The following is a 128278-nucleotide window of genomic DNA, read 5'->3' as shown; positions in this document are numbered from 1 at the left end:
TTATAAGGCAAGTTCCGGTACAGCTCTATGAAATTTTCCATACATTTGGGGCATCTACGTCCATGGTAATTGAAGCTTGTCTATTCGCCAAATGTAGTGCCTCAAGAACTAAATGGCAAGTCGCGGCCTTAGTCCCTTCTTAAACGGACATTTCCATTCTTGCAGAGACGCATCGAAGAGTTGGAGGCGGACAAAGAGCGGCTCCTCCAACAACAACAACAGCTCCTCCACCTGGCTGCACAAAAACAACAGCAGCTACAACAAGAGCAGCAGTATAAGTAAGCAGGACAAGTATATAAGAGAACGGGGAGACTCCGACCCAGGAATGGTGAGTCACCGCAGTGTGCTCAAGTACTGATAATGAATACGGAACAGGCAGCCCAAGAACTTGCGGAAAGGAATGTCAACCGGAATTGTCGTTGAATGGAAATTGTCGTTGGCGCACGGGGGGGGGGGCAAGGGGGCCATGGCCCCTACCTAAATTCTTCGGTTCCAATGCTAAAGTATGGACCCCGAGAAGGCGCGTCATCATTTTCGGTCGTCTGGCCCCTCCAAAACTCTAGTTGCCCGCCCCCAAGATAAAATCCTGTGCGCGCCCCTGATATGAGGATGGAAAACACTCTATATCGGTTTCCACTGAAGTGCGACCCATGACGCTACTGATTAATGAGAGATCATATGAATTATCCATTTGAGTGCTCCACTCATTCTAAACGAGCGCATTCTCCGTAGTTCTACGCGAACTTCGGTTTGGCCCTCAGCCGAACCGGCGTCAAGTTTTATAGCTGAAGTGTGAAATGAGAATATCGTTTCGCAGTGAATCCGGATTTCGGGTCTTCAAAGATTTTTAACTTATCTAAAGTCCTGATCCGGAGGAGGAAGATAGTGCGACCGAACTCTTTCGAAGCCAATGACGTTCGATTCCGGATGCCACAATCCAGGATCCTCAACGATATGTTCGTTTTATATCCAGTCTCGATACGGGGAAATTTTCGGACGCTCTCTCATGAAGCCGATGATGTTCGGTCCCGCCTGAGAATCCTGGGTCCTCAACGATGTGTTTCTATTCTTACAAAGTTCCGATCCAGACGTTCGAGTCCGGCCGCACTCGAGCGGAGCCGAGAATTACTCGAATGAATCGTATCACAATAAGGTTCTGGTATGATCGTCGCTTTGGTACCCCGATTCCGCCCCTTCCCCCTAAACTCCACCATGAGGGAACTCCACCCTGGAAAGTCTAGGAATTGAGGCCCTGTTTTGAGAATGAATTTCGGAACATAAATCCACCACTCATTTTCCAGAGCAGCCTTGACGGCAAGCTGGGAACCGCTCCGCAGAAATCCGAGGGGCTGAGCGCTTGCGGAGCAGGAATTACAAGACATCTTATCTCAACGGAACATTTGTTTTCACTTGTGCCGGATCCGATACATTCTTTCACTACGGCCGAGTTTCGCTTGCTAGCTCCCGACGGCGGAAGCATCTTATCGAAAAGTTGACGCGAGCAATCACGATTCCAGGCCGACGAAGACTGTCGAAATCTGTCAAGCTCCCGGGAATCGCGGAAACAAGTCTGGGGAGCCAATGGCACGCCCAGAACCATTATTCAGCCAGCTCGCGCAAAATATCCTTGTTCCGAGCTCTCGCCGTACGGATAATTGCTCTGAGATGGCGCTCCGAGAGCTTCCGTTTCCCTCCAGCGACGGATAGTCAAGTTCTTCTTCCGGATCAGGCTCGACTCGAATGGATGTACAAAAATTCATAGTCGACGATCCCTTCGCTGAGCGATACGTGTTCTCTTGATCCCTCTCTGGGAAGCGGCAGTCCTTCGCGAAGTCCTTGGGACAACAATGGCTGACCTTTTGAACGAGTGCTCGGATGGGGAATTAAAATCGGAGATGTTTCAAGGTCAGGAAACCTGCCTACGGAGTATAGGGGATGACTCTCCCGCATGAAATCGTTGGCCACTGATACCTCGGAGGGGATTCTCGGAGCCGGTATCGGGATCGGATCACCGCTGCGGGGTATTTGATGGTATGCGTGGCTTACTAAGAAATCATTCTTTCCGTTGCTCCCCACGGGGTCACAAAGACAGGGCAGATACGGGATAGATCGGAAATGGATACTCTCAGTATGATGAACCAGAAGCGACCAGTCCTTATCGGGAAGTGAACACGATACCATCACATGCGCTTTTTTGATTAGATCTCAGCGGCATCGGGAATTTTTTTTTGAACTCGAGTCCGAATTCCTGTCTTAGCAGATGGATCCTTGAGACAGATGTCCGATCGTGAATCGTGAACCTCTTAAAATCCTGCTCAGCTCGATCTCAGAGCGTAACACAGGGCAAGAGGATATGTGGTCAACCCCGCTGACAGCGAGCGTCTCGAGTCTCGAGCACATTCTGATACGGGTCAGACCTCTCTGAGCCACCACTTATTCCCAGAACATATGACCTCAAGGTCACATTTAGAAGGCGATTCCGGCTTGGTGACCTTGTTATATATTTCCTGCATCCAGGAGTCTGAAGCTGCGGTGGCTTCGGAACGCCGAATCACTGCTTTGATCGGACCCATGGGATTGAAGGAGCTCGTACCATGACTCATGACGAACCACGGGATCGCTTCGAAGCCGAGGAGAAGATTCCTGCGAAGCGTCGCATCGGCTCACTCGGCGCGTCGTGGACCGAGAGTGGGCCGACTACCGCTGAGGAGATCGGCCACATCGGATCTCAGAATCGAGCTCCGCTTCGGAGAGCTTCTCCCTCGCATCCGAGGGGCTTCACAAACCCACTGACATTTTTTTCGTGGACCGGCTTGCAAAGAAGTGACCCTCTAATTCTCAGATCCTTAGGTAAGTGCTCTTCAGAATCAAGATTACACTCTCTGGTCAGATAGGTATATAGACCTTTGAGAGAAGAAATTGCGGAGCTTCTGATCTCTCTCGATACATTTTGACGGTCGGTAATCCGGGCATTGTGCTCCAGCTAGAAAGAGACTCTATTTGCAGACTCGGCGGCGCCGTGTGCTCTGGCGTCGGAATTTGTGGAGTGATACGGATGGGAGCACCGAGCTCCGAAAATGAACCGTGAAATTCTTGACTTCATTGCTTGGCGGCGACTTCAGTATGTGTAGGACACGACATTAATCCCGCTTGAGGAGTCCTCACGGTGGATTTCCGTTGCTTGCGCTGAGCTCCTCCGAGATGGGATGGTACAGATCGCATTGATGGATCTTCAGTACTCGGGCCCTCCTTTCCCGGGGGAAGGTGGAGATTACATAATGTCCTCAAAGTAATTTCGACGGGCTGATTCGGGACGATGAATCAAAACCGCAGAGATTGGCCTCACTCCGCTTCGCTCTCGATTACTGCGCTAGTTTCTGCCAGCGTCGACGACGCTGACGCAAGAATAAGCTCAGTCAGTCGCTCCCCGGGGAAAGCGGGCCGCCGAAGCTTGGGAGATGCCCGAAAGCTTGGAATGATAACGCTTATCTCGAAATGAGGAGATTATGGTGCGGTCGGTCTTACTCTCGGAGCAACCCACTGCCAGAGTTTCATTTATTTCGGATCGGGGACTTATGAGGGACTTGAAAGATGCAGGAGTCCTAGAAGTCGAGGTCTAGATCCCCTCAGAGGACAAAGATGCGTGAGGCGACAGACCGCGAGAAGAATAGGTGGGCAGAATCAACCCGCTCGCTGTTTCTAATTCCGGCAAGTCAAAGTCATCCAAGAGACGCCTGGCCGAGTCTGTCGCGACGCCAAGATTAGGCCTCCCAGAAGGATTATCCGACCTGAACAGCTTAGCGAGGCTTCACTGTCTTCGCGACGGAATGTTCCTATTCCTTGTAGAGCAGCCGAGCGGCTCTCGGAATTAGGACGTCGGAATTCTGACGGTTATTAGCGTCTTGTTTACCGCTTGTAGCGTGAAGCCACAATACAGAAGAACGGCTCGGAACAGGCAATATCGACCCTGGCAGAAGTTCGTCGAATGAGGAGCGCTTTCCGTGCGCGATCGTCCTGGAAGCTCTCTGACATCTCGTCGCGGAAAACCACCAGACAACGAGAATTTGGCGCATCGCCTACCGCGTCACTCGAGACCAGTGATTCTCGAAGTTTTTTTCCCCGCGAAGCCCTTGCGGGAGTCCGCAGGGGTTTGCGGGAGCCCACAGCACCGTTTCCTGAGCTGTTCCCAAATGAATATCCTTTTGAGAGTGCGAAAGCATAGATTCCCATCGATAAAGGTATAAAGGATGCATTGGAAACCGAGAATAAAGTTTGGGAGAATTGAAAAAATTCCGGCAGACTGATAGTAGGCTCACGGAACCCCGAGGGTTCCACGGAAGATTTCGGCGGGGAACACTGCTCTAGATTAGACGATTATGTGAAGCAAAGCCACAGCTACGAGGATGAGCTCGATCACATCGCACACGAATATTCTTGGTGGAGGCTGCAGAGCGAGCTCGCTACACGGAGCTGTTCCCCGCGAACAGTTCCGAACTCCGAACTCGAAAGTGTCTTATTTATATTCCACCAGCCATCGAACGTTGGTTGACGCTGCCAAGGAAACTCAATCAGTCAAGTTAGGTTGGTCAGGTCCGAGAACGGGAGGAGCCGGAGACTCGTCAGCGGAGGATTTCTGTGGGGCCAATGTTGAAATCACCTTGGCCATCGTGGGAAATATGGTGCCGCTTCCGAAGTGGGTTGAAATACCCGGTTAACCAATGGCAATGAATCGCACAATGGCCTGCGGCGGAATCTTCGAGTTCCTAGACCGGAGTGGAATATCACACAAGTGATCAGCTCGAATTCATGGACTGGCGAGCCGACTGACAGACAGGCATTGCCTTCCTTTCCATCATGAAGAAGAGATCTTTCATGTGTGGAAGCCTGGATCTTCGGAAGCTCCTTCAGGAAACCTTCTCAATATACTATCGAGCCCAAGCTCCAATGAATTTCGAGGGAGTTGAGAATCGGAATCGAGACCCTATAGCAATTATTCATGATTTGTCCACCGTCTTCGTGGCTATCATCGTTTCATACTGATTCCGTAGAACAGAAAAACTGGAGATGCCGGAGGAATGCGAGTCAGTGGGGACAAGAAACCGAGGTAGCGGGAACACGGGACAAGGGGTAAGCGTGAATTTGGGTAAGGGCAAAACGGTGAGAGGGGATACCGAGGAACATCGTGAAGACGGGGAGCGAAGAGCAGGAGGGGGGAGGAGATGTTCATCTTGAAAGAGGGGAGAACGACTGGGCACACCGACAGCGAGCCAGCTCGTGGCAAGCGCGCTCACGAGGAGCGCCTCCGGAGCGGGTGATGTGTAGAGAGTCTAGCGCTGAAAACTCTGGTAAATCATAACTCTAGGATCGAGCTTTATCCAGCAGCAACAGCTGTCGGCATCGCGGCGAATTCGAGCATTTGTAGGTACTCGTTGCCGCAAGGCGAAATGAGTAACTCACACAGTCGTCAGTTTAGCAATGAGGTGGCAGGTGCGGTTCCGCAGATGAATATATCAATGGAAGACGGGACAGCCTTCAAGATTCCGAAGGTCGACTCATGCAAATTCCGAATTGAGGTACGCTAATTTTCAGCGGCATCTCAAGGCCGCCTGGTACCTTCCCAACAGAAACCAACTGCGACGCCAGCGTGCGCGATTGGACTCCCTCCTAAGGGAACTGACTTGGAATTTAGAGAGTCATTCCTCGATTAGAGCCTCGAGCTCTGACTGAGAATAGGAAGTCTCCACGCATTTCCGAGAATCGTTCCCCGATCCGGCGTTCGTCGACTGGGGAATCCTTTCTGTGCTTCAAAGCGAGAGAATTAGGGGACTCAGAGAATGACCATCCTCCTCTACCCCGCGCGGTCATGTAATGGAGGTTCGATCTGAAAGCTGTAGCCCTTTTCCGAGGAGTAGATTCCGTGTGAACGGAATCCATCACGCATGCTGGAGCCGAGGTGACAGCCTATACCGTTACGGGTTAACCTGATGACGGGGAAAACTGAGGAGCGACTCCGGTCGGCTGCGAGGGTCTCCCCTCGTCGCAGCGCAAGACTCACGCTGCGTATCAGCTGAGTTTCCGGGACTGATATCCCGAATAAAGTTCCGAAATCTTATCCAGAATCTCCGCGCTGTCGCTACGGTCCGCAGAAATTCGATACGGAAATCGGAATACGTAAGATGAGAGGTTTTTCCGAAACTGTGAGGAACATATGTGTCCAAATATGAGGGGATCGTATTCAGTCCACATCCACAAAGTCCGCACAGCGACAGGAAAAGTTCTCATCGATGGTCACCGCATCGACAGGCCGTCAGACAGGAAACCTGGAGCTGTCTCATTGATTGACCTGTGCAGCGTCTCCTCTGTGCGTTCCGGAACTCGTCAGGGCATCGAGCGAAGTAGACACGCTTGGAACCTCTTGTCAGAAGGTGCGTCTAGGAGTGCGTCTTTTCGATGAAAATTCTGCCATTAAATTGAAAATACAGAGTGTTCAGTCTTCGCTCACTGAGAGGAATGGAGTGGAAGTCCCCCGGGGGACTTCAGGAATAAGTCTCATGAGCGAGACATCTTGGAAAAATCTAGGAATCAATCCGGAAACGTCCCATGGGCTGGGAGACACGTTGTATCGGGGCAATGAGCGAGTCTTAGCGAGCTCATATTGGAATCTGAACTTTCGATTCCCTAAGAAGATTCCCAGATATCGAATCACGAGATCATCTATGACAATTGAATCGACGCGATAAGGGAGGAAATCTCCAACGATTGAGTGTATCCATTTTGAGTCATCCGAGACGTCGGAGCTCATTCACAGAGACGGGCCTAGGTGTGAGAGTCCGTTCCATAAGAATCGAAATAAACTGACCACGAAGGTGTTTCTTTCAGCTGCTCTATCAAGCGTCTCGCTCTCGCCACAGCCAGATACTCTCGAATCCACCAGAGATTAACTTCCAGTGATTCCGGGCGACAATCATCGAACACGCTTACTGCTCTCATCGCCCAGTGGTGAGCCTCCGCGTGAGTTCTCGCGACAATGTTTTCTCCTGGATACTCCCTTTAAGAGTCTCTCTAAACTCTAAAGGACACCGCGTAACTCGGGAACTGTTGCTCATCTGATTCCAGCTCGATCACGATGTGGCTCGTCATCGCGGTTTTCGTGTGTTCGGCAGCCGCGCGAGCTCCCGAGTTCGTTGTCGACTACGACAACAACTGCTTCTCGAGGGACGGAAAACCATTCCAGATGATCTCTGGAAGTCTCCATTACTTCAACGTTCCCGAACAATTATGGGAGGACCGGCTACTCGCCATGCGGAACTGCGGTGTGAACACAGTGCAAACATACGTCGAATGGCGAACCCTCGAGCCCCGGAACAACGTGTTCGACTTCACGGGCCGGAACAACATTACCCGTTTCATCAAAATCGCACAGAAAGTCGGATTATTGGTGAACCTCCGCCCCGGACCGTATATTTGTTCGGAAAGAGAAATGGGTGGATTGCCGTGGTGGTTGATGCAAGTGAACCCGAGGATGAAAATCCGCACCAACGATGCAGAATACATGTCATTCGTCGAGCGTTACTGGAGGAAACTCCTACCGCTGTTGAGACCCCTTCTTTATTCACGAGGAGGCCCCATAATCTTGGTCCAGATCGAGAACGAGTACGGAAGCTATTCGGCATGTGATTTCTCATACACGGCGGCGCTCCGGGACTTGGCGATGAGTTTACTCGGCGAGAACGTAGTGTACTACTCGACCGATGGAGACCGCGACGGTGACTTGAAATGCGGGAAAAACGAAGGCGTTTTCACGACCGTCGATTTCGGTGTGACCAGTGATGTGAAGAGCAGTTTCGCGGCGCAGAGGAGACATCAAATGAAAGGTCCCCTAGTCAACTCCGAATATTACACGGGCTGGCTCGATCATTGGGGCGGTATCCACGAAACCGTCCCAACCGCAGCCGTTGTGCGCTCGCTCGACGAAATGTTGGCAATGAACGCCTCGGTCAATATGTACATGTTCCATGGGGGTACGAACTTCGGCTTTGACAACGGCGCCAATTTGGACTCCGTCTACCAGCCCTGTCCTACGACTTACGACTACGATGCGCCTCTCACGGAAGCTGGGGATCCTACGGAAAAATATTTCGCCATAAAAAATGTCATCAGAAAATACGCTCCTGTCCCTGATGACGACCCCGTCGCCAAACCGAAGCTCGCGCTCGGGAATATACTGCTGAGGAAGAAACTAGATCTTGAAACTACCGTGGGCGTGCTCGAGAACCTGATGAAAGTTCATAAGTCTACGAACCCCATGTCATTCGAAGATGTGGACCAGCCGTACGGATTAGTAGCTTACGAGACAACAATCTCATTCAGACCGTTCAGTCCATCGTTGCTCAAGGTACCGGGTCTCAAAGACCGCGGCTACGTCTACGTAGATTACGAGCTCAGAGGGATCCTATCTCGAGAAGCTGGCATCTACGAGATGCCGTTGAAAATTCGTCAGAACCAAACACTGACGATTCTTGTGGAGAACCAGGGTCGGGTGAATTTCGGGGACGGCATTCTGGACCCGAAAGGCATCGTGAAGCCCGTACAACTGGGTTCTCGGACTCTGATGAATTGGAGAAACATCCCACTGCCTGAGCAAAGTGGAGGATCCTACGGCTTCTCGACTTTGGAAATGTTCGCTCACGATGTCCAAGCCGGATTCTCGAAGCATTTCACGAGTTCGAGGGATCTTACAGGGTTTGGGGTCTATGAGGGAAGCTTCCAGATTCCCGATAGAAACCAAGTGCTCCTGGACACGTATATTCACCCCTCCGGATGGGGAAAAGGATACTTGTACATTAACGGTGTCAATCTCGGTCGATACTGGCCTGATCAAGGCCCTCAGGTCACGCTTTACGTCCCGTCACCTTTTCTCAAGCTAGGAAGAAACAACATTACGGTAGTGGAGCTCGAGACGGCGCCCTTGAATCGGATGATTGTCTCCGTCGACAAGCCCGTCATCGACGGACCAGTTCCCCAATGAATTTCTCCCGCGACACCGGCATGAGGCGTAATACAGTTTTCTTTCGTCAATTACTCGCGGAGACAACCCACAATAAAAGGCTGAGCGAGCCGCGGACACCCTCCCGAAAATTACGTGACGTCATTTAGCCAGCTAACCCTACCCAGTTCAAAGAATAGCTCATGAGAGAATAGGTTATTCCCGTGGCCAGCAAACAGTCCAGTTCGAAATCAGATTCATCCATCGCTGATATGAGAATTGCGCCGCTCTATCATTCGCACGGCAACCCCATAAAGACAACAAGGACTACCAGTTCATCATCCTCTGCATGATTGCTGCGTGGATGGGAACCTTGCCGCGAATCGCTTGAGGACCTTGGGCGCCTCCCAGACCTCCCCTGCTCCTACCATGGGGGACCCTCCGGGTGGATTTTATTGGGATGCCCTAGTTTCGCCAACGAGAGAGTAGAGGCTGTCTCTGTAGGAATAGCAGAAAAGCATTCGATTGTTAGGGGATGGGCTCGATGATTTTCAATCGATAGCTGCTGGATTAGCAATCCCGGTATGTGGGTTCTCCCGAAATCGGGCACCTCGGTCCGAACAATGCGTTGGGCTTCACGAGAGACGTCGAGTTCAAGATTTCAGTCGGAATGCGTCCGGACAAGCCTCGAGATCTTTGCCCCAGAATAGGAACCGAGAACGATTCCTCGCACATGGTGGGACTATGCGGCGATATGATATCTCGACTCTGGAAGACAACTGGCTTTCACTGCCAAATGGTCAATCGCTGTCGATTGGCTCTTCTAGAGTCGAGGGAAATGTCCGGAGCGCTCATTTGCGTCAAGAGGATTATCGAAATATTACACCGCCTGCAGGAAAATCCCAACGACGGGAAATGGTCTGATTCGGAGCGCCGTTCAATCGGAAACCGAATAGCGAAGGTTCCAAGAAAGAGATCTCTCGTCGAGAATCGGGAAACGCACCGCTCCCTCCTGGGGTGAGCTGCGGAACCAGGCGTGGAGCATGTAGAGAGGGAACGTTCCGAGGAAGTGCAGGCTGGGCGACGCGACTCGAGGATGGTCTCGTCTCCTGACGTAACTTTGAGTGAACTTAGCGACTCGGCTACTCGAAGCACCTTTAGAAAATCTCCAGGAGTCGAGCCGAAAATAGATTCCTTGTCGGGGATGAATCGGTGAACGGGAGAGTCGGATAGGGATTTCTCCTCCAGAAGTACCTACTCTCAGCTCATGCATCGACTACAGCGGTGTGCCGATGATTGATTCGACGAGTGAAGCGGGAACGGAAGTTCTTCTGATGTCCTCGACGAGATCTCTCCAGCCGTGCGTCCTCCACAGGGCCAAGGAAGAGAATCCAACCGAATAGTCGACCACACAGCAATTCGGGCTGAGCGTCCCACGGGATCCTCCGTAAACTCAGCAGCAGGTAGGCCATGTCGGTCGAAATGAGGAATAGCGTGACTCGGTCATGGTTCGGGAACCAGGATTTCCCAAGCGAGGGAAAATTGATCGACGCTCAAGCTTGTGAGTCATGCGAGTCGTGTGAGCCCGAAACTCTTTGAATCTTGAAGCGTATTAGTGCAACATCCAGCCGGTGTCGGGATGATAATCATTATCATCAGGGCACAAATCTGAATGGGATGGGAGCTGTCTCTATCCACTGGCTTCTTCGCGAGGCTTCGCCGGTCCTCCGGCAGATTCGTAGAGTGCCGTAGGATCTCCCAGAGTTGTCGCCAGAGTTTTTCTGGTAGGAGCCTCGATGAAAGCTGTGAGAGAGCCGCAGACGAGCTCGCTGACTGATCGTGTTCACGCGCTACAGGAGTCCGCCCAGCACATCGAAAGCCAGTTTCGATTCATTCAACTTTAGAAAGCTGAGCATTCTTCCTCCGTGCCCCTGGGGGAAGATACTTTCTTCAGAAGTAGCTCTGTTCGAGAATCTCCGACTGCGGGGACGATCTATCATCAAGCTTGCTTGATTAAGGATTCACAGCCCAAGAGCTCCATTGAAAACCGGAGGTACGGGGGCATTCAAGAAGATTGCGAATGACTATCCGGGACAAACCTCCTCCAGAAAAAGGAGGTCTATGGTTCGCTCGTGAGCCCGACCCGAAATTCACAAGTAAAACGGGAGTCCCCTAAGCGAACGTAGGTGCCACCTGCCGTACTGTCTCTATCGTGTACAGAGTCGATTTCGAATGCGCAAACCCTTCTCCTAGGGGCCCTCTCCTGAGCATCTGATTCTTCACCGAATCGCTGTTGAGCGATTTTGAGAGAACCCGATCTAAGTCGATCTTCTTTGATCCCGACTCGCCGATTTCCTGACGTAACTGCGCGGTCGCGATACAACGGGAGGCGAACGCGCGGAGATCATTAGACAGCAGCTCTAACAAGACGGCAAAATAGCACGAACGTGTATAACGGCTGGACTCGAGGACTAAGTGCGCGACGTGAATCGACTCGACGGGGGGAGAGCGAGGTCGGAGCTCGTGTCGGGTTGTCTCGATACGCTCCGAATCTGGCAAAATCTTGGAATTCATAATATTTTTTATTCCCGTGGGCGGCGAACGGCTCTCGGATAGGAGCCGCGCGCAGAATGCGTGGGAGCGGCTGTCAAATCTAGATGCGACTCTGGAAACCTTACGACTAGAGATGAGAGCTTGAGGGAAGCGGGGAAGCGGGGAAGATCCGTTCGGGGTAATCCATGCAGCGGAGACCGGGCATAGGCATGCGGAGATCTTCCAATTAAGAGGGCATTCGCCGTTACGTAAACCGCATTCAACCCCGAAAGGAACTCACGCCTAGCGGAGCAATTAAGAAGCGACTTAATCACATCCTACTCCGCACTGTAGGCGACACCGAGAAGTTAGTATACTCCGTTTCATAAGCGAGAGGCATGCTTCGCCTGACGGCAGCATACACGTTGTGCTCGCTCACCCACGGAAGAACGCCGCTGAGGGAGGCTCCGCGCAGTGCGGAGCGACAGACGCACCTAATCCCCAATCCTGTGCCATTCGGGAGCAAGATAGAATAATTCCATGGAAGCATAGCTTATCTAATTTAATCGCTGAACCACTCGTCTTCATGCTAGATTGCATAGTGTAGGGCACACACAGAGTGGGTCTAGATTGATTCATATCTAGTTAATAGTCGATAGAGTTCCGATAATTTGCACCCCAAGAATTCGCAATTTGCGAAGACTCCCCTGAGAGCCGGATGATGCGCTAACGGTTCCCTCGTTCACGGACGCGATAATGCGCGGGACCCCCGTATTGTGGAACTCGTTAATTCTCCGGAAAATAAAACGGCGCGGGAACGGCACCTGGGAGGGGAGAATCGTGGAGGACTTAGCAATCGCCCTCGAGATTCATCGATCGCATCTCCGTTCTGTGGAGGCCAGAGGTCGATTGCCGCTCCAAGCGGGGGCATGGTCTCTCGGTAATTCCGAATGGCCCCTTCAAGGGAAAAATTCCACCTCTGTCCCTATGAGCCAGCTCGAAGCAGAGGCACGGAACAATCCACTATGACCACGGAGATATTTAGGGCGGGTAGTGCAGTGGGGGCTTTAAAGCCAATGATCTCGCGACGTTCTCGCAGCTGGTCCAGGACCAGGTTCCGAGATTGCCGGACCTCTGGAGAATCCATCTCGAAAATTCGGAATTCGCGTTCCCTCGCGGAGAGCTACCTCTAGCTAAAAACGGCGATTGAGGGGGCTCTAGTCCAACCTATTCATGAATATTCATGATTTGATACGTAGAGCGATACACCATCCCGTTCAACTCGGTCTCTTCGCCTCCCATCATAAGCCTTCACTCCTTAGGGGCCCCGATCGCCGTTCCCCTGATAGCGCCCATCGAACGTGTTTGAAACAAAGTAAAGACAGACAAGTTCTAACTAAATCGAATCGGAATAGAAAAATCAATAAATATTCTTCCAGCAATAAATATATGACACTGACGACGGTTTTGACTAGCTAACGTCTGCTCAGTCCAAAACTCCATTCCTGAGCCCTCCATCATTGCGAGGGCTGCTCTCCGTGGTGCAGACGGAGGTGAAATAGGTTTCTCGGATGTATCGCATCAGCAATGAATCTGAAAATTGATCATTGTATCGGCAGGTGCGTCAAGTTTGCCCTGCTCCAGTGCATGCTATGGGATACCGCGAGAATATTCGGAGATTGGCTAACCCTTCGGGGATTGAAATTGCTCTGCTCAGTATCGAGCGGTCAGGACTGTGATCGACGGAAAAGTGGCCGCCGACAAAACCTCCGCCGACGACTCCCTCGACCCTGGCGAGTAGGGCACGTTGAGCGGGTGCGTCGTCCAGCCGCCGTTGAACACCGTCACCTAAAATGACAATAATGATTATCCAGATGACGTCACGGGATTCAGACGTCCTGGCGTGGGCGAAATCCATCTTCGCCGCAGCTTGTCGGACCGGATGTTATTACATTCATGCCGAGCGTGGTCAATCAGCTACTAGGGGGAGACGATCTGGAAGTTCGGTCGAATGCGAGGTCGTTCCCCAACTCCGCGAGAAACGATTTTTCCGCTCAGAGTTGTGTCTTCGAGAAAGAGAGATCTCGTCAGCCGGGACACCTCGAATTGAGTTCGGAATATAATCAAAAGTGAATCATCGAAAATCAGGTTCAGGCGATAATGTTCCATAAAGTTTAAGGGTTCCTCATTGAGTCTCTTCAATTTGCGGAATCCGGCGGAATCTCTCTCATCCTGAACCTTCTGGAGTCGAAAAGAGAGGAACCAGAACGATTCGTCCCGAGAAAGCTTGGCAGGTTGTGCCTTCTCTAAAAAAGGGCGAGGCGCAGGTGAGGAAGAGATTGGAAGAACCCATCCACATCAATTTTGGGTTTGATCGGGTGGAACTATTACTTGTCTACGGATGCTCCAAAAGCGATTCGTTACTGATTAGTGATTCGGAAGCCTTTCGGGATCTCTCAGCGTTCTTTCGCGCCTCCCGCTCCCGAAATAAGCGAAGGAATGGATTGCACAGACTTAATCATCAGAAGCAGGCAAAACACGATTCTGGTTAGTGGTTAGTTTATTTTCTTCTCCTTTATTGCAAAGAGCTCGGTCGTAGGACGCGGTTGTAAGACTTCACACATACCGATTTTGGATGCTACGTTCCTCAGAGTTTCAACAACACCGATCATGTTCAGCGCGTCGGGCAGAGCCTTGGCGCTATGCGAAGCTTGGACCAAGTAATCTCGGAGATTCTGGAATGAGAGTTTAGGTTAACGGGAGAGGGTGAATAGTCGGGAACCTTGAAATGAATAGATTCCTCACGAGGCTATCGATCGCAATAAGCAGAGAAAAGGGAAGTTCCCGTCTCACCGTGAGGAGACTTCTGAAGGTATTGTCGCTTGTATCCGTCCGAAGTCGGTTCACTATCCCGATGCTCTTCATTATTCTGCGCGGGAGTTCCTGAACCATCTTGAAGAGACCGTTCATCCTGCCCGGGTACTCTCCAAGTACTCCGAGGACATCACCGCGGAAAATTCGCCTCAAATCGTTCATGACTCGTTTGTAATCGAAAACGGTCTGTAGGACCGAAAGCTGCAATTTTAAGCGAGGTTTGTGGAGGTCGTAAACTTAATGGAATCTGGGACCGGGCGGAGACACTCGATTATCCACTTAAATAATTCTGATGCAGACTCCACAATAATAAGAGGAGACCCGATTTCGCCTAATAAAAAAGGCTCGCTCAGTTTGGCCGGTAAGTCACAGCAGAGTACTCAAGCCCAGGTCACGAGGCTCCACTCACCATATCGTTCGAATTGGTCACCGCCTTGACAGCCTCCGTCGTAGCGTTGGCGGCAGCGTCGCCAATAAGTTTATCCTTAGCGTTGCTATCCTTGTCTCTGATTCCGTGCTGGGCCAGAATATCCTGATTCACCCGTTCAGGGTTTCGACTCGAGGACGGCGGTTGCGGGGACTGGGAACCCTTTTCGGATTTATCCTCGCGGACCCCGGCGCCACCGTTCATGTTCTGGATTTGCTCATCCAGGTCCTTCAATACCGACTTAAGCTCCTGCTTTGCGCACTGGAAGACCGATTTTTTTTTAAAAATACATTATCCCGTAGCGGGAGATCACGACAGCAGGTCACAGCTTTCGCCGGTACTCTCGTGGAATAGAACGGCAAAGGTTCGAGTCTTTCCCACGCTTCACGTGCGCGGGGGCTCGGACACGATTGGGAATCTCAAAATCGACGAGAAATAGGAAAAATCGTTTGCGAATCTTATCCCCAGTGCAATGAGTCGATGGGGGATCGGATTTCACAGGCTCAGGCACGAGATGTATGATCCCGGATACATTTCCTGTCTGATGTTTGCACAGCATAAGGCAAGCCCATAAAATGTGATGCGCTTGACCGAATGATGAAATTGCGGCCGTGAACTTGAGTCGAGGATCATCATATCGATCGAAAACCCAAGTATCATCGCTCGGATGATAGAGACTTTGCCTGCTCTGTGATCCTGGCTGCGCCGCTCTCTTACCCAACATTCATCACGACCGCGGTGCGGGGCACACTGAGCAAAGAGGAGAAAGATCTCGTATCTATGTCATGATTGGACTTCGCAAAATACCGCGGAGCTTGCGGCTAAGCGGCGGCGTCGATGCCGGCTCAATCTCACCAAAGACAGCCCAGGTTCAGCGTTCTAGGAGCCGCGGTATTCCGCGAAGCTTGGTCATGAAGTAAACGCGAGCCATAGCTGGTCACCTCATTTTGGAGCTTTTGGACTGAGGCTTGTCATTCTCCCGCATTCTCACATTCTTATTCGATTTCGCCACGGTATCGAGGAGTCATCGGAGGAACATGATCGCGAACTTACCTCGGTATATGCATCAGCACTTACAGTGAGTCCCTCATTCTGCAAAGTTCCAAGGTGAGGAGGTAAATCTCACCGATATCATTCAAATATCCGAAAAAATACTTCCAAAAGCTCACGGCTCACTTCTTCAACAGTGGTGGGGTCTTTCTTCAGACATCCATGAATCAGGGAGCTCGTCGAGGTGGTGGCGTCCACCACTTCTGTACTCTCGGGTATTATGATTTTTATCGGTACGGTGGACATTTCCGGAGCTGAGTCGATACTTTCCGGAGCTGCGGGGGCTCCGAGCGCGAGTTTCAGGAACAAGCATGTCACGACGATCGATAGTACACTGAGTCGAGCCCACTGGAAGGACCGAGATCTTTATCTTCAACAACCGCTCTTTCCCAAAACAAGTCAATAGGTTGTACCGGGATATACGATTATAAGAAGGTTCGGGCCAGACGCCATGGGCCGAATGAACCCGGGATAAGCGGGGACTACTCCAACGTGAATGTTCGCTGAAGTTGTGTGAGTGTTTCGAGCGGAGACCCGACCAACGATCTGCATATACAGGAAAGAATCGTCAAGAGAAACATCAAGGGAAAGTCCGCGGAAAATATTCCGGTCATTGAAAACACGGCACCGGAGGAAGTCGTGAGATCATGATTCGAAGGCTCTGCTCCCTCTCATTATTCACGTTGAGATTCCTCCACAGACCGAAATTAGATACCTGGCAACCAAACGAGGCTTGATCTCAGTAATTTGAGTGAACACTGCGAGGCAGTGACGCGACGTCGTGATGGAGAATGAACATCTATGTATTGTGCGCGACCTGTGGAGCGACTTTCGCCGCGAGTGGGATGTTCACAAAAGAAATTGGAAGGATTCGAATTTCCTGAGGGCAGGCAGATCGATTCGCGAAGTTTGAGTAATTATTACGAATTCACTTTGGGGAAGAAACTTTTTTTTCTTGGATGCCTGAGAACTCGGAGGCTCTCACAAGGATAGATTCGGGGAATCCCGTGGAAAAGCATTCACCTTCCGTACGTTTCATCCGCGGCACCTCTCTTGGCGAATTAACTCGTTTGCAAAAGTATCTCACCATGTTTGTTGTCCGCGGGACCAAGTTCCTACCCAGAACGACGGTGATCTGTAGAATGAGCATTTCGTTAACGGCTAGCGCCTTGCCAGCACCGGCTGAGAGGGTGAGGCAAGGCTTTCCCTTTCAGAGTGGTCAGTCCGGTAGTGGTCCACCGGTTTGTTCGACGGCTCCGAAGAAAATCGCCTGGAGGAGCGAGCTGACGTTCGTTGTACGACAAGATCATCGCGGAAGAATATAATCTCTGTTTACTGATCAACGCTTAATTATATGTGAGGGCTTCTGATCCCAGATGATGACGCTTCTCTTCGTCATGGAGGTTTCTTCCCATGATTCAGCAGCGAAAGTGGAATCGCGACTCATGGAGAGAGTGTAAACAACCGGCTGGGCGCAGATTTCGGTAGAACCGGTTGAGCTGTCATGAGGGCAGAAGTTGATGATGTTCAGCGAGCATTAGATCTTCCCGGACATCGGTAGCTAACAAGTTCCTCCCCAATTATCGCCGTGCATCTGACGAGAACGCCCATCGTTTGACACGGCTACCAAGGCAATTCAACGTGTCATTCATCTTGAATTATAAGCAGCCGTGGACCATTTCCGATTCTCTGGGTCATAGGTTCGTCCTATGTTTTGCCTAGGTTGTGAATGTTGGCACAGCATCCTCTCGGGATGCGTGAGAATTCGAAGCTTCCGACAAGAGGAAAACTCTCGTCCCTTCGTCCGATGACATGGAAATCATCATTCTCGAATGATGGGTTGCCTTCGTTGAACACTGGGGCTCCGCAGTACGAACTTTATTTCCTCCGAGGGATGGATGTCTGCGTAGATCGTTCGTGATTTTTTTTTTGTTTCAGCTTCCAGGATCACGCTGATTCTGAGATATATGGTCCCGTGAACGTCGTCAAGCAGATCCCTTGGGTCTGAGCGAATATCTAGTCTAAGCAGCCGAATCGTCATCGATATATCCGTGTTACTCGAGCCGTTCATTGAGAGGGCCCTCCTTGCGTTTCGCAGCAATGCGGTGACGATTCCGCAAAATCCCTCCCGAGTCGCCGGACTGCAATGGATCGAGCACTGGACTAGGAGGAACTGGTCAAAATAGGCGATCCTCTTGGGTTTTTTGCAGATGATCACGCCAAGCAGAATGAGTGAACTGCAATCTGCGGTAATTCCCAGCGATTCCCGCGAAATTCGTCATTCTCAGCCAAGACAGTAATCGGGTTTCATTCAAACAACACGAGTGGAACTTCTCCCTGATCGTGAAATCTTGCTCGGAGAGCCCGGCTCCTTTCGAGCCTTCAGCGGGCACGGTCGGTCCCTGTTATTTCTTGAGCTTGAGCGCGAGCTCGATGTTACGGAGGAAGGATCTGCCTGTAGGGACGAACTTGCGAAGCGGATCTCTTTTCAGGAGCAACTCTGGCTGCGAAATCGGGACTCCCCCGTCAAGCCGCGATTCCAAGAGAGTTCCTGGGTGGTCTACGAATTCCATGATTTCCCACGGCCACACGCTGCGATTTTGGGAATGTTTGGCCGCGAAAAATCAACACCCTCACTCATCACCTGAGGCTCTGAGAATCTATGGAGGTGGATGGGCCGGGGGAACCAGGTTGAATGTTTGAAGAGCTAAACTCCTTACGAGTCAGGTAGGAGGACGGAATCTAAGAATGACGGTGCATTCCAAAAGCATGAAGCAACCCAGAAAATTAGGGCAGCGCTCGGGGGGGCTGGAAAAATGGATGGAGATCCTTTCAAGTTGTCTCTGGAGCCCCAATATGCTCTACTGCACTCGATCTCGTCCCCAAAATATTTCCCGAAAAACTGCGTCTGTGACAGCAAGTCGCGCGGCGAGTTCAGTCCGGGAGTCGCTGCCGCGGAGCCCGAACTGTCTTCACAGGAATCGTCACATAACCGATTCGTTCAGATGAGCGTTCTGTAACCGTGACCGGAGCCGAGGCTGAGACCGAGGCGATCTAATGGAAGGAAAGGAATGAAGAAAGACACAGATTCGGGCGAACCGATTACGTATCTTGACTGACCCAGCGGATTGATCATCCATAGTCACGTTGGGCTCCGATTACTTCGGGATGGGATAATCTCAGAGGGGATTCACCTGACCTGGGAAAATTCTGTTGCATAAGGTATGCCCCTGAGGAAAGCAAGGGAACGGAGCCGGTACTACATGCGTATAAGGGGCTACCGGTGGACTCGCAATTCACCCTCCCCCGTCGCGGCCGCGGGAATCCTAAATTGAGGGCCTCTGCCGACTGAATCACGGGGAGCGATTGACCTTCGTTCCCTCCCCGATCACGGGAGGAATAGAATGTCCGCGCATCGCCTGGTCTCCCCGACGGTACTCCACAGCGACGAGGAAGTCTCACCACCTGGTAGGAAATATCGCGGGAGAAAGAGCAATCTCAATTATTCGAAAGCCGTGGTATAGAACTCCGGACGGAGATTCGTGCTTGCCGCCGTTGTGGACATGAGCTCGATATCAAGCACAAGCGAAGCATGATATTTTCCATCGGAGAAACATCCCTTGGAAGGGTGTTGGCGCGAGCATAATAATTAGAGGATCCCTTTCAAAATATTCGCTTCTAATTTCATTGGAATAACATCTCCGTCCAAGGATCGAACTCACAGTGTTTGTCCATGTGCCTTTTGGAAACGGAATATTCATTCCGCTCCGGAATCAGCGATGCGTGGGATGAGATTTTCGCTATTGTCCGTCTCCTTTACCATGTCCATGCTTCTCGTTGAGTCGAACTAGTTAAGATTCACCTTGTTCCCGCCCTGACCCATGCTGTGCGACGGGAGAAGGCGATTCTGTAGTTCCCGAAGAGACAATCTGCCTATCCTACTCCTCAGATGCCGCTGTGAATACATTGCGATCGGGAGCAAGTTTCGGACAGGGGCACTCGATACCTAGATTCGAGCAGGCGATAGCCTCGACACTTGCCTCACAGGGACTTTCTCCCGTGGAATATTGCCAATTGCCCTGTATTTGATATCTACCGGAAGGCTACACGAGAAGAACGAGCGATGATCGAGTTCTCTTCCGCAATGCTACCTCCAGGAATCTCTCGAATCGTCGAAAAAATTGGACAGGGGGAGCTCCGTTTACTTTGCGCCTGATTAGCACCTATATATGAACGGAGCGAGTGGGAGCAATGCACGAGTCAGAGCCATCGCGGGAAAAATGCTCACCGTATGTCCTCTGATCGGAGGGCGTGCTGTGATTCCACGATATGGATGGAAAATCGACGGTCGAGGATACATATAATCTGTTGTGAACATGACTGAACATATCGAGATGGATAGGACACTCCATCGTACTTCATCAGGGAAGCTTTGATTTTGTAGCGGGAAAAAATCGCCGAAAGCGCGGTGAAGCCACAGAAAATCACGGGGAAGCGCATTTCCTCGTATCGGCAGACATGCTCCGATTAGCGAGCATGCTCTATGATTCGGGCAGAGCCCGAGCGGGCATGTTCCAATGATTTACGGGCACAACCTGAGCGGCATCGCTGCCGCCTCCGATGCCGTCGAATCGATGTCTACGAGATCCAGTGCCCCGAAACCCGTTGACCGATACCTCCCGGTTGCCAGTAGCTCGAGAAGTACATGATTCGGGAGGCGGATGCAATTTCAAAGGCACGTGCGTCAAACGAGATGAACATAGACGTGCTTACAGATGTATACGGACCGTAACCGAATAAATATATGAAGTACCACCATAGTACGGTGTGGTGATAATGTGAAGATGAACACGACAGTCATCCTTTGTTTCGTCCCAGAGCTGGGATAACGGCTTTCCCCTGAAAATACGGATTCTCGGATAAATAACTTAGAACATTCGAAACGGCATTCTCCAACTAAGGGGAACTTCCATTCGACGGCCAACCGCGTGGCAGGTCCTAGAAATTGTCGGGAGCCCTCCTCGTGGAGGAGATAGGGTAGTTGCTCGAAATCGCAGAAAAAATCGATATTCGCTCAAAGTTCACGGGAGGAGTGGTCTTTCAGAACAACCCTGCTTCGCGAGCTCCGACACAGCTGTATTTTCAAACTCAGGACCGAAATCGAGCTCGAGCTGAGAGGTCTCTGAATTCTATAGAGTTTCGCGGCTCGGAGGTTGGATTGTCTAAACCCGCTTCCATGATCAGCGACGGTGTCGGATGAACGTATCAAGAAATCTGGGAATTACGGGAATTGAGGAATCCGCGGAAGACAGAGGACAGTCGCAGTTTCCGCGAGTTTCGCGATCCCCGAGATTTACGTACGGTTGTCCTCATGGTCCGGTGGAGAATCCGGTCTATTCCGGTCTAGTTGAAGAATCGGAAGACTTGCTCCAATTGATGGGCATGCTCCAATCTCCTATTGAAGAGCACCACACGCAACGCTTGAGAAATTGAGGAGCATGACCTTCAACTGGGGGGAATACGGTCTCTTGGTCAAGGATGCCACGAGCAATCCCGTCCTACGGACTGCCATCCTGGGTGAGAGACTCTGTTTTTTCCGCGTGGCATTCACAATCGGATGTATGGATGTGTACAAGCAGACCGGAGTGGTCATAATCGGGGTGGTCAGTTGAAATTGTTTCTGTCAATCCCGCTTAGTCGGCCGCAAGCGGGACCTATACGGCCGAGTAAGCGGGTTGGCCCATTGAATACGGCTCCAAATGAGCGGGACGGATTACGATTGGGGCCGAGGAAAACAGGCCAATAGAGCGAGTTGGCCGATTATCCGGGAGGCCGTTCGAGCGAACTCTACCGTACTACACTAAGCCCGCTCTCGCCTTCCTTCCATCGGATTCAGACACTCATCTCTACGTGGGAAAGTAGGATGATCGCTTCAAGTCGAGAGCTGAAGGGATGGGGCGAGAACGCTTCCCCGTTGTATGATTTTTGCGTATTTTCCGTTCCCCGGACCGCGAGCCTTAGAGGTTCCCTTGACCGGCGGGACCGAGTCGATCGACAGCGAATTCCGGGATTGCTCCGCGATTCCTTGGCTCCGAAATCACGAGGAAAGAAGGAAATCGCACCCGAAAACACGCTCCATCCCCAGATGGCAGACTCCTTCAAGCTTCTGTTTTTCACTAGGTCTCGCCGCTTGAAATCTTCAAGTCGAGCGTTCCCAAAAGTTTCCACAATGTCGACTCCCGGCAGACCGTCCAAATCTCCCTCGAACAGGAGCATTGTAAGCGCTAAGCCCCTCTGTCAGGACCGCGGAAACTTGCGGTTCTTTCGCGATAGGAGACTCCGATGGGGGAGTCGAAGAACTTCGGATTCTCGGAGGAGCCGACAGCTATCACCAAAACCACCCGCTCAGTCACACAGCGGATGTGACAGAATCCCCCGGAATCGTAGTGTCTTCTGATTGATAGCGATCCGATCTATCAACGTCGCATCGTCGGCAATATATTGGGCTGTACTTTCCATCTCGCTTTAGCGTCGTGAATCGCAGCTGTTGTCTTGCTGAAGATTATTGCGCAAATGATAAATCGCTGCGGAAGCTGCGGATCGCGATGATGTTAGGGTTCTCTCATCCCGCCGACAGCCCGGGTGATTTGAGCTCCCAAGCCCGTGGAATCATTGGGAAATTCCGTCGTCATCGAGTCCAGCGGATTATTCTAAAAGATGGGCACCCCGATCGATCGATTTTTTTTTTCGCGGAGACAAGACTCCCAAGTCCGCAATAGTCCGGAATAGGTTGCTCGATCAATTGATCTATTACTCGACCGGGAAGGGTATGGGATGTGTATTCGTGCTCTAACTCTTAATTACAGTCAGAGAGGCAGGCGAGTCGCTTTCGCGGGACTACAGCGCCACCCTTCGGACTGACACATGTTATCAAAGCCAGAGTTGGGAACGCTTCCCAGTGAGTCACGAGCTCTCTCACGAACTCAGTCACGGAGGCACAGCTGGCTCGTGCGCGCACCACACTGCCCGGTCGACAACAATGTGAGGTGGAGGCAGGACTTTGGAGGGCTCCGAGAGTTTCAAGTAGGTTGAGAAAATTTTGTCCGCTTCTCCTGGACTTGAGAAGAAAAAAAACGAGTTACCTCTGAGTGACGTTCCTTAGGTTTTCCGCGTTCTTCTATCGATTTGACTCGGAATCTTCGGACGGACAAAGTCCAGATATGAGCGAATTAAATATCATTATTCGAAAATACGACCAACAGTTCCTGTCAGTGCAAACTCCATCTCGAAATCACCGAATGCCCGGGGTTTGGCTGAACGAAAATACTCATCGAACCTGCGACGGACGTTTGCCTCGACTGTGGCTGTTTCGATTTGGACGGATCGCAAAAAATCCTTCGAACGATTTTCCGCTTCTGCGAGCATTGTCTGCGGACTGTCCATGCCTTTCTTCCAGCATTCACCTCGGGAGTCTGATACCTGTAGAGTGACCGAGCGAAATCGATAGGTATATTTATTGCCGGAAGAAACCATTTATCTGGAGAGAACTTGACGACCTCGTCCTATTCTACCACTTCCTAGAATTCCCCCCAAACTGGGAGTGGATAACTTGTTCCTGATCCTGGACTCCACTAATTCTAATACATCTTCGACATTTCCCTCAGATACGAATAGCTGAGCATCGCCCCCAATACCGAGTTTTCGAATGGCCGGCGACTCCTCCGCCTGTGTATCCTCGGTTGCCGCGGAGACCGTGGAGGATTCGTCGGAGCGCCCACAGCTTGCGGAGGTCCCTCGAAGTCAGCAAATAGAGATCGCTGTTCGTGAAAAGGCTACCGTCTGGGAAGAGCATCCCAAACTCCGAGACGAGGTAAGTCGCTTGAGTAGACGCTTGCGAGAGCAGAGGTTTCACAATCGGAGAAAAAAATACATCTGAAAAATGGGGCACTCCAAGTCTGAAGAGGGCCACGTGGTCAGCTGACGAGAGGTCGCTTCCTAAGAGAGAAAGTTCTTTGCTGTTCGATCGACGTTTCCATGCCTGCTTTTCCCAGGAATCCAAGCATAGGTAGTCCCGAAATTTCTGAATCCGTCTCTGTCTCTAACGAAGAGTTTCGGAGTGGTCCAGAGGGAGAACCGGCTCCCCATTGTTCCTCGAGCCGTCCCGATTACTCGATCCGGAGTAGATGTACAGATATCCGGTCGCGTTCATCGATTTCCTCATTTTCGTGAAGTGAGTGGTTCCTGGTTCCGAAAGCTTCTGACTGAGCACTGAGCATGAGTCGACTCCGGGCGCTATAGCTGAGATCCGTCGAGCGATCACTTGTCGAGCTCGCTCAACAATTCGATTGTTTGCAGAGGTCGGTCCCGCCGGGAAAACAAATCCAAACTCTCATAAGCGCAGCCTTATGAATGAGGGACGAATTCCTGAGCTCTCATAGCGTTCTAGTGATCGATCGATGGATCGATCGAATTCCCAGCATTGACCACGCGTCCAATAATCTCTCTCTCCGACATCTGACATCCCGCCGACGGAAGAAGCGCAGGAATAATTTCTTGGGATTTCGGGAGGGAGTCTCAACCTCCCATGAACATCGGAGAGTATTTGGCTCCGGTCCGATGCTTCGCGTCCGTCCCTGTTGAGCAATATTAGCCTACGCATCCGTATCGATCATTCATGTGGCGATCACGCGAACCCTCGTAAGCTCAGGTTGACCAACTAGTTTCGACCACATCCGTCTTCAGCAACTAAAGGGGTCAACGGAAGTCGAGCAAGTTTCCTCCCGAGCCTTCTGAGGAGTCAGCTCCGTGGGTCTCCCCAGAGTGAGCGAGACATCCCCCTCAACTAGAGCCGAACCTTCCTCACAACGTCCGATCCGCTCTGTACTCAATTAGATAGTGGATGAAAGGGCTACCACGGAGACTTTTCGTCTCCGTAGTATCTGGACACCGTTTCAGTGAAATATTTCAGAGCTGTTGTCGTGAGACCGCTGACAATCCCCGTAATCAAGCGATGAGACCTACTCGGATCTCTCGCCTGTAGTCAATGGGTCGGGGTTAGGAAGAGAATCATGGAGGATTGCATACAATTGGAGTTTCTTTTAGGATGTCCGATGAAGATTCGTCGTTGTCTCAAGCGTCCGATAGCGAACTGGTACGTCTGAGCTGTGTTTTCCCTTCGCTGAGTGTTCTCTTGAAGTCAGCTTGTCGATCGTTTCCGCGCTCCCCGCCAAGTATACATCCCTAATCCATCTGGCACTCAGCCCTACGTCGGCGCCGCAAATGGGTATTCCAACTCGTTCTTCTCTCCCGAAGCTCGGATGGGTTACCCTGAGACTCGGGAGATTCTATTGAAAATGATGATTGACTGACCACCGGAGATCATGGGGTCGTGCCGGATCGAGAATAATTCCATGCATGTGAGGGATCCATGAGAGGAACCGAAAAATCGTGGAAAGCTCCGAGAAACCATTTCTTCGAGGCCGCCTCAAGCCTCAATGGGATAGAATTTCCTCCAAGTCGAAGAAAACCAGTGGGGAGGCCGACGATGACTCGAAACTACTTCGAATACAAATATAAGCAGACTTGCTGGAACTCTTGCTTAGCCCCGCTTGCGGAGTGGCCGCGAATAATCCTCTCGAAGGACCGGGCAGACGGTCTCGTCGAAACGGAGTCTCCATTGTAGTATGGTAGAATAAGTGATATCGATAAAAGTATCGCTCTATCTTGCAGCTCCGCGAATGGCGAGAGAAATACGATGCATTGGAGGACGATCTGCGGAAATTGCAGGAGGGGCGTCTCGTTATCAGGACAGACACGTCGCTGAGCAGCGTGCGGCAGACAGCCGTGAGTGCATTGGTTGGATATGGATGTCCAGGGAACGAGCCGAAACAATTCCAAGAATATTTGATCCGAAGTACTGACTCGAACATCTTATTCCGATTGCAGTCATATGATGTCGAAACAACCTCCAACGTAACAGTGGTCACGTACAACACGAGGAGTCGTGACCTCGAAGAGACGCGAGAGGTTCGTTCCGGAGTCGTTTTGGGAAATAATATTCAGCGTTCCCGGGGCTTCCTCGTAAATTGAATAACTTGCTCGAATGCAGGTGGTGGATCCTGGTGGGGACGATATCAACCAGCTGCTGAAGCAACAGATTCTCCTCCTTGGTCAGACCAATCGCAACCTCTGCAGAAAAGTTGAACGTCTAAACCGGAGTCTGTTGGCAAAGGACCAGAGCCACGAGAAATTCCGTACCTTCGTTTCCAGCGAAAGGAGAACCGTAAGTGGCCAGAGCTGCGGTGTGCACTCTCAATGTACCGTTTGCGGCAAGACATATCGACCTTCGTGCACACCTCATTCAGGAGGCTCTTCGCCTACCGAAGTCAATAGGCGGAAGTCCTCGAATGCTAATGAGTGGCCATTCTCGACATATTCCCGGGCTCAAGCTCGCCGAGCTCGAATCCCTTGTGGGCAGCGTGAAGAGAGACTACAAATCCCTGCGGAACTACATCGCCCAACGATTGGGAGCGTACAGGGACGAGCTCGATTCACAAAAGAACACTTTGAGCAGCGCGATGGCCGAGCACGCCCACGGAAGAGATTCTCCTGAGCTCATCGACGTTCCGAAGATCATGGTCCACAGCGGAAGCATGACAGAAGACGAATTAGAGCAAAAGTATGTGGGCGAAATGTGCATTCTATGCAACATCACTCAGCTAGTCGGTCGCGAAGCTATGCTGGCCTGGGGCTTGTCTACAACAAGACAGCGATGACTTATCATCGTTTTTTCCCAGCGTCGCCAGGTTCAGTCAGGCGTCTGCCGTCCAATCGGCGGAGCGGAAGTCTCTCTATGCAGCGATCGGAAGCCTGCTCGGAATCGTGGCCAATCCGAATAACGCGAATGTAATTCAGAGATTGAGGTTAGCGAAATCCATTCGCAATTTTCCGTTCACCTGCGAGTAGTGGTCCGAATCGGACCAGGGATGGATACCTACGGGAAGATAACGAAATTCGAAGCGACGGAGGACAATTCAGACGATTTGAAAATTATTTAGGGAGAATCAGCCGCAGATTCGAAGCTCCGTATGAGTTCGGCGCCTCTCGGGGACGTCCACCAGAGAGATTTTTTCGAGCGCAACAATGATTTTGACGAGTGCGTGTTTTTCCCTTCATCGGCCTGTCTAGCCGAACGATGCCTCAATTCTTTGCTTCACAGATTTCTCCTGTCGTCAGACGCATCGGTTGATGACATAGTCGAACTCCTAAATCAATGCGCGCAATCAATGCCGAGAAGCGGAACCTCGAGCAGGTGTCGAACCCCAGTGGCTGACGAGGAACTCCCGATCGAGACGATGCTCCAGTTAGTGATTTTTTCTATTATTAAAACCTTTTTGATATGACGATGATGATGATAACAAAAGCATTATGGGATGCTTATTAGCGGAAAATCGCCATTTTTCGGAAATCTCATCCGTTGCGGAGAAGTTTCATCACTTTTATCGATAGCTCGGAAACTGACCAGTACCAGTGATCGCATCGCTTGATCCACAGCCACCTGCAGTATGAGGCGAAAATAAGGGACCTGGAACAGCAGTTGACTGCGGTGGGGAGCGAGAAACAACGTCTCGCCAACGAACTGAATCGAGCGACGGATTCTCGGGTCCGAAACGTGACCGCAACCAGTGAAACCTTCGCGACTACCGGTAAACTGACGAAAACCGCCGAGCTTGGAGGGTGCGACGCCAAAGACAATGACTTCGGCCAACTCTGTGAGTGTACGTGTACGTGTTTAGCCTTGCATCGTGAACCCAAGAAACCTTCGGGAGACTGAAGTCTGCAGGAAAAATTCTCTGCTTTCAATCTCCGCAGCCTGTCCCTAATGGAGCTATTTTTCCCCTCTCAGCGGAGCCTTCGTCCCTATCCGAAGACACGGATTCCCGATGGTGCTCCGAAATCCAAACGTTCCGCGAGCACATAGTCACGCTCCAACAACAGCTGGAAACTCAGAGGAAACTCTGCGATCAACTCCTCCGAGAAAAACAGTTGCTCATTCAGCAATTATCGGAGTTGCGAGATGAGAAGCGAAGATCCGAAGAAGCGATGAACTACCGGAGTCGCGAGCAGCAGAAGCAGATCGAGGCGCTCACTTCCAGGTTTTTTTCTATGCGGGCTTTTTCTGATCTGTCCCGAGTTCCTCCATATCCGGCGGTCTCACGATTTCCTGTTCGAAGCAGAATACGGAAGATCCTCCGTACTGTCCCGTCTTCATGAACATTTTTCGCAGGTGCGACCAGCTGCTCGATGGACGAAGCAACAACGATCGCAAGGAGCGGACGGAGACGCAAGCCGTGTCCGCTCTTCGTTCAGAGCTCGAGAAGGTGAGTTCCAAGCCAATCTCAAGCGCGATAATACCCGATGCGGAGAAACCCGAAGACGTCTTATTTTAGAGATTTGCGAGAACTGCGCTAGTCTAGAAAAGCCTACCGGGAGGCCTTATTTACCCGTCTGAAGTTCCCTATCTCAAACGACGGCGCTTACACGATGAGAATAAGGTTGCCGTTGGTGTATTAATCGCCTCTCAAAACTTTTGAGCGGCCATTCGCCGCGTCGAGCGATAAGGAAGGGATACGAAATTGAGCGATAAGCCGTTGCTCGGCATAAGTTTTTCCTCTTGTGAACCCGGAGCCTCCACACGGAATTAGCGATCTCCTCCCGGCTGATTTACGTGGAGTTCCCCGGAGCTCTCTCAGAGGATCAGCGGGATTACGGATTCCGTTTAACCTCCCGTCTGCTCCCGATGTTTCGACTTAATCATTCCCCGGATCGATTCCAATTCTCAGAAGAGTCCCAGAGGTTGGCATGGGAGAGAGATGTCACAGAACTTGCAGACGCGATTCGGGAGCCAATTGTAGCGTAATCCCATCATAGCTGCAATAATTAAGCTTATCTTTCCATCGGTCTGACATCTATAAACTGTCTCACCGATTGATTTGACTACTACGGCAGCTAGGCAAGGATGTTGGCGTGCTGAGCGATGAAAACATCCGATTGAAGAATAGAACTCTGCTCACCAGTCAGGAATGGAAATCCGTATTCCAAAAGGTGCCGCTAGTGATCTGTGAGATCTCTCAGCTAAAGAACCTGTTCGGAGTCGGAAACATGTTCTTTACGAGGCGGAGCTCGCCTTGCACGCAGATTCTCGCACGTTCTACGAATTAGATGCATTAATTTGAGGAATTTCATTTGCCTCCACAATCGAAACCGTCCCCGAAGTGCATTCCGACTGGAATCTCTCTGCAGGAATTCAGTCAATTCCCATACGTAGTGACTTAATCACTTCGTGCTTCTCTGTACCGTATTTCTTCTACGATGAGGAACGTTTCCATGAGGACGCATTTTCTTAAAGAATCGATAGGTGCGCTAGGGCGCACCGTGTGATACGAGCTCGCCGCTCAGACATGAGCCTAGATCGTCCACTCAAGAGGCTCCTGCGATATCGATTCGCTCCCAATGAGCCTCGAGAGTGTTGAGGCGTCTAATGTACTTTAACGAAGAACGAGTAGATAATCTTCTCTGATTATCTCATTGGACTATTGACAAGCACTCCGGCTAAGGAAAGCAGACTCTCATGGCGGGACAAGTCGGGAGAGGGTGGTATTAGACGGTCGTGCCCTTATGATAGAGGAAATACGGTATGCACCGAACACAAGCCGCTCGCGGAACGTGGACAGGTGTTCAGCTTTCTAGAAAATCAGCCGATTTGATTGCTCCTGCTTCTCTCGATGGGGTCATTGACTGCCAGAATTTGACTCGATGTTCTCTTCCTTGAGCATAGCAATCGACCGAGGTTCGCCGTCTGGAATTGGAGAAATCCCAGCTCTCGCAGCAGGTCGAAGAGGCTCGAATCGAATCCACCGCCGCGCAACGCGACGTCGAACAACTTCAAGGAAGGATTCTGCATTTATCCAAAGAACTTAGTGCCAACCGGGAGGAGCTGATCAAAGAACGGACAGCGAAGGACGAAGCCATGCTCTCAGCACAGAAGATCGAGTGCGAGATCGAGAAAATGCGAAACTTTTTCGAAGGTGGGTCCTGAGCAAGGTGCATTTCGAATGGAAGAAAATGCACGCTGGGGCAAGGATTCATCGCGCTGACAATGAAGGATTTGACTCGAAGAATATTCCGTGCTGTTCCGGGACTTTCCTGAGAACGAGAACGGCGGTGACGATATAATCAATTGTAGAACAACTCCACGAAGATCGAAACTGCCACCAGAAGTCGGTGGAAGAGTTGAAACTCGGCTACGAAACCCAGATCACGGAGCTGAGACAGCGTTTCAAGACAATCACGGAGGACTACAACACTCGTCTCAAGCACGAAATGTATCCAGTGCTCGAGGAGTTCCAGAGATTGACCGCAAATGTCACCGATGCTGAAGTCGAAATTTCCAGTCTTAGGAAGAGTCTCCTCAAGGAAAAGGAAGAGAACGACAGAATGCATGATTCGGAACGCTCCCTCAAAACACAGCTCTCGGCCTTGAATAGGTAAGTCGAAATCCTCCGCTGCGGGAATCCCTTTGTGTATCTTAGCCTCCGTCGACGGATGCGTACGAATCAGACAACGCTTCCCTGACAGTTGTTACCGCTCCGCTTCCACAGGGAACTCTCTGACACGCAAAGCAAGCACAGCGAGGCTGTTCTCCAAGCGGAAGACATGCGTGTTCAGTGCGCAGAATTGAAGGCGAAGCTGGAATCCGGCTCCCGATCGAATCTCAGCATGAAATCCGATCTGGCGAAGCTAGCGAGCCAGTTGGAACAATCCGAAGTGGCGCGGAACGTCCTCGAAAAAGAATGTATGGCTCTCCGGGAGCACACGAATCATAGTACAACGCTTATCCAGAGCGAGTGCAGTCAGATGCAGGTGAGATGTTATATTGTTTGCTGCGGGAATGTTGCCGAATTTTTTCTTTCTTCTCGACTGCCTCGGCTTAACGAGCTGCGGGCGAGTCGCTCCCAAGCTCTGAGTCGCTGACTTGATTCGTGTCTCAGGAACGCATCGCTGTCCTTCTCCGCGAGAAGGAGTCCCTCGCCAAGGAACTAGCGGAGTCGCGCAGCGATGATGAGGTTCTGCGTGCGCGTATGGTCATGCTGGAGATGCAATTGGAAGAAAAACGCCTCCAGGCGATCGAGGATGAGGCGGAGCATGAGAAAGGAATCGCTCAATGTTCCGAACTCAAAGACCAGCTCAGTCAGACGCGACTCGAGCTTGAGATCTACAGAGAAAGGGTTCGCTCTACCTCAGCCCCTCGAGGCATTTCCTCAGCCATTCACGCGGAATTCTCTTTGAATGTTCCTGTTTTTGATATTCCTCCATGCCCTCAGATGCTGAAGCTCGAATCCCAGAGGTCGGAACTGCTGGTCCACCGGGAAAAAATGCGTCGCATTGATTCGCTGCTTCTTCCCGTCATGAGTCGGAAAGGTGTCGACGCTCAAGATATCGTTGATTGCGTGCGAAAACTGGTTGAAGAGTTGGAGGCATACCGAGAGAGACCCGGCACTGTAGACCAGCAGTCGAACAATATCAAAACGCTGTGTTTAACGGAATCAAGGAAAACGTTCGAGGATAGTAAGAAGAACACGGAGCTCCAAAGGTTAGTTCGCCCTCTTTTATGCGAATCAGAAAGACGTGGAGGCATCGGAAATTCCGAATGCACCTCTTCATCCGACCGCTGTGGGCTCGGAATCCATGTCATGATAATGATAATAATAATAATGATATTTAAAACCACGAGTCGTTTTTCGATTCTCTCAGAGAACTGACGGTGCGAGAGGCTCGGATCAATGTTCTTGAGCAGAGCCTTCTGAGGCTCCAGACTGAACTCGATCTCCAGAAGCAGTCGAGCGAAGTTCGACTCACGGAAGGTCTGCCGCTCCAGCAGCACAGCAAGGTGCTGATGCACGCCGAGCTCAACAAAACTTCTGCATCTCTGAAGGTAGATCTCTGCCCTCATAGCCTGACTTTCCCAGGATATGAATATGCTGAGAGTGTGAATTGGGGATCGGAAGGGAATAATTGTGTGCTGAAGTATTCCGGACTTGGAATCCTCTATACATGAAAAAATCCTCTCGATGCCGCAGCTGATGGAGCAGAAGTACCAGGGAGACATCGATTCGGAGCGAGAGTCGAACAAGCGCCTACGAGAGCAGATGGCTGAATTGAAAGAGGATTGCGATATCCTGCGCAGGACTTTGGACAGAACTCTGAGTGAAGTTGAGGTTCTGAGAAAAACTCGCAGCAATAGAGCCGTAGAAGCACCGCCGCCTCAGTCAGCGCCGTCCAAATGCAAAGAGGTGATTTTCGAATATTTATTCATTTGGATATCGCTTGTGGACTCACATTTGATATTATCGGATCGTTTGGGAGATCTCCCAGCTTGAGTTTTGGTTCCAATTATCCAGAAGAACTACGAGTCCTTGTACCGCCGGCTGAAACATGATCACAACAACTTGCGTCAGAAATACGAGAACGCTCTGCGGCGAACGCAGCAGGATGTCATACAACATGAGTTCACTGCCACCGTAAGTTTCGGGGAAGTTCAAGATTAGATTCTGGGAACATATCAACTTAGTTCCCAGAGATCACGAGTCCGAACCATAGGACGCTATCGACCCGACAGAGAAACCCTCGACCAAAGGTTTCACTATCACCGCCGATTTCATCCTAATTTCTTTTCCGAACTTCCGCTCCCCGATTTAGAGAACATTCAGACCCGCTCGGCTATAGAAATCCCCGATCCCGTTACAGTGAGTTGCGTAGTTAACTGACCCTGAATAGAGACTGCGAACGCTTGTCTCGATAATCTCCATTGAAATCACGAGGCTTGCTTATTGGATGCACAGCACTCACTGCACGATTCCACTTGTCTGAATGCGCTCCCGTCGTTCATGTCTCACGAAGAGTATTAGTACTTGGTCCTCCTATGAGACTCTTCATTCGCTGGAGGGAGATCCTTCCGCTATGCTCGATAGAATCTCACCAGACATTGCCGTCTTCGGGATCAGATCGCCGTCCACTCATCTAGGTGGACTTCATCCCGTCAGTACCGACTCGTGAGCGAGAATATTTTTTCCAGTCGAAGAAAATCCTCGGACAACTGTCCAAGTCCCTGCACAACGTATCGCGCGACCCGGAGTGTCTTCCACAGGAGTCGCAAGCCCTGATGATAACCGTCAAATCGCTCCATCAGAGTGAAAGTGTAGAAGAGGATTAAGTTCATCTCCGTGGAAGGTTCCTCGTCTGAATCGAAGAAAATTGACTCATTTCTTTGTCCTGCACGTGAGGGGAGCTCCTCGACCGCGTTTCGAGAATACTCACGACTTCATAGCACCTCGAGCGACAGTCAATGAGGAGAGAGGGCGTAACGAGTAATTGTGAAAGTAGCCTGCCGTCGAAAGTGAAGTAGAGACTGTATTTTCCGATGAATCACTGCCTGTGAAAGGATCGTCCGGCCCAAAATTCCAGAAACTCCAATAAATGACCCCAAGTCTGACATGTTTAGTTTTGTACTGTAGCGAATCTCTGGAGAAGTATGCGAAATTCGGGCTTCGAAACCACAGGCTTGAATCAGACCGTAGACCGACCCCCGCCGGTGGGAACGTGTCACGAATATTCGACGATCGATCCTTACATCTGATGATACACGAGTCCCAAATCGATTTTTTTCTTCTAAAAGTTTTATTGCAAGAACTATCCACCATTAGACTCCAACACAAAACTACTTCGGCTTGACCGCGGAAGCTTCCTGCTGTTGTTGCATTTTCTTCATGGCCTCCTCGTCCTGCATCGAAATCGAAGCCAGCTTTTTGCCAATGCGCTCGTGAATATCCAAGAATTTCGCCACGCAGCGATCTATGCAGACAGATTCGCCTTTCGTGAGATCACCCTCTCGATACTTGGTGGGAATGCATTTCCGCTGACAGACGTTCGTCATTCTGCAATGGAACAGGAGGAGTTGAGACGATGCGCGCTGGCGAATTCTGACCTTCTCGATCTTCCCACGGAGGAACTCGCTGCGGGGGCGGTACTCCCTGAATCAAGCAACCGACCTGTTGTACATATCGGCCATCATATCGATTTCGAGCTCTTGCACTAGGGCGAGCTTCGAAGGATCCAGTTGCATGCCCGCCGCCATGTTTAGGTGCTCGTTCACAGCGCTCGGGGAGCAGATTTATGGTCTTCAAAACTTGAAATTCTGAATTTTCTCAGTTGTTCCGTCTTTCCGGAAAACTCTGTTGCCCTGTTCGTAGGATCCCGCGTTGGCGTTTCTCATCCGTTCTCTACTCTTCATCGCCTCATAGCGCTGCGCGATGATTTTGTCTCGGGCAACCACAAACGCGCCTAGGCCACCAACGACGGCTATACCCCTGAAAGAGGATTCCGACGGATCAGATCAATAAATGAGCTTGATAATATTCCGGTACGGATATTCTGTTCTCCGAATTCTCCCCAAGTCGAAGGCACACAGATCAAGCGAAGTTCGACTGCGGACAGGAATCTCTTGGTGAGCTTCCGGACATGGGAACAATGCCCGCGGAACTTAATGGGCGGTCTACGCTTCAGAAGTCATATTGAATTCGGGACTGAAGCTATCGTCAAGGGTTCCCTAGCAAGGATTCCTTCAGCGGTCGAAGCGGGTGTTCGCGCACTCGATCTGTATTTGTGGAATGGAAAACTTCCTGAACTCGAGCTTCCGACTTACCAACCGACACAGATCTTGAATATTGGGCTTTTCCAGAGCATGAATCTATCAGCTAGACGCTCGAAACATATATTCACCGAGCGGACTCTTCTAGGTGCTCTCTAATCTCGTGTTTCGTCGGCGACTTCACACGCCTTGTGCTTTTGTGTTCCCATCTCTCTTTTCCTGGGGCTGTATGCATTCTCGTAGCAGACGACACTGGCCGGGCGTTTGCGTGTTCCATGGCGTCGGCTTTGGATGATCGAGCATTACACCGGAGATTCTGCTCATCTCGCCCACCGACTAGGGTCACACAAATTAGAACCATCATGGCATGATGCCCGTCGAGTCCCAGGGCGGAATCGGCTTATGGAAATCAGGATTCTATTCTGGTATCCCGCGGGCATACTAGACGAGCTACATACCATCAATCCGAGCGTCGTGATCTTGCGTGCGAAGCTGTGACAAAGAGAAAGAGAACGCAGTACCGATGGCGTCTCGTTTCGTTTTTTCCGGAGCCAGGGTTCCCCCTCCGCGATAGCCAGGATATCCAGGCGATCCCCTCTACCAGACGAAATTCCTGTTCGCACCGAAATCGGCAGATATTCTCTGGATTCGGAATTCCTCGCCAACAGATGTATTGAACAATAATTTCGCCCCTAAGCGTCGTAGTTCTGACGTCTTCCTTGTCACAATTAGACGGCATTATGAATTATTCATCCAGCTTGAGCAGCCCTGTGGCGCCAACCAACTCCGGAACCCACAATGTTCGAACGCGATCTCCTTCGCTCATTGGACATCCGTGCTTCTCGCAAGGGCCTGGAGGCCGACAAACAGGGATCCGAGAGCGAGAAGCCGATTATCCGTCGGGATCCTGGGTATCCAATCAGGGTCCTGATTCTGAAATCGATTAGGTATCTGGATCGACTTGTTCCGTCCCCGTTCGTTCGAGAAGGCGAGTCGGAATAACCAAACGACGACATCAATTTAGTTCTGCCAATCAGCCATAAGCGTCGGTCATTGGGCTTGCTATCACCATTCACAGCGCCGAATGCTTTGCCTCATACAAGAATGCGCTCCTCGAAGGCTCTGGAGAGAAGCGGGCGGATGTCGCCGCCGCGCGACTCCGGAAGGACCTTCATCAAAGATCATCCACATCATTGCACCTGCTTTCCCATCGACTGATTCCGTCTTCGTGCAATATTTCATCCCGCCAAGCTTCTCGAACGCAATCTCCATGGACTTGTCATACATTCAACTGTGAGCTGTCTTGCGCATGCTTACGAACGTACAAAAGTACGCCGTGAAAAGCTTTCAAACGTACAAGCATAGTTTCATGCCTACAGAGCGGCAGCGATCGTGAATCGCCGCCTCCTCCTCCTCCCTCACTGAATCTTACGCGGTCAAATCTGAATGCTCCTCCGAGTTTCACGACGCTCAACTGTTCCGCGAGCTGCGCAGCTCATCATGAACGGGACGAATTACGGGCCGGTCTCGAGACGGAGGCTCGGCCGGCAGCCCTGAGAAAATTCCTTGAGACTTCGTGTATCAGGTTGGTTCTGTTTTTTCGAATAGTCTCGCGAGTAATCCAGCTTCGCCTCACCCGGGAGATCCCTCCTCGGATAAGTTCCTTCCCAGCGAGATCAGACTATGGCCCTTCCCCTGTATATATCTAGAGAGACTATCAGAAAGTTCTGCTACTTCCTAAGCTAATACCGAGGCGACGGATCAATGATTTCCGCCAGTACAATCGAGATATAGGGACGAAACAGAGTCCCAGGAGGTCTGAAGCAATCGATGAGATTCATATCCTCGCCGTAGCCTCGAAATGCAGAAAAATTGGAGCCACGCAGCCTACCTATGGACAACCGACCACGAACGAGGACCTCCTGCTCTTCAAGAGATTCTCGTGACATCATTGGAGAATCTACTGACTCAAACCTCGAAGAGCCTCCCCGAAAGTAAACTTATCCATCGTTTCTGAGCACGCTGTCTTACAACTTGCAGCCGCGTCCCGGAATGCAGGATGGGGAAGTTAGTGAATGCATTCGGAGTAGCTCTCGACTCTACCATGAGAGTTCCGGCTCTGTTCCTTGTGGACCAGTGGTATCGGAGTGCCAGAAGTCACCCTCCACTGAGCATCTTGAGCTACGAAACCGTTTATGTCTGGATCCAAACGAACGCTGGTGAGCAGAACTTCCACTGGTTGATATTGAACGAATCCATCTTCTGTCCGAGCGAATCGCTTATTAGCGATACTTTGATACTTTACACATCTCTTTCCTCATCTCGGATCTCATCAGTTCAACCGAGTCGGATGAAACTCGCACTGACCGCCATGCTTTTCAGTGTTCCTCAGCGCCTTCACCATCCTTTTCTTGCCTGCGACGTTCCTCCACGCGCTCTACAAACACGCACTGTCGATGATCTTACTGATCATCTCCCACTTCGTCAGCGACTACTACGTTTCAATGGAAGTCGGTAGATGCAGCGAGAACCCTAAGTGCGACGTCTTCGATAATCTTCCGCTACATTCGACCACGCTGCTCACACATGTTCTTTTAACTGTGGTGATTCGAATCTTTCTCGAAAATCCACGGTACTTACAATCCGTCGCAGGGGTGTACACGCTCCCCATTGCGGCTCGTATGCTCGGGGCCCCGGTCAAAACCTTACCGGCAGCTCAATTGGCCTCGAACACTGTGGTCGTTATCGCTGGTTGGCTGCATGTTGTCGATCGCTGGGATAGCACGAGACAAGCACTCCGAGATTTAAGATCCAGGGTGACCGTAGTTCTGGACACCGTAGATCCTCTCTCGGCCGTCAAGTTCCTATACGAGAACGCTTTCTCAGCACCGACTTACGTCGTCTACTGGTTTATGAATTTCGCAACCAGCGCCGTCGATCTCTATTTGGACGATGGGCATATGGGTACGAATATCCTATACTTCACTCTACAATGTTGCGCGTCGGTATGCGTTACGCCCCTGAACGTATTGGCGACCGCGGTCGTCGTGTCCTACGTGGCGTATGGAACCATACAAGGTACGTCGGTGTTGATTAACGCCGAGCGGGGGGACACACCTATGCACTCGGGGTGGGCCCAGGGTGCGATGATGTTCGTTCTGGGGGTTCAAACTGGACTGATGGATTTGCCGACGGCGATGCGACCCAGCGGTCTCCTTGTGATATTGTTTGTCGTCGTTTCTTCACTTCTACAAAGTGTCCTCGAAATCACCGAGCCCGTAGTTCTGAGCTTGGGCGCTTCCAGATCGGTGAGCGGAGTGCGGCACGCGAAAGCCTTGGCGGTGTGCCTTGTCCTATTTGTAATGCCATTGCTCCTTACGGCTGAACTGGCTGAAGCTTTCCCGCTGGATTTCTGGATTCTTATGGTGATAGGTACGTGTATCTTGACCTCTGTTCGAGTACTCGGAACATTGACGGTGCACTGTATATTCGTGTACGACGGTATTGTCGACGATGGGACGACAGATCTCGACGACGTCGTTTACTACGCGCGTGCCGTCATCAAGGTGCTGGAATTCATCGTTGCGCTGTGCGTTGTCGCCGCCGGCGTACACGAGAACTTTTCCGGCAAGTGGAACATGGCGAACATTGTGATACTCGTCATCCACACGTACTTCAACGTGTACCAAAGAATGCAAGCTGGGTGGAAGTCTTTCCTCTCACGGCATGAAGCCTCGATCAAGACGCTCTCGTTAGCCAACGCCACGGATGAGCAGATCGTCGACTACAACGACGTCTGTCCCATTTGCTACCAATCGCTTCAAGACTCGGGCTCCGTCTGCATCACGCCCTGCAGTCATCTGTTCCATCGGAACTGTCTGCGCAAATGGTTGTACAGTCAAGCCAAATGTCCGATGTGCCATAAGAAAGTAATGAGCTCGGCCGATGAGAGGGATTTTGATAAGGAGGCTGCCGTCAACGTATTGCGAGCTCTGGAACGAGAGGTTCAATGATAATTATGAAATGTTCCCTTGTTATCACACCCCACCCGCCACGGATAAGCTGGTCAGACTCTCATATTATGGACTTCCTCCACCACAATTTCTGCATTTATTTGTTCGTTGTTTAATGTGTATATTCGAACAGCTTCGTGTTGCAAACTTTATGTAGGGAAATGTGGTGGGGAACATCCATGCATGTACCTAGGATGTATCGAGACGAATAGACCGAGTATGAAAGATCCTCCGTACGATAAGACCCGATCCGAGAATACAGATGAGCATCCATTCGGGGTTGACCGTACTCAGATTCTCCAAGATGCCATTTCGGTGAGAATCAATTATCCGGGGAATTATTTCCTAGGCTGGAGCACAATCCTCACCACTTCACGTTCTGTGGAATACTTGGGAAAAACTGCGGGAGCTGGAGTGAGATTTGTGAATCGACGGAGGAAGAATGTTGGAGATTGAGGAATGCATGATCTAGTAATATTCAAACAGGACATTTGTGTAAAGTCAACGTAACGGGACTGAGTGACCTTGCCTCCCTGTGCAGATAGAATAGGTATTTTTCGACCTTCAGGCAAAGCTGGGGGAAAGAGGGAAAAATGAGAAAAAGGAATGGCCGACTTCCGCGAACCTACGCGGAAACGACGGATGACTTCCGTATCTACGAGAGCCGGCAAGCCACAGAATTCGCGCTTGAGAGAGAGAGGCCGTCGATCGTCTCCAGAGTATTAAATATCAACCCGTGCCGATCTCAAGCAGTGTCTCATCCTTCGAATCGATAAGTCCTTCCCGACAGAACTCGCACCTCCGCTCGGACAAGAAACGAGTCGAGTAGGTATCGTAAACGCGTAGTCCTGCCGAACTCAATGCTTCGAGATCTTGGACAACGATCCCAAAGGCGCGAATTCATCGTCAAAATTTTCGTTGCCGCTCTCCGTAGGCTCCCCGAGTTCGGGAGCGCGAATATCGCGCAGAAATCAAATTTATTCTCCCCATAGGCAACAAGATTCCAGGACCGGGATCAACACAAGTGAGAGAAGTTTCAATTGGAAGAGCTGGACGAAGTCTCCCGATCCAAGCTCTCTGGCTGAGCGAGTGAGGAGGTCCCCTTTCAGAAACGGTGTTCATAGTGATCGAATGTGCTCACAGCGCGTGACGGCGTTCGTTCTATCTAGCGGAGGCCTGTTTGTCATCAAAAATGAACCTGCGGCCCGCGATGGTCCGAGATTTGAGTCAGAACACACTCTAACACTCTAGTCAAGCGAGCGAGCGAGCCGGCCGGCTAGCGGAATAGCACAGTTCGGTCCACGAGAGCTTAGACGAGAGAAGGAGAAACTCGCGCGGGTGTAGAACCCAGCTAAAAATACTGGTCCCAGAAAGCCCAGATATAAGATCGAAAGATATTTGGCTGGCTTTTCATCTTCCGTCTATCAAGCCCGCTTTGCCCACTTCCCACACCCTATATCGGTCGGTACTGTACGGGTATCGTCTGCGAACAGATTCTGCGATGCTTTTTCTTGGTGGTGGGCTCCGCTGGCCGAGATTGACACTGGTTCGTTTTCACCTACAGATCTTCTCGAATAACGTAGACCATCGGCTTCCGCCGAGTCGGACGACGACCACGATGAGAAAGAGAGCCGCGAAACGAAGAAGAAAAGCGAGATGAAGGCTTTAAACAAACAGTCGACATTGACAAACACCGCGACGTGCTAGTTCAGGCCAACCAGTGGAAAACGCTGCTGCCTCTCCCGAAAGCTGCTCTTCCGATTTTTACTCGCTATTACTTCGCGCTTTCCAAAAGACACTCGAGGCTCCGGTTCTTTCGATGGACCCTGTGCTAGGTGGCTGGCTCGCCGGCCGGTCGCCGAGCGGACGCGAGGACCGACGGAAAGGTGGAGAGCCGGCGGGCTTACATATCTTGGGTATGTTTCTGGAATCTTTACAAAAACTCCCTGAGGAAGAACCAAAGTGAAACACTCATTATCGCCCGTGTCGAACGCGCTCTCGAAGGGTTGATTTATTCAAGGAATGGCGCTGAAAGGAAGCCCGACGCTCGGACTGACTGAACGCTTCCCACGAGACCCGATGCGAAATCATGACTACCGCGCGCGGCTACTCTCCTGAGCGAGTTTTCTCTCATCCGAGCTCGAGGGGTCCAGCCTCTCCCCCTTCAGTGTTCGTTCCCCCAGAGTTCGCCCCCTCCCGACCGACCAGTCCAGCGAATGGAAATTCGTTCATCTCGAGAGTGCAGAGGAAAGTTCTCAGAACTATGTATGTACCTCGCCGTAATTTCGTTGTAATTTCCACGAAACTGTGGGAACGGAAAGATTCCGTCATCCGAGACCAGGAAGTCACACTGAGACTCTGCTCTCAATTACGAACTCCGGAACGGCGCTGAGGACTGCTTCTTCCAGAGAGGCGCAAGCCAACGGTCTTGATTTATGCAGAACGAGCACGCTCTCGGGCCGGAGGAAGAGCTCGTTCGCATTTTCACTCGTTTCTGCGTATCCTCCACAGAAATCGGGAATCGATTTCTCGTCACGTAGTGATAGATGCAAACCTCAGGACTCGTATGCTCTGGAGAAATCGACTTCGGAGAGAGCTGCAGGAGTCAAAGAAAACTCGGTGACGAGCAAGACAGAAAAATACATATGAGGGGGCTTTGTAGGAGGCCGCGTCATAGATTCGCACCGGTCTTCTAGAGGAGCTGGGTATTCATCGTCAAGAACTCGATGCTTATAATCAAAGCTTCTATGTCTTTCTTGAAATTAGTGCAAATTCGTAGAGTCTAATACACGATACGTGGTCCGGGAGAAAGAGCGGTCAGGTCCGAAATCAAGGCCGTATCCGGACGTCAACTGGAAGTTCTTGGACGAGATCTGCGTTCCAACGCACAACCATGGATGGCAGGAAGGGAAGAACAGCAATTCAGCACGCGGTGGAGTACCGGTGAGGGGGCGTTGAAGGCAGGCAAGCAAGCGTGCGAGCCACGAGTTTTTCTCTCCACTCCCCTCATTCGGATTTGCAAAGCAATCACGCCGAGTGGGTTTCGATTTTACGGCGAGGGGGATCACGAGCGGGAGGAGAATGGGCGAGAGATCAGGAGAAATGGGTCCTGATGGTACCGGCAGCCAGCCTGTGGCTCGATCCGCCGACAAGCAAAGCGAGAGGGTTCGTTCACCCGTCCGTACGGATTCGAGTCTCGTGCGTGCACGCACCTGTAGCTGGCGTTTTACTAATGATCTGTTTTTACTTCGGACTGCTTGCCGTCAGTGAAGCCCTCGAGTGCTTCGCTCGATGCCGTCTCCACTGGCCGCTCCCACCATCTGCCACAGGGTGAGAGGCTCGATCCGATCTTCTTGTCGAGATCGATTTCTCTCCGGGCTCCATTCTCCCGCTCTCTCCGTCCGTCTCTCTCGCTGCATGTTCTCGGACAAAAACTGTGTTCAGCAGCTATAATTGCTGCCAATGCAATGCGGTCCCTTGATGAACAATGTTCACTCGCTCGGGAGTCCGTTCCCTCTCGCGCCGCTCCATGTCGCCGCATCCATCCTATCCCTCGTCTCTCTTCCACCATAATTTTCTGTCCCGTGTAGGTACACTGGACGTTCAAGAATTCCCCCCCATGGGGGAGGAGGAAATTTCCCCCTACGAGCGGCAGCTGAATCCAGTGGAAGATTCGTGTCCTCGCTCCTCAAACACCAATTATCCTTTTCCCCCCTCTCACGGATCGGTTATGCGAGGAGACCTGGGATTGGGATCGAGGTCAAGAGGTATTTCTGGGTTCTTGATGAGCGCGACTCAAGGGGGAGAGTTCAGGTAGAGGGGGATAAACTTTAGTTCACCTTGAGCCTGCCTCCTGATGCTGTTGATTCTTCCCGCGAAGGTTTATCGCTCCGAACTACTTCCTCTGCGGAAGGATGGCCGAACGGACGGACGCTCTACCACTTTAGAGAGATACGCAGCGTTCTTTGAATATTTCATGAGATTTAAGACACCCACTGCAGGGACCGTCGCAGCGTCTCTGCCTGCCTGTTTGCTCAGACGGCCGGCCCGGTCGTTCGGTTGGTCAGTTGACCGCCGTCGTCGCCGCCGCCGTCGCCAGTCACTATCGGTATGCAAACTTTGCCAAGCTCCTTCGTCTAAATCCTAGAGTATCTCTCTCACTGTTCCTCCCGTTTCGCTCGGTGCGTACGTCCGTCGGCCGGCCGTGTCGGTGGCTCACTTCCCGTCTCAATGTCTTGAGTGGACTCAGTTTGCCAGCCTCAATTTTTGCCTCAGCCTTTTCTCGAGTGGCTAATTATGTTAAGGAGGACGAAGAAAGCCCCGACCGGCTACTCGCAGACCGCTTTGTTATCCAAGTTGTCCATCACTGTGTAAAGGGGGACTCATCCGTTGTCGACATCGCCATCGTTGTTGCCTTTGCTCTCGGCGAAGAGGGCGGTGATGGCGTCGGCGGCGTAGACAGCGGCGGTGACAGCGGCGGTGACGTCGACGGCGACGAGGACGTTGTTGGGGCTCTATTGCGTTCATGGACGGAGGCGGAGAGGACTGCGGGGGGAGCGGAAAGCAGTCGGCTCTTTTGGTGGACAGCAAAGAATATCGCGGTGTCGGGGACGACTCCAACGACTCGGAGAAACACGACGACTCATTGAAGACGGAGCTACGTTCCGCGCTACGCGGACGCAAGTCTATCGAGGTCGTTCCAGGAATAGGAGAGCCGTGTCGACTTTGAAGCTCTACCGCCAAACACAGCGCCGTCACAGAGGAAGAATTTTGCGCAATGGGTAATGGGAATCCGGAACGGTTGAGGGTCGCTCACGGATAACGACTGCACTCGACTTCCCCGTGTCCATTGGTCCCTCGGCAGATCCGGGGATCGGGAAAATGTCCAATCGGACCTTTTTTTTAGAATGTGACAGGACTGTCAAACGAGCCGATGTGGAGTGAACCGTCGATTATTCGCAGGTCGGAATTCGCGCCTTCCATTCATACGGAATCTCTATCCATTCATTGGATAACTACATATCAGATATTCCTCGATTGTTGGTAGATTTTACAAACGGTCAACAATTCCGATCATCCTCAGGGGCCGAAATCCCCAAATTTCTGAAGACTCGATCGAATCGCGTGGTTCAGGAGAAACTCCTCCTACCTCATCTGGATTCATGTTTGCGGATCACCTCAGCTAGGGGAATAACGAGTGGAGGGGCCGGTATACAGGAAAACCTCTGTCTTCGCAGTTTCGCGGGAACTCGTTTTCCGCGGAACGGCCCGGAGCCGTCGACCGCAAAACTGAGGGTCGACTGTTGTCCGGTTTTGATGAGATTCGAAAATCCGAGAATGGAACTATCCGAGATCGGACATTCTTCTATCCAGATTGCGCGATTGTACGGATGCTCTCCGCCTCACAAACAGCGCGTATGCAGTTGCTTCGTGCACGAAGCTTCTCACAGCTGTTCGCTCACTTGAGATCTAAGCCGCTCGGTCGGTAGGTCGGTTGGATGTAGGTAAGGTCGGTCGGTCCGTCGCTGCGCGTGCTGGCTGGCTGTCGCCGTCATGGTCCCGGTAGTTTCGGGTGCATGTTATTCCTCCGGGGGGCACGGGGGTTTTCTAACCTCACACGGGTTGTAATTACACTTTTTGCCAACCTTCCGTTACGATGTTTCATCAGGCAAGCGGGGTCCCGACGCAGCCAGCGGCGGCTCAGTCAGCTCGCTGGAGAGCCTTTCACCAAAAAACCCGACCCGTTGCCACTGGACGTACACTGGAAAGACTCCTCTCAAGCCTTTGGCGGCGGCGGCGGCGGCGACGACGACTGCTGCTGCCGCCACCGCCGGTACTTCTCGTGCTGCTTGCCCCGGTGCCGCTCGAGGTCTAAAAAAGCGGCGGCAGCCTCCACAAGCGCCGTTTCGCTAACGACGTGCACTTTTATTACGCGCAGATTTATACAAAACTGTAAACACCGTAATCAAAGCTGGTCTTCCGAGACTGCAGCTATACGCATCCATGCCGTGTCTCTGTGAAGGCTATCAAACCCCGGAAAGGATGGATGCGATCCGTCGGAATACAAAAACTAAAAGCTTGTCGCTCGAGGGAGCTGTGGACTCAGAGCGAGAATATCCCGTGGACATCGACGACGCGACGCCAACGAGGAACAATCGTAGCAGAACTTGACTCACCTTCTCCACTAGAACTTATGTCTCGCCTCTACAAATATTGGAGCGTCTCCTCGGTCGCTTTTTGCGCCTCGCTGGTCGATTTTCTCCCACCGGCTCCGTCGTTTTTGATCCACCGCCGCCATCCCCGCGGCTGCTGTTGTTGTTGATGCTCTCGTGGAGGAGCTTGTGGTACACGGCTTATTTCTCCTCAGAGAGTGACCGAGTCCTTTTCAAGGGGAGTGATGGGGGATCGGGGGCGGAGGGGGGGGGGGAAATATTCATAAAATTCGGATTACTAGCGACTCGAGAGGCCTGGATCTTCATCTTTCGACACACTCTGACTCGTTGGAGGGCTTCGGTCGCTCCGAGATTATCGGGGCTCTTCCGATTCATCGTGTGCGGCTCACATCGAGACTTTTTGCGTTTGGAGATTCTCTCGCGGTAGCCCCGAGAAATCCATTTAGAATTCGAGAACTCCTGAGGGTATATGTTGGACTTGTGACGTAGCCGGCCCGGTATCCACCGAGATGGCGGACGGTATCGAACAATTCTCGGAAAAAGCCGTGGCGAGAATCCTCTGAGCAGTGGGACGCGGTGAAATATTTCGATGCCGTCGGCTTTTCGAAGATGGTGAATCTTTCCGAGATTCCCCTCCCCGAGCTTTCTCCCCGTATCTAGACACACCGTTCACCTCGGTTCTGGTAGACTGAATCGCTGGATTCGCAACAGCGCTCGCTGCAAGCCCCTGCCGGTAAATGATGCGGATGCAGAGTCCGCGCGATCAAAAGTTGGAATTGTCTCTTGAAATACTGCCGAGCGCTCGTTCGGCTTCGCTCCGACTCGGAATCATAGCGCTGCAATCCTTGCAGGAGCACTCTACGAACTCGAGACTCCAAAAGCGTTCAGTAAAGGGAGCTCGGCGTCGTAATCTCGGGAAGCCTGAGAGAGGCCGATCACGCAAACTCTTCATTAAAGGAGGTCTTGGCCAAGACGTGATTTGAGACTATTCCGAGGAGCACAATGCTTTCCCTCATCTGTAGGTCTGGAACGACAGCATGACATCGAGTCCAGGTTTTCTCCGGGTCCTCTTGCATACCCTGAGCTAGTGAGGGGAGCAATGGAACTACCTGAATGGTCAGTCGTCGTACAGCTGCCTCAGCCCTCCGTGAAGTGTCGTTCCGAAGGCTCCCTAGTTATCGAGGCTCTCGTGAATAGAATGGATCCGTCAGTTCCCGCCAGTGACGGTCACGTCGTCGTCGGAGCAGAGTGTTATGATGTTGGTGATGAGACATTGTTCAAGTTTTCGACGACTGACATTTTCACTCTGGCTCCAAAGCATGCAAACTTTGATTCACCCGAGTGCGCTCCGAACTCTGCGTCACGCGCGCTCCCTTTTGAGAAACTTTCCGAAACCACGTTCCGTTTGCGAGCCCAAAAAACAATGTTACGTGCATGGCGTGCAGGATGATTTCTTCTCGGGCATTTAAAAAAACAGAAATGATTCGACAGGCCCAATCCACGTGACTTGGTATGGCCTATGCCTATGCGCTCGTGAAGAGATGGATTTTGTAGGAGCTTCCTCGGGGACGGAAACGATTCCTTCCCTCCAAAGATCAGGAGATTCAGCTGGGACATCTCCGAGAATCGGAGCAGACAAAGTACGACACAAGGCGTGATCGCACGACGGCGTCCCCCGGCGCTTGACGAGTCCACGAATCAAGATATTCTATGCGCATACTCGATTCGGTCGGCTGAAAAAATTTCACGTCACCCCTTCCTGCAGAGCTGTCGCTTTGACGCTTAATTAATTAGGTGAACTTAATCATCTCAGTTGGAGGCTAACGACATAATAAATTTCACAAAATGCTGCTCTCCCCTTTCGCTCCGGAGCGGCATCGTCGATGAGGTCCATGAGAGTGCGAAGTTCTCTGAACGAGTTGAGAAATTTGAACTTTTTGCGAAAGCACGCTGCGAACTGAGAATAGCCCCGGATGTCGGCTCAGGCTTTCTGTCAACTAAACGAGCGACTTGTTAATGTACTCTGACACCGGATACCGGCTCGAGAGTGGATATATGAGCTGAGATTTAGGGTAGAAGCGAGCTGGATGAAGAAAACATTCGCGGCGCTCCAAATTCCGAAACTTCTTCACTAACTCCAGGCCCCCGTACTGCGGTGGCAATCACGCTCCCTGTTCTGTTGATTCTTCGAAATCGTGCGATGCCCCAGCTAGAAGTGAAGGCTAGACTCTCAACTATCGGTAACGGACCAACGTCCTTCAGGACATATCTTTCCGGGCAAACGCGGGAATGTGATCGACGCCTGCACTGAAGCTCTGTGGAGAGAAATGGGCTGTAAAATGGACAGTTCTCGAATTTTGAGGCTCCACGGCTAAGTTTATGCCACCGATCTCAACACCCGCGGTTTCTGAAGGTCTTTGACCTCGGTCTACCCTTCGTAGAAAATACTCTAGTCCAGTTGGCCAGACCCGTGGATTAAGACGACAAAGATGATGGCGGTCGAGCCGGTAATGGTAGGTGAGTCAGTGTTTGATAAGTTTTGCTCTGCGCGCATCGTTCATTCGAGCTGGCTGCTCGGATAGACGGACGGACGGACGGCGGGTCGGCGGCCCGGCTGGCCTGGTGGCCGACGGACCGGCTAAGTGAAGGCCCGTCGGATAGCGGCGAACGGTGCGCCTAGAACTTCCTCTCCGTCCACGTTCGCTCATTGGTAATTTCCGGTATGGGGAACACCTGGTCCGGTCGGTGGGTCGTTGGGTGTCTGACTGGCGGCAGGCAGGCCGGTTGGCTGGCGGGCTGGCTTGCAAGCGTGCCTGCCGGCCAGTGCGGTCCCGCGGCGCCACAACGGAGAAAGGTCACTCAGTGGACCCGAGTTAGCGGACCGTCGAGTTAGCGAGAGAGCCGACTAGCGACGACCTGTCCTAACCAGATTCCGGCACGCTGCGCCGTTTTTCTCCTGTTTCCTCTCTGCATAACATAATGTCTTCCCGGTGGAACGATTCCCGTTTCGTGGGACCGCTGCGCTGGGGTATCTCCGGAAGAGACGATTTCCCGATGATGACATCGGAATCTTCACTCCGTTTAGGCTCCCGTATAACGCCGAGGAAATCGGATACCTCGTTGTGGGAAACGCAAAATCCACCCTGGCGCCAGCCTGAGCTCTCCCCAACTGATGAATTGGACGCATTCCATGGTTTTCGTGGACATATCCGAACCCTGCGACCTCCCTACCTTGCGCGGGACTGCCGTGGGTGAACGGCGAGATCTCGAACAATATGACCGTAAAGATGTCCGCTTCGTTTGATATTCTCAATAAATGATGGAAGGCAGCATTCTTCTCGAGACGGTTTAATATTCTTCCTGTGCGAGGATTCGATCTAAACGAAAGGCGGCATCGTCACCGGAGCTGCCGCCAGAAGCAGCAAACCGTTGCCGCGAGACGCCATTTTTGTACTATGTATGTCTGACACGCGGCCTGGCTGTGCTTAAGCCGTGATTCATTGTGGAGGTTCCTTGGCTTCCTGGTCTCGAAAGAATCGGGCGTTCCAGAGGCAATTGTCTGTAAGGAATGTGTTTTGGTGTGTGCTTCAGATCTTTCCCGTATTTACTTTAGCCGTGAATAGGGTCCCTCTCCCTTGCCGGCTGACTGATTGTCCGGTCGTATTCCCTCTGACAGTGGGCCCTATTTTCATTCTTCTCCTCTCGTACAATACAACCAATCCGTGTATGGTCGTCGTGGTCGTCGTCCCTCCACTCTACTCCCCTGAGAACTCGGAGCGAAGCCCGGGGTACAGCTTAGAGCCTTTTTCCCTCTCGACGCCGCGATTCCTCAATCATGATGCTTGAGAACGCGTTGCAATAGATCACGGCATCTCGCGGAACCGGGGTGCACCTCTTCCGGGGAAATCCGGGCAGGGCCTCAGCCCGAGACCCTCGGGGGTATTTCGGAGCCGTCATCCTCCTGCGGACCTCGGTCTCACCTGATCACCATCAGCAAGCTTCCACCACCCGGGTTCTGACGTTCCAAACGTCTTCTGCATGATGAATAGATGACGAATTGCGAGGACCGGGGAGGCGGAGTCTGGGACGCTCCACCGCTCTAGATCGTCCCGCTCCCTCCTCCGAAAAGAGCGTGAGCGAAGATACAGAAGATCGTTCCCAGCTCGAAAATCACGATCCCTATCGGAGATTGTTGACTCGTTTTCACGTATACGATTTCAGAAGTTTCGAAAGACGGATATTGCGGGAGAGCATCCTGATCACAAGCTCAATCGATCAGCCGCTGACGAAGGGAATGATATACTCACTCTTTCCTCTGGAGAAAACGTACGCTGTTCAGAAGAATGTCGCTAGGAACGAACACACCTGAAACTTTGCTCACCTAGGATCTGTGTATCAGGTTGAGACAAAGCTTCAGGCCGGATTGTCCTGCGGTATGACAGCGATTCATTGCGAACAGAAGCCGGAGCTCTGCTCGCCGCAGCCGAGCGTGTGTATCCAGGAGTTTTTCCACTCTCGGAAGAAACAATAATCGATTCATCGTGTTGTCGATGCATAGGAGGACCTGTGCGAAGACTCTCGGCATGCGATGCGAACAGCCCTCTAAGCAGAAGGAGAGAATGACTAGCGAGAAGAAGAGCTTCGGAAGCTGAAAAGTTTTGCTCCAAATTGCATTGAGACGATCCATGTCGAAAATGTTTGTCCGAGTGCATGAATCGAGCGCGAAATTTCGTCCGGTACCCGGTCGAAAGTCAGCGATTTTCCCCCGATTGTCCCTCGGTGTCGAAGACCTGGAAAGTGAGTTTCTTCTGCGTCTCTTGTCAGACCGTCTCAAAATTCAAACTTCTCGGGCTTCTGTTGGTGACAGTCACCAACGCAAGCGTTCGACCGGCCACGACGTCTCCATTACACTTTTCGAAATGGTCTTCTAGCACAATGCATTCACCAATGATCTAGAACTCGCTTCCGCGTCAACCGAACTTCTGCATAATTGTTGCTCTTTTCGGTTTCTGATTTTCCCGCGGACTCGTGGCGACGCTACTATTTTTTTCCTACTTATGAAAGCCTCTGAACCGGAGAGCCTCGTCCAATAAGTCGGATGCGGGACAAATGGAAGTGGTGCAGCTCGCCAGCGAAGTGGTCCTCGCCACGAAGCCCTAGGAAACCCTACACGTGTGCGTGTATTATGATTACTCGGCTAATATGAACGAATCTCGTGTTTGCGCTCGCAAGTTTCGCTCCCCCGGGTAAGGAATCGCGAGCCTCGGATTCCAATCACCCGACGAGAACCGAGGCGACCCCTGCATCCAATCAGCTCACGCTCTTCGAACAGCACCGCGCGATGCCACACATTTTCCGAGAACCGATCACGCCTCCTCTCGCACCTGAATCTCACGGTTCGGTCCTGAGTGCCGAGGCCCCTGCAAGCCATTGGAGAAGACTCCAGCGAGGAATGAATTCACCACGGATCACACGAAAGCGGATTGATTGATTGATTGATTAATTGCAGTCTCTCTCATAGTTCTCGTAGAAGAAAATTGAGATTTTTTTAATCGTCGCTGTCCTCAATTCGGAAAAATTTACTGCGAATCAAGGTAAGAGAGCGGGAAACGAAAGAGGGACGAAACAGCAAACACAGCGCGGGTGGCAGGCGACCGACCATCACGGGGAGTGGATTAGAACACGGCAAGGGAAAGATATCCCGAAGACAGGGAAACTTCGTCGGGGAAGAACCGTAATGGAAACGCGGAGATCCCAATCGGGAAACATCGTAACCCATCTCAATTAGCCCGGGCAATGGGACTTGACACGCGACCGAGCAAGCGACTAAATAAAGAATCTGATCGTCGCCGTACGCGGATGGTTCTGGTCCATCGAGCGAGCGAACAACGGACACAGGTCTGTCGACGTCACTCTTGTCGAACGTTGTTTCGTAGAGCGCGTGGGCAGTAGTTCCCGAGCTGTCGCGCTCCCCGGGCGGAATTAACACCAGAAGTCGTCGAGCAGCCGAGCCCCCAATGCGCCAACGAACGAAGCTGGAAAAACGAAACCCATTGCGGCTGTCGCGGTATCTCGTCAATACTGAGTGGTTTCGCCGTCACCTTTCGCATCGCAGCGCTGCGGCCACCGCAAGCAGGAAATGTCGAGGCATTGTGACGGATCCATTGATGAAGTGTTTGTTCACAGCGTGTCGCCCATGGGTGCGGCTTCAAGTTGCGCGAAACGCTTTCCGTCGTCTCCAAAACGTCGAGCCTGCACAATGATAGAACCTAAATGAATCACTTATCCAGACGCGCCGCTCGCGGCGCGCGAAATGGCCTACAGAATCCTGAATGATACGGTCAGCGGTCATCAGACGGCGATAAACTGCATGCGTCGACTCATGAGCGACGAGACCACTGGCAAGCTGACCGAGGTTTTTCAGCTCCGAGTACAAACCCCCGCCGTCGACGGAGTCCACTCGACTCGAAGACAGAGCAACAAGGAGAGCATGATCGATTGTTCGACTTGTACGAGTCAAGTTGAAGGAAAAAAGAACAGCGAAATCGTTTGCTCGCTAGCTTGCTCGAATTACGATCTACGAACACCGCCTTCCTAGCGACGGCCGGCGCGGCGGTGGCGACGGCGAAACGTGGGGCCACTGTGGGAGTTCTCCATAAGGCATTGTTGCCAGCCATTCAGAGCAGACACTCGTCGCTCGGCTAGCTCGTTCACTAGATGACGTCCAGATTCTTTGCTGAAAATCTCCGATGCGGTGTTCGAGGCGTGTGCGGCTCGAGCGAACAATCTCAACGGACCCGATCGTCGGTCTCACCACCAGAATAGCTAATGCGGTTCCATATTCGAGATGGTTTCCATACAGCCGAAGGTCGGCGAGACTTTTCCTCCACTAAACATCCGACTCCGGAAGCCGCACTCTGGCGCGGTTGATGGAGCTCGGAGCGGGAGAGATTTCCTCCTGGGGTACGATTCGGGGAAACGAACATCTCTTGAAAAATATTCAGGAACTACACGCAAACTCGACAATATTCTCCTACCATGAAACTTTTCGTGAAAAAGACTTCAAGCCCGAACGCGTGGACGTATGAATGGATGCGGGACTCCACGGTCGAGTGGCACTCTCGGTAGTTATCAATTAGAGACTCGGTGAAGGCCACTCAATGAACACAGCAGCGCTTACTGATGCAGCGGCGGGAAACAGCGATTCAAAGCGACACTTGATCAGTGTAGGCTGAACGAGCAGCTGTTTTTTTTTTCAAATACGAGACCCTGACGCGCATCGTTCAAGCAGCTATGGAAAGGACAACGACAAGATGGCCACAACAGGAGCCAAAAGCACATGTTCGGTCTGCACCGGTGAGGATATGAATATATCTACCTACAAATAGCTTCCGGCAGCACGTCGTCAGTGGTCATGGTGAGCGGAGGGACCGCGACGACAACTGAGAACACAGGGAAAAGAAAAAAAGCCCAGCCAAATAATAGAAGAACATCAACGAGAACATGAAACACCACTATAGACATGCGTAAATCAATCACGACACATACTCCCGCATCCATTCCCTCTCGGGATCTGTTTGCTCTGCCCATCCCGTCCGGGTCAGCGAGTTTCTCATCTACCTGAATCTTTGCTAGGCAGATGTCTTCTCCACCTGGACGGAGCGTCGCTCTGGCGACCGATCGACTCAGAAAGTACCGGACGGAGGAGCGAAATCGCAGTGCTTTCAATTCTGCGCGAGAGTCGGCGAGGAATCAGAAACGTCGGGGAATGTCTCGTGTTCCGATAAAATCGAGAGGGCTCCTGAAGAAAAATATCTAGGAAGTCCACTCCGAGAGAACGTCTGCCTTGACTCTGTTTTGGATCGAATCGGGATCCGGATCTATGTAGGTACACTGCGTAGACGAGGTTAGGAAAACATTCTGCGGTCATGCCTTGAAAATCGAAACGCTCACGCCAATGATCGAGCCACAGCCCGCGGAACGACATGGGCTCCAGACGAACTGAAACTTTCTTCCTCTCGCCAGTGGTAACAACATCAGCGTCGACTCCAGAAATTAATTGCGGACAGACTGAACTTCAGCCGTTCACGGCGGAATCTGGTCTCGGGATCGCAAAACGCGCGGAGGGAAGTCGGATGGCGGCCCCGATGGCGGAGACGGACTCGAGGTCATGCTCGAGATATCACACGAGCAGCGTCGGGGCGTGTGAGTCGAGAATCAGGATCCGACGGCAGAAGAGGATTGCGAATCTCAAGGCAAATCTCGAATTGGGAATTTCGAGCCCGAACATGCGGACTATGCTCCCTCGCAACCTGCGGCAACGACCTGCATGACCGCGTGGGATCGAGTTGACAAGATAGCCGCTATCGATCAGCTAACCAAGCGATCAGAGAGCGAATCACTCAGTCAGCCTGACGTTTTCATCGGCAGCGAGTTTCAGAAAGGCAGCGGTGCTGTTAACAGCAGCGGCTGTGATGGTGGCGCTGAACTCACGTACACTGGGAAGTAGTCGGCAGCCGATCGTGCCCACTCATAATCCAGTCGTAGCTATTCGACGCTTCTGCGACAGCAGCGAATGAGCCAACGAGCATCGGTAGGGAATACTTGCGCTCCAATTTATGTAGCCGACGCGACACGCAGAAGGGAATCTGCGTAACCGACGAGCTAGCCTTCCGCCTAGGTCGCCCGCCCGACATGGAGCTCCGCTTAGGAAGTGCGCATACTCCGATCTACACGGTTGGCTTGGCGGTCCGTCAAATGACGAGCCGAGCGAGCTACGCTTGAGCGAGAGGCGGCAACAATGCCACATTCCAGATTCGGAAGTTTCTGATGCTATCGGTGCTAGACGGGCGTGACTAAGGAATTTCGAGAGACGATAGACACGTCAGAGGGAAATCAGCACAACTCGCTCTGACCTCCCAGAGACAATCAAGAACTCAGTGAGAGAACGACAAGTTTCTTCATCAGATATTCGGTGAGAACTCCAAAGTGTGGAAGGGGCGTCCGGAGCGGTTTCTCCCGCCAGTTATCGTACCTCTGCCATGTATTTGCCTTGGATATCGATAGTATCCAAACAAAGAGGAACTGATATTCCTATCCTCGAATTTTGAAGCGGAGATCAGAGTTCACCAACGAGAAACCCCTGGGGTCAGTTGAATATGACCCGGGATCACGAGGACGATCACGGAAGTTTCAGAGAGACCGTCCGCAGAAAATAAAATCAACAAATTGTGGACAAAGCAATTAGGCCCTTGCCGTTCGCGTTGAGTCGTAGCAGCAGTCGCCGGCGGTTGTGGTGCTCGCCGCGGTGGTTGTGGACGAGTGAGTCCGTCTGAACACGCACGCACGTTTAAACTCACTGCTAACTGAATGGACGGCCGACCGACCGACCGACCGACCGGCTGACTGACTGATTTACTTACTGAGCTCGGATCGGGCGCTCGCTCGCTCGACCGAGCGTACCGAGAATGAGGGAGAGTAACGGACAGATGTCGGAAAAATTGATAGAAACACTCACGCGTGGATGCATAAAATGAAGCACTGCTAAAACAAAGTGCGACCTACGCACCGCGTGACTCTGGGCTACCACGATTCATTTTATCTGACGAGCGACCGTTCAAAAGTCACCGCCGCCGACGTCGGTCGCCGCTACCGGAAGGGGTCTTCAATGTAGATCCGCGCAGCCGGTCCCCTGATGACAGGCCTCTGAACTCATTTTGTTTCGATTCAAATTCAAGCCTCGCGCTCTGCGAGCCACCGACTCGCCGATGTTCCTGCGATCCTGCTCTGAACGGTCAGGCCAGCAGTGACTGAACGGCAGATAAACTGACCGTCGCCGGTCGAAGCGAGCGACCGACGGACGGACGCACGGGCGGACGCGTCGACCCGTGCTTCACCCGTTTCGGTGTCAGTGGAATCTTTTGTCTTTTTCTGGACACACCGGCGAGAGCGGCGGTTGCAACGCGACTCCTTAACTGACTAGCCGGATGGTTGACTGGCCGGCTGGATGACTGACTAGACGGTGGCTAGTTTTGCCGAAATGAACAAGCCAGGCAGGGCGGCAAGCGAATAGGCAACGCACGGCTTGCCTTTCTGTCGCCTGGTCAAACCCTTTGAGAACGGCTCTTGTCGCGCGGAGAAATCAGGCACGGAGCTAGAACGATGTCTTGTTCTGAATCAGCGCTCATTGTTCGGCTGTAGGGACTAGGCGGCGGCGGCGGCGGCAGCAAACAATGCGAAAATCCCAATATGCTTCATGACCCAATATAAAATTGTAGGAACCCGAAGGAACGAAGACAAAATCTTCGTGAGCGAATGTCTCCGAAGGCGACAAACTACCGACGATGCTTGTCGCAGAAAATCGCGCCCAAAGAATAATTATGACGGATGATCCGGATGGGATGATGTTGGGGGTGAAACGGGACCCGAAGGGGAAGCCCGGACCCGACAGCGGGGCCCATCACGAAACGGGCCTTCCATCGGGATAAATGTGGAGACGCGGAGCATTTTCCCCAAGCTTTTCCCCAATGGGGATTCGAAGCGGGGGAAGAATTTGAAGAAAAAATCAGACTACGGCACGAAATCATACCCTGGAAAAGTAAGTCCCGCTCGCTGACTGAGACGTCAAAACCATCGAGGGCCAGAGCTCCGTAGTCTACGTGAATTCCCATATCGGACACCGGAACTGCAGGACGAGCGTCCGGGATGGTTTTTGAAATATCGGAGCCGACGTTCCGGTCTCGACTACGGGTCGACGGCTGCCTCAAGGGAGCAGGGAGCGTGTCACTCACCCACTCACTCACAAACACACATTGTCAATGGCTACACAATAGGCACAACGGCGGCAGCAGCAGCAGCAGCAGAAACGACAACGACGATCGTCGCCACAACAACAACAGCGGCGACGTCGGAGCTCCGAACGTTCGGCGACGCGGGACGCCGACTTTTTAATTCGTTCTAACTCAACTGCATCTCCTTCCCAGCTGACACGAGAACAGCATGCACCGAAAGGACTCGACAACGGCAACGACAACAAAAAGCTAGGAAGCGCAATCGGCGGCAGCTAGAGCAGCAATAATAATTGTCGCCAGATCTACAAACGCACAGATAAGCCTCCATTCCAATTAGAAATTGAACGATAAGAGCCAATAGAATCCGCCTCGACGGGAAGAGTCAACGAGCCAACGTCTCGCGAGCGACGCTCCCTGGAAGAATTAAATGAGGATCGGAAGCATCAATGCCCGCCTTCGAGTGACCAACAAGCAACACCTGCCGCTTCCGGTAACTCGTCAGCCCCGAGAAGCCCTTGATAAACTCATCACGGAAGACGTACTACGTAACCGAGCCCCGTCGATCATGAGATCGACGCTAACGCCGTTCTGTGGCTCGCACTGCCGGCGACCGAAGGGTCGAGAGCGGGGTGCGGATTCTGAGATCGTCAGTGGAGAGCGAGCGGCTGTCATTGTCTGGCGCCTATAGACCGGTATATTCGAAAATAGAATTCTTAGCTCACTCAGACCCAAATGCGCACGCGAAACCCTCTCCGCTGTACAGAATTTAATGACGTACAACGGGGCGAATTCTGCCGAATAACGTTATCGTCTACTGCTCGAAACCGGGGCCCAGTCGGAACCAAGCCCGTCCCTGAGCGACCCTCCGTTCCCACAGGGGCGCAACTATCCCCAGACATCGTTGACACATCGGGAGCAGCTTCGGCCTCGAGCAATTTTTCGTTCTTTGACTAATCGCGCGCTTACTCACTCAGACTTTCGGCGGGACCGCGGAGGACCGGAGCACGAACCACTGGCCTCACTCTCTTGCCTAACGAATGCGAGGAAGCATCCACGGGCCGACGAGTAAATTCCACGGGAACTCACCTAGGTCGAAGATTCTCGGTGGCCGAGTAGCTACGTCTGGTATGATGCTAGTTGGCACATGACGCACAGTGGCTGACTGATGCGACCACCCGTAAAGGACTTGTTGTTGCTGGATGGCGCGATGCCGGTATGGGGGAAACTCTGTCCTCGCAACTTATATGAGCCGGTGGCCGATCGGAGAGGGCAGATGGCAAGGGAAAGCCAGACAGCTAGCTGGCCGGCCCGGCGCGCCGACCGTGTAGTGGATCGGTCCGCGCGAACACGATCTGAGTTTCCTCACTCAAACTGGTACACATCGGCGGCGGCAGCGGCGTTCAGTCAATCACATGTTCGAATGCTAAGAGAATTCACATCGGTCAGGAAGGCAGAGAGTCCCGAGAACATACAGTGGTAGCGTCTGTGGAGAGACCTCCGAGAAATTCCAGAAAAACTCATCGAATTCTTTGTTTTTTTTCTCTCTCTGGTCTCAATATCGACCGCCTGACTGACTGAGCATTGAGAAGCGTCTCGTCGCAGTTTCGGTCGTAGCCGCCGCCGCCAGCAGCCACGGCTACGATGACGACCACGATAGGCTGGCAGGAGTACGACGACACCGTCTACGAATTCCGCATCGTGAGAGGCGTCGTTCAAGTGCAGCTGTGTTCTCCTGACAGCGGAGCTGTTCTTCATCGACAACTTCACCTGTGGTCGCTTAGGATTGTCTCGGCAATTTGCACGCATTTGCAGCGAACGAGAAGACGAGCAAGCAAGCCGGCTGGCTGGCTGGCCGCTGCCAAAAGCAACGAACGACCGACCGACGTGCGGGGGCGTTGTCTCAATCGCTTTTGTTGGTGAAATTTTCATTATTTGTCGAACCACTTACCGAATGCAGAGGAGTTGACCATTTCGCTCTTGACGGAACACGACATGCTCGAGCAATTTTCTCGTTCCACCTAAGTATTCGGGCCTAGGTTAGCGAGACGCGAGATGGCGATACGACTTGTCCTGCCCGCGCGTATCTCGCTGAATTCACCGCGGGCAGTGGAATCGCAGAAGGAGCGAATCCACGGAAATATTCGAGATCGCGCGGAACGGAAGTGATTTTATTCGAACGATCGAGTGCGCAAAAAGTGTGCGCACGACAAAGGATTGATCCGCGGCAGTACCAAAACTCTTGTAACCATCCAAACTCTTGTGACGCGGTAATCGACATGGACAAGCTATTGACCAAGCTTCTCGGTCTCTGTCAGACCTTTGATCAAATACGAAATCGACACGAGAGCGAACAGGAATGAAAGAGTCACTGTCGAGGTGATGATGTAATCCCGCCAAAACTTCGCTCGATTCGAACGTACTTTATCTTCAGGAACAGGATCGCTATCGGGGAACACCGGAGATTTTGGAGGTCGGTTGAATAGCCATTCATCTTCATCTTCGTCATCAGTCAACGACGTCAATGCTCGCCCAGCGTCGTATGCATTCTCGGGGGTTTCCTCCATCGGGTCCACACTCCAGACGCAGAAATACAGGAAGATTCGAGGTTTTGTCCTTAAGGGAGCTCGCACTCCACGTCGCGGGTCGAGCTGACCTGCGGGCTGGACCGAGTCTACAAAGCGAGAATACACTCCTTGTTCAGGTTCGGGATGTTGAATCGGGCGAGGGCCTACTCTCGAGCAAGTGATGAGGCTTGAGGGCTCGTCGGTTGCAAATCGCAGCGTGCACTTGTAGGCCGGGGACTTCGTTTTTCCCAAACGAGAGTCCAGAGAGTCGACGTAGCCGCCTCCGGAGGGGTTAGTGAAATCAGAGAGTCCCTGCAAGCTCTCTTTTCGGATTTATCCTGATGTAGGGCGAATTTTTCCGCGGAACCTCGAATGAAGCTAATAAACTCCCCTCTAGCTCGAGGCGTGAACTTCGTTTCACGCCTAGGCGGTGATGAGCTTCCGATAACAACCCGTGGGATCCGCGAACACAAGGCTCGGTGCCCGGGCCGGGCATTAATGAAACAATATAGATTGATTCGTCTGATCGTATCGAGGGTTCAACGGGAGAAATCCACCGTAAAGCCGAAGATAACGGCAAAGCCGACATCGGCACCGAATGGGGAAATCGAGGGAAGAATGACGCCCCTGCCTCACCAAGTCACCGAGTATCAAACGGACAGAAAAATACTAACTTTGTTGTGCTGCTGGTGGTGGTGGGTAGCCGAAGAATGAGGGGCGGCACCAGAAGAAACGCCTAAGTTTGTCGATCGACTCACAGCCACCGTCAGAGCGAACACAAGGAACATAGGCTCACTCAATTCTGAAATGTTTGTTTATTTTCGGCTTGAGCTAATCTCGATCGAAAGACCCAGGGGAACGAAACGGTCAACGGAGCCGACTTCCTATTCGAGTCGAATTCAGGGAAAAGGGAACTCCGTCGGTCCAGAGCTGGACTGTGGCATTCCCGCTGAAAGCTCAAACGATATCATCGGCGCTCGTATACTACCTAGTTCTCAGCGTTGCTCATGAGATGAAGTTTTGCGGTACATTTTCGAGCATATGATGAAGACTACGGACTTCTGATGAGCTCACTCGAACTAGCAAGAAAATTGAGCTGCCAGGTGTCTGGCTATGGGTGTATTTCATTTGTAAGAGCTGAGTGTCGTTCGCTTACTGTCGTGGACTTGTCAATCCACCCCCTCCGAGGCGGACACCCTTCCATAGCTGGACGATAAACTTCCTGCCTGAATTCTGAGAAATTCTGAGATGCTCTTGCTGAAAGACTTGTGCATGATACCAGAATATACTCGGAGATATTTTCGAAACCAGAAAATTCCGGGAAAGAATACACTCGTCAGGGAATCGGCCATTAAGATGTATACAGGGTATTCATAGACTAGAATGCGCATTCTAAATTTTATTCCGCGGCTCAAGTCGAATCGCGGCAGAAACGCAAACAGAAGAAGACTTGGGTAAACCTCAGCAGACTGCTTCAGTCTGACACCGTCCTATTATCCTGCAATCGCTGACTGAATTTTCGCGAGGTACATACTCAAATAGGTGGGCCGAATCGAATCACCGGAAACAATAAGATCAGAGTGAAGAAAATAGGTTTCATCGGGTACATACGGCTCTTCTTATTTACGAGGAGCTCTCTCCTGCACGGAGGGATGGAGTTATTGAATGAGAAGAGTTGAATTGAGTAAATCTATGAAATCCGGAAAAAGTTATAGATCCGCTTTGCCGTGAGATATCATGCATTCTATCGGTAACCGTGCTGATGGCCTGGTACGTGCTTTCTCGATCGTTCCCGCAAACCTGTGGAGGGACCGTCCACTCCACGGGAGCGGGAGGAGATGACACTTCTACATTGATCGTTTGATCGAGCTCGTCGGCTCCGAGCAGCAAGCAGTGGATGAGAAACAGTTTCGTGAAGGGATCGCCCTCACTCAGGTCCGGAGGTGAACGCCCTAGGCGGAGCAAAATCGGCAACACTGGAAGAGGTCTTATCGCAACATAGAAGCCTTCGCCATTATGTGTGCGGCTACCTAACCTAGTCGGTACTTGGGCGTACGATTCCGTGCCACCCGTGAGTATTTCGTGAGATCCCTCCCGACTGTTCACGCACGTTCTGCAGTTCGACTAATTGTAGCTCGCCTTCGAAGACTCCACCGCCGCCGCCACCGCAGACGACAGGTGGAAGGAGTTCACGAAAAGTTTTCAAAAAAAAAAGATGAAGTCTCTGCTTCAATGGACAACAACAGCATCCGCAGCAGGAGCAACAACTACAACTAAATGCTCGATTAGCCTCGCCCAATGACCACAGTGCACCGATATCCGCTTAGGGTCAGAGGTTAAGCGAACTTGACGCGGGTCTCCGGTAATACGGCGGAACCTAAATGTTCGCATCAGCGGTCGCATCTCTGATTTCGATGAAGTCTCGTGGAGACCCAAGACAGCGAAGCTCGAGTTGGACGCGCTAATGAACTCATCGAATAGTTGTTACGTTTTCGAGAAATCAGATTTCTCCGAGGAAATCGATTTTTTCGGGCTTTCGGAGATTCCAGCTATGCAGTGTTACGGAAGTTGGTATTCACGGGATGAATGTTCGAGAAATTCTGCGCGCTCCGAGCGCTCCCGTCGTCCTCCGAAATTTTCTCTCGAATCGACGATTTTTGGCCGATTCCATCAGACAATGTTGGAGAATCTAGAGGCTGAATAGACAATTTGCGGGTCATAGAAATACGGACATGCCCTAATAGCCGGGGAGTTTTCAGTGGAGGGGCAAAAGTCGGAGTATGATGAAACAGACGGGCAGTCTCCCTTTATCCAATGAATGGGCATTTTTGATGGTATGAACCCACTTAATCCCGTCGCGAGAGGTGCAGAGCCCGTCTCGCGGCTCGCTGGTGTGTGTACTCACTCAGTATTCTCAGGGTACTCATTTACAGTATACTCCGCTCATTTGAACCAAATCGCGGATCCCCAACTTTTTCTCAGCCGAATCCACTCCGCTTAATCGGACCACTCCGACCATTCTATTTTTCTGACTATGACCTTCAGATGGAGCAGCACAGACTCGTTTTCTCATGGGGTGTCGATGGAACGCTGGCGGAGACTTTGCAGCCCATTATTGCGCGGCGACTCGTCTGGTTCCTCCACTTTCCGATTCCGGTAGCGGAAGATCTCGAGATCCTCGGATGAGAATGAGAAGCCACTCTCGGCTTAATTACATTGATGGAGATAACGAGAATAAACAGGTCGTCATCGCGCGACTGTCACCGATACCCTAAGCCGATGGAGAGCCCCTGAGCGTAACCGCATAAGCACGAAAAGTCCTGTGGTCAGGACCTGTACGACGACCGTAATGCAAAGTACTCGATTTGGATACAAGAGAAGATGGACGCACACCGAGGAGGAAGAAATGGTTCCACCGCGTAAAAATTGGTTTGCAAAAAAAGCGAGGAAAACCATCCCTCATCCATCTGTGACAAAATGCGGTCTGTTTCGAATTGGATGGATATGGCGACGTCTCTCAGATATACACACCCAAAAGACTGTCCGCAATCGGGGACAGACTTGAGGGTTGATCTGTATCAGAAAATCAGCGAACTCGAACTTTTTGAAGTGAAAACCTATTAAGTTTATTGGGCATACAGACACAGACCAGGGGTACCTCGTCCTCGGCATAATTTTGCTTCCCGGGCCGCTACAACCCCGCGGTTTACACGATGGACTAGAAAATTCACGGCGAAAGCTCCTCCACGATTTTGGAGCCGCTAGGAGCCCTAGAACTCTTCATTTGACTTGATTCATGCCCCCCCTGAAATCATTCGATTCTTGCATAAATAATTGCTCTGTTCTTTACGTAGGCACTCGATTGACCACAAATGCTTGCTCAGCACAGGCGACGAGAAGTGCCGTCCTCGGCGCTACTCATTTCATTTCGCGAAGCCATCACGGGGGAAGTTTTCCTGAAAACTCGGTTTCTGTGGTATGGTGGATTGGACTTATTCATGACGCGATCAATGGCTTCGTACAAAATCGACGATTCAACGACTTGGTTGAAATACTCGGTGCAACAGCCGCTGGATAGGCACTACAGTATCACCATTAATTGGTCCGCATTTGAAAAGTCCGAAACGAGCACGGGAATCGACGGGCCGCCCTACGATATACTTGAGAACATAGACGCGAGTACCGCTTCAGAGTCAGAGTAGATTCACTCGCGGCAACACACGATGATATGGAATGAGGAACATTCTCTGAACATAACTTCGGGTCAGCATCGAAAACCGGAGAGCTCGATTTGAGACACATTTGCCGAGGAGTTGTCCTTCCCGGCGATATATCTCGTATGCGGTCGAAACATACGGTCGATTAAAGGGGAAACGCGCCATTGGCGCTCATGATCGATTTTCAAGTCCGGCCTTGATTAGTAGAACGGTCGCGACGGATCTTCATATTCGGAAAATCTGGTCGCCGTACGCGTCTTCGGTCCTGCTGCTCTCACAGTATGAAGGAGCAGGAAATCGATCCCCATCGTAGAACTCGTCCGCTATCCTCTGAGGGCGGCAGGTAATGACGACGCTCGGTACCGGCAGAATCGAGCCCGCGCCCAGGAGGAGAGATCTTCCTAGTGGTCGGCATGGCGACTCCTTGTGACGTCGCAATTGACACGTTCCCCGATGACCTATTTGGGAATCTGTTCCCGGCGGCCGTTCCTACAAGAGCGCTTGCCGTTTATCCTCCTCTCAGACAGCCTCGTGCTAACGAGTGGAAGATCCACTCTATTGGTCCCGCTCCACGAAAACATCCGCAGGTAGATATGCCCGAGGCGGAATGTCAACTTCGACTCGTTCCCCTCCGGAGCTCTTTTGGTGAGAGAGGATCCACCGGTCAGCGATGACAAGTCAGTTTCTCCATTCCGTTCACTGCGAGAGCTCAGATTTTCCGAACCCATCACGCTCCGTTCCCGCTTAATACACATAGAATGCCCACCAGATGGGCATCTCCTGTTGCGGAGCCGGAGCACCTCCACTTCACGTCAGGGAATCGGCCATCGAGATCTATACAGGGTATTCATAGACTGGGATGCGCAATCCCCATCGCATTCTAGATTTTATTCCGCGGCTCAAGCCAAATCGTGACAGAAACGCCAACAACAGAAGAAGGACTTGGGGGAACATCAGCAAATTGCACGTCTATATTCTGGGGCGGCCGCGAGCCCCGTTTCAACCTTCAGGAATCGTGTTCCGTGGAGCCCCCTCCATTTAGAGAGAGGAAACAACACTCAGCCCCAGATAGTATGCGGGGTACAGACGGAGGTCGCCGCAAGATCCGATCTCTTCGTCCAGTGAAATTCCTCGAGTGCCGCAAGCGTGTGAAAGGAACATTTCTGCCGCATCCAGGTGGACCCGAGCTCCTCTGACGAGATGTTCGCTCGATCCACTGTCGCCTTCACTCGGCTTGATCGAGCGAAGGATTCGACCAGAGGTCAACCAAATTGGGAGTCTGCACCGCAGCCGAGGCCCGAAAATTCTCAATGAGAGTATCCCAGATTGGCCTCGGAATAACGCTTCGCGGATACAACTGTGGTGGGATAAGGAATGTTCTCAGCACGCTCAACCGTATCAGCGTGAGGGTGGTGAATGAGGAGAAAGGAGATGAAGGGAACTCCAATATCAGGTGTGTCCGTAAAGACCCGAAAGTCCGGCCGAGTGGAAAGTGTTATCATGGAGGCGCGATAGTATCGAGTTCGAGAGAGTCGACCGTGTGCGTCCCTAGGGGGCTATCATCTCCGACACCGGGGTCAGTGTATTTCTGAAAATTCACGAAATAGAATCCCTAACGAAGGACCTCGCACGACCAAAAATTTTTTCTCGCTGTCGTGAAAATCAGCTATGACGGGAGATTCTCGCCATTGTAACTTGGGCAGGTCAGCCAACGGACGGAGAAAAAGTGTTCTCGAACTGAAATTTCGCTACTAAAGTTTCGTTGTGGGGGAATTCCTCGTTGCAAAACGGAGATTCCCGAATTTCTCTTCACTCTCCAGAAAGCATCGGCCGAGAAGTCGCTCGACAACTCTCGATCACTAGTCGGAGTTGATTAGTGTAATCATAGCGCTATGCAGTGGATAGAACTCCGAGAATGCTCGGGTCCCCAATGCCGAGGATTTCCAGGCTTGATTCCCGGAGGGGCTCTATGCTGAGATAGAAGCGGCAACGGATAGAAATGTTGGAAGAGCTCTGACGATTTCCGGGTCCAGAATTCTGAGGATTCTCGGACTTGGTTCTCCCTCAAGAAGAGTCCAGAATAGGCAACCCAGAGCACCCTGGATCCTCGAAGAGCGCTCTCCGGGAGAGTACTCGATGGATGGTCGATCTGTTCAATGGCGCACAAAGGAGTTCGGGTTCGACATTGGCTATTGGCTATTGGGTAGCAACGGGGAAAATCTCACAATTTTCCCCCTTTTTTCTCTGTGGGACTCCACGCGGGAAACGGAGTTGGAAGTCGGTCGTCCCTGTGATTGTCGCGCGATTCCCACGTCGGACTTCATAATGTAGTCGTCACTTGGGTCAGCCTGAAGAAGATAAGATGACACCGACGTCTGGTTCCAGCCAGGAGTGCCGGTTCACCCAAATCACCGAGTCACCGGACACTTGGACCGGAATCTAGTTCGATCAAGCGCTGTCTTTTCCCGACGTCGAACCTTCCCAGCAACGGAATCGCCTAGACTCGCTCGACCCGTTTTGAGACTATCAGCACAGATCGATGTCATCACCATCATCCTATGCAGGTGTCAGAGTTCGATCGGATCCTTGCCCACATCCTTCAAGATGGCTCCAGTAGGCTTGACGAACGTTTTGTTGATTTGGGCTCGTTTCGATACTCCGAGGAGTCTCGATATTCCCCACGGTCTTCCGCCAAATGATGGAAAACCTTGAGGGAGATCTCGAGGGGGAGTTAGGCGTGACACGAGTCAGAAAAGCAGTTGTCGCGGGAGTTCGAGATACTTTACGGGACGCTCCATGAAGGCTTTTGTCTCTCGCCGGAGAATCCGAGGCGCCGCTCGTTGCTCCTTGTCTGAGGCAGACTCCTAGATCGGTTCGCTGAGAGGCATTCTCGAGAAACGAAAGGATTCCCTAGAACGAATATTAGGAAAATGGAAGCAGACCTATAAGAAGGGCTGTAAGTTTGTCGCGACTTTTCGAAATCATGCCCGATTTCTCCGGGAGGAAGCGGTTTTCCAGGGTAGAGGACCCGGGAAAAACTCCGGATCGCTCCGCCTGTAAGCAACACAAGGATCAGCTTGTGTCATTGAAGCGATCGTAAGGCGGGAATCCGCCACTCCGAGTATCGCCAGATTTGTCGTTCTTCAAGAGCTTGTCTCGAGTTCTCAAATGAGACGTGGTGGAGAATCAATGAATGGGGTATACCTCTGGAGCCAATATATGGTTTCATGAATTTATTCCGAAGAACGCTGCATGTCCCTTATCATGAATTCTCACTATTATTTGCGAATATTCTCTGTCAAATTCTTTCCATGGACACGTGCCGAATCAGGAAACCAGAACATACGCCCAACCTCCAATGGGACGATCAGTAGCACCGATGAGGCTTTTTTCTTATGCTAGATAGAAGTTCGCTGTCATGAGTTGAAGCTGACTGCGGTGAATTATTTTGATGATGAGCTCAGAGTCCGCCTCCACCATTGTGCCAAGCACATCACTCCGTAGAAGCTCGGAATCTGTTGAGATACATTATCCTGTTCCCGGAGTATCTTTCGATGAATCGGGAACCGTCGACCTTCCGAACAACATTGCGAACCCTGGCAAACACGTCTGGTTCCCCGAATAATCATCGCATACCCTAGGAGCACTTCCAGAAAACAGCTGCTATTGCTCTCGACAACTTCCACGGTGATGGACCGTGGAGCCGTTCTGACAAAGATGAACGTGATACGAATCAATGAAATTCTAAGCATTAACTCCGACGTGGAGGAATCAGCGATTAGTTACCGCTATCAGCTTGGTGTCCCAAGCCACCTCCGGTCAAACGAATCGCCGCCTGAGATTACTATCGGATTGGGACCTCGCGGTGATGCACTCCTCTGAAATGAAGACTTCAGTGCTGAGCGAATCGTGCTCCTAGGTGCAGAATGCTCCTAGGTCCCCCTTTCGCAAACAGAATGCTCCGGGGTCCCCCTTTTGCAATCAAGAATTCTCCATACCCGATTCATGAAGACTCGGTTTCGGATCATGACCGAAACATTGCAGATTAGGTGAGAAATTCAGTCATTCATCAATACCATGTATCGACGAATATTTATCTATTTTACGGTATGCATATGCTCAGGTGAAGGAGATACAGAATGCCCTGTGACTCTGATTGATTTTCAGTCAAGTACCGCTAAATTGTAATCTTTAGGAGTAGCCTTCCATCGGTTCGGGCAAAAAAGGCGCTGAATGCCTTTTGGGCTAAAAGTTTGAACTACAAGTGAGAGGATTCCAAACTTGCAGCAGATCGGTCGAATTCCTCATAAGTTGGAGAGATTAACGATATGTATCGCGCGACTTCTGGGATTTCCACGACAGGACTCGACGCCCGTGAGATCGATTGATGGTTCGTATGATGCGTAGAATGGATGTGTCGGAGCGTAGACTTCATCCTCCGCCAGGAAAATCATACGCCCCACGTTGTCAAGTACTGCATTAGGGTCTTTTGCTCGAAACTCAACTATGCTGAGCAGCCATCGTCAGATTCCAGAAATCTAGCATTGATCATTGAGTTCCGATTTCCGACGACGGTCTCGAGGTGAGTCTGGAGACGACGACGCCGTACTTATCGAAGAAACTTGTCGGCAAACCGCTTGCGGTTTAAGCGCGAGCTGGAATACTTCGGAGTTTGGTCATTCCTGGACGGACACTCGACCATTGCATCGGAGCAAGGAGACGATTTCATCAACGTCCAACTGAAGGATGGATATGATAGGGATGCCTCCATTCGAGGGAATGGCGTGAAATCGTCTCCGCTCAGGGGAAACTGTGAGTACACCAATATCTCCGACTTCAAGACAGTATTTTGCTTGCAAGATCTCTAGCTCACATGCGTCCCGGGAGCTTCTGGTCTTTAATGGTTCCCGACACCTCCCTCCAATCGCAATTGACTGCATCAGTACTGTGGAACGTCGCACCCAGCCAGCGGTGGAAGGCTTCACGGTTGTAAACTTTTTCATTCTGTTTGAAGAAGACTTTCTAAACGAAAAATATTTTGTCAGTACTCGTTCCGCTCTGAACCTGCATGGGAAAAAGCTCAATATTGATACCTCATTAATGGCAACCATCCATCGGCTGCCGAGCTCGATAGAATCCTGGAAATGAAATTCTCATCACTCATCATGATACTTCGAGACCTTCGAAGTCATCCTTCCGTCAGAGATCGCCCGAGGGAACTCCAAGTTCCGGACTGGCGCGTTATGCTCATCTTGACGGCCCTCGTGGGGCCAAGCTGAGTGAGCTGTGGCGCTAGTCAGGATAGGAACCAAGATGTCGTCTCCTAGGCAATAGCTTGTCACTCCCAGGATGGAAGGTGGGACTATTTTTTTGGATGGCGAATCTTGCGTATGATGAACTTTCGTTAGTTGAGACTTTTTGCGCAACGAACGGCTATTCACAGAAGAAGTTCCTTGTACGCGAGGTTCATTATTTGCCAAGTTCGTCTCACGCAGAGCCATGGACTCGAGCCATAACCCCGAAGATTTTAGTGACAGGGCGCATCCCTCCAATCCCGAAACCAGCGAGCTTTTTCCCCAAGAGAACTTTCCCTAGGGGAAAACTCTGAAGGAAAAAGCCTCAACTCGTTCGATCTTTCCACAATCGTTTCACGAATCTCTAAGTGTCCAGAAATAGACATACTTGCCCTTCATTAGGATAAGCTCCATATGAATTCCACTCCACAGGCACGGAGCGGCGAAAAAGGCTGGAATTAGCGCGTCCTGACTTCCTGGCGAGACGTCATAGCAACGCTGATCTTGAGTAACCTCCTGACCAAGTCCCCGGCTACGGTCGGAACGCAGTAACCAGAGTCATGGTCCACGTGCAAGGAAAAATATCGAAATCTTCCGAACACGATGAGACCGTCATGAGATTAAGCGGGAGTCGGTAAAAGAGACGACCATCACCCCGGGCTCGGGTCAGTCCTGAATGAATCGAATAATATACGATCTTCTGGGGGTGCCGCTCCAAGAGAAAGCCTCGTGGGCGGGATATTCTCGCACCGACCGGCCTCTGGCTGGCCCCCGCAGCGCTCGTCTTGGCGTGAATGACTGCTGGCTGGATGGTGTTGGAGGTGCTCTGGCTCGTAATTGCGTACGGATTGTTTGGACGCTACTCGGAGTCAATCAGTTGACCTGTCGGTATTCTCTGTCTCTCATATTGGGATCGTCGAGCGACTCATTCGATGATTAGAGAAACTTCTGTTCAGCCGGACATGCCCGCTTCCTGTCCGTTTGTACGGTTCTGCGCGGTTTCGCGATAAATGTCTGGTTTCACGGTTGAGAATCTTTCGATCGGACGAGCTAATTGGGGAGCTATGGCCCTCAACTATCTTATCCTGTCAAAACTCCGCTCCACAACACAAGCGATCCGGCACTAGCGGTCCGGCTCGATCGAATATCGAACTTTCGGAATGATTCTCACAGCGATCGTTGAGTTCAAGCTTCGAACGATACAGCTTGAAGTTCCCCGTTCAGTCGAGTTCGCTCTGAGCGGACACTCCGAGAGAAGGCTGACAGGAATCTCGGGGAGAAAGCCCGATTCTGAGAGCCTCCCGGAAATTTCGGAGAGAAAAACACAGATTCACAGGTTTGCAATTCTCGCCAATGCTAGGGCAGAGAGACCGTTTTCTATGTTCGAGAAGTTCTTATCGATACGCCGGCGTAGTCTCCGGGAGCGGAGCTTGGAAGCGCTTGCTTCTCACCTGTCCAATTCGGAGCGTTGAGTGCCAAGACCCCACGATAAAACCAATATTTCCAAATCTATTTGTCCGGTTTCCTAGTCTGGTCCCTCAAGACATGTTCAACGGTATCGTGCCCGGTTTTTCGGGGAAAAGGGAGCGGTTAAATGGGAGCTCCAATGATCAGTGATCGAGTGAGAAATACGAAGCCATTCGCATATCTTGAGCTACGTGTTTGAGGTTTTTTCGATGAACCGACTTGTCCGACGCGGGTCAATTTTTCAGGGCATCGCCAGATGGGATTCGCGGGTATCTGCTAATGTCAAGCGTCGCAGCGGGCTTGTGATTCAAGAGTCGTTCCAGCAGGTTGCATGATCGCTGATATTGTCGTGGAATCATGGCTCTCTTGAAAGTGAGACCATTAATCGCCTCTGCCCGTTTCCTTTGACGGCCCATTGGTTAACGATTCCACCTTCAATTCCACCTCCGTTTCCAATCAATCGGCCTGGAGCCCTGGCCGCCAGTTCTTGCGGAACGCTCTGATCTCGCCTAGGTAGAAGGCAAACCGTCCACAGCAGCTTCTTTTTCGAACGCGAGTCACCTATGATCTTGGCATCCGCAAGAAGTCGTCCTTTATTAGAATTCCGATTCATCTCCCAGGTTCCGGACCTCCTGCGCGTTTTCCGGGCCCGGACCGGCAAGGACCGAAGTGGATAGACTTACATGATGCGCCGCTACTACGAAGGGCGGGGGAAAAGAAACGAGGAATCTCGAGATTGTTCCGAAATTGAGTGCTTAGAATTTCGAAATATGAGCTCGGCGATAATCGTTCAGACCTGCTTCTTATGAAGTAAAAAAATTGAGTACCTCCCATCTGGTCGAAGAGCACAGATTTATCAAGCGAGCAGCGGCTCGTTCGAGTCGATGCTTTGCTGGCGCTGCAGATGAAGTTCGAATTTTCGCGCTGCTCGCGCGCCCGCTAGGAAGTTCACCGACAGTCGATGCATCCATTCAGCAGATGAGGCCACAGTCGACGACAGGAGGAATCAAGTAGTGTGTGAGTGTGTGGAATAATATTCTCCACTTTTGCGAGGATCCTCGGATTTCAAGCTTGAAAATACATCAAGCTTCTCATTCAGTCTACTGTTCCAACATCTCGGCCGTCCCGCAGCTCTCGGACACGTCGATTCGAGGCCTCGGGCCTGCGAGAATTTTTAATTGCTCCGAAGTTCCTATGTCATTCTGATATGGATACAATCGCAAGCGGAGATTCGATGGGAGGATCTGGAGATCAGGTGAGACCCACGTACGATCCAGGAAAGCCTCGGACGTTTACGGTTAGGAGCGAGCTCGGACACGGCTCGACTTAGCGCTCGCGGAAGTACAGTAATGCTCCATTCTGTCTCTTGCTACGATTCTTCTGCTCTTAACGGTGGTTGGAGAGCTCGGTATCCTCGTCAGATTTCTGACATTTCGACCGGGGAACCGAAGCCTGTGGCTCCAGATTCGCTGGGAGTTAAGTTCCGGACATGGGACCGGGGCAAGGCCCGGAGAAGCCCACTGACTGATCTCACTTCGCCATTGAAACCATAAGGGAGAATTGTTTTTCACGGTCCCGACTCCGTTTCCCCAAGCTCAGGTATTCCAGGCATTCTGATGCCGGAAAACAATTAGCGCTTAGCTTATGGAGCGCGGAGAGATGTTCCCGATGACGCGTGCCGAGTTATTCCGTGCGATAAGATCGGCGATTTTTATCCATATGTATTCTGTGAGATTAGGTAGTTCGACGACGCACGGTCGGGGCGAAGCACTGATTGTCGAGTATACCAACATATGCGGGCGATCCCCGTCCGAATTTGTCCGGCTGCCAGCCAACTCTGTGCGAGGGAAGGAAACGGGCCACCCTGGAATCGCCTAAGGAATTTTCGCAAAGGTTGCATGCGTTGATGACCGTGCACACAACTGGACTTCCGATGGCCGAAGTGGCGAATACACAGACGGCGCACGGTGCGGCGGCGCTGGTGGATGGAAGAAACGTTATGCAATCTTTTGTTGGCAACTTGTTCGTTAGGCTCACAGGATTGTTCTCCGTCCGACGGGCTGGTTTTCTTTTCCCTCCGTTCACTTCTTCTTTTTCGGAAGGTGGTGCTACCGATGCGGCCGTGCTTTTCGGCCAGCTCGATGCCCGTCGACGTAATTGAACGAATCACTGGAGCGCCTCCGAGAAGCGGAAAAAATCCTTATCTTCCCAGCGCCGGCCGCCGAGAGGATGATGAGTTCGTTGATTTATCCGAGGCTTCAGCTTAGGATCTTCAGCACACACATATCGCTGCTGCGGCCGCTGGTTCCGCTGCCGCTGCCGTCTCCGGTTGCGTCATCGCTGTTTATAGAAGTTGAGGATGGTGGTCGTCGCATACTTCTCCCTTTTCTTTTGGAACTCATAATCAGCCCACGAGTCGGTATGGTCAAACGGTCTCACATGGCTCCACCGCCGCCGCGAGTGTACTTTGAACCCGTGATTACGACGAGCGGGTTCGATCGATTTTGCCGCGGCAACTATTCAGGCAGATATCGTTATTATTATTGATATCATTATATTATCAATATTATTATCATTATTCTCATGTGTTTTTTTTAATGCAAATTCTCGCTTGCCCGCGCTCTTATGTCACACTAGCCATCGGTCGTGGCCCAAGTCATGGGTCCGGAGGGACAAGAACGCTCAGAACTAGAAATCGATGTCTGCCCGAGCAGTTACCCAACCAGTCAGACAACTATCTTCCGCATCGATGGCAACGGTGGCGATGTCAGCGGCGGCTGCGCGGCGGGACCGGTGTCGAGTGGAGGAGTCGAAGTCGCCGGCGTCTGCTCCATGCTGTTGACCTCCCCATGACGGCGGCGCGATTTTCTTCTGACGAAGGAGGCTCTCTTCGTTGCAGATGCAGGTCATGGATTTCTTATCGCGGAGAGTACCCATCGAGACCCGGCCGGAAGACAAAGATCACCTCAGAGGAGCCCTCGACTCGTTCGGACGATGTTCGGAAGACGATCAGGTCGCTTTCGTGGAAAAACTCCTCTCCCTCATGGGGCATGATCAGCACTCTCGAGTGTGCTCTACCCTTATGCCAATGTTGCAACGAGACTTCATCTCGTTATTACCCAAGAAAGGCCTCGATCATCTAGCCGAGGGCATCCTATCGTACCTCGACGCGAAGTCTCTGGCTAACGCCCAGTGCGTGTCGCGCGAGTGGTATCGTGTGATCGCCGCCGGCATGCTCTGGAAGAAACTCATAGAAAGACAAGTCCGGTCGGATCCTCAATGGCGCGGTCTGGCCGAGCGGAGAGGCTGGATCAAATACCTGTTCAAGCATAGTCACGGCAATCAACACCAGAACCATCTGTTTTATCGAAAACTCTACCCGACGGTCGTTGCCGACATTAACGCCATCGAAGAAAATTGGAAAAACGGTACGCCCAACCTGCAGAAAATCAACTGTCACAGCGAGAACTCGAAAGGTGAGCCCCAGCCCCCCTTCCCTCTCCACTGACATGTCGCGGATTCATCGTTCTATTTGTTCCCGTGGATTCCGGTCTCATGTCTATGGTCACCCCGCCGCGAGGATCGCCGCTCACGTTCTGAAGTTCCCTCCGCCGTATTTCAGGAGTCTACTGTTTGCAATACGATGACACGAAGATCGTGTCGGGACTCAGAGACAATACGGTGAAAATTTGGGATAGGAGAACGCTAACGAGTACTCACGTCCTCCGGGGTCACGCTGGTAGTGTCCTCTGTCTACAGTACGATGATCAAGTCATAATCTCAGGTTCATCAGACTCGACCGTAAAAGTGAGTTATGGCACTCTCGAATCAATTCACCTACCGACCACTGAATTTTAATCGATCCACACTGGTGCTTCCGACACGGAAACCCTTCAGAGGTTGAAGAATATCTTTCAAGGAATTCTTGGGACATTCCATTTTGGTTCAGTTGAGCTTATTTTCAATGTCTCGTGTTCTCGCAGATCTGGGACGTGAAAACCGGCGATCTCGTCAACAACCTTCTCCACCACTGCGAGGCTGTCCTTCATCTGCGTTTTACAAACGGCATGATGGTTACGTGCAGTAAGGACCGCTCGATCGCAGTGTGGGATCTCGCATCTCCCACCGAGATCAACCTGCGAAGGGTTCTTGTCGGTCATCGTGCCGCCGTAAACGTTGTGGACTTCGATGAGCGCTATATTGTGTCCGCTTCTGGTGACCGGACTATCAAAGTGTGGAACACCTCCACTTGTGAGTTCCTTCGAACCCTCAACGGTCACCGTCGAGGGATAGCTTGCCTCCAATACCGCGACCGTCTTGTTGTGAGTGGGTCTTCGGACAACACCATCAGATTGTGGGACATCGAGTACGGGACGTGTCTCAGAACACTGGAAGGCCACGAGGAGCTGGTCCGATGCATTCGTTTCGATTCAAAACGAATAGTTTCCGGCGCGTACGACGGCAAGATAAAAGTTTGGGACCTCAACGCCGCCCTGGATCAACGGTCGCCCGCCAATCAGCTGTGTATACGTACTCTCGTCGTAAGTACTCGCTGTCCGCCTCGGAACCTTTTCATACGCATCGGCGATTTCGGAGATTCCCCTCCAACCTCCTCCAAAATGCTCGGATCGTCGACAATGAATACCCAATTGCTGAATGACCATAATAATTATTATTATTCTCTAATGGTAATAATTAATCGATACCTTGGCTGCTTTGCAGGAGCATACCGGTCGGGTGTTCCGACTCCAGTTCGATGAGTTCCAGATCGTTTCATCCTCTCACGACGACACAATCGTCATCTGGGACTTCTTAAACGTCGAAGCCCCCACAACTTCGGGAGTAGCAAACTCATCCGATAATGAGAGCAATCCAGAGTCCCCGAGAATGCGAACCGCGTTAGGTTCGATCGACGCTTAGTTTTTGTTTTATGAAGACATTATGAAGAACACTGTTTGAAGCATGATGATGATTGTAAGATCCCAAGCTTAACTCCGGAAGCGAAGCCACGTGTCAACCGCAGCAGCTGCATCATTATTATTGATCGCAGCGGGGAGTAGTTAGAGAATTATTGGAGAAGAATTTATCATTCAGACAAATCCGGTGCGGGAAGAGCCGTGGTAATCGTTTCTCGATCTCGAAACCTTTCGAGCCGAATGTCCAGCTATCAATCCAGCCGCCGTTCGCCACTCCATGTCGCGCCACTCCGAAATGATACATCAAATAGTGCAAGCTGATCTCCTGCTCCGTCGGCCGGCCTGGAAGAGGCCGGCGCGATCGGATATCTTGACCTGCGGGGCGAAAACCTAAAGAAAGTATCGGGATATGTGTTGCACACACAGACATTTGCGATCGACCAGAAGTAAATTCGACAAGAGCTGCTCGCCGACCTTGCCTCGGCTGCTTTATTGATTCGTAGGGAGGAAAAGCCGAAATGAGCCCGGATGAGGCCAAGAGGGACTCGCTGCAGCAGCAAGAGCGACGATGGAGATGTTCCACAGCGTTTTGAAGGACGGGAAGTATAGCGGGTTTAAAAAAGGATCGAGGAAGAATGGAATGGGGAGATGACTTCATATGTGATACTATACTTTGTACGGGACAAGAGATAGGGCGTCGTCGGCTGAAACACATCTCCTCGAGACTTATGTAAGTGTATGAAAACAACAAAAATAAAGTAGACCTAGGTCGACATATCGATTGATTGTCTCGCGACTGACAGATTGATTGACCGACTGATTTCCTGAATTTCGGATTTTTTTTTCATGAGGAGTAATTACTGAATACTCAACGAGTTGCTCGGTGACCTGGTGGGTTGACAGGTCGCTCCATCCATCAATCCCTCCATCGGTCAGTCAGTCGGTTAATGGTCGAAACGGATTTTCGTTCATATCCGTTCGCCTGCTCGTCCCTAAGATATCAACATGAATCCGGGGACTCTCTCTATTTGTGAAGCATGATTACTCTCAAATACCTTGGTCTCAGGACGATGTTCTATTAGTAGAGATTCTTCTCATTCGCGCCCTCCGGGTTTACTGATATTGATGATGATTCAAAGAATGTGCGGTCCTGGCAGGAATTCCAGCTCTGGATCGGTTTGTTTCTCAATGTGTCCGCTCTCACTCGGAGCTCCGAACCCTCGGGAAGGCGCCTAGCGGAAACCCTTGGGCTTCGCAAATATCCGCAATCCCAAATACCCGCGGTCGTCCTCAAGCGAAAACCGAATGTCGAGAGTCGTGGTTGACCGCAGATGACCGCACTCGGTCCGAAGTGTAATCTTTGATGTGAGCGAGTAACCTACATATGTATAAGAAGATATCTGTGTTGAGCTCATTGAGCGAAATCCATTTCAATGAGATGTACGAGGGGATCATGACGATGATCTTCGTAAGCTGATGATTTGCCGGAGACCCATCGCAGAAATCTCGCGAAAATAAAGAATTATCCCAAGTGATACACTGGCGTCATTATTGCTCGCTGCTTGCCTCTCAAGAGGGGGTGGAGCCGAAGTCCCAAAAAACCATGCAAGAGGAGGCGACACAAGAGGAGTATCGTATGAAGGATGCGCACTGTGGACGGAGCGCCTCAACCGAATCACGCTCAAGACTTGAGCTATGAAGAGTGGTTTTCGAAGCAGGGAGTTTCAATTCTCGAGTCTATTCTTTGAGCCGGGCGGAACGACAGAAGTAAACTCAACACCTATCTGGAATGGCTTTCGGGCGCCACGCGTTGGTGAGCGTCTAGGGGAGCGGGGGAAAAAGGGAGTCGACTCGTTGCACCTGTGGATCACGATCTCACAACTCGACAAAGAGCCATGAGACAACGCGACAGCTGCGTTCATGCCCGCTACCATTCCTGGTGGGCGGGCCTGTCTAAGGCCCATATCTGGCTTCATGCAAACGCTGAATTTATGCCGTCGCGAAAATAGTCGGAGAGCTCAACGAGGTTGTGAAAAAAAATATCGAGCAAATGAGTCGCGAGGGAAGGTCATCTTTGTTCACTAATCACGCTCGTGTCGATGAAAGCGCTCGAGCTCTGAGAGTCTGGCCCCATCGAGTGGCTCTCACGATGCTTCTTTTCTGGGCGGGACTATTAACTGACCTTCATATCGTAAAGCCTCCCTCTCTGAGCTCCCTGTAGTTCTCGCGAGAAGTCTCGCCCTGATCCTACCTTGAGGCTAAAGCATCAAATTATAGGAAATGAGCTTCCCTTTGGCGCAAGAACGAAGTGAATATGCCGAAAACGGCGAGAAGAACAGAGAAGCCTCCCAAAGAGGCGAGTAGCCTGAAAGAAAAACTCCACATCTCCACACAAGGTCTCGCGGAAAGAGTGAAGTCTGCTAGGTGCAAAACTCTGATGGCGATCACGACGATAAGTTTCATCGTACTTATGTGCAGCACTGCCATCGCGCAGAGAGCAAAATACGCGGGGCCCACCGCTCTGCTAACGTATTTGTGCACATACTACATGATGAATAATTGCTACGTACTTATGGTGCTTCTGATCTCTGAAGATGGGCAGAACCTATTCCCAATGAAGTTCCTCACACTGCTCCATATGTCCGGCATTTTCACCGCCGTACTCCAAATAATTTCTCTATTGATCGTCACGATTCCCGACTTCGAGCAGACGAAGGACGGAGGACCGACATTCACAACTGGATTTTTCTGCTTGGCGGAAATTTTCGCTGCTGGCGCCTTTCTTGCCGCCGAGTTCAAGCATCGAGACGAATCCAAATCTCTTTCCGGAACTCCGAGGTCACCGGAAAGTCCTGGAAGCCAGGCGAGTCCGAGGAGCATCGCCAGGACCCTCGTTGAGCTCAGAAGTCCGGGAAGTCCTGCGAGAGGGGCTAAACATAAAAGCAGGGCAAGTTCCCCAAAAAGTGGTATTATGAGAGGTCGGGGTCCCTCAGAAACCATCTATCTCCGATCGGATTGTCTCGAAATTCTCGAGCTAGGAAACTCAAGAGTGCCAACGTTCACGGAAACAGTTCTGACCGTCGCGAACTCGAAGTGAATATACGATGTATGGCTGACTTCCCTGGCGGGATCGACCGATTTTCGGATTCTTTGGAAAGCATTCGATCCCTCAAGAGCGTGAACTTGATCGTAGAGCAGAGCGGGAGCGAACGAATCTGACAATCATGACCGAGATACGTGCCGCTGGAGAGAAAGTCGATTTCCATATCCTTTCGCGATCCCACTGGCATGTGAGGACGAAAGTTCAGAAGACAAGGATTCCTGGATTCTTTTGCGGCGTCTCTAGATGTCCCACGGCAGTGCAGCGTCTCGATGAAGGCTCGTGGAGGATTCGTTTTTTTCAATCTCAATTTCATGCAAAGGGTTTGGACACCTTCAAATTATCTTCATGTATATGTAGCGTGATGAATTCGCAAGTCCCCGGACGGAGACTTCCATAAAATTTCTCAAATATCTCCCTCATCGGCTTCGATGACACTGATATTCTCATATAAGTCTCGGAACTCAGTTAATCCTCTCGAGAGTCATCCCCCTGCTGAGAGCCATGTTTCGAAAATATGCTTCCTCGTTCTGTCTGTTCTCGGAGGTCCATGTTCATGACGTTTCAATTCGGTCAGTGAAGTTTTTCCTGAGGAAACGAGCCGGTAGGAGCTCTTCTTTCGAGTCACATGCGCCCTGACTCGGACCTCTATCAGACGAGACAGATGTGCGCCGGAAATCGCTGTGTGGGGTCGAACAGTGAGGAATAGCTGTGCCATTCCCCCAACATCGTTCTCTGCATGTACGGAATGCAACTCACAATCTACCTATCTAGAGAATGAAATAATGGTCCTCGCTCCCAGGCAGGAAATCCGATGGCTCGTCCCCGGAACGAAATATATTTTGTCACATGTGCTCGAACGCTGTGGTATCGCTTGATTGACCGTCGTCCCCTGTCGCATCGATTGATATATCCCTCAGAAGGCAGCGACTCATTTTGATGTTGACATGCTGCTTTCCGACGAAGTGGAGAAGGCATGACTCTTCTGGCAAACCTTTTTCTCTGTAGCAACGCCCTGTATACCCAGCTGGAGCACCAGAACCGAAAGATTCCGTTGAGATCAATCGGAAACCAACAAAGGAGCCAGGTGTAACGTGGGTCAAGGAAAAACGACATTACCTCTGCGGAGGGCCACCTCAAGTTGACACAGTCCCGAACGACTTTGAGCGAATCCTCCATCTTCGGCGCCCGACTCGAAACCGAGTCAGCGGTGTCTACCTGTATATGTGTGAAGATGAGAGCCACTTAAAGACTCCGAACGTCCACCGCTAGATCCTCCGGCAGAAAAATCACTCACTGTCAGCGTGTATTGCTTGTTCAATAGAGTACCGTTCGACGACGTGACGGTGTACCAGAAGAACTTCTGACCCGTGGGCTCCTCACTGATCACCTGCAAGGGGGGAGTCGAGTCTTCTCGAGAAAACAGGAACTGCGGCTTGCGCCGTCGTTGGGAAAATCGTTAACCAGTTATTGGAAATCGAAAACTGATTTCGAGTCAATTACTTCGCGGGAATCGCTGAACAGCAGAGAGTAATGGAAATCACCGTGAATGACCCAAATCGGTAGGAACGGAGTCTTGAAATGGCTACCGACGGTGAATATTTTGTTCGTCAACTCAACGCTGGTCATGAACCCGATGGTCGATCTGGCAATGATACCTGAATCCGGGAGAGAACGACTCACTCAGAGCGAAGGGGGAACGTCAAATGGGAAGCAGTCGGAACTTGCCGCATCGCGCGCCGCATGAATTCCTCAAATCGCCGGGATTCGATTCCGACCGTCGAACAGTACCGTATTTCGCGACTTTCGGATGATCGTCCTCAGTGGCCGTCTTCGGTGCGTCGAATACGTTCGATACGGCCCGACCAGTAAGAATGAGATTCACCAACGGTTGGAAGCAATCTTCTTGTGCAGGGTCCACCAGAGTATCTTTCGCAGCCTCGATGTGGACGCGATCGGCTCCCCGAGAAAAAATCATCTTCAAGAAAAGAGGGACTCTCATTCAGACCCACATCCGGTGGGGGATTTGCCTAACTGAAAGTAGCTGTCTCGCGAGTTACTCACAGAGCAGAGTAGCGGAACCATACCGTATCGGCAGATATTATCGAAATGCCGTGATATCACGTCGTGAAGAGCTTCCACCGAATAAAGAGTCGCGTAATGCCATGAATTGTAAAAAACGCTCTCCTCGATGGTCCCGTCGGGTGGGAAAGGCACGATCAGACGTACCGGTCCACGCCGGTAGGGAGTCACCTGTAGGCGACAACAAATAATTCCGACGGCGGAAGTCGAAATGCTATCCCAATACGGAAATGCTGGTGTGAACGGTCATTGATTGTGCGCGAATCAGGCGCTATATGGGAAGCAGATCATATATGCATATATGTATATATGGCCGTAATTGACAAGGTCTGTTGCTCGCATTTCCACTCACTGAGAAGAGGATCTCGCTCAGGGCACCGATCAAGCCCCTCTTGCGTAGTTCAATCAACTTCTCCTTCTCTGATAAATGTCGCGGTATTTTTCCAACATCGCCAAAGAGGAGAGTCTTCACCAGCCAGGCCTACGAAAGGTTCTCCGAAGAATTAGAACGGAAGCTCGCAGGAAATGTCCTAGAACTTGATGGAAATGGCTCCTTGCGAAATGAGCTCGGCCTTGCGATGAAGCTCAAGGAAACAACCTGAATCGAGGCGACAGCCCCACACGGTCCATTGTAGTATTGCTTGATTTGGAGACGGCACTCATTGTGGATCGAAGGGAAGTCAATGTGCTGCAAGAGCCAAACTTTGGAGAACGAATTCCCCTTCCCGAGAATCGTATCGAATAGTTTCTCCCGTTGCTGATCATTGAGATGAGTCCAGCCTTCGAACGACATTCGCAATTTTTAGAGTAAATCAATGAAGAGAGATCTTCGTTACTTTCGCTGCATACTGTAGTTTTGCTGAGAATTGCATCAGCGACATCAGCGAAGCGCTCAGATCATCTCATCGATTCGAGCGTCATCGAGAGATCTATCGAGAATTCCCAGTCCGTGATGGGCGTCGGACAACAGGCTTGAACGAGTGCAAGTCTCAAATTCCGAGTCGTGACAGTTTCGAATCTTATCCTCTAAATGCCTAATGCCGGTTTTCAAGGAGGCTCTTCGAGTGAGCTCGCGACTCATCCTGCCTCCATGAAACATAGAGGTACCGCGGAAGCGAACTCCTTCCTGAAACCGGCTGAATCAGCGCGAGAGGTCTATGCCGCATGTGAATATATGTACGATGGGATTGTCGGGAATGTAAGGCAGGGAGCGAGGAAAGGTTTGGCGTGAGGAGAGATGGCGTCCAAGCGTGCTTCCGATGGACTTTCGCACTTCAGAGTGGACGCCCTCTGATGCGACTCTGTAGCGAGGATGCTTCAATACTGCTTTCGGAAGAGTGGGAGATCATTCCGTTCTATCAAAATTAGTGTCACACTTTGGACTCGGTCCCGGATGGACATCTCTTTTATCATGGTCATTTTCATATCCAACAACAAGAATTTCTAGCTCATGTTCTCGCTTTCACTTTCGCTCTCGTCCTGTTGGGGAAAGGGGGGAGGGGATGATTGAATCCCTTCAATAGATCGGGAGGCTTCCCTCCGTGGTCGATGAAGTCGATTTCGGGACGAAATAGACTTTCTTCTCGAGCGCCACCCCTCGAATCCCGACCTGGAACAGGCCATGTGGGCTTATGATAAATGTAAATAATAAAGTTAGTGATGAAATGGTTCGACCAAAATCGAAGATGAATTTGTCGGAACCAGTAGGCTTCCGATCGATCAACTCATGAAGGGCTGCCGCCACCCTTGGAGGCACTCGCTTCTGATCGAGCCTTTCCTAGGGTGAATTCAGACTTTTGATGACTACGGATGGCAGCGGAGTCATCGCTCTCTGTTTCTGACACACTGGGTGAGAGGGAAAATTGGCTGACCGTCAGAGCTGCATTGTATGTATGTTGTATGTCGTCCAAGCCAACCTGTGAGCAGGGCCATCGGAGTCCCACGCATTCTCGGACAACGCGTACGGACTGCTCCATTTTCGGGGCTCGGCTCGTGACAGGCCCCGTAGAATCAATCTGCGGAATCGGGAGGAAACCTTCACGTCATTTTTCTCATTCGCTGATTCTCTAGTAAGCATCGCTCAGGAAGGTTTCCTCGAATTGTATACCGTCAAGGTGAATTGCTTATTTAGCAGGATTCCCCTGAAAGAGGTGACCGTATACCACTGGAATGTGTCATTCGTCGGCATATGCTGAAGAACCTGCCGGCAGAAGTGTTCCTCTGAATTGCCTCTCCAGGGTAATTTAGCATTTAGACCGATCCATACGATCTATTGATCGATGAGATTCGATGATACATATTCAACCTGTCGGTTCTGGCAGAAGAGAACTGAGTAGTGGGATTCGCCGTGGATAACCCAAATCGGGTGGTAAGGCACCTTGTAATGATTTCCCACGACTATTGTCCGATTATGCAGCTCGACGCTCGTCATGAAACCAATGATGCTTCTAGAAACGATTCCTGAAATTGAGGTTGCAAGTCAGGATTGACCCGAGGGCAACCGCGCGAAGGCTTCTCTCCCGAGCGCAAGACCTCCTGTCGTCGATAGAGCGCGGGATCCTCACTGACCGTATCTGCTGTATTTCGGGTGATGCTCCTCGGTACAGAACTGTGGCGCATCGAAAACGTGGGAGACTGCTCGACCGGTCAAGATGAGATTGACCAACGTCTGGAAACAATCTTCTTGGAAGGGATCCACAAGAGTGTCCTTGGCTGCCTCAGTGTGGACGCGAACGATGCCTCGAGACAGTATTAACTTGAAGAAAAAGTATCGCGTGGTGAAATCCAATGTTTCGACTAGCGAGAATTGCCCGGTAGAGGATTTCGGCTCCGCATAACTTACTCACAGAGCACACAAAAGGAACCATACCGTAATGGCAAATGTTCTCGAAGTGCGCGTCGACTGCAGCCCTGACCTCGTCCAGGGTACTTAGCGTCGTGTAATGCCAAGACTCATAATATTGATCCTCATTATAGGCCTCCCCTGATGGAAACGGAACTATCAGGCGGACCGGTCCTTTCCTAAGCGGGGTGACCTGCGGACCTTATCTATTATGCCTGGTTCCCTCGGGTCCACTCCCCTCGATGCTAATAATTTTAGTTGGGGTAGTCCATAAAGCATGTTGATACTCGCATGGAAAAGGATGCCACTGAGGGCTTCAATAAGCCCTCTCTTCCGAAGCAGAAGTAGTTTACTTTTCTCGGAGAGCTCGTGGGGCAATTTTCCCATCTTGCCGAACATCAGAGATTTCAGGAACCATGCCTGGGAACGATAGTAATCTATGAATCCCGAATGAGGAAGTGTCATTCCTCGGGAGGTCCGTCCTGGTGAATCGTCCGCCGATCATTGGGAACTGAATGGGAAAGGGATCATTTATTAACCTGGATCGACGCGACAGCACCGCATGGACCGTTGTGATACTGTTTGATCTGTAGCCGACATTCGTTTTGTATCGACGGGAAATCAATGTGCTGCACGAGCCAAACTTTTGGGAATTTCCTCCCGCGGCCAAGCACGGTATCGAATAACTGTGTGCGAAGTTCACGGTCGACGTGGGTCCAGTCTGCGTCTGACATTAGAAATTTTGATCACAAGCCCGTATAAACCTTCGTTGTTATTCTCCTCAGCCTAAATTCTGGGAGTCCTCAGACTAAAAGACTCGAGCCTGAATGTCAAAGACGCAGTATCCGGGCGTGGAGGTTCGAGAGCGTGAAAACGATCCATCCGGAGCACGCTCTCAAAATTTTCCGAAGCCGTTGCGTCAATTTCGAGCCGAAGGAGAGGGATCATCCCAGCCAATGAGATGATGACCCCTGGGAGTCAGACGGTTATCTCCCCGAGAATTTCGCATATCACATACGTCGACGTCGTTAGCTGAATCGATCCCGTTCGGTCTTCCGGGCTCGTTTTTGCATCCATAGAGAATTTACTCCGGAGAGCCGCTTCTCGGCCCGGCGGGCCCCCCACGGTTCCGATCCAGAAGCTCGCTATTCGGAGTGCCACCGACAAACATCGCTTTGGACTCTGGACAAGGTCCACTCTTCCCTACTGCTTATCGCGCGGGTGCAATGCGGGTCACGACATAAATCGACCCCTTCCACATAACATTTCTCGAATCTATAATCCCCTAATCTTGTCGACCGGTATACCGAGGGAAGTCGACCGTCTTGCTCAGAATCAATTCGCACCCCGCCCCGAGATGTTTTGGATAGCGCTCTGGCTCGTAGGTGAGTATTTCCCCTCCTTGCTCAGGATCGCCTCGGATCCTGAGAGGTCCGGCACCTACGAGCTGCGGCTTGTTCCTGGCATCGCTCTTACATCGCAGGTATTGCACGATGTCACGGTGATAGCCGTGTCACGGACGCCAATCTGTTCATGGACTCGGTGTTCCTCACTCAGATGCCCAAGGTCGTGGCATCCGCAGGGCTAGAGCCAGTCAAGCTCAGCCCTTTCGGGGTATCGGTCGTGCCTCCCAAACTTGGCGATAGTCGGTCCCTGATGCCCGCTTCTGATTGGAGTTTCGATGAGATTGACCTCCAGGGCTTATCTGATGTTGTCCGGTCAGTAAAAAAACGACAGAAATGCGGAGAATAACGTTCAGACTCGGAATCGCTCGAGATCCGATTCTACAACTCATCCAGATATCCCTCAGATCTGAGAACTGTTCTGCGGTGGCGATTCGAGCCGGGAACATCACAGTGACTTGCAGAGTGTCCCTTGGAAGACTTCGAGTCGCCCTGACAGGCTCCGTCGTTTGGGATGATTCGAGAGAGAAGAGGCAGCCGGCGCGAACTTTGGCTCAATTGACGCGGAGCTATGCGGTCGTGGTCGCTGCAGGCCCCCAACGCTACAAGCCTGGCTCGCTCATCAGGTCCGCCATTCCTCAGACTCTCCCGATGCTCGACCATGCTCGGGCAGTCGCTGCATGAGCCTTGATGTTTACGCAGCAAAGCTCGTTGTCTCATTAATTGCCTTCCAGATTCGATGTGACGGATCTCAACTTGGTGTATGCTCCGAACTACGAGCCACTTTCAAAGAAGCTGTCGAAGAAACTCAGGTCTCGCGTGAAAAAAATTCTTGAGACGGAATATCGCGCGGCCCTTGTACGAGCCGTCGCCAGAGTCAACCTCCCCGCGGCCTGAATAAGTTTTCCTCCCTTCATTCTTCCTGCCCAGCATCTTTATTTTTCGCCCGAATCCCGATCGAAACCCCGATTTTTCGTGGAAATAATAAAGGATGAGAATTCAGTGCATTCTTCTTTGTTGACTCGCGATTTCGAGGCTGAAGGCCATTGAGAGAAAAGAAAGATGATGATTGGACGGCCATGGGATTAGGGTGGATGGATACAGTGCCGATTTCCCCGAAGATTGACATAGGTGAACTACTCCGGAAGCGAGAACCCGACCATTACTTCCGTTTCGTAGACGTGTTGCTCCTACGTTCATCCTTCTTTCTCACGCTTGAGCCGCTTTCGATATGAGCATGAGATCACATCGACCAGAAGCTCCGGAGCCAATCATGTCGCTGGCAAGTGTTCTTCCGCCTCTGCTGTTAGTGCTCGGTGAGTTCGGATCCGCCTAATCAAGTCGAGCTCCGACTATTCTAGAAAACTATGAGCTCCAGCTTTTTGTTCCACGAGTTCAATGGGAAGAGTCTCAGAACGAAAATTTATAATTGATAATTACGGCACCAAAGATCTGACTGACTGAGTGGAAGCATGATTCCCCAGGGCTGCCCAGATGCGACGGGGACAGCCGAGTTTCCAATGCGAATCTCTTCATAGACACATTGCTCCTTGGACGCATGCCGAAATTGGCACCATTCGAGGGCATCGAGCCGTACGAGATGGATCCAGTTTTCGTTCGCGTGAATATCAAGAATACCTTCGGGCATAGATTCAAAGCCAATTTCTCGTCGACGACCGTGACAGGTCTGTCGAAAGTCAAAAGGTCAGTGGGCATCGAGATCGATATCCTAGGGTGTCGATTTTACTTCACGGTCTCCTTCCGAACGCGCAATAATCGAATGCATCGCGTCCCATGCAAAGGATTCGATGCCGTCATACTTTCCTATTAATGACCATAAATCGAAAGCTGCGAGTACCCTTCTGTCGAGCCACCATATGTATCCCGGATCCAGCAAAGCTGCTCGTAAATCATCAGCTCACTCGAGTGTTGTGCCTTCTAGATTCAACGATTGCTCTCGAGCAGCGATACGCAACGGAAACATCACAATCACATGTACTGTGAATTTCAAAGAGATCGAAATATTCCTGGATGGATTCGGTGATGGAGATACGACCTTGAAGAGAAGCCACAGAGTTCAAGCGAAGGCGACTTTTGATGAAACCTACGCTCTCATTGAAATCGCGGGACCGAATCGCAACGAGCCAGGGTCGTTGATGAGGTTGGCGGATGCTCTTATGATCTATCTAGCTTCCGACGCGTAGGGAGTCAGAGTTTTTTTTTCAATTGAATGGAACGCTTGCCATCGGAGACGTATGTGAATATCTGTGATCCTCCAGCTTCCATTGGAATGATGGATTGAATTCATCCCTAGATTCGATCTATCCACCATCAAGTTGATCATCGAACCCGCGGAGTCCATCTCTCTCTCCAGCGACAGACTGGCAGAATTCAGAATGAACTTGAACAACGAGCTATCGGATCGAATGAAAGTTTTGTTCGATGGAAAATACAAGAAAGTCCTGGAGAATGCCATCAGCACGGTCAATCTGCCTCCAGTTTGAGCATCAACGTCAAATAAACAGTTTTTCCATCCGTCCGCCAAGCAGGAGGGGCTGACCGAACCGTTTTCTCTTACATCTGTGGTCAGGAAGGAATGTTGACAAGAACCCTCCAGAGATTAGCCCGTCATGACGCGCATAGACCTCTTCCCTCAATCGACCTATGTATCTCGGCTGAATGGAAAGTTCCGCATTGGAATGAAGCCTCATAGATTGAGAGACTGAGACTGGCTGGGGACACTCTGATACCGTGCATCAAATCATGCTCTGCAGCTCCGAGCTTGGCATCCGAGAGTTTCTAATAAATTTTCTTCTCCCCGCGCCCATGATGAAGCAGGGCGCTCAGGCCATAGTTTGAGCAAGTAGTAGAGGAGATACTACTGAGTGAGATGGCTCCGAATCTTGAAATTGTTTAATGAAAAAAACGCGAATGGTCTGGCGCGGGAATTCGAATCTCAATCGGAGCTAGCGACCTCTACCGGTAAACTCGGTACACTCCTGTGTATACACCTAGAAGTGGTGTTCCCGATGGAATAATTCCTCTCCTTTACGCAGGCCAGTGTCAGTTAGTTGGTCTGGTCGATATCGTTTTCGTTCTCGAATTCTACGAAGGCGATGGAGTGGTCCGGTGTTTCCTCAACGTCATTGATGTCACACTGCCGGTCATTGAAGAGACGAGGTTCGGCGATCACATGGCTTCCTCGGAATTCGTAGACTATTCTAGTATTCCTGGACGAGAAAGTCATCGTCCTGGGGGATTATCTTTAGAGTCGAAGACGGTGAGTGGATAGAGCCAGTACAAATCCCGTAAACCACTGACTGCTAATAGCGACTCATGACTGATGTCACTTCTCAAGGTGAAAAGTTTCTCAAAGACGAACTCCTGGGAATCCTGAATCGGATTTCCCAGTGCAGGAGTTGCCTTCCCTATCTGACGATGTTATCTTCCAGTTCCGGAAAAAGACCGAGACGCGGGAATCACGGCATTCTCCCAGCCGACATCAATGGGGAGTTTGGGGCATGCCATTCTGAGTATTCTCCGCGCTCCCGGTGATCGATAGCGCCTCGTTGGAATGAGTCAGTGGCGAATTTGAACGAGCACAGGTTTCTCGGCAATCAGCTCATAAGCCCTGGAAAGAGACAGTGGATCATTCTCCCAGTCTGGAATCACTCTCTGCGGAAGTTCCAGAGGGAGAGGTTTGGATCGCTTCGATTAAACAATCGCAGGGCTATCGGATAATATCTCACGAGATTGGCTGCCGCCTGACAGGGCAAGGCTGCGATTAAGGCGGAGACAAGTTATGCCGAGCTTCGAGCCTGGAGAAGCACAAATCAGCACTGGCAGGATGGCTTGGTCCGAGAAGCTGAGGTTCGTCGTCGAGCCTATTCTTTTCCTCAGTTTCATGACGACGTCGATTGAGATCTCCCTCGTACAACAGCTCATCCGACGGAAAGTGTGTCTCGTGTCAGGAATGCTGAACTGCGATGGGAAGCCGAGCGCTGAGCTCATCCTCGAAGCAACTCCATGGATCGGAGCCTACAACATCGCTCTCTCCTCGGTGACCTTCGTAGTGGGACTGTGGTTCGGATCGTGGGCCGACAAGTACGGACGGAAGAAGATGATGGTGATTCCATACGTCGGAAGTATTTTGTCGACGCTGATTTTCATCATCGCTTCGATCTTCATCGAGACCACCCCCCTCATCCTGATGGTTTCGGCCGTCATCATAGGATTGAGTTCCGGAACTCTGGGAGTAGGCTCCACCTGTTTCGGCATCATCAGCGTCGTGACCACGTCGGAAGGTCGGAGCGGCAGAATCGCAATCATGGAGGCCATGATTTTCACTGGAGGTGCCCTGGGATTCTACATCGCGGGTTACGCGCTCCCTCGATCGAGTTTCGCTGTGGTGTTTTGTTTGGAGATGGGTGTGCATCTCATAGGACTCGCGTACTTGATAATGTTCATCCGGGAACCCGAAGAGTCGCTGGAAGAGAGACAGCGACATTCCACGGAATCGTTCATGAGCACGGAGCACCTCCTGTCCATGTATCGAACTGTTATCCGTCCGAGAGCGCGGCGTTTACGGGCCGTTCTCGTTCTGCTAATATTTTCCTCGTTCATGTTGGCGTTCGGTATGGCGACCGCCAGCCAGCTCACCTACACCCGTTTGACGTCTCCCCCGGTCAATTGGAAGCCGGCGAAATATTCGTTTTACCATGCATTCATGGTTTTCGCGCAGGGTTCTATGCTGGTCATCGTTCTACCGCTTTGTCTGCGATTCTTCGGCATCCGAGACACCACGACCGGAATCATTGGGGCTGTGTCGAGGTTGTTAGGACTCACCGGGCTCGCGGCCGCTACCGAGGACTGGATGTTCTACCTGACGATCGCCTTTTTCTCGTTTTCGGAATTCGCCATGCCGGCGGTACGATCCATCTTATCGAAGATCGTGGATCAGAACGAAAAGAGTCAAATATTCGGACTCATGGGCGCTCAACAGTCGCTGGCGTTCGTGTTAACGGGGATCATTCTCTTGTTCCCTGGATCGATGACCACCTTGTTCCCCGGTTTCGGGATGGCTGTCGGGGCTGTTTTCCAAATTGTGCCCATATTGACGCTGCTTTACCTTCGATTCTTCCTTTCTCTCGATGAAGGATTATCGGAGCTACGGAATGAGAGTGTTCATCACTCCGGCTACGACTCGGTCGTCGATGACGGACTCGTAGATCCGCGAGGACAACCTTGAAAGGGCATTGCTCGAGAACTCTGACCGTATCCCTGAGCCTCACCATTGGATGTGATACCCACTCAGAGCCGAGCCCGATCGTCAGAATTCCACGTCAAGAAACTCGTCGGAGGCGCCTGAAAAGTTTCCTGAAAAGAGTTATTCCGGTCGAAGCAATGATCGAATACTGAAGTTTTTTCTTCATTTTCGCCTGAATTTTTGACGAATCTTACATTCGTTATTCGTCCTTGTGTTGAGTAGAATCGCCTTCGAATCGCTTAACTTCGAATCGCCTCTAATGGAATCGTTCCAGCCCAGCCTCGAAGGATATTTTCCTCATCGCTCCGAGTAGCGGGGCCGAGAATAAGGGCAAATTCAGCAGGCAAATTTAAACATGGAGCTTAACCGGGATGATTTCGCGCCGCACGAATCAGGTGATTATCTCGGAATGAGCGCGTGGCGGAATTTCCAGAGGTATCCGTGGCGGCATACTCTGACCAGATTGAGCGGGACGCTTTCATAAGAGTGCGCCTGCGCATACATTATACACTCGACAGATGCCGAGCACAGTCGCTTTTCTAGGAGTTATCAGACTGAAGCTCTAGAATGGCGATACTCATAGAGCCAAATCTTTCCTGACGCTTGTTATCAACTATCGGATCATTATTCTTGAAAAATATACTCCTGAGATTCGGAAGGGATCTCCTCTGGAGAGCCTGACAAGAAAGGCTCCCGATTGAGGAGTGGAGAGTGAAGCTTCTGAAGAGCAGTGGTTAGAGGCGCTATGCTGATGGCTTAGTACGTTGGTCTCGGATGCAGGGTCGACTCCATTCTCATCCATGGGCCTACTCCATGGGCAATGATTGACGCCCCCGAACGCTGCGAAGGAGCAAGAACCATCTCTCCGGGACTTTCGGCGATGAGAGACGGCGTTGAACAAGACTGTACCAGGCAATTGCACGTCAGGTCGTAAAATTCGGGTTATTCAACGCTTCCGGATAGGAACCTGGCAGACGCATCCCGTTTTACGACATCCCGCGATTCGTGTCTTTTGATTAGTGGAGATTTACTATCCCTAAGAAAATTATGTGAAGTCATCTGTCTGTATAGCTCAATATAGATGCCTGTTTCGGAGATGCTTTGCACATGTATTTTCCCCATGTCGTGAATTTTATCATGTATTAAAACTTGTGATAACTCAAGACGGATGTTGATGCAATAAAAGGTAAACAATGTTGAGCGGTTGGGTCTCCTAAGCACTGTATGTCCGCGCATCCGGAGGGAATGACAGAATTTGAGACAGAAAAGATCTAGGTAGATCATTTTTTCGTCGGGGTAGTGTACATGCTCTTATGAGGATGAAGATTTCGCTGAGAGGAGCTCGGCATTCGACGAGCTGGAACGTCGAATTTCGTGATTCCGAACGACGAGGGAGAAGAGTTCTCATGTCAATTCCTCAGGAGCCTCAACTGATGCGCGTAGTCCTTCCGAAGCAATCGAAATTCTATGAAAGAGTTCACCTCGGCGGGACGGGGGAGTCCGACATGGATCCTTCAGCTAGCATAGTCACGAGATTTCAAGATTTGAACGAAATGTCTATCTAATCCTCATCTTGTGAGCGCTTCATTCCTAAACGCTAACCACCTTGACCTTGGAGGCTGTTGCCGGGCTAAGCCGAAATCGTTGTCCGTGGTGACGAAATCCTCTCGGACCGAGACAACAAAAGCAAGAGCTATTAAGAGGCTCGAATATTTTACAGCAGCGCTTCCACGATTTGCGAGTCTTCTCGTCCGCGGAGATCTCAAGCTGTAGAATTCAATACGGAGCCTAGATTGAATAATGTTCCAGTTCAGGATGGAGGGCCGGCGTGACGCCTTCCTGGCACTTGTTGACCTCCGGGATCAAATCGGGACTACGTCAGATTTGATTGTTTCCCAGAGGAATCCTTTACAACCCTCTCAATTATTGCGAGTGTTTTTTTTCTGAAGTCCTCATTGTCGTGCTTCCGATCCCCGGTTCGAGCAGGGCAGAAGTCTCAACACTGGAGTGGGCTCGACGCTCTCGTCCCTCCATCCTCTGAAGTCCAAGAGCAGAATCCTGATAGCAAAGACATTCAACAACAAGAAAGTTTTGATGATTCCCACCGTGATTACTGCCGCAATCGTGTGACGCTCGAGCTGTCGTGATTACACGCAGATCATCAGATTCTTCTCTGTTATAAGGTGGTCACACATGTCACAAACGACTCCTCCCCCAGAAAGTCGACTTTTATGACAGAGATCTCACGACAGAAGAGCGACAGAGATCGCAATGGCTCGAAAGCGCTCACAAACGCGCCTGCTCCGTCAAGGATGCGTGAAACTATTCTTCTTTGTCCTAACGTTCATCGCTTTCGCGGGACTGCAGTCCGTACTGCCATATGTCAGTGAGTGCAAATCTTGGACTTCGCCTTCACGTGGATGCCCTCTGGAACCTGACTGCCCATGGCCGTAGTCTTTGGCCTAGTCGATCTCGAAGATATGTTTGACGATTACGAATCGAAAGATGGTATCCTCGAACAACAGCAGCTCATTACCGAGAATACAGGGTGAGGGATCCCGTTTAATAAACCATTTCTCTCCCTTCCCAACCTCGTCCAAGGACCTGCATGGGGAGCTCTCCAGGAAGGAACCGCGGGGGTTCCGGGAATGGTCTTGGTGCTTGCCTTCCTCGGAGTGATCCCTGTCGTGTGGATCATCCTTCTCGGCGTGGATCAAGTACTCAGACGGTGCGTTCAGAGATGGGGTGTCAAGATCTTCTAGAGTGATCGGAAATGCCAAATCAGCAACCCTTTCCCCCACCGTATGTGATTCAGAGCCGGGATCGGAGCTGGACAGCAAATATCCGGATTTGCCCTGTCCCTCTGTCATACCGGAGTTCTGTCCGATTCGTCTCGAGATTGACTGACCGACGAAAAACGGGAAATGAATTTCGCATTCCAGACTGTGCGAGGGCCAAAAGAGTCCTTACGCACTCCTGAGCTCAGACGATGACTTCGAGGATGTCGAATTCGGTACTCAGTCCAATGTGGATTTCGGGGAGAAGCCGATACGTCAGAAAACTGCGGTTTGTCAAGCTCGAAAATGTTTGCGAAGTCATTGGGGATCAATCTGTTGATTTCCTCATCATTCTCTTCTCGACAGAGATCTCCGCCGGAAAAGCCAACTGGAAGACGTTCAGCGCCACGTGGAGGCGGACGATACGACGACGACGAGGGCTCGGATAAAAATCCGACAGATGTTGACGTCACGGTGCACCCTGTTGACACGACTATCGCAGGTACGTCTGGTCCGTCTCAGCTGGCTATGGAAAGTTCGCTACGGGCCGCCCGACAAGATTCGGGATCGTTTTCGAGTCCCGCTGCGACTGCGCTCTGGGATCCGCAGAATTCTGCTGAGGATAGAGTCCCAGAATTCTGATCATACTTCGAGATTTCTCTTATCGTGTCTCGAGAAAGATTCGCACCTGGAACGGATATTACGTTCCTACTATTTTTATTTCCGTCGGCTTTCTGGAGCTCTGCTGAAGTAACTTCCTCTGGGGGTCGCGGCTGCGATTCCATGAGAGCAGGCGGACGCAATCAGAATCGGGCGAACAATTTCCCTCTTCCTGCCGGCTTCCTTAGTCCTCATCGGGAAGCTCTCGTCGAGCCATAGCCTCGACAGAGAGCTGCGTTTCAGTGATCGAATAGGTGCAAGATGAGCTCTATGAGTATGCTTGGAGATGCGCATGAGTCTTTTCTTGATTTCTTCCCGCATATGCACAAATGAGACGATGTGGATTGAGGTGTGGGACAACCACGATTCACCGGGGTATTGTTGGGAATCGGCGCGTCCTTCCCGGACGATACCTCCCAAAGCGCGATCTGCGGTAGCGCCAGTCGACCTCCGTATCTAGAGAACGTCTGCATTCTGTCTTTTAAGCTCACTGTCAAGACGCCGCGGCGCTGACTTTCCGGCGAGCAGTCCATAGATCAGCTGAGCAGGAATTTGTGCGAGGAACTTGACGATAAAATTGTATGCTTCCTCTGCAGCGGGTGGTGAGGCTCGAGTCTCACCGCAATACAACGTTTCGCTGATGAGCTTCGCGAACGACAGCCCCCGCGACGAGAATTCGAAGCTATTCTACCCTTCAGCTCCGTCGATGTTGGGGGGACCCGCTTTCTTCAAGCGACAATTTTGAAGAATATTCCTCCACAATCACATCAATGACGGAACTAAGATCGGCGGCGTGTGCCTCATCATGTCTCTCGTACCTCGGCCTATCTCATCTTCTCCGACCCCATCTGCGTATCTGGGAGAAACTAGCTTCGAAGAAGAGGATCGCTCGCGCGCATGAGTCTATTATAGTCTGGGTTCAGAAGGAGTTATTGATGCACCGCGACCCAACATCAGGCCGAGGGCTTCATATAAAAAAATCGTATCCGACTGAGAGACGAATGCACTGCGATGAAACTCCGACATCTTCGACATCTATCCCTCATAAGAGATGATGCATCGGTATGAAGATTCATCTTTATATCCAGATTGTGAAGTATCCCTACGGTGTCTTCTCCAACGGAAGAAAGAAATCTGGAGCCGCTCAAAGTCTCGAACCAATAAATCGGAACGTCCTACTCAGATCGATAGTTTTCATGATTGAAACAAGTCTGTGGCGTGAGATATGTAGCAAGTTGAAGATGGGTCGTTGGGAAACCTGACTTAGTTATGTGGCCAAGGCTGTGAAGGGACCATGACACCGGTATCATATGACTCATACTGCACGCCTATATGGCGCTCGTGAAGGTGTGGCGAAATCAACCTCGGCACATCCGAAATCCAGTCTGACCATTCCTACCCAGTCTCTCCGGACGCCATCACGATTTTTGTGTTCTCTCATATTCCCCGAATCGATGGCACCGTGTCAAAGATTTCACGGTATCGTCAAACACCTGAGAAAGCAGGGAAGGGTCATTTTGCCGCACACTCTAAGGCGGTAGGGCGACTGCCTTTGTGGGAGTCCGAAAGCGAGGGAGGCTCAGACAGCGACTCTTTCCTGCGGTCGCTCACCAGCCGCCGGTTTCCAGTTTGCCGCTAATATTCATCCGTGTGAAACAAGGTGAGTAACTCCTCGACAATTCTTCTCGTTGTGATCTGCCACGGATAGCCGCGACGCGTATCACAATCATTTGGATTCGTGGTGTCGAAGCAAGTGTCAGGAAGACCTGAGTTCCGCGTCGCATTCTGGGCAATTATGACACGCTTGTGAGTCCGGCCGTGAGTCACGAATCTGGAAGCTAGAATCGGGAGACCTCTTATCTCAGCTGAGGAATGCGTTCCAGGACGAAATATGCCGATCTCCGTATACGTCCCCCGTGCTCGCCACTTGCCGCGATACGGCCTCATGGACAGCCCATACGTCAACAACAGGCTTGTTTTTCTTGAATTACTCTACCTAAATTTTAGGCAGAGGGACCGATTAAGCTGCAGCGATTGGGTGCAGAACTCGCAGGTTGTAGGGAGGCTTTACCAGCTCCGAAGGAATACTATAATTCAGTATTCGTCTTTTCCAGGGCACTCGTCCAGCACGAACCCCTGGTGCAAGTCGATTTCGAGCTATTCGGAGACGTGGAAGGTAAGTTTCGAAAACCATGAAGGATAATCTCTATTCGTACTATTATTCCGCGGCGAAAGAATCACTATGGAAGGCAGAGGACCCAGAAATCCACTAATGAATGAACATCCCCATCTCCTCCTCGAGCTCAGGTTTCAACTTCAGAGCCGTGAGTATCGATCACCTAGAGAGATGATGTTCTCGGGGAATTCCCGAATAATCCATTCCCCGATCATAATCTTTTTTTCTTCGTGGCACGGATAGTACACCAAAGAAAAAGCTCTGCAATTGGGAGTCACGGGATGGATGAAGTGCTCTAGGAAGCATACCGTCGTTGGTCAGCTCCAGGGAGATAAGGACCGCGTGAACGATATGTGAGCGAGCTGAATATTTCAGGGTCTAAATATACAGCGTGCATTCCGAAGGGGACCGCATGATTAATGAGCCCGCGGGAGAGCAGAATGATTCGAACACGTTCGTTTTGCAGGGCGAAATGGCTCGCAGCTCAAGGCGCTCCTGGTGCGAAGGTGGGTCTTTCTTAGCCCTCGTGATAATAGAATGAATACTGGGAGAGTGAATATACCGTAAATTTCCTGATTGGAGGGCATATCCGACTATTTTTCGGCCATCCGAAACCTGCCCGATTAGACGAAACTGTCCGTCTGTTTCTGCCGTCCCCGAACGAGTGAATCGAAGCCGGTCACTCCTATTGCTAGACTATATTGAGTTGATGGGATATCCATCGCAAGCATACCAAGAAGCAGCAGCGAGAGGAGATTTTCGATCTTCGCGACCCGAGAGCTCAGTTGCCTCCCCAAAAGAGCAGTTCATTGGAGACTGCCTGTCTATTTCGTAAATCATCCGCAACCTGCCCGTTTATTGAAGAGTTTCCGTATATTAGAGTCCGCGCCACCATTAGAATATTTACGGTATCGAGAATTGGAATCTTCGACTTTTCGACAGAAAGTATCTTCCGGAAGCGGTTTCTGTACCGATTTGTCCATTCCTGGTACATTAGATCTCCTGGCCATCCAAAATCCATTCAATCACAGGAAGTAACTGTTACGGTTGTACCGGTCGTCATACCGCGATCACGGAATTATATCGTTGCATGTTCCGTAGCCCTCATTCTCGAAAGCTTTCTTAGCGATCTCGAAAGTCTCACATCTTTTACGTTCTCAGGTCAGTCGCTTGGAACTCCGACACTGGCAGATCATTGACGGTTTGACGATGCGCGACTTCTCTTTGAGATTCTGAGTTGAGACTACGGTCATTGTCCCTGGACATCCTCGAAGGTTCAGGGTATCGTGTACAAATGGAGGCACATCCTTTTTTTATGCATACACACTGTGACGATTTTTCCTTGAAAATAAACATCTGAGTCTCGGAAAGGTTCATCTCGGCAGATTTCCGTCTCTTTCTTTGTCGTTTCTGCCCCTCTCTTCGGACGCTTAGCTCACAACAGCTCCAATGAACCTGGCCCGCGTCGTGGCGGCTGGGCACGGAATGTCGATGTTTCACTCATCACCCCTCCGAAACGGACCCGGAGAAGTGTGCTTTAAGTGATAATATCCATCCAGGTAGCTCCTTGGAGCAGCTTCGACTTGACGAGCCAGCGATTGACTTGGATGAGCAGGATGTCAGTTCGACACCAACCTGATCGGTAAGAAGGAGTTCGGGGAAACTAGGATTTGCAAGACGAAGTCTTCGCTAGGAATAGATGGTTTTCTGGGAGAGTTACCGCTTCAGACTAAGACTGCTGGTGATTTCGCCGACGGACTCTTTTCTCCTGGTCACGAGCGACTATTCGGTTGGGCAGCGGTCCCCCGTCCCGACATCTCTCCAAGGAACAAATACTCCCGTCGCACCAATCCGTCATTGCTTTGCCGAGAGGTCTTGGGCAACGAACGTCAGTATTTGGCTTATGAAGCTCAGTATGAGCTTCAAGTGAGTTCAATCGAATCAAAAAGTGAGTTCAAATCCCTGCCCCCTCAATCACAGATCACGGGTAGTAATTGCAGAGCCCAGTTCTGTATCGTACAATCGAGCCACCGGGAGAGGTGAGAAACGGAACTTTCCAATCCGCTCCCGGAGAGTGAACCCGATCTCCTCCCCGCCTTCGAGATCACGTATCTAGATCACGGCTAAACCTGACTCTCAGATCGCATCCCATTTCGATTGACGAATTATGTTCTGGTTCGCCAGCTGGCTTCGGCGATTGATGTACATAATAAATTCCTCCAGAAACTGCTGCGTGACATGTGTACATCTCGGAGGTTTCCCTCCATGCTCAATGAGCCTTGTCGAGAAGGCATCTGCAAACAAGATCTGCGGAGGAACGGCAACTCTTCGAAGACCACACCATTCAACGAGCCACAATCGATTCCGCATTAGACGACATCTATGATATTGAGCATCTGGAAGCTCGTCGTGTCTTATAAATCGCTGACATTGCTGCCGCCTCCCACGTCAGGATACCGCTGAGTTTCGGGAAAGCCGCCGACCAGAAGGCATGAATATCTCAGGGCGTAAATATGCACGAAAGAAATCACTTACAAATTCCTGAGAAGAGAGGGGTCACCTTTACTTTTCGGCAACTCCGAGAGAAGAATCGGATCTCTTGCACTCGTATGGGCTCCGGCGTCGATCAGGCTTTGTTCGAGCTTGAGACGAGCTTAGCCTTGTCAGGCTCAATTATCGAGTGACATTCTGTGAGGGTTGGGGTGATTTTAGTCCATCTCGGTGACGATGACAGGCCTAGATTCCCGGATGTCAATGCTCATTCCAACGGGTAAATGGCATCGACGGCGTCATTCTACAGTTTCCTTCCTCGCTGTCTTGCAGCCCAAAAATCTGGGCTCGTGGCAGGAAGCAGGAAGCTCCCCAGCTCAGAGCTCGATAATCCGTCTGATCTTTGATGGTTCGCGACATCAGTCGGACGGCATCGTAACCGTGAGCAGAGCTATGGGAACGGGTTGGCTGGGCGTGATCGAGGCTTGCTCTAATTCGCTTTCGACTGCTGATCAACCGACTCTACAGCTCACATTATTGCAACGATGCATATTCCGCGCGCGCACATCGATATTAGATCGACTCCGGGCACAAATCATCTCCCTCCCGCCCTTCACAGCTCTAAAGAAGTTTGTGGACTAACTCTGGAGTCTAGAGGAAGCTCTCCCTCGCCCGCAATCGAGCCTGCCTCCTTCGGCAATGCCTAAGACTTTCCCGACGTCGGTTCCTCCTCTGGTCCACCACGCCTATCTGCTGCCTTCGCTCGCTATTCGAATCTACGGATAAAATGAGTAATTTCCCTCCGAATAGCTGGCGGAAGATGATTGCTTTCAACGGAGAGGCTATTCGATTGATAGTTCCCTCTCGCCAGATTGCGCTGCTGTTTATCCCCTTATTCAGTAGAATGCTGACTTAGTGAGCAGGATAGCACGAAAGGATGCCGGGCTTCTAGTGTCATGGAGCAGTGGTTCTCAAATGGGGAGCCCGAAGCGGACGCTGGGGGAACCCGGGCCCTCAAGGTTCTCTTGGAGTAGGAGGTTTCCTAGTTTGTTTTGATGACTTAATCGATCGCACCCTTCCTAGGGGTAGCTGCCGTGGACCTCAACGTGACGGACAGACGGCGTTTACACATACATATAATAATATAAAATAATATAAATGGGATGGGATCCATTGAAGAGACATGTGATATCGGGGGATTCTACTTTGAGGAACACCGGGGGAACGCTCCGAAAAATAGTCCACATGGCCCAACGAGAAGCATGGGAGTACGTCCAACCGGGTCCGGGATTCCTCCCGGCAACCCTCGTCTCTTGCATGATATGCGAATCGTAGTAACTCTCGCTCCTGCCCGACCTCGAATCCGGAGTCATTCACGTCATGAGAATCATAAAACACATTTGAAATCACTTCTCTCGGCGTTTGAAGCGTTCCAGGATCCACCCTCTCCCAACTTTCTCGATCGAATCACGAGAGGAAATCGCTGCGGTAATTTCCTATGTCTTTATTCTAGCATGAATAATAATCAAAGGAGAACAAGGAGACCCCTCAGCTGAGTCGTTCTAATCTACATTTGAGAGGATGTTTGAGCGGATGCTGAAGAACCGGCAGAACACAGACTTCGATTCGGGCATCGTGTTTCGGTTCATCCGGGCAATATATCCGATATTTCACGAGAAGCTTAGCCAAAGCCAGCTTCATCTCCATTTGCGCGAACCTCATGCCGATGCAGTTCCTCGGTCCATCGCCGAAAGGTTGCCAGGACTTCGCCATGGCGGGAGTTTTGTTCTCGGGTAGGAATCGTTCTGGTCGAAACTTATTAGGTTCAGGAAAGACCGCCTCGTCGTAATGCAGTTCTTCGATAGAAGAAAACACGTTCATGCCTTTTGGGATTGTCATTGAGCCGTACTTCACTTCTTCGTTCGCGACTCGAGCAGTGAAGCTGTCGAAAACAGAGAGACGAGATAATACATTCGATATGAGTTCAGCGAATCGGGCTGTAAAGAATCCAGAACTTGAATGTCTGGAGTCTCCATTGGTATATTCTCAACTCACAAGAAGAAAGGAGTATACATCCGCATGGTCTCCTGGATGAAAGCTTCGGTGTACTGACACCGTTGCAGGCGCTCGAAATCGAACGCTGTTCCACCGTCGGTAGCCTCTACGAGTTCTTCTCGCACTCGTTCTTGAACTTCAGGGAATCGGAGGAGCATTTTCGCGAGAAATGCTAGCGTTGTGGAAGTGGTTTCAAAACTGTGAAAGCAACAAATCGATACAATTAAACGCTTTGGAATCATCTCCCAAAAGAGCACATGTCTGGCTTTCTGAGGAGCGTGTTCTCTCGAGAATCGTGGACGGCTCAGCTCTTCGCCGTGAGGATTCAGGAGTATGTTTCGGTGGACCTCGAACGGCTATGAGAGGCTTGCTATTCACATGCGATGTGCCCTTCCATATTCAAGCATTAGGGCAGGGCTCGAGACACCACAATTCGAACGCTCGGAGAAAGAGAGCGGGATCCCCCACACTATCAGCTGACCGCTGAGGAGACTTGGGAGGAGTGTCCCGAAGACCCCAAGGGCGTTATTGAGTTTTCTGGATGCGATAGTCCGAGCTCCGTGGAGGTGAGAGGAATATGACGACAGAGGAGAAGCTTTAAGAATGAAGGGAAATGATACGGGAAACGAGCAAAACCCGAGTCGGATCTCAGTGTCGTGGCATGTCTCGGTGGGCTCATTCATGCTAGAGATGCGATGTCACTAGGGAGGTTTTAAGTTCGCGCGTCTGATCGTTTGTAAATTTACAAACCCGGCCAGTAACATGAGGAAGGCATTGTCGATGACTTCGTTGTCCGTTAGCCCCTCGGGTTTTCCTGTGATGGGACACTCCGACGGGAGATTCCGATTCTTCGCCATAGATCCACTTCTTCTGTTTTCCGCGGCTTCTGCTCCGTCGCCCGCGATCAATGAAGTGAGATCAGTAGAGGATTCCACTGACACCTGAGCATCCATCATGAGTTGAAGCAGATCTGAGCGTTTCGATTTCTTGTTAGAAATGAGAGAATTAGTTCGAAGACAAGGGACGCTCGTTGAACTTGGATAGGTGACCACCTCAGTCTGGCAAGCCTGACTCTCACCTCGGGGTTCAATCTCCGGAACTTTACGACTTCACGGCTCTGTCTCTGGAGAGCGCCGATGGGGCTCTCAAAAGAGTTCAGCCAGAGATACCAGAGTTGGCATACTGCATGTCGAAGAAGTTTCGCGAGCGCAGGGAGTGAAGCTGTACGGATTTCCAGACAGAATTCTGAATTATGAATTCGTTCCTCTTCGTTCTCATTCCTCCGGACACAACACGCTCGGAATCGAGCGGTTGGATCTCCGCTGGTGTTAACTCACCGAAAGCCACGAAGAAAATATCCACCTCAATCGATAGAATCGTGCTGATTGCGCGGAGTACCTTCGAATTTTTGTAATCCTTCTGGACATTGAGGTCCAGACCCATTCCAGCTTTACCAATCGCGTCTAAGGTCATGGCTTTGAAGAGTGCCGCCAGCTCACACTCTTTAGAATTCTCAAAATCCTTGTCCATGTTCTCTATGAAATCATCTATAGAAGTCTGCATCACAGGGCTTATCTGGACGAAACGGGTAAAGGAAAAGCGAGAATCGTGAACGGATCTCAGACAGAGAAGCTATTTCTCCTGTCTAGAGAAGTTATTTCCTCCGTATGCCTTCTTCTTCCACTGGATGGCCGGGCGCAAGGCACCGCTAGCTCACCTCTCGCAATTTTTTCGCCGTGAAGGCCGGCGACAAGATTGCCCGGACTTGTTTCCAACGCTGTCCTTTGAGAAATAAGAGGCTGTCGTCCAATCCACCGATGAATTTACCACTGATAATCGGCTGGTGACATGTCAAACGAGCCATCGGTTATTTTCCCTCATCGCGGGGTCAAGTTCGATGCGCAGGCGGCTCGCTTTCGTAGGTGAAAAGTTTTGCGAGCACACAGCCCCTATCGGAACCTCGCAAACACTCGGAGATGGCACTCACCGGGCGATCAGAGAATTTGTGGAAGTCTCTGAGAAGAATTTGTTTCAGGAGCTCTGTGTCCGCAACGATAACCACAGGCGCGAGTCCGTAATAGTAACCGACAACCGGTCCAAATTGTCGGTGCCACTTCCTTTGCATCACCAGGTGACCGTTTCGGTATATCTCCCACATGTTTCCGAAGAAAAAGCTCGGAGTCGGACCCGGAATCTTCAGCCGATCGAATGTTTTCAGCCGGTGGATGCGCCATCTGTGAATGGATATTCCCATGCTTACAGGGGATGAACTACATACATGTTCCGCGGCGGCAAACAACCAATACCGTGCATTCGATTTGACGTGCAGCCGACGGGTGATTGAAGATCTCAAGGGCGAACCCTTGCGAGACGGCTCGTTGTAGATCGACGAGATTTCGGCATACGTCTGCAAATCTATATTCCGAAAGACTCCAGACGGAGAGCGATTTCGGAGTCCGGGACAATTGCATGCCGCGAGCAAAAATCATCCGTCGAAAAGGCTCTGACCTTATGCAATAAGTGATGAAGCCGACGAGGAGTGCTACGAAGAGCGAAGGAATTGTATCCATTGGAGGGTCAGTCCACGAAATGAATTTTGGAGCGGGTCCTTAGCTGGGCAGCGCTCCGATCCGCTCTGGAACACTTGTTGCCTAGGAAAGAGACAACGCCCTTGCAATCGTGTGAAGCAGGCCTGCTGGGTATGACTTTAATTATACGTTGACGCTCTTGAGGGATGTTGCTGTTCATGATGCTGATATTTTCCCATGGCGATGATATGTTCCAAGTCTGACGACCCAGCTACAGAGCGGCAATAGGCATCGCGTCGCCCACAAGCCGCGATTTGAATTTACGCTACCTCGTTCTATTTAACATCTGAGGCAAACGCAGTCATCAGGACCCTAAAGTTCCCCAAATAGACACCCATCAGACAGAGGACTTCTACAGCTGGCCCTGTGAGGACCGAATTCCCGTCTAGCATGGCCTAGCATAGCCTTTAGAGAACGGAAGGTCTCCCATATGCGAGTCTCAAAGGTACAGTATCTCCTCCCAATATGACTTTTCCGACTATCGCTTTTTACTCGATATTATAGGAATTAGACGGACCGGCGTGGTAGAGATCCCGAGGCGGCTACGGCCACGATCATCATTCCCAAAATCCGACTGGGGGGAAAGGAGAGGGAATCTCACGCTCTGGGGGCGAAACTCTCACATGAAGGAATCTCGGACCGTCGAAACGAATGTCTGGTACAAGGGGAGTACCGACCGAGTAAAACAGTCGTTCAAGAAGATACAGAGGACACTCATGCGGTAGATGTCGGATCCGAAAGAGATCCTCTGTCCCCACACGACAGATATGCATAGGTACGTCTGCCAGAGTCACAGAAGAATTATCATACGGCTCAAGTATATACCTCCGATCAGCCGAAATAAGCGCCCAAGCCGAGGGGATTGCGGCGAGAGCTCACGGAACGTGGCTCGTCGACGTTCCAGGGCCTCGACTCGGTCTCTCATGATATGCTTTCGATCGCTTTAAGTTCGTCCATCGCATCGTCAGAAAGGACGCAACGAATCGCGGAATGGATTCAGCTTGATAGCGAACAAGAGCAGTTCCCGAGTCTGCGGAATCTGTTCGTCATAAACTCGTTCCACCCATTTCCGGGAGTTTCCCTCTGAAGCCTCCCCGGGACAGCAGAGATCACGATCGAGGCAAATTGCAACGATGTCTCCACAATCTGCCGGCATTGTGCAGATCTCGTTCGGAGCTCGACTTTCTACTAGTCGGCTCCATCACCCGCCATCGCCCAGGAAAGCAAAATCAAGAGCGTGTCTCCCGAAGACCCTCGCTGACTTAATTCTGATTGAGCTCAGGATGGACCATACCCTTATAGACTGCTCTGATTCACGAAGTCGGAACCGACAACGAGTGTGAATAGATTGATGGGGTTCTGACACATGAAATAAGCATCTAAACGGAGCCGAGCTTTTGACTTTATTCTTATCCAGACACGGAACCTCTCCGATTATAGGTTCCAATAGGCATCGCGAGGGAGTCGAGCTCGCTCTCAAATTGCGATGTTTCGCGGTCGGAAAAGTCGATGAAGCGACACTGATGCCTGCGCCGACGGGTGACTCCGTCAGACGGACGCGATCGATACGTCAGAGCAAATGCAGTTTGCACTTGACGGGGTCTTTGATTTGCTGTAGCACGGGCATCACCAGAGTCTCGATGTATGCTTCGTGTTCCGGCTCCGATTCGGAGGTCATGCGATACTTCGTGAGAAGTTTCGCCATGGTCAACTTGATTTCCATCTGAGCGAACCTCATCCCGATGCAGTTCCTGGGACCGATGCCGAAAGGCTGCCAGTACCAAGCCATGGCCGGAGTTTTGTTCTCAGGCAGGAAGCGTTCGGGTTGAAACTCGTATGGAAGGGGAAATACGTCCTCGTCGTAGTGGAGCTGATTCACGGAGGAAAAGATGTTCATGCCTCTCGGGATCGTCAATGAGCCGTACTTGATCTCCTCGGCAGCAACGCGCGCTGTCAAGCTGTGGGAACCAAGGAGAATTTGACGGAAAATTTTCTTCCGCGAGTCACATGTTTTGGGACCACGGTAGCGTTTAAGTCTCTCTTATGTGATTTTTCAATCATATGCTTCCGACGGAATGTCCAGCCTAGAGAACTCATGACATGGATTATGTTGAGGATACTGCAAGGTTTTGGTCGAGTTTCCGAACAACTTACAAGTAGATCGGTGGGTACATGCGCAGACTTTCCTGTAGGACCGCCTCAGTGTACTGGCATCGCTGCAGACGCTCGAAATCGAAAACCTTCCCACCTCCAGTTGCGTCCAGAAGCTCCTCCCGCATGCGCTCCTGGACTTCGGGGAAACGAACGAGCAGTTTCGTCATAAACGCCATCGAGGACGACGTCGTTTCGTATCTGTTGAGGGGGGAAGGGCGAAGGTATCAGACGATGATCGACCGACATGAAGTAAGCCCCATACGAAAATTCCTGGGATCCCCTCCACGAACCCGGCCAACAAGAGGAGCAAGGCATTGTCAATAACTTCGCTGTCGGTGAGCCCTTTAGGCTTCCCAGCGAAAGGACATTCCGATGGGATGCTCTGTTTTTTCGCAATCTTCAAACTGGCCTCGGCTTCCACCGCTTCAGCATCGTCTCCAGCAATCATTGATTTCAGATCCGTTGCGTGTGCGACCGTATTCTGAGCGTCCATCATCAGTTGCAGAAGATCTGAGCGTTCCGATTTCTGCGAGAGCCGTAAAATGTTTGGGTCGGCTCCGGAAGGGCAATCTGATTTCCGAATTGCTTGATTCCATTCTCAAGTGGTCACCGCCTACCTCAGTATCTGATCTTCTGAGCTTGACAACATCACCGCATTGCTGCTTGAGTTTCACTATCGGGTCCCGACCGGAGTTTTTCGCTCTTTGGGCCAGTGCCGTGAGCAGCTTGCCCGCAAGTTGTAGAAGCGAGGGGAACGAGACTGTTTTCGAATCGAGACGTCGCTTCGTACTCTCGTTGTTGGAGGGCCAGTGTGATATTGATGTAAGAAATTCAGAATTCCACACTCACCGATAATGAGCAGGATGAGATCGATCTGGTAAGCGAGCATCATCTTGACTTGCCGGAGTATTGCCGAGTTGTCGATATTGCTCTGGATTTCGAAGTCGACACCCATCCCAGTCTTGCATATCGTGTCTAAGGTCAGTGCTTGGAAGAGTTCGTAGAAATCGCACTCAGCGTCCTCCGCGAAATGTCTATCCACGTTTTTCATGAACTCATCTGCGGCCGAGCTGACCTCGGGAGTCACCTTCGGATCGAGGAGATCATTGTGATTTGCATTCGACGAGGGAGGACTCGGGGAATGGCAGAGATCTGAACCCAGATCAAGCCGATGGGACTTCTGATTCCCAATCGACTCGAAGAGGGATGAGGGAAGGCGATCTGACCTTCTTGAGCTTTTTTGAAGTAAAGGAAGGTGTCAAAGTAGACCGCACTTCCTTCCAACGTTGCCCTTTCAACGTCAGGAGAGAATCATCGATGATAGATCCATTCTCGCCGCTGATTATGTGCTGGAGAAAAAAAGCGATATCTTTAGGATCCCTTCTGTTCCTCTCGGGCTTAAGGTCGGTGTTTTGCAAACATTCACAAATCCCGAGACATCGGCAGCGGGATCTTATCTCTTCGTGTATTCAAATCACTCAGCTCGACAATGATACTTCCCGCGAACAGGCTTTGAGAGCTTACTGAGCGATCAGCAAAATTATGGAAGTCCTTCAGCAGAATTCTCTTCAAGAGCTCTGTGTCGGACACGAGAAGGCAAGGGAACAGCCCAAAATAAAAGCCGACCACGGGTCCGTACTGCTCGTGCCATTTCTTCTGCATCACCAGATGACCATGCTTATAGATTTCGTACATGTTGCCCCACAGGAACCTCGGAGACGGCCCCGGAATGTTGAGCCGCCGGAAGATACTCAGAACCTTGAGACGCCATCTGGATGTAGGGACGGTCAGAATCACTAAAACTGGACTAAAGAAGTTTCGGAGGGGAGCGATGATCGCCGAGTCTCGAGCCGACGCCGATTGGCGCATTTTGGACACCTACCCCTCATTGAATGTACCACACTCATTTATCGGAATCGATGCATGAATGAATAAAAGCGAGAACTCACCTTAGACAATACACGAAGTACGCGACTAGTAAGGTGCTGAGTACCGCGAACAGCATCGTTCACGAAGAATTATCCCACGGCAGAGTATTCTGATTTTAAGGCCGCGAGCCGGTATCGACTCTGCAGCAGGTTCCAGGACGGTCGCTTAAATGTCCCCCCGGTATCTCCCTCTCCTCTACGTCCTCGAATGGATCACGTTGCGCTCCATAATCCGTCCTGGAGTAGTTTTCGCTGGGTAGCGACGCAGAGTTCACGTATTGATTCGGGGCGTTCCTTTTGCTTTGACGTTCTTCTCGTCAGCTCGCCCGTCGAAATCTTCCCCCCACAGCTGAAGTCTCGACGAAGATAGCACTGAGCATTGCCAGGAAACTGGGGGCTTGTGACGCCGCGCCGGTTCAGAGTCTCGAAACAGCCGGATTAGAGAGAAGCGACAGTCAATCTCGAAATTTTTAGAGACGGGCGAAAACTACTCGTGAGCTCCGCGGCGGTGAGCCGTTAAGCTCTTTTTCTGGGGCTACTGTATGCCACCAGATAGGACACTGAACCAGGATCTCCCTGGAGAGAGAGCTTCCGGACTTTGAGGGAAGATATCAGCCTCTGCCTCCTGAGTCATAAGGGCTCAAGGTCACCTCTCGCAGCTCATCAAGGCTCACGGACATCGGATGCATTCGCGGTGAGGCATCAGGAGTCTCATGTCTCATTAGGCAATGCGCGACGGAGAGCACCAGAATCATGAGTCGGAATCGATGATCGATCTCTTCTGTCAAAATTACCGATATCGATTAGAGCTCCGACAACCACATCGTATCAATGAAAACTTGTGAGCTTGAGATTTCTTCTCGTGAATGTGCTCCTGAACTCCTCGGTCTCTATCGCGATTCTGTGGCGCTTATCCTCCAGATAACACTCCATGTAACCCGCTCGAATCCAAGTGAACGAGCGGTTCCCGTATCCCGCATCATTCCAGAGCGTCGGGTTAGAAACCGTCATAGCGGTTCTCTTAATTCTCATGTGTCTGGCGAGCAGACGAGGAGCGAGAAGTCGACCGAATCCATGCTCGCGATCATTCAGAGCTCACCAGCCCTTCGAGCTCGATGCAGAACTCCAGGATGAATATAATCAATTGGAACCTCGACTGAATAAGTATCGCAGGATTTTCCTCAGTAAACGGTGCGGACAGGCGCTTCCGCAAAAGAGGGGGCTTCAGATTGAGAGTTCGTAATACTAAGGAATAGGAGCGAGTCGCCGTGTTGGGAATGAGCCCCAAGCGAGGACCCGATCTAGGCCGCCCCTCCGCGGCAAATTGCTTCGACACCTTTTTCCTTATCCTCATGTGGATCAGCGACCTTCCGCGATTCCCGCTCTCAAGAGTAAACGTGGGCTCGAGTCTGGAAGTCATTCCGAGGACCCGGACCCGAATCGGATTCATTATCGATGACTTACGGCTTCACGGATGTTGATTATCTCTGGAATACGGCGTCGTGCTCGGACCGAGACAGTGAGACATCACCCAGCCATCAAGGAGAAACGAGACGCATGATCCAACATCGGATCCGGGTGTTAGGGTCGACGATGAATGAAATTCAGTTGAAAGTGAAATCGAGATCAAATTGGGCGAATCGATCCCAGCGATTTGTCACACCGATGGAGTGACAAATGAAAACATTCTTTGCCAGACATCGGTCATAACGATCGAGCACAGATAAAGCCTGACAATGGTTCGACCTTTGCGACTAGGGGATTAACTCAATTATTAGGATAGCCTGATGGTCGAAATCCCGTTATGTGTCCGTTTGGCTCGCGGTAGCCTGATGTAGCCTTATGTGAATGTAGCCTAATGCTTCCGGAGCTCGATTGATCATATTACCTTCGCAATGAGATTACTCCGATTGCCGATTAAGTGAATATCTGGGGATATCGAAGGGCGAAAGCCATCATTTGAATTCCAGGGAATCTCGGGCATCTTCCCGAATGCCAGGCCGGCCCTCTGAGAGAATGTCCAAGGCGAAGGTATTTCTTAAAACGCGGAGCGCCCGACTCGAGCTCGCCGCATCCCACATTCCAGCAATAGCAGCGCGAAGGCGATTCACCGAGCTAATGGAAACACATGTCGAACATTTCAATTTCCATATCTCGAATGGAATAGAGTTTCTTCTGATAAAGCAATCCGGAGGGAGCCGGGAGTCGCCTTATACATATGTATGGTTCTAATCTCTGAAGCTCCAAACTGTGAAGGAGGACCTCTCTAAACTTCATTCACTTGACTAACCGTAGATTCAAAGTGCCGGCCTGCACATCGGTCATGTCCCTCGTAAAGCGGAGCCGAAAGCGTGTCCAGTGCGAATGGTTGGATCACTGGCCTCTGGGCAGTAGCGTAGTAAGGCGGGGGCGGGGGGGGGGGCGGACCGCCCCGGGCGGCACTTCCTACGGAGCTCTTAGGGGCGGCATTTCGGGGTTTCAAACCAAAAAAAAAACGGAGTGTTTTCGAGGAAAAAAATATCTGGCAGGGGGCGGCATTTTCGTCGAGCATGGTGAAAAACGGAAAACGAATCACCGCCCCGGGCGGCACTCCGGCTCGCTACGCCACTGCCTCTGGGTGTGCGAATCCTGTACCCTATCTGAGCAAGAAGATCTTGATTCGGAACAGAGGAGTTTCATAAAAATCACCGTACCGAGCAGAGACTCTTATGGGTGGAATGCAGAGATGGAATACTTGGAGAATAAGGGGGTACTTCTCGGGATGACGTCGCTCACCCGCTGGGTTTCAGGGGTGAAATATTGATGCTGGAATCGAAAACCCCCTCATTTTTCAGAGTCTTCCAGCTCTGTTTGGTGATTGAGGTTTTCCGCGGTTGAGCTCTGATACTGCCTCGGATCGACAAGAATTACACCATTCATATCAGCAATGATAGCAGTGGTCTGTGCATGTTGAACCTCCACACAAGCTTGCTCATGCGAGGATTTCAGGAGAAAATTATTTTCTCTACCACAGGAAATGTTCGGAAGCTCTGCCCGAGCATAAATCGCTAATAGGCCTGGAGCCCAGCATATCGTGAGCGACGATTGCATCGACGGTTTCGAGGAATTCGAATTAGGCTGGACGGCGGGGTATCCTGAATTAAAACCAGGCCGACCTGGCGTGTCCATTCAAGAGCCGAATATCAGTTAGTAATCAAGATGATTTCGCACTGAAAGCACCTCCGCATTGAGAACCATTTGCGGCGTCCGCTGGTCGATAGCTGACTGCTGCCTCGGATCAGCTAGAACTAGCTCAGCCTCAATGCGATGAAGATCGTCTCTCTCAGATTCTAACAATTTCGGAGGAAGCAGTCCTCATTCCGCGTCGGAGAATCAGCTGGCGACAAGGTCCGTGCTTACCTATTCTGTTCCGGCATTAAAATAATGTTCCGCGCATCCGAGCCCGAAAAGTGGAAATTAGCTCAGCTACGCACAGATGTTTCTATGAGGCGTCGCTGGATAATCTACCGATCTCGATATCCTCCAGCTTCCATTCGTTTTAAGAGCCTGTCAACATCGATAGGGTGCACCTATCCATTCGCGATATTGAGACGAATATCCGACATTGCGGCTTCGTCGAGGTTGAGATGATGAACATTTCAAAACTCGTCTGGAACGATATTCAACCTACATCTAAACTTAGGTGTGGAGTAGTCTGATGGAGAGTTTCACCAACGGAGCCTTCCACTGAGGGTACGACTTTCTCCCCATCGAGTTCCCCGTCCTAGATTCGCGACGCGGGTACGCGTCGCGAGACCACTCTCCGATAGGGCTGAGGATGCTGCGGATAATCCCGTGTCCACGATCTCTTGATCAAGTAATCTGCTATCCTAGTCATCGTGTGGAGGGGAAAACCTGAAAGAAACGGATCCGTCGAAGAAGAAATTATTATCCAGGAAGTTTAGAAGGAGAGGAAAATCATTACCTTGACCCGCCGCGACTTCGAGCGCGTATGTCCTGAGATGAGCTATGTGGAGCTCCGAGTACGCCGTGGAATTCTCCTTGGATGACCGGAGCGGCTTCCGCCCCCGCACGGGGGGGACGGAAGCTGGAAATTGCTTAACTTATACCCCGGGACGCGATTCGTGTGCAATATTTCAAAATACGGAAGCTTCTCATTTTTCGAGCCTGTTGGGAAAACCTATTCCGATCTTTGAACGGGCCATTTTCGCTCAATGTGTACATGTGGTAGAGTCACCAGCAGTGATGGTCCCTCCCGAATTCAGCCCGTTTGTCAGCCCATCAGGTGTCTCTGAAGTTTCGTCAATCGAGAAAAGGTTTGCTCGTTTGGGTCGAGACCTGGCCGTCCGAGAAGGTTCCCGCCCCAAGGAGAGCAATAAGATAGTGCCGACAACATGCTGCATTACTTTGCGTTCGCCGGGCTGATTTGCCTTCTGTAAGTCGTATTGATCCATTATTCATTTTCTGAAACATAGCAGGGGTCGTACGACGTAACGCCTCTTCCGTGATACTTACTTCTCTGTGCCTTCGATTTTTGGAGTCAGCGGCGGCTTCGATACGGTTGCCATCGACGATCAGTTCAGGACCGCCTAGTTTCCAGGAATCGACGGCGTCATTTCTCAATCCATCAACGCAACAAAGTACCAGGACCGGCCCCCTCGTTGCTATTCGGTAACATGTGGGACATCTACATGCATGGGCACATCACTATGGTCGAGCGCTGGCATAAGCTGTACGGACCTGTGGTCGGGTATTTCTTTGGCTCGATACCGCTCATCAACTGCTCTGATCCCGAATATCTGAAGAACATCCTCGTGAAAGACTTCCAGAATTTCTCTGATCGCTCCGTAAGTTCATGATTATTGTCTCACCAGTGGTATTCGATCATGACATCGGTCGGATGTAAGAGGCGTGACGACAAGGGTAACGGGATGAAATATGAATATGAATCGCCCTCGTCGAATTCGCTCCCCAGATTCTCACCAAGGGAGATAACTCCCGGTTCTTGGGGTTTTCTCTGAGCTCTCTGACAGGTCAGCGCTGGAAGGTCAACGAGCTCTATGAAGCATTAGGTGGTGACACCATGTGCAGAGCGGCAATGGGAGTGAACTTCGGCCTACAGAAAAACTTCAGGGGTTCAGATCTGCTCAGATTGACGAAGTTCCTCCTTTTTGAGCAAGTGAACTTATTCTGAGTGATCGTAGGTGAGTTCATGGTCCAGACCCTCTTACTCGATCCCGGAATCCTCGATAGCTTTTGCAAGAGAGTCGTTTCGCTTTTCAAATCTATTCCGAATCGCCGCCGATTAGAAAAACACTGTCCGCCAGCTCTAATGGGAGCGCTGATGGTTTTTTCCGAACAGTCTCTTTTCCGATTGTGTGGACAACCGTTGGAATTTATATCGCTGATCTCTACATGAAGAAACATTACAAGGGAAAGCACCCCCTTGCTTATCTCAAGGAGAGTTGCGCCGAAATAGTTGCTCTTCGGCGGAGCAATCCTGAGGTGAATACAGCCAGGCCTAGAGGTCAAGCCCCCCTGACGAAATGCAGATGAAAAGCCCTCGAAACCTTTGTATGTACAATTGATTGAAATGCTCTTTTCTTCTCCCATCTCTCTTCAGACCTGCCGCCCTGACCTCCTTCAACTGCTCATGGATTCTCAGAGTGTCGAAAATCATGCCCGTTTCGACGATGGATTTGAGCAATCTTCGAAAGCTGCAGAAACTACCGACTCTGAATGTGTCTTTTCAGGGGAATCGAAGCGATTGACCGATGACCAGATAACGGACATGGCGAGTTCTGCTCTCTTAGCAGGGTAATTATCTCTTCAGGGTGGATTCTTATCTCTTACTTTTTAAGCTCATTGCCGTCACCAGGAAGATCGCTGTCGCCATACTGTAAACCGAAGGCTTTATGCAACGATGGCTTCAGCGAAAAAACGGAGTACCGAATTTCAGATCAGGAACGACCTCCACTGCGCTTTCTTTCACAACGAAGCTACTTCTTCGTTTCCCCGAGGTCCAGGAGAGGCTCCGAAACGAGCTCCTTGCCGCTACAGATCGAGGGACGAAATTTGATTTCGACAGAATGCAGAAATGCGCGTACATGGAAGCCGTGATTTTAGAAGTTCTCCGCATGTATCCACCGCTTCTCTTGTGAGTTTCACATATGCCCAATCACATATCCCTGCTTCGAGCCGCTTTACGCTTCATCATGCTGGAACGTTTTGCGGGCAGCGACGGATTTATGAATTTGCCGCTATTGGGCTTAATCAGGACCACCGCCCCAATATAAGCCGTCTAGAAAGGGGTTCAGACGCTTTGCAGCGCGGGCAGCCGGGTCTCAAAAAATTCTCCTCTGTTCCCGGATGGAGAGAAAAACAGGCTGTCGTTGAGGCGGTTGATTAGGATTGATCTCAGGGATTTTTCGGGAGATTAGGTCCCCTCAACAATTTTTGACTAGGCTCTCTGCCGAAAATTCACTGCTCCCCGGTATTCGGCCCCCTACCCCCGAAATCTGCCTCTCCAGTCTACAGCCTTGTGGTCCTTCTGGGTTCATCCGCCATTGCCCGCGGGGGATTCCTGTCCCGTAGCTGAATCTAGTTTCTTTCCGGGCTTGCGATAAGCATCGACTTTCGATTCCAGCTTTGAGGCGCGCCACACCGCGCAAGATTACGAGATGGGCGATTTTACTATCGCGAAAGGTGTAGAGGTCTACGTCTCGGTCAGATCGCTGCATTACTATGAGGAGATATTCGCGGATCCATATTCGTTTCAACCGGATCGATTCTTGCCAGAAAACAGAACTCTGGCAATGTCTTTGGCGCATCAGCCGTTCGGAGCTGGACCTCGGAACTGCATCGGCAAGATATTCGCGATGATGGCAATGAAGACAACTCTAGCGAAACTGCTCACGAAGTACGAGTTGACGTCTCATCGAGAACCTAGAAATAATGCAAAACTCATTCCCTCGCAGTCCCGCATTTTCCAAAAGCTTGACGGTCCTCTGCTCTGCAAACTCAAGGAAATCTGAGGATAGATCAATACCAATACCAATCTTCTGATTCGGAGATGCCTCGGACGTACGAGGAAGACGCGGAAATCATGGACATCTCATTGAGACTCGATTAAGTCGTGGGCGAGATCCACAATGTTGTGAGAGGGTCAAGTTCGGCTCCTCCTGCGTCGATCCTACAATGAAATCGATTTTGTATCGGCTGTCGAGATGACAAACATGGATCAGTTTTCTGGTCTTGCGGCGATCCATGGCATGCCAGCGAGAGCTACTACCTCGTTGGTCTGACAGAGACCTGCATTAGACGCCTTGAAACGAGAATTCGCATATATGGACGAGCAGTCAGGCATGATGGAACATCCATTCGCTCTCCGATATCCCATTCATATGATTCCCGGCGCCTCTGGACGAGAGTTGGTCATTGATCTTATTCGAGGCGGTGGACATGTTTTATGATACCTGCTGAGCCCACATGATACCGGTCTCCCATTAGCGTCTTTCCCATCAATGGTGAGGGTTCGTCGCTCAAGGTATCCAGAAGCGGTAGCACATCGCCTTGACGACATGTGCAGTCCTTTACCGAAGAAAATCAATCTATTCCAATGCGGGCTGCCTCAGCCACTCTTCCCCTGAGTACACGAACTCCCCGCATTCTCCTCTGAACTGTATGATTCTGCATTTATGTTTATACGTTTCTCAACCACGCATCCCTGCGTCGTCGCTGGATGAGCCATGGCAATGGGCGACTCTCCACTCTTTCTCCCAAAGACCAGGTTCGGGTAATAAAAGTTGGAGCGCTCTCATTGACACTGGTGTCGGTCGGGAACCCGGAACATCGTAGATCGGAGAACGTGCCTTGTCGCATCATGCGGCTGGCCCGCAGACACATTTTCGGAGCTCGTTATTTTTTCTCGACGTCTCTTCCGTTCCAAACACCCCTTGTCTCGACTAGCACCCACTTGACCGAAGATCTGAGCCTCTCTCTATTTCTGCCACTTCAGAGAAAGTCCAAGTTCGTTGCAGATGCGAGACGGAATACTACATCGGATTCATGGAGTTTCTTACAGCCTCCGATTTTTCACAACCGAAGAATGCAACAGTCGACGCTTTGCGATGCTAGTCAAGCAGCGTCGGGTCGTAGTTCTCGGGACGAGCCTGTTGGACCCAGAGAAGTCTGATTCTTCAGCTCTCTGATAGTACTTCGGGCGATCTAAGCCGCAGTATGCATCCCCAGAGAGCTATCGGACTCTCACAGCTCGATTCACTCCTCCGCGAGCGCCCTGTCGGCGGGCGGAAAGGGAAACGATCCACCGCCATCCACGAGCTGACCAACACCGATCGCCGTCAAACACTGCCGTGGCAGAGAGACGCGTATCGCTGTCGGAATGTTGCTTTATGTAACTTGCGCCGTACTTGGACTGATCATCTTCGTATGGTGAGTGTGATCTATCATTTTATTCTCATGTGTTCTCATTCCCACGATATCCAGATGGATGAGAAGCTTCCATTAATCTTCAAGAAGGCAAAAACTTTTCGCGAGCCTTCCATTATGAGTTTCTCTTCACTCGCTCTGATTGAATTGTGCATTTTGATGTGGTCGATTCGAGATCGATGGTCTCACTCTTCAAACACAGGGGCGCGGACGGGGAAGCAGGGGGTGCTTCTCGAAACGATTCTCGGCAAGAAGAGCCCTCTCCGTCTGATTCTCTCGCTCAAGAGCGTGGACGGGAGCGCGTATTCTAGTACTGCTCGGTTGCAGGCAGCGACGGCGGCACCTCTCCATTCATCAACGCAACAATATACCGGGACCACCCCCGTCGTTCTTTTCCGGAAACTTGTGGGACATCTACAAACATGGTCACCTAAAGATGTTGAGTCGTTGGCACAAGCAATACGGACCCGTGGTCGGATACTATTTTGGCATGAAACCAGTCGTTGTCTGCGCTGATCCAGAACATCTGAAGACGATACTGTTGAAGGAATTCCACAACTTCGCCGACCGCTCCGTGAGTCTGTCGGGGCGATTTTCCGTCTGCCAGAGTTCGAAGGAAACCCGAGCGGGGATCGAGAGCGAAAACATTCAGAAAAATCTCAAGCTCCGAGCTGAAAGTTGACAGCCATATTTTCCCCTTGCCCAGGACCTAGTCAGCGGAGGCCCCGTCGGAGGTCTGGATAGTGCCTTGACCGTCCTGCGCGGCCAACGTTGGAAGGACGTGAGGTCGACGCTGACACCGTCGTTCACCTCGAGAAAACTGAAACAAGTAATCAGCTCGCGCTTCAACCAGAACAATCCTCAATGAAAATGTTGATATCGGCTTATCGAGATCTAATAAGAAGGTATCCAATGGCGATTATACTTCCAGTTGAATCCCGAGGTGTGCTCCATTGTAGACGGGTTCCTGAAGAATATCGATACAGAGTTCGCGAACTCGAACGAGTTCAACATCTACGAGCTCTATCAAGCCCTCACACTGGAAACTATCTGCAAGACGGGCATGGGAGTTGACTTTGGTATTCAGGAGGACATCAAGAACTCGAAGATCCTCGACTCGTCGAGGCTTATTTTCACCCAGAAATTCAATTTAGTTGGGGTGATTATAAGTGAGTAAGTCCTACTCGATAAAGAGATTCTAGACTGTGATACCGTTCGATACACTACGAACCGATGGAGATTTCCGCAAAGTCATGGTTCGCTGGGAGTCTCGCCGATACTAATCGAATCGGCTAAATCCTCGCAGTTTCTTTTCCTATCCTGTGGCCGATCCTCGGTAAGCTCATCACCGCACTGCGACTTCGAGCGCAGAATGAAGGCATCAATCCAGTGGATGATCTGAAAAAAAAGTGTGCCGATGTAGTCAAACTTCGACGCGCGAACCCCGAGGTGAGCGCAAGGGGAACGATTTTCGATTTCGAGGTCGATTCGAGCAATTCGAGAAAATTCGATTTATGTAAAATCGATGTGCTTCACCAAATCCTCCTCCTCCAGAATCATCGGGTCGATCTTCTCCAATTGATGATCGATGCCCAGAAAACCGAAAAGCCGACCAGCGATGACGATCTGATCGCCGGAGACGTCGCAGAGGAAAAAGACAGAGAGTCGAACGAGGCAGCTGCGAATGTCGCGGGTTCCGAGTGTCCATTCTCTGGGAAATCGAGGGGACTGACCGACGATGAAGTCATAGACAATGCTTTCCTAATTCTCCTGGCAGGGTAAGGCCCTCGTTTTGTCCGATCCCGTTACTGAACCAGTGCCTCCGTTTCGGTTGCCGGATGGCGTCGGGAGAATCCTCCTTCTTACCGCCATTACTCATTGGTCGTGACGTTGAGCGTAAGGAGCTCTTATTTCTAGGTTCGAGACGACCTCTTCGTCCTTAGCTTTCATCACGAAAATGCTTCTCCGTTTCCCCGAAGTGCAAGAGAAATTGAGACAAGAACTCCTGGAAGCTACAGATCGGGGGAAGAGATTCGATTTTGAAAAGTTGCAGAAATGTCACTATATGGAAGCAGTCATTCAGGAGGTTCTCCGCATGTACCCACCCGTGTTCTTGTAAGTTTTCTGCAGCTCAAGCAATTCACCGATGGAGGCGCGGGAAATTGTCAATGAATGAGTCCACAAAAGAGTGACGGTAGGATTCGCTGAGACATAGAGGAAGCTGAAGGGGCCTTGATTACAGTTTCACAACCCGAGAAGCCAAGGAAGACATTGTCATCGACGATTTCACGATCCCCAAAGGCATGGGGACGTTCGCCTCAACGGACGAACTGCATCACAATGAGGATATATTCCCGGATCCTTACAAGTTTCGGCCGGAACGCTTCCTACCGGAGAACAAGACGTCAGCGATGTCTTGGGCATGGCAACCTTTCGGGGCAGGACCGCGGAACTGCATTGGCATGAGATTTGCTCAGATGGAGATCAAAATAACATTGGCGAAACTGCTCACGAAGTATGTGCTATCGTCCCGGTTGGAGCCTTTGAACGATGAGCACATCGAGACCGATGATTTCCCCGTCACTCAACGAGTCGGAGAATCTTTATTGTGCAAAGTCGAGCGAGTTCAGCTATCTCCCGAATGAAAACGTCTGAGAATACTTCGCTCCCCAACCCCTGCAACCTCCATTCGGCTTCTTGTCCGGGCTCGTTTTCTCCACGATGATGTATTTACTCACGAGAAGATTGGATCGATCAGAGGACACGCTCATTACTCAGGCATTGTCCCATTGTTGCTTCTCTTGTAATTTTCGATGTAAATCTCGGTTCCGGATGTAGCATAGATTGTCGAAAATTGGATCTAGATCCGATTCTCACCGATGCCAAGCCTCTGGGAGAAATAAATGGAGGGGATCCTTTTCGTTAGTGATTATCACAGACGCAACAGCTAGCCAAGGGCACATCGTGAATGGGGTCTGCGGTCTCCGGTTTCTGATAATCGTTACATGTAGCTTCGTTTGTTTCCCATGTACCGAATCAAAATGTAAGGGGATGCCGATTTGGACCGACGTAGCTCGAAAACTGATCAGACGTGAGATATATGGGATATATCTCTTTCTTTGCTCTGACAATGGCTGCCGCGAACTGGCTAGAGCTTCACAAATTGATTCAACTGAAATCGACAGGCCGCAGACTGGACAGACTGGAAGATATTCCGAGGCGGAGCACGCCCATATTCCGGCCTCGGAAATCGATGGGCGATCAGAATATGAAAACATGGCCGACACAAGGATTTGGGCGCATCGGAATCAGCGGGAAGGCATTCCCTCAACGCTCAAAGAGCCATTGGTCTTGAGCTGCGCTCGTCGGCACATGGAGTGGTCCTCCCCAGGGCGACCTGAGAAAGATCCACAGCAAGCAGTCGGAGTAGAGTCAGGAGTGATCCGAGATCCCTTGAAGAGTAAGCAGCGGGTCGAACTCTCCTCCTCAAGATACAAGTTGTGGTCAGGTTCTACAGAGGTGAGCCCTCCAGCGTCGATCAACTTCGCTGGAAATCAGGTGGAGATCGCATGGAATCTTCACGACATATGTCTCCTCAGAGGTTCCGGGAAACTCAGAAGCGGATGATATATTCACCACGAAGTCAGCGCTTATAGATTATGCATCGGCACATCCAGCGGCCATATTCGAAATCTTGGGCATTCACGATTTAGGGACGATCTTGGATATCTCAGAACTCAGAACATAACCTGATCTAAGAACAATGTAAGCCGATCAGCGATGGAGAGCCCATCAAGAAGGGAATCTCCTTCAGAGACTGCCGCGAAGAAGCAGCGCCAGTCCAAAACGGGCTCTGGAGGGATATGTTGAGGGACAACTGCATACAGAGCGGAATCGTCTCGGCATCGAAACAAGCTTGCAGGATGCTGGGGAAATAAGACCCGTGATGGTCGAGAAGCTGGATTCGATCCGAGGAAACCTACAGAGACCTACAGATCTCCCCTCTCCGGTGCTATACCGCATATCCATGACAATCTTAGGAACCGAGATCTCCGACTGGGAGGAGGGGAAGTGATGCTGGGAGACATGCAGGCCGGATACCAGAGGGAAGCGAGGATGGCCGGATGCATTGCTGGATGAATCCCCTGATACTGCGTCGGGAATTCAGGAACCACTCTTCTCTGCGGCACCTTCTTGTACCGGTGAGATTGGGCTTAGACCGGGGAGACTGAGGAGGGCCGATGGGCGGAGATGTCATGCATACGCTTCCGTAGCTATGGGGTTGCGAATATTTTAGCACATGAAAAGCGTGGCTACTCATGTGACCCGGATGCCAGTTAGCCCGAATGATGAGTTGGGTTCCCCGCTCAAACACTCCCGTTGGGTTGGAGGATTGGACGGCCAAGAAGTGGAAACACGCAGGATTTTCTCGTGGGAGCGCTGACCTGAGTCTGCGCGCGTGAGTAACATTGAATAAGGAACGATCTCTGATGACGGAAAACTTCTCCAATCGATATAATATGGGCAAGCCAACAATCTATCATCAATCAGAGCCAACGTCAAGTCGCAGAGAATGAACGAGTGGCATCATTTGCTCCCTGTGAAACGCATGGATCGTACACAGTCAAGGTAAGTGCCGAGGCACCACACGGAAAATTCCATCAATGTAGATTGCGAGAGCTCCCCAAAGGGATGCCATCGAATCACGGGGAGCAAATCCGAAGGTTCTCTTGGGCGGTCCTTGATTGAAGAGCGGGCGGTTTCCATTGTTGATCTCCGATGCAGGATCGTGGATAGCACGTCTTTCCAGGACAGCATCGGCCGAAGCATCGTTGTAGACTTGCTTGCAAGATTCGTCCGGCTGGAAAAGAATTGCCTATTCCGTGGCAAGCCTCGCGTCTCGCCCTATGCGATAACCCCGCCCCGCACCGTGATTGTGAAGGAATACCAATAGGTGATTCATTCGGGAAGAGTAACAGCCCGAATACTCTCCCGTCCCGGCCATCGTTACCAAGTCCGCCTACCGATCCAATCACGACCAATGGTGGGTCGAGAGGTCTGCGCGTTCACATTCCCCTTACAGACGCGCCCTTCGCGAATTAGGAATCTCTTCTCGAAATGCTGCTCCCTTTCCGTGAGCGTCACGCAAGAGGCGATGGCCCCCATCAAATCTCTCGGCCATAATGCTGGAGTATATGCCCAGGATAGGCGCATCGTCATCTTGTTCAATTGCCCCCCACTCGAAAAAAATCTGTGCACGCCCCTGGGGACGCTGCTCGTGCGCGAGATGGCGTTTCAAGGAGTGAGAGGTCCGACCCCTGCTGCCGGCAAAACTTTCGCTCAGACAGAGCAGGTACCGGAGCTCCACTGGGGAACGACCTAGCCGCGCATACTTTCTCTGGTCCAGCCCGGAAAAGCTCGGATACAGCTCCAATTCAACCGAGCATCGGCTCGAATCCGAAGCGCACGTCTCCCGCGCTTCTCTCTCGCAAATCCTTTCCTCTGACTCACGCACAGAAGGAATCATACCCTAAGGATGATCGAGCGTGTCATCATAACGCTCAGAGGGGCGCGCTCGAGGACTTCTACGAGGAGCGGGGGTAATGTCCCCTCCCACAGAAAACGACATAGAAGCGGCAATGTGTCCAAGGAGCGACCACACGGCTCAGCAAGGACAATTCGACGCTGTTCGAAGCCGACGCCATCATCAAGGTGAATGCTGCCTCTTGATAAGGCCCTTATGCCTTCCCATGACGCGCTCAAAGCGCTGAATTCTGAATGTTGAAAATTTTCGGGGCGGACCTGGAAACAGTGACTTCGAAATGAGGTAACATCAGCTTGGCGATCGATGGAAATTGCCGTCTCACCTGATTTCAGTTTTCTCGAGACTGTATGCTCGTGGAAGGCGAGATGATTTTGGCCGCGAAACCGATGGCCTCCATCATACGACTCCGCGCAATGTTGAAGCTCAAGATCGTCGAACGGAAGACGGAGGACCGAAGTGTCGCGAAGGTCGAGCGCACTATGGAATCACGGAAGGAATTGCCGGATTCCCGGGAGAAAGCGACTCCTCAGAAGAAATCGGCAGGTCGACTCGAAGCGCATTAGATACAGCGGCCACCTTCGAGGCATTCCTGGGAGACGCGTGGGAAATGGCTCAAGGCAAATCGAGCAAGCTCAGAGAGTCTTCCGGTGGGGCGTGCATGTCCAATTATGAGCAGCGAAGGAGGCGCTGCGCTGCTGCCGAAGACGGTGGCGGCGGTCCCCGACACGCTTGCCCCAACGGGTGCATCCGCTGGTTGAGTCTACTGCAACCGCCAGTCGAACATGAAGAAGACGATCGGATTCCGAGGAAGCCTCTGATCGTTCCTTTTCTAGCTGGAGACTTTGCCGTTGCAGGTATTCGAGCGGAAAACCGGCCTCGAGCTGACCTACGTCGGCTGTTAGTCACTGAGGCATCGTTTCAGGGGGGTTGGGGGTTGTGAGAATTCAGGTGGTCGTCCCGAGCCACCTTCCTCCGGTCGTCTTACATGCTGTCATCTGAACTTGAGATCTCGTTGGAGAGTTGGAAATTAGGCAATGTAATAAACTAAAAACTTCCAAGAATCCTCAGCTATATGTATATGGATTACTTCCCATCCGCTCCTTCGTTTAGGTGGGCGGCGACCGATTCTCCTCAATATTCAGGGAGATGCAATGAGTACTCGTTTTTTAGCGGCCCACTTCCGTGGTCTCCCGCGAGACTCGAATAACTCCCGCAAGTTCGGAGTCCTGGGTTGAAGATAGCCCAATCGTCGGCCAAATCTCGCAAATCCCTTCCATATTCTGGACATATTCGAACCACATAGAACGAGTTTTTACCATCGAGTAAGAATCGGTTCCCCCAGATCTTCCCTGAGCATGTGATTTGTACCAGACGATAATCTAGGAAATGACTTCCGCGGGACCCTAGGCTTCCTCAATGAGAAGCAGTTCCTCCTCTTGCTCCTCTGTGCCTTGACCGCCCCTCCCAGAGCAAGGCGCCGTTCAGAGACCTCTTCCCGGTGGACAAACGTCTACTCTCCGTCGTACAACCAGCAAGCCGACTCCTAAACATGAGTTCCTTAGCTCCTAACATGCTTGAGATAGATACTTTCGCTTGGCTCTCTAGTTCGAGATTCGAGTTCCACCCCATCTGCTGAGATAAGCTGCCCACTCCAGCTCCTTTGTCCACCCCGCAGTCCGTAAATCGTCGCGTGATCCAGTGTCCGTCAATGGTGCATGTTCTGCGGCGTGATTTACATTGCATTCTATTCGTATGCTCGAGCGCCGTGCACTTCCGTGACAGAAATCCCTATCGGCTGCCAGGATGGCGGCAGGCAGGGTCACTGCGAGCCATGGTCTCTGACATGGATGAGACCCCGACCCCGGTGTGGGGGGAGGGGAGGGGGCATACGCGCGATTCTTCGGGATCCTTTTCGATGTATTGTCATATCGCAGAGGATCCGAGGACTCGGTCATAGCCGGCTCGCTGTGCAGGGAAATTTTGGAGGGCGCGATCCTCGAGGATCTTGGGCGATTCCCTGCGACGCCCCAGGCGGATCACACCGAATCCTGGAGTCCTGAGAACCGAGTCCTCAGATTAGAAGCTGAACCCGGCGCTCTGAAATGCCTGTTGGTACCGCCTGATTTCTATCGGACGCCGGGCAAAGATCATCGTCATCATCGTCTCGATATGTGCTAGAGTCTTTCCCCGGGTTGTTTATCCACTCAATCTTTCAGGAAGCAGTGGCTCCCATATCCCAGAGAAGCGAGATACCTCCCTCGATAGCCATCCCTAAACGCTCGATCAGTATACGATATCCCTTAACACACGTTCTTCCGTTCAAAAAAAAACGTCGTTCTGTCCATCTGTCCACAGCCGCTCTTTCTCGGACCACATGACGTCATTGATACTCCGCGGTCGCTCTCTCTCATCCACAATACGTGGTGTGGATGTTTTTGTTTTGAACCGAACTCGCGGAACGGATCAGACAGAATCTGGATTTGGTGGGAAGTCTCTCCGATTATGAAGCTATCCGTGGAGCAAAGCGAGCGCCCTAACTATTCCTTGTTCGTAAATCAGTCCATTAAAAAGGGATCTTGTTGACCGCGGGTTAGGCGCATGCGTGTAGTCGCTGGGAACAGAGAGAGTGTGCTTGAATGGAGAATAAAAGTGTGTGGCCGAAAGGCAGCTGGCACTATTTACAAACTACAAGGCCTGTGTGAGGCGGCCACAGCGGAAGCAATATCATCTATTTCGAAACGAATCGGTGGTGATTCGTATGAGTGCCCAGTGCCCAGCCTCGGAAAGTATTCTTAGGAGTGACTGCTAGTGCATTTCTGGATACGACATTGGAGTAGAGCAAGCGACTCGATCGAGAAACAGTGAGAAAGTTCGAGACAGTCCGCCAGACACACCAGCAGTGAGCCAGTCAGTCATTCAGTCAAGGCAAAGCGTAAGGTTTGTTTTGATTCGGACGACGACGTCAACACGGGATATGTTCACAGTGTTCCCACAACGGATGGTGGTCGATCTCAAAGATATCAAAGACTCTTCTGCTGGAAATACTTCACCAATGGATGAACTCGTGTCCGCCATCCGGGAGAACCTCAAGCTCAAGGCGCCAGTTTCTCTAACGGGCGTCTGTCGGTCGTGCACCTCGCGAACCTCGAGGCGGGTTTCGCCGTACAGTATACCCAGCAAGGAAAATCGTCGCGATCAGTGTTCGTGTCGACGGGTGTCTTCACCTCGCAACCAATCCGAGCAAGAGGATCCATACGAGCTGTTGCAGGTGCTGCTCAAGCAAGGCACCCTAATTTCAGAAGCCGTGCGACGACTCCAAGACCCGAAGCGGCGCGGCACGAAAAATTCTCAAATTCTCGGATCGCCTCCTTCGAACGATTCATGTGTTAGCTGTGATTCAAACTCTGCTCCGGTCGCCGCATCGACGACGACAGCTGCGAAGAAAACAACTTCGAATGGGAAATTCTTAGCGTGCGCGGCGACTTAGTGACGTGGATCTGCAACGGCATCATCATCTGCGGCAGAACCGACGGCGGCGAAAACAACAAAAGATGAAGAGCGATGCTTCCTCACCCGCTTGCTCGCGACCCGATCTTTGTCCGACAGCGTAGGGTTCTTCGTCGGCTGGAATCAGATGCAAACAATGAATAGCGGAGAGGAAACTCGTCGTGAATCTAGGACATCTGTTTATCAATTGCAAACTGTACACTGCATCGGCAAAAGACCGGAATTCCAAGTTCGCCCCGTCATAGTTGTATGTTGTTTGAGAGTTTAGCTCATTCCTAATTATTACAATGTCGATATTATAAGGATGATGATGACAATAAGGATAATAATAACAAGATTAGCTCTATCAACTACTATGTATGTAGCAGAAGGTGTTTGCGCGCCGTTCTTTCGGTCGCCTATGTAGAGGACCTTGTTGTTCACTTGCAAAACTCAGGATGTGTCTGCGAGATGATAGCGTTTTTTCGAACGGTGTCTTCGGGAAAACAATGATTGGGAGGGAGAGGAACGAGCGGCCTCCGTGTCAGAGCCGCGCTATTTCCCCGCTCACTGGAGAAGCGACCCGAGACGGCCGCTCGGTTGGACACCACATCTCAATTTAGGCCTGTTTTTCCAATTTTGGTGCGATCTCTCAGCACGCGGATTGCGTGGATATCGATTGAGGGAGCAAGCGGACCTGCTCAAGCACGAGTATGGCGACATTTTCTGTTGTCGGATCCGGCTACGATGCTCGTTGTGGTGAACCCGCGAGCTGAGGAGGGTTGGACGACGTCGGAGACGAAGCTGAGGGCTTCGTCCACGGTCGATCGACGGGAGATTCGAGATCCGACATTTTGACGATGTGGTCACGCTTTCAAAAGCACTGAGAACAATCCGCATGCTGGAGACGCTGAGTGTAAATCTCCTGATCATGTCATGTTTTTGTAGAGGTCTCTTTCGTAATGAGAGAAATATCCGCAGAATAAGTTATTTCGCCGCGGGTAGCGGCCGAGATTGTACGTTAAGCATTAAATTAAGAGGGATGGGTTGACTAAGTTAGCGAAAGTCACGTGAGTGTGTCCACACAAGAGAGCAAGCAAGCAGTCGAAAATAGAAGGCAGACCAAATGAGGAGATGACAGGGGTATTCGGAAGATCGAATTTCAGAATAAAATGATGAGCGCTACGATTCGGTCGCCAAAGTTGACTCGATGCTTTTTCACTCAGATCATTTCCCGGAGACAGATACCGAGCGCAAGGATTTCATCCTCCCCGGGCTAGAGAGCTCAAATCATCCGCAAATCAGCATAGAGGGTTTCAGTACCTTGACGCGCCAGACAGAAGTCGGACGGACGCCATATAAATTCGATTCTGGTTGACGAGAACATCAGTCGGCAGCATATTCGTCAATCGGGACACCGTTCCCTTCCCGAACGATTCCAAAATCGCTGCCTCAAAAAAATCAGTTTTCGTTTTCATCTGCTGGATCAGCTGGCCTGTTTCGGTGAATGTACATCTATCGCCCTCCAGACGAGACTCACGTGGTGGACACCGTTGGCTCTGGGCTCATCGGCCCCGAGGTGCAGAGACCCTTCAAGGCCAATGCGAAGTTGCTCTTCTCCTTCTTCTGCTGTATGGACGCGTCGCGACAGAATCTGTCTGCTGGCCAGCCGCGTCGACGGTCGACGAACTCCATCGGCTGTTTCGGTCGCCTTAGTCGATTCACGCCAAATTCTAATCGCAATTCGGTGTGTTCCTCTCCGGTTTCACCAAACAACCCTCATGATTCTCCCTCAACCGCATCTGCCGGTCGAATTTTCGACAGGCACATGGATAGTTCGAGTATGTAGAAAATACTTATCCCTAGCTATACATATGTATGTCTTCGGCCAGGCTCGAAAGTCCGAATTCCTCATTCCGGCCAGAGTCCGCGCGGGTATGCGGATTTTCCTTCGCCTTTCGCTGCCTGGAGGCTCGGTCATTCTTCCGGAAGATTGTATCCTTCGATGCTGATCCCGCCACTCCGAATCTGTGGTTTGTTCTCAGTCAGATCTATTCTACCGGGATCACATGCGAGTGCTCAACTCCGTCGTTTATAGGGGTATGGAAATCGGGCTGGTGCTCCATCGGCGAGCTCTTCTGGATGCGAAAATGTCTACATCGCTGGCTCGGGAAACTTCTAGATCTTCCAGACGGTGATCCCCAGGCAGTTTACCTTGTGTCGCTGATCTCGAATTTTATCCAATGAGCTCAACGACTACCGATTCCGACGGGAGCCTCGCGATCTTCTCGATACGTCTGCTTTGTCGGAAAATCATTGCGATCTTCTGATTGAGGTCGCGGTCAATGAGTCTGGGCATTAGCTTCTTATCTTCGTATGCATCTTCTCGTATTCATCCTACCTATCGTATTCCCTGGAAATTTTGAACTTCTCCGTCCATGAAAACGCCGGTTTCGCCGCGTCGAGATTCCTAGGCTTCGCTGGGCGTCTTGTGTGACTTAATCGGGAGTAGATGTTCAGCGGAAGCAAACCGTGAATCACCTCGAATCACGGCAGGAGTGCCCGTGTATTGGACATTCTTCGAGATGGAGAGTGATTCATGCTCCGGGCATGAATGCCTGACGCAATGTGACAGCCCCAACACTGAACTCCCGAACTTGCGATGACCTTGCCTCTCACCGGAAGCATCCCTCGCCATGGTTCTAGACTTGGAATTATGAATATTCGGCGCCCCCCAGGGTAGAATCTTTTTCAGAGCGCGGTTTGAAATCTGACCCTGGGAGGAACTACATAGCAGGAACAAGAGAAACGAGGATCGAACTGAATTTTCTCGGAAGGTCATACTCAGAGTTTGACAGCCTGCGATGCGTCGACCGGAGATCGAAAAGACCCAAATCAGCTGACCCTTGAATCGCGTCAGGAAGATCCGACGAGAGGATGCCGAGCTGTCGATAATCACGGAGTCCCGACCTTCGAGTCTTCTTGCGGCATTCGGGTCGCACGTGGCTATAGATTCTGCATGAGCACGAGCCTGTATCGGCTATTGCAACCCATTCTTTTGTTCGCATCAAATCGTCGGCTGTTGCGACATATCCCGGCTGTTTGGTGATGTCGATCTCTGAGGGATGCAAGCGCTCAATGCCTCCAGAAAGACATTTGAGCCAAGGTTATCCATCCGCTCCGTTCTTGCGGGACAGATATTCAGAAAGAGAAGTCAGGGAATCGAGGACTACGAAAATCAAGAACGACTAGCTTGCGGCACAAATTCAATCTCCTCAGGACCAAGATTCACGAGGAGAGCCATAAATTACATCCTGAGAGCTCTGTGTGAAAATTTAATTGCGTCTCTCCGAGATACGTTGTCTGGAACGTCATGTTCATCCTCGAAATCAGTAATGCGGCTTGACCTAGAAGCATTCGAAATGTCTCCCCTCCGTAGCTCGGAAAATCTATCTCTGAGAATGTCTCTGCGATTTCGATTTCGGATATCCTTCCCGGCTAATGGATGAACTGTTAATTAATTTGGAGAATTTAAGTCTTCTCGCGGTTTCCGCTGACTGTTCAGAGCTGAAATATTCCCAGCGATAGATATGGGAGCCCCCTAGCTACCGGGGACGTTTTTTTGCTTGTTTATGCGCTAGCCTGTAAAAAGGTCACCGTATCGGGCCCATCTAACTCATTGCGATCAACACAGACGATCCCTGCTCCTATTCCGTGCGCCCGAATGGAAGCACATCAGCTCGATGCCCGTTCAGAGCTGCATTTGGACTATAGTCGGTGCCCACTATACTTCAGACTATTTAACCAAAGTTCCCGCCCGTCCATCGAATTCTCGATCGAGCAACGGCTCTTCGACGAATCGTTGAGACGTTAGGATGCTGTATCTTTTTATCGACGACCACAGCGGCGCGACCACCGAGGTGCAGCTTCTTCCGCGGAAAAAACAGAATATCGTCGAGGGTCTAAGCGTCGACTAGGCCGTTCACTCCGGAGCAAGGAACGCTCACTCGTCGTCGAAGCGGACTGTCTGAGTATTTCGCTGCATCACGTGACGAGAGGATTTCAGCGACCAGATTTACAAAGGCGTCGAATCTTAGAAGGGAAAAATCGGAGGGGGGGAACAGATGCCGGAGCTCCTTGGAAAAGTGGCTTTCGCCACTACAAGTGAAGACGGAGCTCAGTCGGAGAGCTCAGGTTCGTGTCATCTCGCAATCGCAAGACACTTTCCCCTCTGAGTTTTTCTCGCAACGCTACGAGGTGTACTCCGCTCTCAGTCAGTCAGTCAGTCGTTCTCCGACCTTTAATGTCGAAACGGGATCCGACTCGGGACTCGGGACCCGGGAGCGCTCTCGGCGCCGCGCCGTTGCATGCGAGAACGATCTGTAAGGGAACCGCTCCCTTGCAGCTTCTATATCGATCATTGATTTTCTTCTGATTGGCGAGTTCCCCGAACGGATCAGTCGCTTCTCGTGAATCCATTTGTGTTTCGAATGATCGCTGACGTATTTTTCGTTCCTCGACACGCGTGATGGCCAGGCGTCCGTTGAGGAAGCAGAGATTCACTTCCTGGAGGCAGTTGCAAAACAAACACATGATTCCTTCGTTCACTTACAGCGCGGTGATACATCAGGAAAAGTTTATTGAGTTTCGCTGCAGCTCCGCTATTTTCCGTATTTCAATATTGATAAGCTTGAATATTCATACGTGTCGCTGGATTTGGAAGGAAAAAACTCAGTCGAAAGATTCCAGATAATGTATCAGAAAGTGCTCTCCGACCGAAGTTCATCGATGCTGCCCATCAACCCGTCAGTCGATGTTGCTCGTCAATGAAATCGGACTATTATGTGTAGTTCGATCGGAGGAGGAAAATATCCTAATGGTGGAGGAGTCGAGGTAGGTGATCTATTCGCTGCATCGGTGGTGATGAACAACATTCAGCGTCCTTCCCGGTAGTGACTCTGACCCGACAATGGACTCTCCACAGCTAGTTAAACTCAGGGTGCCTGATTTCCTTCCATCAGCTACTCCAGATCCGCCCTCTCCATGGTCTCGAGTGTTCGCGCGAGAAACAATCACTCCTATCTCCACTCGACGGTCGTTTAGATAGATAGGCTCTGAAGATGAGCTCACGGTCTGTTTGTTCTAAACAGCGACCGTAATTCTGCATCATTGGTTCTGATCCTTCATGTTGCTCCCCGTATCCTCCCGTGTGGTGACGATATTACTCTCTGTCGGGAACACTCCCGTTCGTCGACTTTTGTTTGTGAGC

The 128278-nt window shown here is 51.2% G+C and overlaps 18 protein-coding genes across 18 annotated transcripts; 12 read left to right on the top strand and 6 right to left on the bottom strand.

The window, feature by feature from the left end:
* The first annotated feature begins 6979 nt into the window (after positions 1 to 6979).
* On the top strand, positions 6980 to 9138 carry Ect3 (Ectoderm-expressed 3). The gene has a single exon (XM_003744508.2). The coding sequence runs from the start codon at positions 7127 to 7129 to the stop codon at positions 9026 to 9028; it is 1902 nt and encodes a 633-aa protein (XP_003744556.1). The 5' UTR covers positions 6980 to 7126; the 3' UTR covers positions 9029 to 9138.
* Positions 9139 to 12930: 3792 nt separating this feature from the next.
* LOC100900930 (uncharacterized) lies at positions 12931 to 17019 on the bottom strand. Its single transcript, XM_003744541.1, has 8 exons — positions 16957 to 17019; positions 15996 to 16217; positions 15873 to 15911; positions 14802 to 15080; positions 14372 to 14593; positions 14145 to 14253; positions 13207 to 13366; positions 12931 to 13111 (listed from the first exon to the last, which is right to left on the bottom strand). Exons 1-8 carry the CDS (start codon positions 17017 to 17019, stop codon positions 13036 to 13038), a joined length of 1170 nt encoding a protein of 389 aa, XP_003744589.1. The 3' UTR covers positions 12931 to 13035.
* Positions 17020 to 23574: 6555 nt separating this feature from the next.
* On the top strand, positions 23575 to 33141 carry LOC100900782 (myosin-11). Its single transcript, XM_029111789.1, is given in 18 exon segments — positions 23575 to 23739; positions 25599 to 25712; positions 25815 to 25895; positions 25978 to 26151; positions 26318 to 26547; positions 27088 to 27231; positions 27423 to 27640; positions 27775 to 28024; positions 28156 to 28249; positions 28878 to 28973; positions 29707 to 29956; positions 30115 to 30415; positions 30530 to 30791; positions 30920 to 31156; positions 31253 to 31521; positions 31683 to 31863; positions 32009 to 32449; positions 33010 to 33141. Coding segments are annotated over 18 exon segments (3639 nt in total).
* Positions 33142 to 33590: 449 nt separating this feature from the next.
* On the bottom strand, positions 33591 to 34776 carry Tim10 (translocase of inner membrane 10). The gene is made up of 3 exons (XM_003744507.2): positions 34630 to 34776; positions 33977 to 34294; positions 33591 to 33862 (listed from the first exon to the last, which is right to left on the bottom strand). Exons 2-3 carry the CDS (start codon positions 34060 to 34062, stop codon positions 33646 to 33648), a joined length of 303 nt encoding a protein of 100 aa, XP_003744555.1. The 5' UTR covers positions 34063 to 34294; positions 34630 to 34776; the 3' UTR covers positions 33591 to 33645.
* Positions 34777 to 36634: 1858 nt separating this feature from the next.
* Positions 36635 to 38588, top strand: LOC100900639 (RING finger protein 145-like). Its single transcript, XM_003744539.1, has 2 exons — positions 36635 to 36794; positions 36958 to 38588. Exons 1-2 carry the CDS (start codon positions 36635 to 36637, stop codon positions 38586 to 38588), a joined length of 1791 nt encoding a protein of 596 aa, XP_003744587.1.
* Positions 38589 to 70083: 31495 nt separating this feature from the next.
* Positions 70084 to 74731, top strand: LOC100907749 (F-box/WD repeat-containing protein 1A). Its single transcript, XM_018640025.1, has 6 exons — positions 70084 to 70110; positions 70225 to 70348; positions 71993 to 72569; positions 72716 to 72900; positions 73077 to 73634; positions 73816 to 74731. The coding sequence occupies exons 2-6, from the start codon at positions 70301 to 70303 to the stop codon at positions 74011 to 74013; spliced, it is 1566 nt and encodes a 521-aa protein (XP_018495541.1). The 5' UTR covers positions 70084 to 70110; positions 70225 to 70300; the 3' UTR covers positions 74014 to 74731.
* A 3309-nt stretch (positions 74732 to 78040) lies between these two features.
* LOC100900496 (probable ubiquitin carboxyl-terminal hydrolase MINDY-4) lies at positions 78041 to 79984 on the bottom strand. Its single transcript, XM_003744538.1, has 8 exons — positions 79790 to 79984; positions 79544 to 79672; positions 79174 to 79362; positions 78901 to 79087; positions 78613 to 78767; positions 78407 to 78499; positions 78229 to 78327; positions 78041 to 78136 (listed from the first exon to the last, which is right to left on the bottom strand). Exons 1-8 carry the CDS (start codon positions 79982 to 79984, stop codon positions 78041 to 78043), a joined length of 1143 nt encoding a protein of 380 aa, XP_003744586.1.
* A 650-nt stretch (positions 79985 to 80634) lies between these two features.
* LOC100900353 (probable ubiquitin carboxyl-terminal hydrolase MINDY-4) lies at positions 80635 to 82767 on the bottom strand. Its single transcript, XM_029111788.1, has 8 exons — positions 82573 to 82767; positions 82325 to 82453; positions 82038 to 82226; positions 81760 to 81946; positions 81497 to 81651; positions 81299 to 81391; positions 81063 to 81206; positions 80635 to 80670 (listed from the first exon to the last, which is right to left on the bottom strand). The coding sequence occupies exons 1-8, from the start codon at positions 82765 to 82767 to the stop codon at positions 80635 to 80637; spliced, it is 1128 nt and encodes a 375-aa protein (XP_028967621.1).
* A 603-nt stretch (positions 82768 to 83370) lies between these two features.
* On the top strand, positions 83371 to 84440 carry LOC100907610 (uncharacterized). Its single transcript, XM_003744505.2, has 4 exons — positions 83371 to 83418; positions 83517 to 83751; positions 83844 to 84062; positions 84171 to 84440. Exons 1-4 carry the CDS (start codon positions 83391 to 83393, stop codon positions 84331 to 84333), a joined length of 645 nt encoding a protein of 214 aa, XP_003744553.1. The 5' UTR covers positions 83371 to 83390; the 3' UTR covers positions 84334 to 84440.
* Positions 84441 to 84709: 269 nt separating this feature from the next.
* LOC108864405 (uncharacterized) lies at positions 84710 to 85940 on the top strand. Its single transcript, XM_018639990.1, has 4 exons — positions 84710 to 84752; positions 84921 to 85140; positions 85379 to 85597; positions 85751 to 85940. Exons 1-4 carry the CDS (start codon positions 84710 to 84712, stop codon positions 85938 to 85940), a joined length of 672 nt encoding a protein of 223 aa, XP_018495506.1.
* A 1343-nt stretch (positions 85941 to 87283) lies between these two features.
* On the top strand, positions 87284 to 89898 carry LOC100900210 (multidrug resistance protein 2-like). Its single transcript, XM_003744536.2, has one exon. The coding sequence runs from the start codon at positions 87284 to 87286 to the stop codon at positions 88682 to 88684; it is 1401 nt and encodes a 466-aa protein (XP_003744584.1). The 3' UTR covers positions 88685 to 89898.
* Positions 89899 to 90950: 1052 nt separating this feature from the next.
* Positions 90951 to 93232, top strand: LOC100907462 (uncharacterized). Its single transcript, XM_003744504.2, has 5 exons — positions 90951 to 91088; positions 91304 to 91430; positions 91645 to 91768; positions 91846 to 91981; positions 92736 to 93232. The coding sequence occupies exons 1-5, from the start codon at positions 90974 to 90976 to the stop codon at positions 92882 to 92884; spliced, it is 651 nt and encodes a 216-aa protein (XP_003744552.1). The 5' UTR covers positions 90951 to 90973; the 3' UTR covers positions 92885 to 93232.
* A 416-nt stretch (positions 93233 to 93648) lies between these two features.
* On the top strand, positions 93649 to 95697 carry LOC100907319 (acylphosphatase-2). The gene is made up of 7 exons (XM_003744503.1): positions 93649 to 93799; positions 94023 to 94110; positions 94254 to 94315; positions 94447 to 94463; positions 94559 to 94668; positions 94782 to 94821; positions 95477 to 95697. The coding sequence occupies exons 2-7, from the start codon at positions 94031 to 94033 to the stop codon at positions 95549 to 95551; spliced, it is 384 nt and encodes a 127-aa protein (XP_003744551.1). The 5' UTR covers positions 93649 to 93799; positions 94023 to 94030; the 3' UTR covers positions 95552 to 95697.
* A 2656-nt stretch (positions 95698 to 98353) lies between these two features.
* On the bottom strand, positions 98354 to 101018 carry LOC100900067 (cytochrome P450 3A12). The gene is made up of 7 exons (XM_003744535.1): positions 100848 to 101018; positions 100578 to 100700; positions 100198 to 100435; positions 99939 to 100081; positions 99611 to 99846; positions 98861 to 99058; positions 98354 to 98747 (listed from the first exon to the last, which is right to left on the bottom strand). Exons 1-7 carry the CDS (start codon positions 101016 to 101018, stop codon positions 98354 to 98356), a joined length of 1503 nt encoding a protein of 500 aa, XP_003744583.1.
* Positions 101019 to 102839: 1821 nt separating this feature from the next.
* LOC100907177 (cytochrome P450 3A56) lies at positions 102840 to 105673 on the bottom strand. Its single transcript, XM_003744502.2, has 8 exons — positions 105552 to 105673; positions 105127 to 105373; positions 104829 to 104951; positions 104452 to 104689; positions 104220 to 104362; positions 103893 to 104128; positions 103603 to 103800; positions 102840 to 103406 (listed from the first exon to the last, which is right to left on the bottom strand). Exons 1-8 carry the CDS (start codon positions 105605 to 105607, stop codon positions 103019 to 103021), a joined length of 1629 nt encoding a protein of 542 aa, XP_003744550.1. The 5' UTR covers positions 105608 to 105673; the 3' UTR covers positions 102840 to 103018.
* A 4251-nt stretch (positions 105674 to 109924) lies between these two features.
* LOC114828287 (cytochrome P450 3A31-like) lies at positions 109925 to 112564 on the top strand. The gene is made up of 5 exons (XM_029111787.1): positions 109925 to 109965; positions 110131 to 110381; positions 111284 to 111347; positions 111490 to 111687; positions 112177 to 112564. Exons 1-5 carry the CDS (start codon positions 109925 to 109927, stop codon positions 112562 to 112564), a joined length of 942 nt encoding a protein of 313 aa, XP_028967620.1.
* A 1334-nt stretch (positions 112565 to 113898) lies between these two features.
* On the top strand, positions 113899 to 116658 carry LOC100907032 (cytochrome P450 3A31). The gene is made up of 8 exons (XM_029111802.1): positions 113899 to 113981; positions 114306 to 114552; positions 114685 to 114807; positions 114910 to 115147; positions 115285 to 115427; positions 115533 to 115756; positions 115896 to 116093; positions 116221 to 116658. Exons 1-8 carry the CDS (start codon positions 113932 to 113934, stop codon positions 116621 to 116623), a joined length of 1626 nt encoding a protein of 541 aa, XP_028967635.1. The 5' UTR covers positions 113899 to 113931; the 3' UTR covers positions 116624 to 116658.
* Positions 116659 to 122475: 5817 nt separating this feature from the next.
* On the top strand, positions 122476 to 123010 carry LOC100899794 (uncharacterized). The gene has a single exon (XM_003744533.1). The coding sequence runs from the start codon at positions 122498 to 122500 to the stop codon at positions 123008 to 123010; it is 513 nt and encodes a 170-aa protein (XP_003744581.1). The 5' UTR covers positions 122476 to 122497.
* Positions 123011 to 128278: the final 5268 nt, after the last annotated feature.

This window comes from Galendromus occidentalis, unplaced genomic scaffold (assembly GCF_000255335.2).
Source record: "Galendromus occidentalis unplaced genomic scaffold, Mocc_1.1 scf7180000077470, whole genome shotgun sequence".
Lineage (NCBI taxonomy): Eukaryota > Metazoa > Arthropoda > Arachnida > Mesostigmata > Phytoseiidae > Galendromus > Galendromus occidentalis.
The sequence above is the reverse complement of the archived record's forward strand: the minus strand, read 5'-3'. Positions and strand labels throughout refer to the sequence as shown.

Excerpts from the sequence above, each read along its gene's own strand:
- Ect3 (XM_003744508.2), top strand. The coding sequence starts at position 7,127 with ATGTGGCTCGTCATCGCGGTTTTCGTGTGTTCGGCAGCCGCGCGAGCT.
- LOC100900930 (XM_003744541.1), bottom strand. The coding sequence starts at position 17,019 with ATGCTCATTCTACAGATCACCGTCGTTCTGGGTAGGAACTTGGTCCCG. Across the intron at positions 15,912-15,995 it reads ACCCCACCACTGTTGAAGAA|AATGAGGGACTCACTGTAAG; the intron begins GTGAGCCGTGAG and ends GGAACTTTGCAG. Across the intron at positions 13,112-13,206 it reads GCAATTTCAATCCCCGAAGG|ATTCATTGCTGATGCGATAC; the intron begins GTTAGCCAATCT and ends ATCAATTTTCAG.
- Tim10 (XM_003744507.2), bottom strand. The coding sequence starts at position 34,062 with ATGGCGGCGGGCATGCAACTGGATCCTTCGAAGCTCGCCCTAGTGCAA. Across the intron at positions 33,863-33,976 it reads ATGGCCGATATGTACAACAG|AATGACGAACGTCTGTCAGC; the intron begins GTCGGTTGCTTG and ends GTTCCATTGCAG.
- LOC100900639 (XM_003744539.1), top strand. The coding sequence starts at position 36,635 with ATGGGGAAGTTAGTGAATGCATTCGGAGTAGCTCTCGACTCTACCATG. Across the intron at positions 36,795-36,957 it reads CTGGATCCAAACGAACGCTG|TGTTCCTCAGCGCCTTCACC; the intron begins GTGAGCAGAACT and ends CATGCTTTTCAG.
- LOC100907749 (XM_018640025.1), top strand. The coding sequence starts at position 70,301 with ATGGATACAATCGCAAGCGGAGATTCGATGGGAGGATCTGGAGATCAG. Across the intron at positions 70,349-71,992 it reads TGGGAGGATCTGGAGATCAG|ATGCAGGTCATGGATTTCTT; the intron begins GTGAGACCCACG and ends TCTTCGTTGCAG. Across the intron at positions 73,635-73,815 it reads TGTGTATACGTACTCTCGTC|GAGCATACCGGTCGGGTGTT; the intron begins GTAAGTACTCGC and ends GCTGCTTTGCAG.
- LOC100900496 (XM_003744538.1), bottom strand. The coding sequence starts at position 79,984 with ATGTCGTTCGAAGGCTGGACTCATCTCAATGATCAGCAACGGGAGAAA. Across the intron at positions 79,673-79,789 it reads GGGCTGTCGCCTCGATTCAG|GCCTGGCTGGTGAAGACTCT; the intron begins GTTGTTTCCTTG and ends AACCTTTCGTAG. Across the intron at positions 79,363-79,543 it reads TGAGCGAGATCCTCTTCTCA|GTGACTCCCTACCGGCGTGG; the intron begins GTGAGTGGAAAT and ends TGTCGCCTACAG.
- LOC100900353 (XM_029111788.1), bottom strand. The coding sequence starts at position 82,767 with ATGTCAGACGCAGACTGGACCCACGTCGACCGTGAACTTCGCACACAG. Across the intron at positions 81,947-82,037 it reads TGGTTCCTTTTGTGTGCTCT|TTAATACTGTCTCGAGGCAT; the intron begins GTGAGTAAGTTA and ends TTTTTCTTCAAG. Across the intron at positions 81,207-81,298 it reads ATAAGCAATTCACCTTGACG|ATTGATTCTACGGGGCCTGT; the intron begins GTATACAATTCG and ends CCGATTCCGCAG.
- LOC100907610 (XM_003744505.2), top strand. The coding sequence starts at position 83,391 with ATGTTTTGGATAGCGCTCTGGCTCGTAG. Across the intron at positions 83,419-83,516 it reads GATAGCGCTCTGGCTCGTAG|GTATTGCACGATGTCACGGT; the intron begins GTGAGTATTTCC and ends CTTACATCGCAG. Across the intron at positions 83,752-83,843 it reads GGCTTATCTGATGTTGTCCG|ATCTGAGAACTGTTCTGCGG; the intron begins GTCAGTAAAAAA and ends GATATCCCTCAG.
- LOC108864405 (XM_018639990.1), top strand. The coding sequence starts at position 84,710 with ATGTCGCTGGCAAGTGTTCTTCCGCCTCTGCTGTTAGTGCTCG. Across the intron at positions 85,141-85,378 it reads GGTCTGTCGAAAGTCAAAAG|ATTCAACGATTGCTCTCGAG; the intron begins GTCAGTGGGCAT and ends TGTGCCTTCTAG. Across the intron at positions 85,598-85,750 it reads GAGCCAGGGTCGTTGATGAG|ATTCGATCTATCCACCATCA; the intron begins GTTGGCGGATGC and ends ATTCATCCCTAG.
- LOC100900210 (XM_003744536.2), top strand. The coding sequence starts at position 87,284 with ATGGCTTGGTCCGAGAAGCTGAGGTTCGTCGTCGAGCCTATTCTTTTC.
- LOC100907462 (XM_003744504.2), top strand. The coding sequence starts at position 90,974 with ATGGCTCGAAAGCGCTCACAAACGCGCCTGCTCCGTCAAGGATGCGTG. Across the intron at positions 91,089-91,303 it reads GTCCGTACTGCCATATGTCA|GACCTGCATGGGGAGCTCTC; the intron begins GTGAGTGCAAAT and ends ACCTCGTCCAAG. Across the intron at positions 91,769-91,845 it reads CGATACGTCAGAAAACTGCG|AGATCTCCGCCGGAAAAGCC; the intron begins GTTTGTCAAGCT and ends TCTTCTCGACAG.
- LOC100907319 (XM_003744503.1), top strand. The coding sequence starts at position 94,031 with ATGCCGATCTCCGTATACGTCCCCCGTGCTCGCCACTTGCCGCGATAC. Across the intron at positions 94,111-94,253 it reads AGCCCATACGTCAACAACAG|GGCACTCGTCCAGCACGAAC; the intron begins GCTTGTTTTTCT and ends CGTCTTTTCCAG. Across the intron at positions 94,822-95,476 it reads AAGGCGCTCCTGGTGCGAAG|GTCAGTCGCTTGGAACTCCG; the intron begins GTGGGTCTTTCT and ends TTACGTTCTCAG.
- LOC100900067 (XM_003744535.1), bottom strand. The coding sequence starts at position 101,018 with ATGTGGGAGATATACCGAAACGGTCACCTGGTGATGCAAAGGAAGTGG. Across the intron at positions 100,701-100,847 it reads ACAAATTCTCTGATCGCCCG|CCGATTATCAGTGGTAAATT; the intron begins GTGAGTGCCATC and ends ACATGTCACCAG. Across the intron at positions 99,059-99,610 it reads TTCCTCATGTTACTGGCCGG|TTTTGAAACCACTTCCACAA; the intron begins GTTTGTAAATTT and ends TTGCTTTCACAG.
- LOC100907177 (XM_003744502.2), bottom strand. The coding sequence starts at position 105,607 with ATGCTGTTCGCGGTACTCAGCACCTTACTAGTCGCGTACTTCGTGTAT. Across the intron at positions 103,801-103,892 it reads TTGCTCCTCTTGTTGGCCGG|ATACGAAACGACGTCGTCCT; the intron begins GTTCGTGGAGGG and ends CCCCCTCAACAG. Across the intron at positions 103,407-103,602 it reads ATGTACCCACCGATCTACTT|CTTGACAGCGCGCGTTGCTG; the intron begins GTAAGTTGTTCG and ends TGGTTCCCACAG.
- LOC114828287 (XM_029111787.1), top strand. The coding sequence starts at position 109,925 with ATGCTGCATTACTTTGCGTTCGCCGGGCTGATTTGCCTTCT. Across the intron at positions 110,382-111,283 it reads TTTCTCTGATCGCTCCGTAA|GGGAATCGAAGCGATTGACC; the intron begins GTTCATGATTAT and ends GTGTCTTTTCAG. Across the intron at positions 111,348-111,489 it reads AGTTCTGCTCTCTTAGCAGG|ATCAGGAACGACCTCCACTG; the intron begins GTAATTATCTCT and ends ACCGAATTTCAG.
- LOC100907032 (XM_029111802.1), top strand. The coding sequence starts at position 113,932 with ATGTTGCTTTATGTAACTTGCGCCGTACTTGGACTGATCATCTTCGTA. Across the intron at positions 114,553-114,684 it reads ACAACTTCGCCGACCGCTCC|GACCTAGTCAGCGGAGGCCC; the intron begins GTGAGTCTGTCG and ends CCCCTTGCCCAG. Across the intron at positions 116,094-116,220 it reads ATGTACCCACCCGTGTTCTT|TTTCACAACCCGAGAAGCCA; the intron begins GTAAGTTTTCTG and ends CCTTGATTACAG.
- LOC100899794 (XM_003744533.1), top strand. The coding sequence starts at position 122,498 with ATGTTCACAGTGTTCCCACAACGGATGGTGGTCGATCTCAAAGATATC.